The sequence below is a fragment of the Psammomys obesus genome, unplaced genomic scaffold (assembly GCF_907164565.1).
Source record: "Psammomys obesus unplaced genomic scaffold, mPsaObe1.curated_primary_1811, whole genome shotgun sequence".
NCBI classification, from domain to species: Eukaryota; Metazoa; Chordata; class Mammalia; order Rodentia; family Muridae; genus Psammomys; species Psammomys obesus.
The window spans coordinates 2,233,602-2,356,796 of NW_026591643.1; the positions used below are offsets into that span (position 1 = coordinate 2,233,602).

At 47.3% G+C, this 123,195-nt stretch overlaps 5 protein-coding genes and 1 long non-coding RNA gene across 9 annotated transcripts in view; 4 read left to right on the plus strand and 2 right to left on the minus strand.

Moving 5' to 3' along the window:
- LOC129680092 (serine/arginine repetitive matrix protein 1-like) overlaps positions 1–5,704 on the plus strand; it is a 13,133-nt gene extending 7,429 nt beyond the window's left edge. The window contains exons 4-5 of the mRNA XM_055611610.1: positions 1,727–1,932; positions 2,074–5,704. Coding sequence (XP_055467585.1) covers positions 1,727–1,932; positions 2,074–2,189 — 322 coding nt within the window. The 3' untranslated portion in view covers positions 2,190–5,704. The remainder of the gene's footprint in view (positions 1–1,726; positions 1,933–2,073) is intronic.
- A 4,358-nt stretch (positions 5,705–10,062) lies between these two features.
- Pde6b (phosphodiesterase 6B) lies at positions 10,063–48,833 on the plus strand. 2 transcript variants are annotated; one of them, XM_055611596.1, is made up of 22 exons: positions 10,063–11,332; positions 24,577–24,729; positions 25,140–25,229; positions 37,226–37,366; positions 37,451–37,525; positions 37,971–38,035; positions 38,692–38,758; positions 38,960–39,007; positions 40,413–40,562; positions 40,757–40,900; positions 41,633–41,698; positions 42,590–42,736; positions 44,102–44,209; positions 44,448–44,557; positions 44,748–44,835; positions 45,054–45,154; positions 45,253–45,360; positions 45,687–45,750; positions 45,967–46,041; positions 46,610–46,693; positions 47,701–47,857; positions 48,610–48,732. In XM_055611596.1, the coding sequence occupies exons 1-22, from the start codon at positions 10,865–10,867 to the stop codon at positions 48,669–48,671; spliced, it is 2,571 nt and encodes an 856-aa protein (XP_055467571.1). In that variant the 5' UTR covers positions 10,063–10,864; the 3' UTR covers positions 48,672–48,732. The 2 variants fall into 2 exon arrangements, with proteins under 2 accessions (XP_055467571.1, XP_055467572.1); XM_055611597.1 differs by lacking the exon at positions 47,701–47,857 and having other exon boundaries at positions 48,610–48,833.
- Positions 48,834–50,950: 2,117 nt separating this feature from the next.
- Positions 50,951–52,130, minus strand: Atp5me (ATP synthase membrane subunit e). Its single transcript, XM_055611698.1, has 4 exons — positions 52,031–52,130; positions 51,734–51,788; positions 51,420–51,518; positions 50,951–51,035 (listed from the first exon to the last, which is right to left on the minus strand). Exons 1-4 carry the CDS (start codon positions 52,064–52,066, stop codon positions 51,010–51,012), a joined length of 216 nt encoding a protein of 71 aa, XP_055467673.1. The 5' UTR covers positions 52,067–52,130; the 3' UTR covers positions 50,951–51,009.
- Positions 52,131–56,814: 4,684 nt separating this feature from the next.
- On the minus strand, positions 56,815–66,524 carry Slc49a3 (solute carrier family 49 member 3). Its single transcript, XM_055611743.1, has 10 exons — positions 66,076–66,524; positions 63,700–63,858; positions 63,232–63,445; positions 62,969–63,045; positions 62,355–62,492; positions 62,152–62,268; positions 61,643–61,795; positions 61,227–61,384; positions 60,813–60,922; positions 56,815–60,083 (listed from the first exon to the last, which is right to left on the minus strand). Exons 1-10 carry the CDS (start codon positions 66,223–66,225, stop codon positions 59,800–59,802), a joined length of 1,560 nt encoding a protein of 519 aa, XP_055467718.1. The 5' UTR covers positions 66,226–66,524; the 3' UTR covers positions 56,815–59,799.
- LOC129680166 (uncharacterized) lies at positions 66,373–74,539 on the plus strand. The gene is made up of 3 exons (XR_008720643.1): positions 66,373–66,455; positions 67,660–67,822; positions 74,257–74,539. It is a non-coding gene; the product is annotated as an uncharacterized LOC129680166 (long non-coding RNA).
- Positions 74,540–80,647: 6,108 nt separating this feature from the next.
- On the plus strand, positions 80,648–121,624 carry Pcgf3 (polycomb group ring finger 3). Of its 3 annotated transcripts, none has more exons than XM_055611694.1 (11): positions 80,794–80,831; positions 92,665–92,704; positions 92,952–93,092; positions 94,314–94,431; positions 95,817–95,913; positions 99,237–99,292; positions 107,802–107,909; positions 109,042–109,130; positions 115,431–115,568; positions 119,085–119,165; positions 119,780–121,624. In XM_055611694.1, exons 4-11 carry the CDS (start codon positions 94,323–94,325, stop codon positions 119,825–119,827), a joined length of 726 nt encoding a protein of 241 aa, XP_055467669.1. In that variant the 5' UTR covers positions 80,794–80,831; positions 92,665–92,704; positions 92,952–93,092; positions 94,314–94,322; the 3' UTR covers positions 119,828–121,624. The 3 variants fall into 3 exon arrangements, with proteins under 3 accessions (XP_055467671.1, XP_055467669.1, XP_055467670.1); XM_055611695.1 differs by lacking the exon at positions 80,794–80,831 and adding an exon at positions 82,150–82,170; XM_055611696.1 differs by lacking the exon at positions 92,952–93,092 and having other exon boundaries at positions 80,648–80,831.
- The last annotated feature ends 1,571 nt before the right edge of the window (positions 121,625–123,195 follow it).

Below are 123,195 nucleotides of genomic sequence, written 5' to 3' on the forward strand. Positions count from 1 at the left end.
AGAACATTGTACCAACGCTCAGGTAAGCCAATGTCATGGGTACTAGTATAGCCAGCTGTCCACATCTTCAGGGAACCACTGGGACACATTTCCCAGGAAGAATTGCCACTCTGAATCTCCATCAAGAGGGTACTGCTGGACCACCTCTGCAGGAGCTTTTACTGATGCTCTGCTACCTTCCTCTGCTTTGGTTTCCTTCACAAGTGGATCTGGCTCTGGCTCCCGCACACTCCAGCTTCTCGCCACTCCAAGTGGGTCAGACCTCCTTCTACCTGTGGAACCCATCAGGCAGTGATCTTGTGTTTCCTGTATTTGTTTCCTCCCTTGTAATCACGCTGCTGCTGCTGCCACCCATCACACTGTCTCCTTATATTTCTGGACTTCCAAAACCAGGGCTGGATGGTCCAAGTGGAGCCTTTCTTTCCTAGCAGACATAAATAGACACAACCATCCTGTAGGGCAAACAAGAGCACAGTGGCTGGGCAATCACTGCAGATTTTCAAATAAACATAATGATGTTCAAGAATGCTCACTGTGGTCTCACATGAGGCAGGAAGTCACAGGCAGGCAGAGAGTGATTACTGGTGCAATGAAAAGAAGGACTCTCACCCAAACTGGGAAAGAGCAAAGGTGGCAGGCCGTTCCTTGTAACAACTCAAATGCTGGACAGAAGACGGCGAACATGGTTTTCAAATGTTAGGTGTGAAACAAGGCAAGACAGTGACCACAGCTGAAGAGTGGCCAGCAATGGTGCCAGCTGAGGAGCCCAGGCAGAGTCAAAAGACCTTCTTGGGTTTAAGAGACACAGTTGAGCTCAGGTGATCAAACCAAATGTGTACAGGTTTGATTTTGTCAATTATACTTCAATACAACTGTAAAAACTGTGCTGAAAGCATAATGTAGAATATTAACTATCAATCAGAAGTAACAAAACTGTATCTGATAAATGTCACTAAGTGAGTAAAGGAGCAATATATATGTGGCCATATATGGGTGAATGAATTGATAATGATAGATAAATGGATGAAGGAATGAGTAGATAAATGTATAGATAAATAGATAGATGATAGATAAATAGATGGTAGTTAGATGGACAGATAGATAAAATTTGATGTAAAAGGAGCTCTAGGCCAAACATGCTATTATCACAAGAACTAGAATAGAAATTGGAAGTTAAAATTGAAGTTAATAGTTTGTGCTGTGCAGAAATTGTAACCTCAAATGAGTTTGGTTCATAACAACCATTATCCTGTTCTCTTTGGTTTTCTCTATGTTTTATAATTGTAGGATGGTTGTGATATATCTTTTTCATTCTGGAACCACATCTGTGAAAAAAGTCCTTTTGTGGATTTTGTGGATCTTTGTGGACAAGAAATAAGGACAAGGTGGCCCCATGCCACCACAATTTAGAAGTTTCTGGCTTTTTCTAAATTCTTTTAACAATGCCACAGGTCAGTAGCTTGAGGACGATTGCATAGTAGAACTGACTGCTCACTGAAATGTCAGCAGTGCTTCAAACACACCTTATACAGAAGCATGTTATCCAACCCTAGACCTGAGGTCTCCAAGCAGACCTTGGTTTTCCTCAGCGGAGGTGACACGGCCAAAGCGTTCTCGCTTCAGAAAGCTCCCCTTGGTCTTGGGTACTGTGATGACTCTGCATCTCGGTGTCAGGCTCAGGGTTACTCTGGGTCCCATAATGTTTCTTTCTTTTTTCTCCCAACAGATATTTTATTGGTTGTTTTGGAATTTTGCATCATGTACCCCAATCACACTTACTTCCCAGTCCTCCCATGTCTTCCCCACCACACCCATGTGACCCCTACCCCCCCATAAAAAGAAAGAAAAAGAAGAGGAAGGAAAGAAGAAAGGAAGGGAGGAAAGAAGGAGGAAAAATCCAATTAGTGTTGCCCATGTACTCCGTGGACCAAGGTCAGACTCCCAGTGGCCAGTCCCTGAAAGACAGCTGAGTTCTTTTCCTTGTGCACTGCTGCGGCAGCCGCAAGTGTGGAGAGCTACACTTCAGCATCTTACACACTTCTTAAGTGTTCTCTTTGATGGCTTCCCTTTTAGGTTGTTACTTTGGAGTGGCTGAGGCTTTAGGGGTTGTCACAGAAGCCTTCTATGTCCCTGCTTCTCAACTGTGCATTTGCAGTCATCAATACCCCTGCAAAAGTGGCTTCCAGTAGCAAGAACATGGATCCTGGGCCTCTACATGGTTTCCAGTGCAACACAGGTGGCAGACACCAACTATGAACCCCCAAGGCACCCCCAAAATAGACACCAACATGGCCTCGGGTGCACAGACCACAGATGTACTGCAGACATTAATAAGGCCTCAGGTAGCTGCACAAGCCACCAAATCAACATGGCCCTGTGTGGCAGCACAAAACAGGGATATTTGCCCGGACTTGGATGGTAACATAGGCCGTGGACATCAACATGGCCCTCAAATGCATCAGGACCACCACAGACCCAGTCATGGCCCTACGAGGCAGTCTGGACCACAGATGAACCGTTGCGTGGCCCTCGGTGGCAGCAAGGGCCTCGATGTCAACACAGCCCCTAGCTACAGCGCGATCACAGACATCCACATGGCCTTTGGGCTTCCTCTCGGCCTGGGGCAGCAATACCTGGGGGATATTTACACCTCACAGGTCAGTGTGCCATGTCGGTTCAGTTCTCAGCTTGCCATAACCCGTGCTTACCCGAGAAGGAAGTCTCCACTGAGGGGTTGTCTAGATTGGCCTGTGAACACGTCTGCAGAGGACTGCCTTGATTTTAACTGATACGTAAGGCTCAGCCCGCCGCGGGCAGCACCACTCTCTAGGGTCTGCCCTGAACTGCGTAAGAGTTAGGAAGGCTCGCAAGCAAGCTGTAATGCGTTATTCTCTCCGCTATTAACTGTGGATGTCATGTGACTATCTTCTCCAGTTCCTGTCTTCACTTCTCCCAAATGATGAGCTATCACAGAATTGTAAGCTAAAATAAGCCACTTCTCTTCTAAGCTGCTTTTTGTCAATACATTTTATCACAACAACAGAGATAAAACCAGGACAGTCAGCAAGGCACTTATTCCCACTTAGGAACTTCACAGAAGCCCAGCATGGCTTATACTGGAAGTCTGGCTTCTTTCAAAACTCAGTTATGTCACGTAAATATGTTTTTATTTTAATCCCAAGTGTGGGGTGTCTAGTTTGGGCTTTAGTTTGTCCACAGTTGATAATTGCCTCCTGCGGGGCGTGGTCTTTGCCAGCTGGTAATGGCCTGCCTCCAGAGAGGGGCGTGGTCTAGGACTCTGAGGGATATAAACAGGAGAGCCCAGAGAAAGTGTGGTGTGTGGCATGTGACAGTTTGGAGAGACCAGAGATAGACAGTGGGTGTGGCGGCTGGGAGACCGACCAAGAGAAACATTTCAACACAGAGGCTTGGAGGAGACACTTGCTTTTGCTGTTGACGGAGAATTGGTATAGCCCTAAAAAACAAAACAAACAAAAACCATACACCCTACATAGTCAGGAGACCCATAGGCCCTACACTGCCAGGAGACCCATAGACCCTACACGGCCAGGAGAAGTAAAGGGGTTTGCGCCCCCTCTCCCCACTAACCTCTCCTACCTAGTGTGGGGGGATTGGAAGGGAGAGGCTTTGAGGAACCTCAGTGGAGTTTAAACAGAGTGGTACATGGCTATTTGCAAAGGCCTCTGTGTCTCACAGTAATGCAACTGGGAAAGCTGAGGGACCCAGCAAAACCAGCACAGCTTCGGTCTTCAGCGCCTTCCCCTGCATTTCCCAGCCTCTACCTCTGTCCTCTGTGGCTCAGGCCTAGCCAGCCTATTGGCCACCTCAAGAACTTTATTAAATCTGTAGCCCTTTCTTTGTGGATCATTGTCTAGGTCATTTTGCTATTGCTGTGAAGAGGCAACATGGCCAACCTATAAAATTTATAAAGGCAACTTATAAAGAAAGCATTTAATTTGAGGGCTTATGTGTCCAGAGGGTTAAGTCCATGAACATCATGGAGGGTAGCATGGCGCAGGCAGGCATGGCGCTGAGCAGTAGCAGAGAGAGCTACCTGGTGAAGGAGGCAGCTTTTAAATGCCAAAGCCCACCCCTGTGGTTCCTGCAGGAAGCCAGGCCCTTCTTTGCCGAAGGTCCAAGCGCCAGCGGGTCTCCTGGCAGAAAAGGGTGAAGCGCGGGGTCCCGAGTGAGCGCAGAAGGAGGTCGGTGCCACAAGGTCTTTGGTCCAGCTGTGGGTGTTGGAAAAGATGATTTTCTCCGAGGTGAGTGTCATTTCTCTTTTAGCTGGGCTGCCAGCACCTGGTCGGGAGGCAGCAGGGAGCTCAGGGCCCAGCCTGAGAGCAGTAGGGCTGCTTTGGGAACATCCGGCAGCTGTGGTGGCTGGAGTGGTGTGATAGACAGCAGCAGCTTCTTTGATGACTCCCTGGTGAGCACCCGGCAAACTCGGGTGTCGAGTCCAGAGGTCCAGCGGTGAATTCTTTCCCCCAGTGTTACAGCTAAGATAAACAGCTAAGCAGATGACGCTCACAGCTTTCTTTCATGTGAAGCAGGGCTTTATGAACCTTGGGCAGTGGGGAGGGGCTCTGAGGATGAAGGTCTCCTTGGCTGGGTCTTAGGACGCTGTTTTCATGGGGAAAGATAGCAGGTGAGAAGCCCACGTGACTGATCACCGGTAGCCATACCCGCGGCTGTGTCACATGCTCCTGAGGCAGGCACAGAAACAAAGAGCTTTGTCCCACACCTTCCTTCTCAGGATGAGATTTTAAATCTCAAGTCTGCTATTTCCAGGGTTTCAACGCACTCCATCTCTGCAGCCACATGCCAATTTCTCTGGAGGCACGGTGCACAAGCCCCACACTCCCAGCAACACACTTCCTCAGACAAGACCACGCCTCCTAATTCTTCCCAGGCAGTTCTACCAACTGGTGACTAAGCATGCTGAGCTTGTGAAGGCCATTCTCATTCAAACACCACAGCCACCGATGCAACGGACAGCTCACCTGCCTCTCCAAGTCAGTGTCTTGAGAGGCATCCAGCTCCTGCACACACCTCATTGCTCTTACTCATCCCTCATAAGATTCATCCCTCATAAGATGTCACTGTCACACACACACACACACACACACACACACACACACACACACACACACGAACATACATTGGGCTGTTGTTCCTGGGGACTCCTCTGCTCTGTGTTCTGTGTTGTCTCCTTGGTGGGCCTGCTGGGCCAAAGTTATCCTATAGTAAGAAGTTCCTGTCTTTGTTTTCTGTTTCATTGACTTTGATCTTCCCAGTTCAGTATCCTCTCCCTCCTCCCCCACCATACCACTCCACTTGATGTTAACTACTTGGATTCCAACACTGTTCCTTTTTCTTTTTTGTTTTATTTTGTTTGTTTGTTTTTCAAGACGCCAGCACTTTTTTCAATTTATTTTGTTTTGGAGACAGGGTTTCTCTGTGTAGCCTTAGCTGTCCTGGACTTGCTTTGTAGACCAGGCTGACATCAAAGTCACAGAGATCCACCTTCCTCTGCTTCCCTGAGTGCTGGGATTACAGGTGTGTGCCACCGTGCTGGGCTCCAAAGCTATTCTTGAAGTCTGCCGTTTCTCCTAACTTAATGGGATATATCTTGTTAAAATAGATGAGGGAAAATACTCTGTGGCATTTGCAGAAAAGCAATAAAATTCTGTGTCAATAAACTGTTCCTTCAGCACTTCAATGGTATACCTGTACATCCAAGTTCATGTGGCAGTGTTCACAGCAGCTACAGTGTGGAGGCAGCCCAAATGCCCATGAAAGGATAAGAGGAGGGGAAAATGTGTCCCATGCACATCATGGAATATTATTCGGTTGTGAAACAGAAATGAGATTCTGACACAAACTGCAGCGTGCATGTGAGAATATTATGCTGAGTGAACTAAGCTAGACACAAAAGGACAGATATCTCTGTGGTGCTACTGAAACGAGGGACCTAGTGCCCTCAAAGTCAGGCGCCACCACGCCCGGCCACAATGCTCTGAACCTGCTGAACTGAACACTCAAGTATGATTAAAAACTTCATGTGTATTTTGCCACAACAATTTTTGTTTTAGTTCAAAAGGCAATCCTTGACCTCAGTGGCCAATTGGGTATGCTAGAAAAGGGAGAGCCTTCCTGGAGACCCCACAAAGGGGCTCTACTTCAGATGGACAAATTCCATTGTGTGCTCATTTGTAGGTCCACACGACAAAGGAGCCCTTGACAGCTGTCTGCACCACAGCTCCTGGAGCTGTGTTCTCTCAGATGCCAAGCTCCTTAACAGTCTTTGACATTGCAAATGAACTTATTGTTGGCTTCAAGTTTAAATGACCATGTGTCTTCTTTAAAAGCCAAAAAGCCAAACAACAACAACAAAATACCACTGTATTCAAAGCCTCTAAATGTATAGTGATGGTTATAACTGCAAAACCTCTGAATTGCTAAGTTGAAACAACCTCGCTTCTCTGTTCCAAGTTCCTTCTGGATGCCTCCTTCCAACATGCATGGGGCCAAGAATCATATATGAGCCTGAAACCTCCTGTCTATCCCCAGGCCTTGGTTCCACCCTCCAAACTGTGCTTAGGGGCATTCACCATCATCGGCCCAGATCACAGCATTGAGGTCAGTCCCTGGGGCACCTGCTTCTTGGTCTGTGCCCCTCAAAAATGGAGACTTTATTTTGGTCTGCCTGTCTCTCCTGCTTACTGCTGTCATAAATGTACTACCCGCGGCATGGGAACCTTGCAAACGTCCTTTTAGGATCTCTCTGCTGAACTCAGGCCCCTTCTGTACTTTCAAGGACCCCGCTACAGAAAGCTTTGTTCCATTTCCCAAGGTGGTACCTCTGTGGTGTGCCCGAGGAGCCTTGCTGGATGCACAGGCCTCAGTCATGCTGCCCAGTCCATAGGAGAATCTGTAATTCCCTGGGGAATTCACAAAGACTCCCAAAAGCTCAAGCCATCAGAAAAGGAAGTAAGAGACTTAATTATTTGGGAGCCTTCTTCAGGACCTATGTGAAGAGTTGGGGCATGGCCTAACATCCTGGCTGCCACCCCCACTCCATTGAGTGCTAATCATTGCTGTACCTGACACCAAGACTGAGAACAAACAGGTTGCTTTGAAAAATAGTGGGTCAAAACCCAGGAAGCCATGAAGCCAGATAAACTTGTGGATGAGCCGTACCACGCAGGGTCAGCATCATCCATCACTTAACATGAGGATCAACCCTCTCCGCCCACTTTAGCCCTGCCTTAGCCGCCTCAACATCCATGCCTCCGCCCTAGCTGGTTTCTAGCACAAGAAGCCAGAGGAGGGGCTCCTCTCCTTAGAGGTGATGCCTCCTGCTCCTCTGACACCTCTGGGACTTCAGCTGTTTAGAACAGAATGAACCCCATGAGCCACTCACCAGGCAGCTCCACTCGGCTTTAGCCACTGGCTAGTGAGTGGTTCTGAACACATCTGTGGAATTCTATAATACACCTGTATTGACCAGGGGCAGTTTGTGGATGTTAAGTTGGAAATTCTAACACTGTGGTCCAGAGCTTCAGATAAAAACAAAGCAAATGGATGAAGGGGTCCCACAGGGGAAACATTGAGAAGCTCTCTAAGGAAAAAAAAAAAAGTATAAATGTGTGTGCACAGAGTAAGTTTCTAGACGCTGAGGCAGGCACACACTGCCAGATGCCAAGGAGCCCATCTTGGCTCCCAAGCTCCCCTTGGACAAGAATGGCAGTAAACACTCATTATGCCTCCTGCCTGAGGGACGGCCCCTCACTCACAAGCACATCTTGGCCAGACTCAGGAGGAGACTCATCCGAGGGGCCATCATTCCTTACTCAGAGAATATCTACGCAAGGTCATTGTTAGCTGGAAACATAAAACAAGAAGCCTTAGACTGAGCTGGGCATGGTGGCTCGGGCCTGTAATCCTAGCAATTAGGGGTGTCTTGAGCTGGAGGCCACACTGGTCTTTGTCCCAAAAAGAAGCCTCGCTGAGGGTCTGCCCATCTTGTTCTCACAGAAGGCCTAGGTGTTCTGTCTGTCCCAGGTCTTTCTCATCCCAGGATCTCATTCTGAGGTGTACGTATCTGTTCCTCTGCTCACAGACAGGATGAAATTCTGGTTGTGAGCTCTAACTCCCACTTCTATCTCTTGCCGTTTTTTTCTGACTGGTTAATTTTTATTCCAGAACATACTGCTCCTTGTCTAATTGTATCCTTTCCACAATTTGGTACAAGAAGCCAGATTCTCTTCCCGTAACAGCTGGTGATGACACATTCCTGTTCTAAATTACTCCCAGGATGTGTGACTCATTTTAAAATTCCACATTATGATGAGGCAAAATTAATAGGAGACTGGTAAATGGAGCAGTCCCACTTCCTCTCAAGCACCCCCCCAGCTGCATCTGCAGAGAAGTCACCTGGCAAGTCCAATGACCCCTGGAGCCTACCTGTGTCCTACAGGGCCAGCTCCCAGGTGTACCTCATGGGGTGCAGCTCACAGGTGTCTCACAGATGTGTCTCACAGGTGCACCTCACGGGGTTCAGCTCACAGGTGTCTTGCAGATGTGTCTCACAGGTGTAACCCACAGTGTGTGGTTATGACTTCATTGAATCCACCCCAAGGCGTCACTAGTGGATGTGTGAGAACGTGAGGTGAGAACGGGCCAATCTGTGCAGTGCCATTACCTTCGGCCATTTATGCAGAGCTCCTACCAACATGGGCTTAGGCCATCTGTGGGGATTGTTGCGTTCCTGACACCCTTTAATCAGCATGCCTACAGGCTCCATGGTAGCACCGTAATTGGATATTGGATGGGTTAGGGTTACAGTGAGTGAGCTCCAACCTAAGTTTATCCTGTGACCATTTATTCTGCTCCTGCCTGTGGTCGCCTCCATGGTTCTCACAACTGTAGAGCATTTCTGTGGCCCCGGAGCAGGACGGTGGGTCTCAAAGGGAAACAAGGGGGCCTTATAGGCATTTTTCTCTCCTCTGACAGAGATAACATGCCAGGTCCATCCCAAGCCACTACAGGACTGAATGCCAAGCAGGTGGCCTGCTGCTCTGAGCCTCAACTCCAGCCCTGCAGTGTCTGTCCACACACTGGCCTCTTCCCAAAGTCTCTCTCCTGAGTCCCCAGGCAGAATTCACTATTTTTGGGAAAAGAGAGAGACCTCGAAGCAGACTCCTGAGAGGAAGATGTACGTGACTCAGCAGAGACAAGGCTGTTACACTCAGCTGGACCCAGTGCAGCCACACAGCTGTGCAGTCAGTCAGCTCTCCTGCCTGAAACCCCAGGTGCCAGCACAAAGCCAGGGAGAAATTTCCCTGCTTTGAAGCTTAGAAATAATTAATCACATGTACACCAAGCACACACCTTGTCAGCTGATGCCAAAAGGCCAAAACTACACGCAAACACTACGCCCTGATGGAAAGGATATGTGGAAGAGGCAGAGTGAGGAAGCTCCCAGGTGGTCCCCGGAGGCCTGAGGTTTGAGTTCTGGTCTCACCTGGAATGAGGCCCAGAAATCCTTCCAATTAATCCAGTCTCATCGTTGAGGTCAGGTTGGGTGCTGCAGGCTGGCTCACACACAGGACAGAGTACTGTGTCTCCCTCTGTCCTTTGGCACTCACACGTTCTCACGCTCAGGCAAGCGCACCTGTGCAACACACCCATAACCTCTGCAATATGCTTAGAGCTTAGTGCGCAGGGCTGGCCTGCAGCAGGGCACCTGGACACTAGAACTGAATCGGAACCACTCTTTTTTGTCATCAAATCGTGACTGCCACAGAAGCCAGCGCCTGGGCAGCTACTGTCATCTGGATGCACCGAAACACAGGTTTGCAGCTCTGTAAAGCAGTGCTCACAGGGCAGCTGCGGATTGATGCAGAACAAGAATCTAGCAACACACAGTGCATCCAGGAGAGCCAAGACTACACAGAGAAACCTTGACTCCCTGGAGTAAGTTTCTGTATTCAAGGAAGTAAAAAAAAAAAAAAAAAAAAAAAAAAAAAAAACCCAACAACAAAAACACTTCTCCAACCCATTTGGGTTACACAACACTGTGCAATTCCAACGGGTCACATGAACTTTATGGACCCCAAGGCTAGGGAGGAGCTAGTCCAGAAAAGAGACAGCGTTTCAAGAGACAACTCTGTGGGTCCAGGGGCCTGGTGACATCCCAAAGGGAAAGTTTATAGCCCACAGGTGTTGAGCTTGACCCCTCCTGCTGTTGACAGGCACCTGGCTGCAGAGGAATCTTACTCCATGCTATGTCCTCCACAGCAGGTAAAGATCAAGGAGACTTGTAACCAAGGACTTCAGGAGCAGTCTGCCTAACACCTCCACCTCCGTGTCTGCCTTTCTTCCTTGCACTCCCTGCCTCAGAAGTCAGCGACAGCCCTGAAAGGCCTATGGCCACCGCCTTCCCAGGGTAGATCAGGGACTTTTTCTCGGACCAACCCAAATGCTTCGGCAGCTCCCCAAGCAAAGAGAGTCAGGGTCTGTGTTTGTGTAATTACCAGTCTCGGGGCCTGTTTCGCCAAAAGTGACACGCCTTCCCTTAACTGCCCGTAATGCCTTCAATAGTCAGGGAGCCCCCCCTAGCTTTACCCCAAACCCCGATTCTAAATATCCAGTTTTTCCAGGGGAGCTAGGATTGCCGGCCTCTGAGGCGAGAGAGGACAGGCCACTTCTGCGGTGTGAGTCAGCGGCCTCCCCGGGACTCCCTAATCATCACTAAGAAAGACTTTGCTGACAACAGTGTTTGCAGAATCCATGTGTCCCTGGGAGTGGGGAAAGCCCTGGGCACAGCAGCAGGGACACCATGAGCCTCAGTGAGGACCAGGTACGCAGCTTCCTAGATGGGAACCCCACTTTTGCCCAGCATTATTTCGGTAAGAAGCTAAGCCCTGAAAATGTGGCAGGGGCCTGGGACGACGGCCCGTTGGTGGGCTGCGACAGCCTGCGGGAGCTGTGCCAGGTGGAAGAGAGTGCCGCGCTGTTTGAACTGGTGCAGGACATGCAAGAGAACGTCAACATGGAACGCGTGGTCTTCAAGGTCCTGCGGCGCCTCTGCACCATCCTGCACGCAGACCGCTGCAGCCTCTTCATGTACCGCCAACGCAATGGCACAGCGGAACTTTACACACGGCTCTTCAGCGTGCAGCCGGACAGCCTCCTGGAGGATTGCCTGGTGCCCCCTGACTCCGAGATCGTCTTCCCACTGGACATTGGCGTGGTAGGCCATGTGGCCCAGACCAAGAAGATGGTGAACGTGCAGGATGTGGCGGAGGTGAGTGTCCTCCAGCTAAGGTGCAGGGGTATGCTGTCCCTCAGGGATGTCAGGGCCAGGGTTCTTGCAGCTCACCCTTCCCTGTCCCATCTGGTCACATGGCCCAGCTTCCCGTCTTCCCCAACCTGGACCTAGTCTTTCACATTTTCAGCTTAAAAGAAGGGGGGAGGGAGGGAGCTTCAAGGAAGCCTAAAGGGTCTCTCCTTTCCTCCCCACGTGGAACGTTCACACCGCTGCCTAATTGCCGCAGAAATACTGTTTAAGAGATGTTCTCACGGAGGCTTTCGAGATTCAGCCTCTGGCCTTGGCAAGGTTTCTGTATCTGGGGTCAGGCCTCCTTTCTGCATGGTAAGGGCTGTGAGGGCTACTACCAGTGAACAGGGGTGACCAGGCTTCCCTGGGTGACTATCATCTGCATAGGGCTCTGAAGGGGTCCGGGCTGCTACAGAGGCCAGATGCCACACACACCCAGACATGGCAGAAGCAGTTTTACTCACAAAGGGAACCACACTGGTCCTAGAGGCAGGGAATCTGGGATCCAGGAGAGGGAGAGTGGGAATGGAGTGAAAAGAGATTCAGGGAGCAGGTTGGGAATGACCTTATTGACAGAGACTTCCATGGAAGCTGGTGGCTGTGGCAGGAAAACTGGTGCAGAGCTCCTATGGATGGAAGGCATTGCGGGTATGGGCATGCTGAGTGAGATGCCACTAGATACGGGGTGACGACAGCTGTGGAGGGCTCAGAGAGGGGTCAAAATGTATGCTAGGGATTAGATTGTTCCACAGAAGGGCTGGAGACAGTCTTCCTTCCCATGCCTGCTCTGTTTCTCTTCCAGGCAGCCTCAGTACCTGCTGCATAGGTCAGTCACATCCAGTGGGGGAATCCCAGAGCCAAGAAGGTCCCCTCCTGGCAGGTCCCCCCCCAGGCAGTCACGCCTTCCCCGGCCAAGCGGGAAGGCTGGGCAGGAGGATGTTACAATCCTCTTATACTTATCTGTCATAAACAAGCTCCCACCCAGCGACCTGAATAGAATAATCTGCGGGATTATCTTGGTCTTCACTTTGCTTCCTTTTAAAGAAATGGGTCATCCATGAGCCAAATGGAGCATACATTAGCAACAAAACAAGAAATTAGGTATTTAGGGGAGGCTGGGACATAACATTAACATTCTAATGCTCATGGCCCACCCATCCTTCCTCAATTTTTATCCTTCCCTCCCTCTATTCTTCTTTCCTCCTTTCTTTCCCACTCTACCCTTTCCTGCCTCCCTCCCACCCACCTTCCGGCAATCCTCAAAGCAGGGCCTACAATAGCCCTGAGCCTGAGATGGGTTCTTTCCTTCCTACTGCCCCGTCCAAGCTGCAGGGCTGTCCTAAATCCTAGTCCCAGGCCTGCCCGTGTCCTACGGCCCCTCTCCAGTGTTTCTAGTCATTTCGTACCCTAAAAGATACATCCTTGGGACGCCACACTATGACTATGATGGTTCTGTAACTGCTGGTTTGTACTGGCCCCAGAATGGAGGAAAAGGAATAACAGTCAAAGAAAGTCAGCAAAACCCAGATTTCTGCCAGTGGCTTGAGGACACTCTGCACTGCCAATGGTGGGATTCTGGGTTCATATACCGGTTTTCAGCAAAGAAACTGAGGCAGACCACACACGACCTCCTTGGTGCCCTCCTGGCAAACAGTGACACACATGGTGGACCTTTGTGGGCTGTAGTGCTGTTCTATAGTGTGGGAGACACAACAACACACGGGACTGATGCAAAGTTTTAGCTGCGCAGAGGCACTCGCTACACGTGCACACACTTATCTCCAGTTTTGGCTGGGGAAATGGTGTCTACGTCACAGTGTAGCTGCAGTACTAAGCACAAATGGACCCTGAGAAAAGATAGCTATTGAACCCAAGGATCATGAGCACATGTATGTCACAGCTGTGCTACGAGTATAAGTACTTCACTGGCACAGGGACACTGAGAGCACCGGCAGAACACAGGTGAACTCTGCCTGAGCAAGTGTTAGCAAGCGTGGGAAGCTGGATCCCCTGAGCCAAGAGTGTCTATGTTCTTGACACTGGGGTTATCAGACTGCAGATGTTTCTGATGTGATGTCTATCTGTGAAGCCTCATCTCATTGTCCCCGCTTAAGCAGAAGCATGTCCCAGGCCATGCCTCTGTGGAGGGAAAAGTCTGCTTGAGGCTCTGTTCACATATCCAACCTATGGGGAACTTGGTAGAATTGGGATGTGGGGAACATACCCCTGACAGAGGACCGAATTTCATGGGTTGAGATCATCTGTCCCAGGACCCTATAACTGAAAATGTGAGTGTCACAGCTCCCCACTAGAAACAGAGGCAAAACATAGGTGTTTCATTAGGTCTCAGGGTCATCACGGTATTTCTGGTAGCCGATCAGAACCAAATAAAGTAAACCATACATCCAAGAGCCCAGAAAGCCCAGGAGATAGACGCTGGTCTCTCTGTGTTTCCCTCAACATGCCATAATTCAGCAAAACAGCATGACCAGCTGCCCTGCCTTACTGTGTTTGGGAGAGGCCTGTTAATACGGAGGAGGCCAGGACTGCACAGTTGATTTCAATCCAAAGTACAAGTGGAGAGAGATTAATATTTATTTAACAATAGCAAATCATTGCAATGAGAATCCATATGCCCTGGAAAACTATTAATGTATTCAAGGAAGTGTAGACAAGGGGTAGATTTCAAAGACAAAAAAGAAACAAATCATAAACAAAACAAACTTCCACAAAAAGCTCATTGGTCTTAGGAATCAGAGGCAGAAGCTCACTGGCAGCTCACTGGCACACATGCTGGACAGGTATTCTGTTCAGTGTCTTAGATGAATTGTTTTGATCTTGGGGACCATTAGAGATAAACTTTGGGTAGGAGGTGGTACACACCTTTAATCCCAGAACTTTGGAGGCAAAGGCGGGCAGACCTCTGTAAATTAGAAGGCAGTCTGGTTCCAGGCTAGCCAGGGTTATACAGTCTTACACTGTCTCAAAAAAAAGAAAAGGTAAACTTTGCTGTAGACATACACTGGAAAGCATGACAGAAGAAATATCTCTGGGGTCTTTGGAAAGTCCTTAAAAAGTATTTGTCAGCTGGGCAGTGGTGGTGAACACCTTTAATCTCAGCACTCAGGAGGCAGAGGCAGGTGGATCTCTGTGAGTTCGAGGCCAGCCTGGTCTACACAGTGAGTTCCAGGACAGCCAGGGTGGTTATGCAGAAAAACTCTGTCTTGAATAAAAAATGTAAAAAGTGCTTATTTTAGAGAAGCAAGCATTAGTGCCTCCCCACATCTCTTCATTACCTTCTGGATCCAATTATTTCTTGGATATGACAAGAATTATTTCATCCTTTAACTGTTAATTTTTATATTTTTCTCTTTGATCAAGAATATTCATCAAAATCATTGCTGACCAACCAACATGCAGCTAACATTGTAACCCTTGATTCTGAGAGGGCTGTACTGATTGGCTTTACGCATAGGTGAGTTGGTTGGCTGTTGCGGAAAAGACATTAACAGCAGGACATCAGTGTCAAGACCGGTTCAGGCATATTTAACCAAAGGTTAAATGAGAGGCTAACGCTCTCAGTACTGGTCCCCTGCATTTTGCCACTAAGCTCCATCTCATCAGGTGCTGGCTATTATCTCAAAGCACTGCCCGACTGCCATTTTGTCGGGAGCTGAGCGTCTGTCCACACTTGACAGGCAGCAGGGACAATTTTAAACTAAGTAATTCAAAGTATTGTTAACAATAATATGACAACCTCAGCTTCTGTGTTTTTTAATGGAGAAAGGTTTATTATTTTTTAATAAAATATAGTAAAATAAAATAGAATAGGTAAAAACAACTAAACAAGAAAAAGAGCCAAAGGAAAAAAAAAAACACAATAAACGCATATAGATGCAGAGACACATACTTTTGCACACACACAGGAATCCACAAAACTGGAAACCATAATAGATATGCAAAGGCCCTACAAGGTTAGAAAAAAATCCTAACTTAACAGAGGAGGCAATCCAAGATCAGCCTCCAAAGAAGCTATTGAGGTCATTTTGTGTTCCCACCTACTGCTGGGCATGAACCCTTCAGGGGCTGCCCTTAAGGACACTTGGTTTCCTCAGTGAGACTCCCTTGGAGAAAACTAAAACTAATTTTTCATTTGCAAGTGGCTATCAATTGGAGACAGCTTCTGGGTTAGGAATGAAGGCATGTGCTCACGTCTCCTTTTAGCTCCAGGACCACACCCGTCTGGAACAAACCCATACAGGCAGACTGCGTACTGACACAGTCTCTGTGAGTTCATGTGTGTGCCAGTCCTGTTGTTTTCTAGAAGGCCTTGTGTCCTCTCTGGCCCTACACTCTCCCACCTCCTCTTCTGCAGTTTCCTGAGCCCCGAGGGGAGGGATTTGATGGAGACACCCCTTTAGACCTGCTTCAAGGTCTCCCTTTCTGCATACAGTCTGTGAGTCTGTATTGTTCCCATCTGCTACAGGATGAAGCTTCTCTCATAGTAGCTGAGCAAGGCACAGATCTGAGTAGAGCAGAATGTTGTTAGGAGTCATAGTAGGCAAACCTAAGCTTAAAGGTAAAATCAAAGAAGTCAGCTGTCCACTGTTTGTGGGACCTACTGTGGTAAGTTAGCCACTCCATTGTTTGTGAAGCTGGGTTTTAAGTCTCCTGAGGAGAAACCCAGAATCAGCACATAGTCTTGGCAATAACACACTTCTCCTCATTCAACCAATAGTTGGTCTAGAGCACTTTTACCACTTAAAAGTTAATCATGGGATTAACTTTAATTAACTTTAATTAACTTTAATCCCATGATTAAAGAAAAGGGCCACTTGTGAAATTTTGAGCAAAAACTTGTCTTGGCAATGTTTCCAAAGTTACTTGCCGGATAAAAGGTTTTTTGGTGACCCAAGAAAACACAAGAAATGCATATAGATGCAGGGACACATACTTTTGCTAATTCTGTCAAATTAGCCAATGGCTGTTGTCTGTGTGTGTAACTAACTACATCATCATCCTTCTCACAAGCAAGGAAAAACCAAAGGGTCAGATTCTTGTGATACAGTCTTATTCTGACTGTAGTTTTTCATCCTCTTTTGCGTTTTTGCCTCTGCCTGTACTGTCAGATCATTCTAAAGAGTCTGTATTTGAAATTTACATCAAAGAGTCCAACTCTAGCTCGTAGAGCTTTAGAAAGGAGCAAATTATTGACCTTAATAATTGAAAGCTGTATTGAGACATTAGGGAAAATAAAAAGAATTTCAAATCTAGTCTAATCTATAGGTAGACAAAGGAATTAAAAGGTAGTGAACAGTTATGGTATGATAACAACACTTCATTTTTCATTAGATGTAATTCTTTTAGTTACACTGATAATTTTTTTTTCCAAAAAGACTTGTTAGGTGAGTTTTATTTTTATCAAATTTGACTTACGCAGATACGATTAGAAAAGTGATTCTCATATAAATAATCTCAGACATAGGAACCTTGAAGCAAGAAAGCCAAACAGAGGCGGAAACTAGATGTAACTGGATTTCCTAATTCCCTGACCCCTAGGTCTGCTACTCTTAACTTGTTAGTTGTACAGGTAGGGGCCTCAAAGCCAGAATCCTATGCACAATTTAAAATGTGTCATTCAGCTTAAAGATAACTTATATGAGAAGACATTTTACTAATTCTGGGCAAGACAATCACAGGATCAGAAGAAAATAGAAATATCTAGAGATCCCTCCTAAATTTTGGAGGACCCAAGTAAGGAAAAAAGGAAATGCTTCCACTGTTGCTTATAAAAGTATGTTTTGTCAAATTGCTATAAGCTGTAGAGAGCTTAAAAAAGTTTTCTTTTTCTTTTAACATATAATTTATTTAACTTTATTTTATGTGCATTGGTGTGAGAGTGTCAGATCATCTGGAAATGGAGGTACAGACAGTTGTGAGCTGCCATGTGGGTGCTGGGAGTTGAACCTGGGTCCTTTGGATGAACCAACAGTGCTCTTAACGACTGAGCCAAGAAAGTTTTTTTTAGAAGGCTTGGACAGCGCAAGGCTCCTGACCCTGACTCTGAGAGTCCAGGGTTCAGTTCCCTGCTGCTTTTAGAGGAGGCCCCTGAAAGGTTAGGAGTGGCTCAGACAGTGGCTCGGAAGTCCAACAAAAGAGCGCATCAAGAAAAATAGAATGAAATGAAATAAAGTATTCTTAAATCTAGAAAAATATCAGAGCGCTAACAACGTTTCAAATAAGACATAAAATCTGATGACACACACCTTTGATCCCAGCACTTAAGAGGCAGAGGCAGGCAGAGCTCTGAGTTCCAGGCCAGCCTAGTCTACAATGTGAGTTCCAGGACAGCCAGGTCTATGTAGAGAGAGAGACCCTGTCTCAAAACAACAAATATTTTTAAAAGCTGTTTTCCTACATAATAAAAAAACAAAAAAAAAGACACAACACACATATATACAAACAAATTGTCTTCATAAAACACAAGATTTCTGTTTCCAAGAGAAGTTATGAAAAGAGAAAAAGAATCCATAAAGTGGTTGCATCTTGAAGATATTCTAAAAAGCTTTGAAGAGGCTGGGTGGACAGGTGCGGGGACGGTTAGATCTGGAGGAGCACATACAAACCGCATTTGTGCAGCATGCTGCAGAGGAAGCAAACCAACATCAGTGCCCCGAACACGGAATTGTCCGGTTATTCAGGGTTCAAAGATCTCAGGGAAAGCCCCAAAGTAAAACTTTCATTCTGGGCCTTTAAAACAAACATTTTTAGCATCCAGCGATAACAGCAGATTCTAAATTGGGAGGGAGGGATCACCAGAGCTGACTAAAAATTTGAGAGTTGGTCTCCACATTAGTGTGGAGAACTTAAAGAGAAACTTCAGGGCAGGGAAAGATGCAGGTAGAAAATGGTTGAAACTTTAAGGAAAACAATTCAGAACTAAAAATAACTTCTTGAAAGTTTGTATTAATCAGATCAATACTTGTAGAAATTCGGTGTTTTGTTTTGTTTTAACCCTGTGGGTTAGACTCTGGTTTTATGTTTGAATGTCAATGTTGTATTTTAAGGAAACTTATCGATGTTTTAATGACACCCCACCTATTGACGAATGAAGTTCACTTGTAATATCTGCTCTTCAGAAGTCCATGGGCTACTTTAGTCCTTACTCCTACTACAGAATTCTTTCCCATACTCTTTTTCTCTGGTATCCTTTGCGTATAAAATTACCTATGACCAAGACTTTTTTACTCTTACTCATTTTAATTTCTACTGAACTGAAGAGCTGACCTATGAACTAAAATATTTAACTGTATACCCCGTACGCATACTTTATTAGACTCATTTATCAAAGAACTATGCAAACAGATGCCTTTACTAGTTTTAGGCTTGCTTTTGTGTCAAACCTACACAAAGCAGCAAACCCAGATGAAAGCATAAGCTGGCCACTCTGAAGACTTCATTTTTGTTTCACCAACAAATTATAAATCAGTTTATTTATCAAAGATTTATTCAAATCATGTGAATGAAAAAGCTTCCGGATTAACATATTTTTAGCAAGCTTAGGTGTACTCAACTTATAAGCATCCATTTATCTCTAAGCCAATTTAAAATCCAGCTCTTATAAGTCCAAGGTAGAAAAAAAAAATCTCAGGTTCACAACACACACACATTACATAATCACAGAGAGAAATAAAATCCAAAGTCTTTCTTTAATTGGGAGTTGGGGGTGTTGCTGAAGAGAACATAACATTGTGCCCTTGATCACATTGTTTGTAAATCCTGCTAGTGAGTTGACTACATTTTTGGTCCTGATTGGATAAAGTTAAGATTAAGCTTTAAGATGAAGAGAAAAATAGAGCACAGGTTCTGTGAGGAGTCCTCACTCAGAACTGACAACCCCGAAAGCAGGGCCAGTGAACTGGAACTATTAAAGAATTGCTGTTTGAGGCTGGGCATGGTGGCACACACCTCAGTCCCAGGGTACACAGGGGCAGGGTACACAGACTTCTGAGTTAAAGGCTAGTCTGTTTACATAGCGAGTGTCAGGTTACTTCCCCACCCGCAGCCAATGGCAAACACCTAGTTTTGTTTGGTAGGCTGGGACAGTAAATGAGTGTAGGTAGATGGGTGAGGGGGGAATGCGCTGGTGAGCGGGAAGATGGATGAGTGAATGCATGGGCAAGTGAGGGGATGAGTATGTGAGCGTGAACGAATGGACACATAGGTAGATGAGTGAGCGGATGAGACTGAGCAGGTGGGTGCTGCGGGCTATGCTGGTACCGGGCTGGCCAGGGAGAAGCAACGACTTACTTTCACAGTAGAACAACAGGGCGGAAGGCTCCGGAAGGCTCGAGGAATGGCAGAGCTAAGCCACAGCGCAGCTAAAGCCTCGGAGCAGAAGTCAGATCAAAGCTTGGGATCTGGAGAGATTTCTGCCCCTGGCCTTACCGAAGAGACGAGAGGCCCTGGCTCTGTATGCACAGTCTCATCCCCTCTACTTTTCATTCCCATAAATGTCACAGAAGGCTTGACCCAGGACACTATTCCTGGTCCCTTCCCTGTGGTAGCCTTGTTCAGCTATGGGGTTGGACCAGGACTCAGTCCTCAGTGCAAGACATGGTGAGGTTGAAGTGTAGCTGGGCGTGATGAGGCTGTGTCCAAAAAGTGAAAGAGTAAAGGCAGGGGCTGGCATTGTGGGGCAGTGATGGAGCCAATCGCCTGACAGGCAAAGAGCCTTGCATTCCGTCCCCAGCACAGCCAGCGCAGAGAGGCTTACAACAGGGAGCACCGGGAGTTACTCCTGAAGCACCGTCTCTGGAATGAGGAGCTGTGTGATTGATGTGGTCATATTGCCTGAAGATCCAGTGCATCCCTCAACAGATGTAGCTCAAAATCATGCCTCATATAAAGACTCAGGGTGGATGGAAACAGCTCTGGGGTGGAGAATACAGCATCATAATGAGCAAAGTGTACCTTAGGTCACCAGGAAAAGGGCTGGGAGCTCTCTCTCTTTTTCTTTTCTTTTCTTTTTTTGGTTTTCAAGACAGGGTTTCTCTGTGTAGCCCTGGCTGCCCTGGACTTGCTTTGTAGACCAGGCTGGCCTCTAACTGACAGAGATCCACCTGCCTCTGCCTCCCTGAGTGCTGGGATTACAGGTGTGTGGCACCATACCCAGCTAGGCTTGACTGTTTTCACCATGTTCCATGTGCCCTTTAGAGGACTTCATCTGAAACAGTCTGGAGGAGTGCAGACGGCCTTTAACGGGACAGCAGGTTCTCCAATAAACAAAGCTGATTTCTCCCGACTATCAAAGGAATCTAGGCTGTCTGGGCTGTGGCTTCAGGAAACCCACGGATGTTTGGGGTAAAGGAGGAATGCAGATGAGTGGGTCGGTAGAGTAGGAAGAGTCTAGACTGGACATGGAGAAGTGGATCTTGGAGAAGTCTTACTGGGTGAGAGGTGACCCAGAAGCCACTGCATTTGTGATACACATGCATTTATCACTTGACAGTGAAGAGTTCAACTCAGAGTCTCCAGGAGCCTGCGCTCCTTCCCTCCTTTGCCCATTTTTTAGGCTACCAAATAGTCTGAGCAGAAAACAAGCCCTGGGTAGACAGTGGAATGGACAAGAAGGGTAGGCAGAAGTCCCCAGCAGCTCCTGTAGCCACAGGATGGAGTTGGGAAGCTTCCTGCCAATCTTCAATGTGGAATGCACATTTGCATCACACACATAGAAAGGCGTGTGAGGCATCTGAAGGTGAAGTCGGAGGCTGAAGGACATAGTCTACGGGGGAAACGTGGGGGCTAGCGTCACAGGGGGTGTAGGGCCAGGCTGAGGCTGAGGGGCTGCTGGGGGCATTGGTAAGCCATGGTATCCTTGACTTACTGAACCACATGCATGAATGGCAGGGTGATGGGAATCAAGGAAAGGTAGAAATTTGGCTATGAAGGAGTGATATTCTGAAGGCTAGAATGAGATTTGTCTCAGAGAGCTCTGTGTTCTTGTTTCACCTGTAGATTCACAGAGGGAAGTTTAAAGGGGGAAACACTAGCCAGACTTGAAATTGATATCCCCAGAACAATCTCACTCAAAACCAGCTTTTCAGAGAGACACAGATATAGCAAGACCTGCATGACAGCTAAGCCCAGTTCGTATCTGACCTCTGGCCTGTACTCTAACGCTTCTTTACCTTTTTCCTAAGAGTCTTGTCTTATAAGGATCATGAGGTACCATAAAGACACCAAGATTCATGAGTTCAAGACCAGCCTGGTCTACAAAGAAAGTCCAGGACAGCCAAAGCAACACAGAGAAACTCTATCACACACACATACAAAAAAAAAAAATTAAAATTAAAATTATAAAACCCAAGATTCTGTGGGCATAGTGTGTGGGTTGAATACCCCAGAGCAGCGTCCTGAGTGTGGAGGGTATTTGATATCACAGTGACAGGTGGAGCTGGAGCAGAGTGTGTGAAGATGGTGACTCACAGCTGAGACCAACAGTAGGCACCTGTGAGGAGGCTGGGGGCCCCGTCAAGGTGGCAGAGACCACGGAGTGGAGGACATGGCCAATGAAAGGGCTCTGAGAGCATTCTAAAACCATAGCAGTGAACAGACTCAATTCCCAGCAGGGGAAGGAAATATAGAGAAAGAGCAATGAATAGGTGAGGTTTCCGGGTGGAGGCAAGGCCAAGAGAAAGAGGCGAGGAGGTCCCAGGATGTTCTATGGTTTTACTTACAAAATGAAACATAGAAGATATATAGATTAAACTGGGTGATAAAGTAAGGTCTCAAACGTGGAGAGAAATGTGGTAGAAATAAAGCTAGTAAGGAAAGCAAAAGGAGACAAATTACGGCCTGTGTGCCTTGCACATTCTCTGAAAGTCGTGTCGGTAGTGGCCTCATGTGAGGATCACGAACCTCATCATAAAGCAGCAACTCCCGACCTTCCTGGTGCTGCGACCCTTTAGCACAGTTTCTCCTGTTGTGACCCCTATCATGAAGTTATTTTGTTGCTCCTTCATAACTGTAATTTTGCTACTGTTATAAATTGTCATGTAAATATCTGATATGCAGGATTTCTAATGTGTAACCCCTGTGAAAGGGTCGTTCAACCCCCCTAAGGGTTCATGACCTCCAGGTAGGGAACTACCGGTCTGAGAGTCAGATGTGTTGACCTGTCTGGCCCTCCTGAGGATCAAATGTGTGACTCTATGTGAACTGTATGGAGGTCTAGTGTATGGAGGGTCAAGTGTAAAGATCTGTGCATATCATCTGGAGGTAATTTCTTGCTCCGTGCAGAAATACTTTGGTATGACTTGGTATAGTGCTTAAAGCATTATACCAGAAGCAACCTGCAGCTCAGGATTAGCCTCTAGCACTTACGGTTAGTCAGGAGATAGGCATGTCCAAAGCACCAGGAATACGATGGCCACGGTGACAAACCATGGGAGCGACCACGATCCGCTCAGTGAAAAGGATACCTAGGCAAATCTCTGTCTTGGGAGGATACAACAGTTCATTTCCACATGACCAACGCCTTGTACCTACAGTTTAGTCGGAAAAGGTTGGTGATCTTTTATGACAAGATGTTAGTGTCCGTCCCGGTAATGTCACACCTGTCAGGATCTGCTGCTTCATCTTCCTTTTGTGTTCTCATTCATATGCTGATTTACCTCTAGCGTGGTGCCACGTGGCGGCTAGGAGGCAGCTGCTTGTCCAAGAATCAAGAAAGTGGGAAGGGGAGGTTGACGCCGGCTGCCCATGCTTCACCGGAGTATCTATATACCCACTATAGCCCAATCTATACCAGCTCCTCCTAACCTGCTGTGGCTAAAACTGTGGCCTGGCCAGCCTGCTACCAAGGAGGTAGAATGCCAGCAGAGAACTTCTCAAGCTAATCAGAGGGCTGAGCTTTGGGGAATTGTGACGAAGCACAAAGGCTGCAAGTACGTGTAAGAACACCTCTGTTACCAGTCAGCGGTGGGGCGACGCGTGTCACAGGGGCCGATGGCAGCCCATCATCCACAGAGCAGGAATGGGAGGGACGCACGCTGCTCCAGCTTTCTGAGACAGACCCTAAAGAGAGGCTAAAGCCAAAGCCATTCGCCTCAGTCACCACGCCAGGGTATCTTGGCCTCATGTAAATAAAGGACTAACCAGAAAGCAGAGAGTGAGGCAGTCGTGTCTGTCTTAGTATCCTGAGCCCAGCTCAAATGACCTGTTCCTTTCAGGGGTGGAGCTAACTCCAGAGGCAGGATTCCTTTTGTATATTGGGGTAGTAGATGTAGGGAGCCTCCCTGAGTCAGCCCTCCATGAGCTCAGAGATAGGCAAAGCTCATCAAGTCTCGACATTTGACTCACTTTCTTTTTTAGGGTCCATTTATTTTTATTTTTTTATTAGTGAAGGTATTTCTTTACTTTCAGGGCCCCTGGTAAGTCGGCCAGGTTCATGCTCTACAACCATGTGCTGCGGGCAGCGCTGTCTGGTCTTGGCGAGTTGTAAACTTTTTTTTAAATAAGTAGAGGAAATAAAGGTGGGAAAGGCGGTGTTAGAGGGCTAGAGGAAATGGGAGGAAGATTGGAGCTGAGTACAATCAAGATACTCTGTAGACATCTGTGAGATTGTCAAAAGATGAAAAATACTCTAGATAAAAACAGTCAACAGGTCACAGAGCGTCATGGTGGACAGTGGTCTGTGGAGCAGAGGTCTAGTGCAGGCAGAAAGATCCCAAGGTCCAGGAAAGCCCCAGCTCCCCAGCCACACTTTTCTTGGTGATGGAGCCCCATGACAAGCCGCCAATCACGACAGAGTCCATCCTTCATTCAGAGTTATCTTTCCAGGAGGAGTAGACAGCAGGTGTGGAGAGGGCTGGAGGCCGTCACCTGGGCTAGAAGGACTGAAGACAGGCAGTGGCACAGACTTCAGCATCTAGGAGGCCAACTTCTCCCAAAAGTACACAGGTGCTCAAGGGCCTTGCAGGGACTCTCTGGAGAACTTGGGAGACTTTTAGGCATCAGAGGTTAGGTGAGCTAAGCAGAACCCTAGGAACGGGCCGAACTCTTTTTGCCCAGAGACAGTGTCCTGAGTTCAGGGGTAGGGCTTCCTAGCAGCACAGTGCTGGTCTAAACATGGCCTCCTAAGCTGAGCCCTCGGAAAAGCCCGGGAACGCCAGCCTGCAGCCCACGGCAACAGCCTCTCCTCCCTGCAGTGTCCCCACTTCAGCTCCTTTGCCGATGAGCTCACCGACCACGTGACAAAGAATATCCTGGCCACACCCATCATGAATGGCAAAGATGTCGTGGCTGTGATCATGGCGGTGAATAAGCTGGACGGTCCGTGCTTCACAAGTGAAGATGAAGATGTGAGTGCCCACGCGAGACGCTCGTGTCTTCCCTCGTTTGCCCTGCGTGTCTGTGTCTGTACTACTTCCCAGCGTGCCTATCTGCATGTCCCTGTCTCTCCCTCTTCATGCGGTTATGTGAACCATGTTCTTCTTCAAATCTCCGTGTCTCTGTTTATCTGTATGTGTGAGCTAGGCTCCAGCTGTTCACCTTGGTGTATATAAGTTATGTCTGTTTGTGTGTGAGCCATGTCCTTGCCCATGACTGAGCTTGTGTGTGCAGGTCCACACCCATGAGTGTTAAGTATAGCTTACCAGTATGTCTGCATGTACGTGGCCCTTTCTCAGGGCCTTTGGGGTATGTCTGTCTTCTATACATGTGCCCTTGAACATCTGGATTTCTGACTCATGCTATTCTAATTTCCTTTCAGGTTTTCACGAAGTACCTGAATTTTGCTACATTAAACCTGAAGATCTATCACCTAAGCTACCTCCACAACTGTGAGACACGCAGAGGCCAGGTACCTGAAGCCCTGGATGGCCCTTCCCCAGCCTTCCACCCTCATAAGTTGTTTTGTCTTCATGAATAGCCAAGATGCTGTGCTGTCCAATTAAAGCACAGCTCTGGCCTACCGGGTCCAGACATTCCTATCCATGTCATTGCCTGTCCAAAGCTGAGTATGGCAGGATGCTTTGCTCACCTAGGCAGGCTGGCTGTGAGGCAGAAGCTGGAAAGGCCCTCTGCTCATTGCTACAGCCTGGCCTAGCAGTCACAGCTTCCTGCAGAACCACAGTCAGCCTCCACTCCTCAGAGACTACCTTTGGAGGAACTAGAGTAAACTAGAGTGAATTGTAAATTAAACACAGAATCTCCTTGTGAGATTGGGCCTGACAGAGAATCTGGCATCTGTTTACTTTGTGTGTGATAGAAACTTGAGTGTCCAACAGGGCCAGTGTGCTGTGGGTTTGAAACACGTATCAATGCGCCATAAGCTACAGTCCAAGAATTCAGAATTGGACTCAAGGCAAAGCGGTTCTGAGTTGCAACTCGTGAGCCTTTGAGGAACCGCGAACAAGCTGGGTGTGAAAGTGCATATTGCTGTGAAGAGACACCATGACCACAGCAACTCTTAGAAGGGAAAGCATTTAATTGAGGGCTTGCTTACAGTTTCGGAAGTTTGGTCCATTTTCATCATGGTGGGAAGTATGGTGGCCGGCAGGCAGTCATGGTACTGGAGAAGTTGAGTTCTACATCTGGATCCTCAGGCAGCAGGAAGAAAGAGGCACTCTGGGCCTGGCTTTGGCTTCTGAGACCTCAGAGCCCATGTCCAGTGACATACTTCTTCCAACAAGGTCACGCTACTCCAACGTGGCCACACCAGGTCACTTCTTGGTGACCAGGCGTTCAAATATATGAGTCTAAGGGGGCCATTCTTATTCAACCACCCAGGTTAGTCACAAGTTTAAGACTAGCCTGGGATACATAGCAAGACCTTGTGTCAAAGCAACAGGGCCAGAGAGGGAGGGAGGCCAAGAGAGAGGAGAGAGTGTGAAGTGGAGGAAGGGAGCTATCTTGAACAGGTAGTAGGACGTTCTGAGCCTGAAGCTAGGAAAGCCAACCATACACAAGCTGACTTGGGAGATGTTAGGTGATGAGTCACTTTGTGCTTTCCAGACATTTTGTTCTGCCTGTGAATGCTGTCGCGCTTTGGCTATCCACTATACAAATGTGAAAATGTCGGAGAGGAGAAGCAGGGCCATGGTTGGGGCCGCCTAGACCACTGTGGTGGTTCATAGCCACGTGGGAGTGGTCACTTGTCAAGAGATCTCTGGCACAGATACTTCAGGCCCAAGGCAGAGCCTGCCTCCATTGGCCAACCACATCTATGGTCCACGTAGCCTTGGAGAGCACAGGACAAAAACCAAGTCCAGTTACAACTTGACCCTCACATGAAGTACCCAGGCATGACACTGAGGGGAGGGAAGAAGAGTGAGGCTGAGAGAGAAGAGTGAGGTGAAGAAGCAAGGCCTGCAAGAGGGGGAATGTAAACCTCAACTAGATCACAAAAGAGAGCTAAGGCAGGCCAGGAGCAGCTCGATGGACAGGCAGGACTCTTGAGGTTATCAGAGAGGGCTGTGGGGTGGCGAGACCAGTGAATGAGGTGGGATGGCTGGAGGGATCGGAACTGGAGGCATGAAGAGAGAAGGGGGTCACATGGGCTGAAACAGAGTCCTGAGATAGTTCAGAAGGAGAAGTGATGACAGGCTGATTGCAGAGGAAATGGAGGGAACAATGGATTTGTTGGGGTCACAGAGGTAAGTGATCATTTATAGATTTATAGCTCTCAATCTTCATTGCACTGTCATAAGAAAAAGTAGAGAAAGGAGCATCAGGGATCTCCTTTGAGATATATATATATATATACATACATGTTATATACATATATATATATATATATATATATATATATATATATACACACACACACACACACATATATCATAGCACCCAAAACAGACGCACACACCCTAGAGGTTTGCCACCCGCAGTTCAGCACAGCACACGCCACACAGAAGCACACACCATGTCCTACATTTGTTATCTGTTCCACAGCACGCATCACCTCACCATTTGCATTTCAGATGCAAACTGCACACACGCATCGTACACACTCACGCCCACACGGCTCTCACACAGCTACAGACATCTGCTCTCCAGCTTCAGAAGAGGTCTTTCTTCCCGCCCATGCCCTATCCCAGGGTCTCAGTGCTCTGCCTCTGTGAGGAGACACCGTGAGCATGGCAGCTTTCCTGCTTGCTAACCATTTCAGAGATTTGGTCTGCTCTCATCACGGCGGTGAGCGTGCTGGCGGCAGCAGGCAGATAGGAGGCTGGAGAAGTAGCTGAGAGTTCCATATCCGAACCCCTGGGCAGCCCAACTCCCAGTGACACACTCCTCTAACAAGAACAGCCTCCCAAGCCTCCTCAGGTAGCGCCGCTCCCGGGTGACTATTCAAACAGATGAGCCTTCAAGGGCCGTCCTTGTTGAAACCACCGCACCAGGGGTGCCGTACTCCCCCTTCTTGCAACATTCACAGCTATTCTCGTCTGTTTTGTTTTGTTTCTTGAGAGAAGGTTTTCCTGTGTAGCCTTGAATGTCCTGGACTTGCTTTGTAGACCAGGCCGGCCTCAACTCACAGAGATCTGCCTGCCTCGGCCTCCCTGAGTGTTGGGATTACAGGCGTGCACCACCACACCCGGCTCACGGTTATTCTTTTGATAGAAGCAGATGCCGTCCCTATCTGCTACCCAGAAGTCCTTTCGTACACACATAGCTCTTTAGTTAAAGCCACTCCTCTCTCTGTCCTTCCTCCGCTCTCCTGAGAGACTAAATCAAAGCTAAGTGGCCCTGGAAACCTCAGAACCAGCCTGTATCCCTCATGAATGTGGTTATTTGTGTCCGCTCAAAATTATGTAACCCTAATTCACAGCAGCGGTTGCTCCATCGGAGTCCACCCTGCTGCAGGCATCCTTCATCCTCACCACCCACAGCTCCAGATAACACTGGCAATTTTCTGTCACTGTCCTTTTGCTTATCCTGGACATTTCATTCAAATCATTCAGTAAAATTTTCCATTTTACTGTTTCCTGTCGTTGTTGCTTTGTGTTTATTATCTGTGGGGTTGAGCACATGTCATGGCATGTGCTAAAAGCCCTTTAGAGGCTAAAAGCCTTTCCATTACAACACAGTGGAGTGCTACCATCATAGGGCCTACCAGAAAACCAAGGACGTGTCCGTCCCACCACAGCTCTGTCACTTTCTCCATCATAAAGTCACCTGGCCTTCTGTCCTCTGCTTTCTGAAGGAAGTCATTGCTCATACCATGTTTCGGAATGTGAAGTATACTCTCTTTCAGAGCAGAGCATCTATAAAATTTGTATTTACTTAATAATGTATTTATGTCTAGATTCATGGATGCTTATTTTATGCTTTATGTTGCAATCCAGTATTATTCTTTTCACTACATTCTACAAACTATTTTAGCCCTTCGGCTGGCTCTTGGGACTTTTAACATGTTTCCATCATGCTTCCTGCCCCAGTCTTGGAACCCATCATTTCTCTAAGAAGCTCTGATCCATATATGACAAAGCTCTGTTATAAGCTAAGATCTGAGTACTCAGTTATATTCTTTGTTGCTCCAATCCCCTCTCACCTGACAGAGGAAGATTATGTTTGCTAACCCATACGTGCATTCACAATAGGTTTACCACATATAATATAGTACCTGTACAAAATTAGACTTAATTTCTGATTGATATTCCTGGCTCTGGTCCATTGCCACAGAGATCCTTTTTGCTATGTATCCTCAACAGAGAGACTCATGACTCCTCTCATCTACTACCCACTTGCTAAATGTGAGAATTTTTATCAGGGATGCTAATCTTCACTCCCATGAAAAAAGCAGAGAACAGAGATTATGCAACCTCCTTTGCCTTTCTGTCCTAAAAATGAATCCACACTGGATCCCTGCCTCTACGGTACATGGTACAGTTAAATGTTCTTGGTCTTCATTCTTTCTTGTTCAGTTTTAAGAATATGTATATCTATATATACATCACATACATATACATATGTGACTAGAGAGATGCCTCAATAGTTAAAACTGAGTACTGATCTTTCAAATGACCTGAGTTCAGTCTGCAACTGCCTACAATTAAACTCACAAATGCCTATAATTTCACCTCTATAATCCAATGCTTCTACCTTCTGTAGGCACATGCATTCATGAATGGCTTGCCTTTTCCTTCTTTTAATAATACATATAGCAAACCAGAAGTTTGCCATTTTATTTTATTTTTCTCTCTTATTTATTTATTTATTTATTTATTTATTTATTTATCTATCTATCTATTTATTTCAATTTACTTGCTTTGTATCCTGGCCATAGCTCCCCTCCCCCCATCTCCTCCCTGTCCCACCCACCCTCTCTCTTCTTCAGCTATGCCCCTTCCCTAGTCCACAGATAGGGGAGGACTTCCTCCCCTTCTATCTGACTCTAGTTTTATCAGGGCTGGCTGCATCATCTTCCTCTGTGGCCAGAGTAAGAGGTGATCAAAGAGCCAGCCACTGAGTTCATGTCAGAGACAGCCCTTGTTCTCCTTACTAGGGAACCCACTTAGAAACTGAGGTCTAGGTCCTCTTCATGCATGGTCCTTGGTTGAAGTATTGGTCTCTGCAGGACCCCCTGGGCCAGGTTTTTTTTGGCTCTGTTGGTCTCCTTGTGCAGTTCCTGTCCCTTTCAGGTCTTTTCTATCTTCCTCTTCTTCAGTAAGGTTTCCTGCATTATGGATACAGTGTTCTGCCTGCATGTGTGCCTGCAGGCCTGAAGAGGGCACCAGATCTCATTACAGATGGCTGTGAGCCACCATGTGGTTGCTGGGAATTGAACTCAGGACTCCTAAAATCTGAGCCATTTCTCCACAGCCCAAAGTTTGACATTTTAATAACCCCAGTTTATCCAGTCTTCTTTATAGACTGTTAAACCTAAAACATCATACTCAAACCCACCATTACCCAGGTCGTCTTTAAGTCACCCTCTAGGAGTTTGTGTCTTTGATTCTGGGCTTAGACTAATTAGTTTGATGAACATTGTAAAGTCGGGGTCTAGGTTCACTTCTGCATGTGATGTCCAGCTCTTAATTTTGTGGAAAAACAGCAGTTTTCCATGAACTGCCTTGCTTCTTTCTCAGAGGTTCGTTGAATACATTTGTGCAGCTCTATTATTTAGGTTCTCTGGGAATTTTCCCATCAGTGACTGTATTCTAGAGAAAATCTTGAGGTTAAGAAAGTTAGTCTCCCACTATTTTTTTGTGTTGGCTATTCTGGATATTCTGTCTTCCCACATAGATTTTATAGTCAAGATTTCAAGATTCATAAAATAACTTGCTGGTATAATTTGGATTTTTCTGAATCAATATACCACATTGAAAAAAATCATCTTATAAATAGTCGTCTTCTGGGCTAGGGATAAACGTAGTTGGTAAGACTGCTTTCCTGCCATGCCTAAAAACCAGATTCAGGTCCCAGAAACACATAAAACCTGGTATTGTGGCATGTTTGCAATGCTAGCACTTGGGAGGTGGAGGCAGAAGGATCAGGAGTTAAGGATTATCCTTGGCTATAAGGCAAGTTCAAGACCAGCCTGTACTACATGAGGCTGTCTCTGAAAATTAAAATCCACAAGTACTTAATATCTCTACATTAGTTTTGATATTTTATTTCTCTAATCAGACCTGTGAAGTTTCTAGGGGTTGGGGAGACAGCTCAGTTTGTAAAGTGCTTGCTGCACACAAATGAAAACTTGAGTCTGTTCCCAGGACCCAGGTGAACAGCCAAGCATGGTAATTTGCATTTGTAAGCCCAGTTCTGGGAAAGTGGAGACAGGTGAATCCCCTAGCGACTGACCAGCTGGCTTCCAATATTTACCTCCACAGATATGCACACATATGCACAAAACTGAAGTTTCTGCATGTAGATTTTATACATATTTTACTATTCATACCTAAATATTTCATTTTGAAATGATAATGCAGGTGGTACTGTAATGGCTTCGTCTTCCAGTTGCTCATTGCTGGTACAAAGGAAAGCAATGTTAAGCCTATTGTCTGCAGCCTTGCTAAAAATCACTTACTAATTTCAGGTTTTTCTTATTTATTTTCTGGTGTTTTCATATAGATACTCATTTCACCTGCAAACAAAGATAGCTTTATTTCTTCCTTTCATATGTATTCCATATATATATGTACACACACACACACATATATATGTATATATATATATACATACACACAAATATATATACATATATATAAACACAATATATACATTGAGTTTTCTTTTTCTGGTCTTATTGCAAAAACTAAGATTTCAAGTTGGGATGTATTAGATGAGTGAAGAATAGATTTCAAGTGAACATTCCTTCCTCACTCCAGGTCTTAGAGAAAGACAACCAGTTTCTTTTAATTAAGAATGATTTCACAGCCTGATGCGATAACGCACAACTTTAATCCCAGCACTCAGAAGGCAGAGGCAGGCAGATCTCTGAAAGTTCAAGGCCAGCCTGGTCTATGGAGTGAGTTCCAGGACAGCCAGAGCTAGACACGGAAACCCTGTCTCAAAAACAAAACAAAACAAACAAACAAACAAAAATGGTTCCATGGTACAATGAATAGTACGAACTTCTAGAGGCTGAAGAATGATGTCATTGGTTGGGGTTTCATAGGATTTTTTTTTGCTAATCTAATTGAGGAAATTTACTGTATTTCTTGTTGCTAAAGTGTATCTTGAATATTAAATGTTGCTAAATAATTCTTCTGCATCAATTGATAAAATCGTGTGGATTTCCCTTTAGTTTGCTAGTTCTTAGGCTATGTTAGTTGATTTGGGATTTTGGCTGCCGTGTGTTTACGCTGCGCTGTGGTCTTACTGTGTTGTGCAGCTAGGTCTTCAACTGCTAGCCTCCGAGATCCTCTTACAGTAGTCTGCTGACAGGCTGTGATGCGTACCACCATGCCTAGTTTAAATGAACTGAATCTGGAATGCTGAGCTGCGCTTCCTAATATTGGTCATGGGTGTGATTATTTGGTAAGCAATGTAATGATAACTGGGATAAAAAATTAATGACACATTATTATTACATCATTAGACTGGTGTGTCAATATTTTTTCGTTTTTATTTCTTTGAGACAGGGTGTCTCTGTGTAGCCTTGGCTGTCCTGGACTCAGTTTGTAGACCAGGCTGGCCTCAAACTCGCAAAGATCAGTCTGCCGCTGCCTCCCTGAGTGCCACCGCACCCAGCCAATATATTTTTTTTTTCTGAGACAGTGACTTGCTATGCAGCTCCTACCTCCCACCTGCTGGAAGTACAGGTGCACACTAGCATGCATGGGAGTTTTGCCAATGTTCTGTTAAGAATTTTTTTTATCTATGCATGATGCTGCACACCTTAACCACAGCACCTGGGAGGCAGAGGCAGTGGATTTTTATAATTTCAAGGCCAGCCTGGTCTACAGAGTGTGCTCCAGGACAGGCAGGGTTATGTAGAGAGGCCCTGTCTCAAAAAGAAAAGGAAAAATTTTTGTATCTATGTTAATGAGCCATGTGGATAAACAGTTTTTCTTTCTGATGATGTCTTTTTAAAATAGATTTATACTATTTTGTATTATATGCAAGTTGTAATGTGTTCAATGTACATTTGCCTGAACAGGCCAGAAGTGTTAGATTTCCTGATCTGGAATTATAAGTAGTTATGAACTACCTGATGTGGGTGCTAGGAAAGAATTTAAGTCCTCTACAATGGTGTGTGCTTTCAACCACTGAGCCATCTCTCCAGCCCTAGTCTTGAGAGGTTTTTATCTGACTTTGCTATCTGGGTAGTGCTGGCCGCAGAGAGCATGTTAGGCAGTATGCCCCATTCTGAGACACAGAAGAAAAGAAAATCAAACCCAGCCTCTCTCACAACACACAGTGCTTCTGTGAGCCCTTGCTATGTGGAGGATTTCACCCACACCCCAAGCAAGCCGTCACTTCTGCAGCAGTCATCAGCAGAGTTCTGAATCAGCTCGACTCTGACACTGTCTACTCAGAAACAGTCAGATCCACCAGCTGAGGGCTCAGTCCCAAAGACCGTCCCACTTCTCGTGCAAATGCCAAATTCTAGTCTGTTATCTGAGTTTCTGACTGATCAGCTATAAAACAAATATTGGCTCGTTTTCTGCTGCTATATCAAATCACCTGAAGCTAGGCATTTAACAATGAAAAGAGATTTAGCTCAACTGTGGAGGTTCAAAGGCATGGTGACAGCTTCTGCTCAAGTCTCATGAAGTCCTCCTGGTACCTTTGGACTCAACTTGGGGATTTGGGAGAACACAGTTGAGCCATAGTGTTTCTTCAGCTGTCGTTTTTTGCTTTTTGTTATTGTTTTCTAGGTTTTGTTTTTGTTTGGAGTGGGGTGTTTGGTTTCGACTTATGCCATACTAGCAAAACATACATGTAACATGGTAGACATAGCCTACTAAGAGCTCGTTGTCTGAGCCCAGAAACACCCAAGGGCCAGTGTCATTCATCAAAGCTGGAAGAGCCATCCAGCAGTGACCAACCTGAGGCAAGGGCAGCCTACACACCGGTCCTCTGACCTATCCAGCCCACATGTCCAGGCACATCCTCTGCCTTAGGGGAAAGTCATCCCACCTCTTTCCTCACGACCACTGTCTGAAAGGGTTTACCCTTCGCTGTTCCCCCATCCCTTTTCTCAGGGAGGGAAGGGATCTACCAGCACTCTAGCCTGCCATTCAGAGCCAAGTCTACCATGTGTCAGTGGGCCTTGCTTGTATTGCCCTATTGTGTGCTAAAGTCTTACCAGGACCCCAAAACTCCACAAAGTAAGGCTTTGAGAAGATAAGAAATGCTGCCCTGAGGCCCAGACTATAACCAGCATTTGCAGAATCCTGCATCCCAGCTCTTTCTGGGCTTTGATTATTTATTTTGGGGTGCTGGAAATAGAGCCTTATGCATGCTTGGTAAGTTCTCCACCACTGAGCCACATCCCTAGCCCTCACATTGCTTTCTGAAGAGAAATCTCAAAATTGAGTACAGACTGGCTCTGAAGGGCCTGCAGCCTAGCCCAAGATACATTGTCATTCTTGTCCCTGTGTGGTAGGAATGCTGGTCAGTAAGCACTAAAACATTTTTTTCAGATTCTCCCCTGCCATGTTCCCCAAACCCTGGAAATTCTGAGCATTAGTCAGATCCCTTTCTGAAAAGCACCTCAGTTACACCGATCTGAGCCAACAGAAGATAAGAAAACTGTAGGTGGTCCCCAAATGCTGGAGTTCTCTCCGACCTGCTGCTTGGTTCCCAGTCGGTCAGTGGAGCAATGCTTTCTGCTCACGGCACTGAAGACTGACAAGGACTCTGTGGACATAGCTCTATGGCCTCTAGCTATTGTTTGCATGGCCGGGGTGCAAACATAGGTGAGTCATCCGAAAGATGTGAAGGGAGGACTTACTGACACAGAGCCTTCTCAGGGCCTCGCACTTCTGGGCTGTAAGCAAGGGAAATGTTCATGAGGTAGTACTCAGGAAGGAGGGAGCCAGTCTGGAGTACCCACCATGATGGCCTAGACCCAGAAGGGAAAGAAAAGAACTATGGTTTTCATATTCTTCCCAGTAGTATCTCAAGAGCAGAGACCAGAACAGAAAACAAGGAAAGACAAGAAAGGCGGTGAGTTTGAGTGCTGTTCCCACAGGAAGAGCCTCTGAGGGAGCGCTGTCCTCCGACACGGCATGCTGCCACGCCCTGAAAGGATGCTGTGTGAAGCCAGGGTAACAACATTCAGAGGCTGCCAACAGGACGCTCCAGAGGCCAGGCGGGCTGGCACGCAAGCCATGATGTTGGCTACAGCGGAACAACCCTGGGTCCGGGCCTGACGCAGGCAACGGCAGGTGCTTGATCATCCTGTGATTACTGTATATTCCAGAAGCCACTGGAGAGACGAAGAAAAAGAAAAAAGGAAACAAGGAGAAAAGAACAGAAGGCTCTGAAGGACCACCTTGGATATGGCTCTTCCCCTCTGGGCCTTCATTTCCTCAGGATGTTGGACCTGTCTCCCCGACTGGGTACATGATGGAATTCACAAAAGAGCCTAATTGCTGGAAGAACGGGGCCACAAAGGGAAGGTGGTGGGAGATATCTAAAGGGCACAAGAGCAAGTGAGGCTAGCCTTGGACACGCTTACCAAGTAACAGAGTCCAACTTACAAAGTTCTCTTACTCTGTCCCTGCTCCTGAGAGAATAGTTTGAACTACCAACACTCATATGCCTCCACAGTCAAATATGTGGCTGAGTCTACCTATTGTAGCAGGACAACCAACACGCTGAACACCAGTGAGGGGCTGGGCCTGGCTGCACAGGAGATAAAGCTCAGGGAATATATATGGGACAGAGACATTGGAGACTCATATTCAACACTCATTACACTCACAGTCACACATACGCACTCACAGGCTCATATGTTCTCTCTCTCTTACACACACACACACACACACACACACACACACACACACACACGAGGCAGATGTAGACACACATACAATCAGCCAGTTATTTTTCTGAGACAGAACAAATGTCACTGCCCTTCCTCTCCCCACATCCTAAGAACAGGCGCTCATGTTCCTTTCAGTCCTAAGACTACCAAAGCATGGTGGCCACACTCCCAGCTTGTAGTGAGGAAGGACAGCTGATGTGTTTAAGGGGCGACCAGACATCACCCATGAATGAAGCAGTGCCAGAGTGTTAGAGGTGGCCTGGGGCAGCAGGGACTGGCGTCGCAGGGCTGAGCACTGTGGTTAAGACTTCCAGGGCTGAGCTGCTGATGTGAAGGTGAAAACACAGCTCTGAGTGTCCATATTCACATCTCCTGGGAAACTGCAAGTAGTGTGGAGAGCATTAAGTGTGAGCATGTGAACATCTGGAAGCCAGTGACCAACGTTCAAGGCTTGATAGGGTACCTCTGCAGCAGCAGAGGCTGTGTCACCCATGGACGATGGGCACTGGGAGGAGCTCCCTCCTATTGAAAGGGCTATGGGGAGATGAGTTCACCAGGTCCAAGAAGAACCAGCAGGAAGAAGCCACCAAGGAAGGCCCATGGAGAAGGGACTCTGCTATGGACCAGGCTCACTGTGAGTCTGAGGACTGACTGGGCTGGTGAGATACATTCCACAGACTTGTGTTTGGGAACCATGGCCTAGACTTGTAGAAAGAGCCTCCTGAAACTGGTCTGGCCAAGGACTTATGGGTATTAACAAAACAGTCACTTTCAAATTCACCCTGCTTGGGTTGGAAAGATGGCTCAGCAGTCAAGAGCACTGTCTGCTCTTCCAGAGGACCTGAGTTCAATTCCCAGCAACCATGTGGTGGCTTTCAACCATCTTTAATGGAATCTGATTCCCTCTTCTGCTGTGTATGAAAACAGTGTTCATATAGATGAAATAAATAAATATCTTTTTAAAAAAGACAAATTCACCCTGCGGAGACACTCAAGTGTCTGATGTTTACACTGAAAACCACAGCGATCCCTGGGCTCACCACAGAGTAGATGAAAACAGCTGCTTAGATCCTTGACTTTTGGGCTCACAATGACTCCAGTTTCCACTCATTTGCTCATTCGCTGAGCACGTGGCCGGCACTAGATAGTAAGTGTCAGGCTGCCACCTAAGCAAGCCTGAAGAACTCGCCCACCAGGGGGTTTCAGGGTCGCTGTGTGTCAAGACACAGGTAAGACTGTATTCACAGAAAACCCTGAGTTCCACCATCAGTCAATGTGCCTCTGGGTTCAGGGCCGATTGGGTACCGCAGGAATTGTGCGTGAAGTGTTTGTGGTACTAAGTCCGAGCAGACCCCAGAGCTTCTGAGGTCAGAGAAGTGTGGCCACAGGCCAACATGTGTGCTCCCCTCCAGGTACTTCTCTGGTCGGCCAATAAGGTGTTTGAAGAGCTGACAGACATTGAAAGGCAGTTCCACAAGGCCTTCTACACTGTCCGGGCCTATCTAAACTGTGACCGGTACTCGGTGGGCCTCCTGGACATGACCAAAGAGAAGGTAAGGTCTCAAACTCTCAAGAGCCTCCTCCCCAGCATGACCCAGCTCACAGGCTGACTGCTCCCTTCTCTTTTCTCTTCCCAGGAATTCTTTGATGTGTGGCCTGTGCTGATGGGAGAAGCCCAGCCGTATTCAGGCCCACGGACACCCGATGGCCGGGTAAGCCAAGCTGATGGGTGGCAGCCACCCCCCAATCTCGCTACACTGGATCTAATTCCATGAAGAGGAGGAGGAAATAGTGGAGCCTCAAGCACCTATCTGTCCTCATTGGCCTGCACTGCCCCAGTGAAGGCGGGTTCTCTAGATCTGCTTTAGTTTGCCAGAGCTCCTGTAAATATTGTGACACGCTTGCACATGAATTCTACTGTATGTGCAGAGTATGGGCCCCGTTGGTATGAAGTTAAATGGACATACACAACACACACGTGTGCACATGCATGCACACACGAATACATGATTACACGGCTGCTGTAAATGTATCATGTGTGGATGTGCATCTTGTGCCTGGGTATGTCTGGGCGGGAGCTGTTCTCGTTTTCTTTAAACAAAGACTCCCCCAAGAACTTGAGCAGGGACCCCTGCACTGACATGTTTTGTTTCTCAGGAAATTGTCTTCTACAAAGTCATTGATTATATCCTCCATGGCAAAGAGGACATCAAAGTCATTCCGTAAGTGCTGGGGTAGGACAGGTGTCTTACCCCAGAATAGGCCACCCCTAAACCCAATCTCTGGAGTGGCCATCTCTGGGTCCTCTATGTAGAGCCAGCAGGGACAGTGAGGTGGAGCATGGGCAGATGAACAGGGAGGTGAGCAGCCTGAGGCACTTAGCTATCTGAAGCGGATATCTAGAGTCAGGTGAGCTGAGGCCCTATCAGCAGCAACTCCACCATCTCAGCCTTGGCAGGTGAAGCCTCCAGAGGATGAGACCACCATCACACCCCTAAGAGAAGTCTAGTACAGAGATTTGGCCTAGAGGGACAATGGTCCTCTGTTTATGTGGCCAGTGACCTCATGAACCTATAAGCCTGTCAGCATCCCAAACAGGCTCCAAGCAGGGAGCAGAATTCAGGTATCAAACTGAACAGCAGGTAGCCAACCCTGAGTCTCCAGAGGCCAGCTGAAGTCAGGAGCCTCAGTAGATAGAGCCTGCAAGGAGTTCCAACATGGCAGAATAGAAGGAACCTCACCCTGGCCTCCTCCAGTCCTCTTCAGCTTCCTAGCCCCTTCCCACCTGAGCTCAGAGAAGGGATTAAAGTGAACTCAGAAACTGTTTCATCTAACAATCCAAGTATCTATTCCTCTAACATATGTTCTTTTCCCACAGCACACCCCCGGCTGACCACTGGGCCCTGGCCAGTGGTCTTCCAACCTATGTAGCAGAAAGCGGCTTTGTAAGTGCGCCTCTTCAGGCCTTGGCCTGTGCTTGCTGCTGCAATGCCTGCTGGCCTGCTGCCTCCTGTTAGCCCTTCCTGCTGGCTGCTGCTCACCTTGCCCAGTTAGACGCACCCTCTTTTATAGGCCAGGCTAAGTAGGCTAGAGCTTGTGCTGTGTGTCCACGTGCTCAGAGTGAAGTTGCGTCTCATCCTTTCCAGATCTGTAACATCATGAATGCTTCAGCTGATGAAATGTTCAAGTTTCAGGTAATCCGCCTACTCACTGATAGAAACCACATGTTGCTAGAAAAGAGGATATTTTGTTTCAGAAATGATAGGCTGAATTAGGTTTTTCCACTTAAGGAACAACTTTGTGGGGCTAAAAGTGTTTTCTATGAAAGTGTAAAATCTGAGTTAAGATCTCCATGATAAAAAACAAAACAAAAACAAGAACAAACAAACAAACAAAAAAACAGGGCGGTAGCATGTACCTGCACTCCAAGTACTAGGTCGGGTGATGAGAAGCAGGCAAGACAAGATGATTCTGGGGGCTTAGTGGCTAGCTAATCTAACCAATCCGTGAGCTCCTGTTTTACTATCTCAGAAAATAAAATGGCAAGCAATAGAGGAAAACACGGAGCATGGACCTCTGCATGCACACGCGGCCATACCTGTGTGTCTATGTTATAAATACATAAAACAGCTTCACCCACACCTGTAATCCCAGCACTCAGAAGGCTAAGGCAGAAGGATTGCTACGAGTTATCCCAAGGCCAACCTGGGCTAAAGAGTGAGATTCTGTCTCAAAAAGCAGAGGAAAACTAAAAGCCCCAGTGACTGAGAAACCGTGTAAGATCCATGTGCCTGTGCTTTTTTCTACAGCTGAGCTGGTGTTATGTGGGCTCAGTTAGACTCAGGTGATCTTGTCTAGTCTCAGCTGACCTTATCTCATCTCAGCTGATCTTGGCTAGCTTCTCTGGGCTAAGTGGATCCTGTCAGATGATCAGGCTGGTCTTGGTTATCTTCTCTGGGTTCATCTGGGTTAAGTTGGTCTTCACTGTGTTCAGCAGAGGTCAGATAATCTGTGGGCTCAGTCAATTTTGGCAGGATTCAGCGGAACTTTATTTTCTATCTCTTGATTACACCTGTCTAGCTGAACCTTTCTGGGCTGGAGTAGGAGTGTTTAGAGGGTCTCTGCTCACTTGTCTTCTTCAGGTGTTTGGACAAACATGCCTCGGGCCACATAGTGCTTTCTTGAAAGAGGTCATGTGAGCAGGAACATCACTAACAGTCTCATGCAGGAGCTGGCCAAAAAAGTATTATCCGTATTTCATATTGGAAAACAGAATGAGCCAACTACATAGTGTTCAAAGTCCAGCATAAGATGGAAATGTGGGTCTATCTGTTGAGCAGTTAGTAAGTGCTTAAGAGCAAGGCTTCTCAGTACTTCTGGAAGCATTCCTGGGGACTAGAGGGCTTACACACCCAGGAAGCCAATAGCCTCCTTCAGCCCAGAAAATTATGACACGGATCCCATGACCATAAACTTTACAGACAAGTGAGAGTGAAGAGATTGCATTCAAGCTATCAGCATGGCTTGAGGACAGAAAAAATGAGGTCTGCCCTGCTCCCAGGCACCAAGCCCTCAGCAGCCTTTCTCTGCTCCCCATAGGAGGGGCCCCTGGACGATTCTGGGTGGATGATCAAGAATGTTCTCTCCATGCCCATTGTCAACAAGAAGGAGGAGATTGTGGGCGTGGCAACCTTCTACAACAGGAAAGACGGGAAGCCCTTCGACGATCAGGATGAGGTTCTCATGGAGGTAAAAACCCTGTGACCTCTGTGGACAAGGGGGGTTCATCCATCCTGGTGAGCATTGTCCCTCCACACACAGCTGAACAAGGGTAGTTCCTAAAGTTCTAGCTCTGGGGCCTCATTGAGAGCCGTGGGTGGAGCACATAGTTAGCACTCACGGGAGCGCATGGCCAACGGACTTACAGCGCTGCCTCCCTTCAGTCCCTGACACAGTTCCTGGGATGGTCAGTGCTCAACACAGACACTTACGACAAGATGAACAAGCTGGAGAACCGTAAGGACATCGCCCAGGACATGGTTCTGTACCATGTGAGATGCGACAAAGACGAAATCCAGACGATCTTGGTACTGTACCTGGCATGCTATGGGGCCCCTGTGTCTAGGGGAGGCAGGGAGCTCGGTGATAAGGACCTATCCCTGGGGCCCAATGGCTAGGTCTAACCCTGATGCTACACACTGTACAGCCCAGACACTGTCCCTGTGCCTCATTCTCAGCAGTGAGCATGTGTACTAGAGCCTTCCATCTCACTAGTCCATCTAGAATCCAGGTGTGTCACTAAGGACAGCACAGGGAAAGGAAGGAAAGTCGGGGTCAGCAGGAACTTACCACCTGTGTCTGGAATGGACAATGTCTGAGCACAGGGAAACCGCTGCCCTTCAATGATCAGGATCCCTGTGTCCAACACATTTGTTGATGGCACGCCATCATTCTATTACATTCAGAGTAGAAAATGATGTTGTCATTGTCACGTGGGTAAAGGTGATACCACCACTGACACACTTATGGGTGGGCATGGCACTGCTATTCTGTACACTGGTGTGAAGGTTAATAGTCCCTCAGTCACAGTCACAGGGTGAAGATGGTGCTATCATCCTGTCCCGGCGGGGGGGGGGGGGGGCAATGAAGTCGCCGTGTTACATTTGTGGAATGCACGTGTTGCTGTCACTCTCCCACTCCTGGGGTGAGGGTGAGGTTTTCAGCCTACCACTCGGGTGTAGGCGATGCTGCTGCTCTGTCACATAGGCGGAAGTGACACCATCACTCAGTCCCGCAGCTCACCTGCTGCTCTCTCCTAGCCAACACGGGAGCGCCTGGGGAAAGAGCCCGCTGACTGCGAGGAGGATGAGCTGGGGAAAATCCTGGTGAGAATCTGCTTCCAGTGGACACAAGCTGCTCTCATGAGCGGCAGAGAGAGCCCGGGCACACACAGCACTCTCTCATGTGTAGGCATGTCAACGCTCTCCAGCAGTACTGGAGAGCAGTACTGGTCACGGTACTGGCTCCACGAGTGTCCAGCTGGAGTTTCCTCGCTCTCTGCCCTGCTGAGTGTCTCTGCCTGCTTTCCTGTCTCCTCTGTGTTTCCCAGAACTACCCATGTTTACCTTCTGCAGGGACAACTTGGGCCAAGTGTCCACCTGTGCTGCAGTCCCTAGTTTAGATGTTTCTATATTCGGGTGATGTCCATTCTTCTGTGTGTACTTGAGTGTGCCTAATGTATGTGTAGGCATGCGTGTAGACACATGTTTGTGTGTCTCCCAAAGAAACCCCAACATCAACTTGAGAGTTATGGGACACCTACCTTTTTCTGTCACCTGTGGGATTTTTCAGAATCACCAGAGCTGTTCGTCCTACTGAACAGTTTTGGAGTTTATTAGCATCAATGAGTTCTAAACAACACTGGCTTTGAGTGTTGCAAGTGTGTACATCTGTGCCTCTGCATCCATATGGGTAGTCTGAATCCATGTGTGTGCCTCTGTAACTTTTTGTGCATACATCTTTATGGTTTGTTTTTCAACATCACTGCTACAAAGCCAGGCAAGCATCTCACTGTCAGGTCACCTGGTGGGAGGAAACAGTCGGATAAGATAGGTTGGGACAATATGAGTGACCTAGCTATAAATTTGAGTAAGTAGAAGGCAGACATCACCAGAGATTTCTAGGTGTATGTCTGGACAAGGGTCCAGAGAAAAGAAAGCTTAAGAACCAGTGGGGATGTAGTAGGCCTGCTTCCCTCAGCCCACAGTCTTTTACAGAAGGAAGAACTTCCAGGGCCTACCAAGTTTGGCATCTATGAGTTCCACTTCTCTGACCTGGAGTGTACTGAGCTGGAGCTAGTCAAATGTGGCATCCAGATGTACTATGAGCTGGGTGTGGTCTGCAAGTTCCAGATCCCCCAGGAGGTGAGAAGATATGGTTGGAGGGTCCAGAATAAGAGGAGATGGAGGGGTGGTTAAGGGTTGCATATCCCCTAAGAGGGTTACGTATCCCCCAAAGATGGGGGAGGGTGCTCCTGAGTTCCACAGAGAATGTTGATGACAAACACATGTATCACAGAACCAGTGAAGTACACTCGGTAAATAGACTTAAAATAAGTGAAGGGTGGATGAATGGATGGGTGGGTGGGTGGGTGGATAGATAGATAGATGAATGGGTGGCTGGATGGGTGGATGGATGGATGGGTGGGTGGATGGGTGGGTGGATGGGTGGATGGATAGGTGGGTGGGTGGATGGATGGATAGACGGGTGAATGGATGGGTGGATGGGGTGGATGGGTAGATGGGTAGATGGATGGGTGGGTAGGTGCATGGATGGGTGGGTGGGTGGATGGATAGACGGGTGGATGGATGGATGGATGGATGGATGGATGGATGGATGGATGGATGGAAAGTCTGTTACTAAGTATTCCAAACAACATTTTTATTAGGACATCATAGAGAAATAGGGAGCTTGTCATAGGATCCTGAGGAAATTTCAACAGTTGCTTTCCAGAATAGAAAACACTTAGCATTTTTTTAGGTTTGCCTACAGGAGCCTCTCAGGGCACACCAATGGGAGGAAGGGAAGAGCTCAGAGCCCTGCCACTCTGCTCTCCCCATGGGTTTATCACTCTGCCCTGCATCTTCCTCCATACCTGTGTCTGCACAGCCTGCATGAATAATGAATAATCTCTCATACTCCTCAGAAAGCAGGAGCGACAGGCTGGTGTTCCTAAGGAAAACAGAACAGAAAAAAAATTAAAAACAGTAAATGAATAAAAATATTTGACCCTAAATATCATGATGGAAGTAGTAAAGGGCTCCCTTAGCCTGCATTCTATTACCTGAAGAAAATGTCCAGGTGTCCCCCCTTTCTGCTCGCAGGCCACATATCTTACCCAGTCAAACATTCAGGCCTAAAACGGATGGGGTTTTTTTTGGTTGTTTGTTTGGTTGGTTGGTTGGTTTTTGTTTTTTGTTTTTCTCGGGATTCTCAAAATATCTCATATCCCAGCGATCCTCTTCCCATTGTGGCTCTGGACCATGGGAATAGTCATCAAATTTTCAATGGTGGGAGCTGTTCTTAGCTCTACTGTGTGAGAGCTCTTCCCAATGGGAAGAGGCCAATGGGAACAAGGAGCAAGGGCTCTGAGGCCAACAAGACAGAAGTAGGGAAATGGCCATGACAAGTTCTGCTGCAGGCAGCATGAGAGACTGGGGTTGGACCCTCATGTGGTGTTGTCTAGACTCGTGTGGCCTCCAGAGCCCACATGTCCTCCACTCCCCCAGGTCCTGGTGCGGTTCCTATTCTCTGTCAGCAAAGCCTATCGAAGAATCACCTACCACAACTGGCGCCATGGCTTCAATGTAGCCCAGACCATGTTTACGCTACTCATGGTATGTATAGAAATGGGACAGGGCAAGGTGACCCACAGGGCTGGGCCAAAGACCACAGCTCACTTCCTTCCGGCTCAAAAGTGCCCATTGTGCTTTCCCAGTCCCAGCACTGGGTGGAGGAGACTAGCAGGGGCAAAAAGATAGGTTTGGGCCAGCCCCGCCTCCCCTTTAACCCCTGCCCTCTGGAGCCAGAACACTGGGCCAGAGGCAGGCCCCAGGACTGGACCTATCTCCACAGACAGGCAAACTGAAGAGCTATTACACAGACCTGGAGTCCTTCGCCATGGTGACAGCTGGCCTGTGCCACGACATCGACCATCGCGGCACCAACAACCTGTACCAGATGAAGTAGGCTGTGGGGAGGGCAGGCCTGGGGAGGGCATGGTAAACCATAAATCATGTGCCCTTAGGGTCCGCGGTCTGCCAATCAGTACTGAGATGGGACACCTTGAAGGCATAGGCCAGATGGGCCAGAAAGCTCATTCTACTGCTTTCTAACATTTTGGTGTGTTTTCTTTTTAAATAAAATTCACAACAGATCCCAGAACCCTCTAGCCAAGTTACATGGCTCCTCAATTCTGGAAAGGCACCACCTGGAATTTGGGAAGTTTCTGTTGGCAGAGGAGGTTTGTTCCTGATTTGATGCTGGTTCTCCTCTGGGCGGTGGCAGACAAACAGCAGGCACTGGGCAGTATGGCTGGAGTATCCCATCTGTAGATGCTCCCACACGGGGAGGGGGGAGGTCGGGGGCACTGCTTTCAGGACGGCAGTAGCCAGGAATAGCCACTAGAGGGTACAACAGATCGCGGAAATGGGCAAAGACACCAACTGCTGGTCCCCACAGAGCCTGAACATCTACCAGAACCTGAACCGGCGGCAGCACGAGCATGTGATTCACCTCATGGACATCGCCATCATCGCCACTGACCTGGCCCTCTACTTCAAGTAAGAGTGCGCCAGAGGCAGGAGGTGTGGGCAGGGCCTCATGCAAAGATCGCTGTGACCAGTCTGTCACTGACTCCTCCCCTTCTTCTTGGGACCAGGAAGAGAACAATGTTCCAGAAGATCGTGGATGAGTCCAAGAACTATGAAGATAAGAAGAGCTGGATTGAGTACCTCTCCCTAGAGACAACTCGGAAGGAGATTGTCATGTAAGGAGATGGCCCACTGTTGGCCAGTCCCTGCCCACCTCCATAACCCCAGGGACAGGAGACTCCAGAACAAGAGTAGTTCTCTAGAGACTGAATGAAGGCACTCTCTCAGTCTGTCCTGAGATCCATGGGCATCAGCGCGGAATTCAGACAGCCTTCCTTAGAGCCCGGCATTATCACTTGCTTCTCCTTCACTTCTCCTTCTTCACCTGCAAGATGGGTAACTCAGGACCAGCACCTTCCCTAGGACTGTCTCCCAGAACTACTGAGAAAACGTGTTCACTCTCTGCTCAGAAGAACACATAGTCAGCTCTGTCTGTCCACAGGGCCATGATGATGACAGCATGTGACCTGTCTGCTATCACCAAGCCTTGGGAAGTCCAGAGCAAGGTCAGGACTGATGGCCGTCTGACCCCAGAGTACCCCTTTACAGGCCACCCTGGTTTTGCACCTTGAGAACTACAGGGAGATGGTGTTAATTTTTGAAGTAATGCCTGGGTACAGCAGTGAAAGGCACCATATGAACACTACCTGCAGAGCCTCACGTGGGGGGGGGGGCTGCTGCTCCTCAACATAGAGCCCCCTCTAACCTCTGTGTGTGCTCAGGTCGCACTTCTGGTGGCTGCTGAGTTCTGGGAACAAGGAGACTTGGAGAGGACTGTCTTGGATCAACAACCCATTGTGAGTGTTGCTCCCAGAGTCTTCCATCCTGACATATGGTCAGAGCGCTTGGTAGTGTTCCAGGCCTCAGGGACTTTAGGTCCTAGAGTCTTAATCTTGATTTGTGGGGTCCTTCAGCATGACTGTGGGGAATTTGGCATCTTGTAGAAGTTATGAAAAATCTCAAGATGCAGGTTGTAGCACACAAGCAAGAGCACCTAGGGTCTGCGCTGGCGCGGAGAGCATTTACTAGGCAGGGCAGTTCAGGGAGGGCAACTCTGAGAAGGGCAGCCCTAGGGGACGGGGGGAGAAGTAGAGGTAGTAGTCCCTGGCAAGATAGACAATGAGGCAGTCATGGTTAGGGGCAGGACCCACTGCCAACCAGGGATGGGATCTACCTCCATAGGAACTGGGACCCACAGAGGGTTGTTTTGACCACTTACTTCCGAGCCAGCTCTAGCTAATGTAAAGAACTGTTTGGAGCAGGTCTTAGACAAGGTACAGACTCAGCAAGTAAGAGGCCTTTGCCAGATAGCAGGCTCCTAGGGAGAGGCAGCGCCATGTCATCTGCCTTTGTTTCTTTCACAAGCCCATGATGGACCGGAACAAAGCAGCTGAGCTCCCCAAGCTGCAAGTTGGCTTCATCGACTTTGTGTGTACTTTCGTGTACAAGGTGCGCAGCAGAAGTGTTCTGTGTTGCCTGGGGTGGGCTGGCCAAGAATGAGTAGGGGGTGGGCAGACCCAGCAGGGGCCTTATAGAGACATCTGGGTGGTCTCCACCCTTATCCAATAGGGTAGATAGGGAGACCAGCACAACACCCATCTCAACCTGCCCAGCCAATGGTTTGTCCCAAAATTGATGGCTGTCCCTCAGAAGCACCAAGTATGTTCCCACTAGCTTGGCACTGCCAAGTCTTTGAGTTCTGGTATTTGATCATAGGACATGAGACAGGAACTTGGAGACTCACAACATAGGCCTGACTGCAGTGTCCTCACGTGATGTACACGACACCCAGGCCCCACAGCACTCTGGCGCACCCAGTGGTAACAGACACCCACACTGTCTTCCTCCACACAGTAACATCACCTGAAGGCAGCTGTAGGGCCTGCAGCTTCCAAACCTCCTGCAGGTGACATTCTCTGCTCTTCTTTCAGGATGCGCATGCTGCTAGTACTGTATCATAAATTCATCCAAGAGCTCCCTCTCATTCCTATCCTGACCTCCTCCTTAGAGGTTTTCTGGAAAGGGAACATCTTAGTGATTCTCTCCCATGGTGATCAACTAAAGCTGATACTGCCTGGGGCCAGCCCCAAGTGTATATAATAGGCTAAGGGTAGGAAATCAAGCTCACGCTGGGCCTGTGCTGTGTTGCAGAGCCACAGATCGTGTGATCTAGGGGTCAGTCTTTGCAGCCCAGTGACCAGTGCTAAGAGTGGTCATCTTACAAGCACAGTGCTGGGGGGTGGGAGGGGGAAGGGTGGCTTCACTTCACTGTCCCTGTGGCTTTTAAAATAAAATATGCTAGATATCAGAATCCTATAGCCAAAATATAGCTCCTTGATTCTCGAGCATCCGCAGGCCGGTGAGTCTGGTGGTAGGGAAACTGCAGGCCTTGAAGAGCTGCCATCTGAGTCCTTCAGGGGCTGTGGAGCAGCGAGTGACTTCTCAGTTCCTTCTAGGAATTTTCTCGGTTTCATGAAGAGATCCTGCCCATGTTTGACCGACTGCAAAATAACAGAAAGGAGTGGAAAGCTCTAGCTGATGAGTATGAGGCCAAAGTCAAGGCCCTGGAGGAAGAAAAGAAGAAGGAAGAAGACAGAATAGCAGCCAAGAAAGGTCTGGGCTGATCAGAGGACCAGGATGAGCTCATAGTTAACCCCTAAGTCAATGCTGTAATATGGTAGAGAACCACCATGCAATCAGAAAGGCAGCTAACTGAGACAGCCTGACAGCTGAGGCTGAGAGTCCCATCCATCTACCCTGTCCCTCATGGGGCATGGCTGTAGACCACAGACTGGACTGAAATGCTCTCACTGAAACATTTGCTAAGATATTCCTATACAGGGGAAGTAAGCTTACTGAATTATTAGGCCTTTTGATCCACTAAGTAGTAGTTCTTACCAGGTGTGATAGCACATGCCTGAAATCACCACCTCACCCCTCCCCCACCCCGCCAACTATCCTCAGAAGCAAGAGAAAACCTGAACCACAACAAAAAGGCAAAAGCAAAATTAGCAAGCTAAGCAAGAGTTAAGTTGGCATAGCTTACCCTGTATCTCCAGATCAGAAGCCATCTTATCTTTTCCAGGGTTTGTTTACCATTTGTTTACCCTGGACCTGGGGTTTCCAGGGCCACTGTGAGACCACATTGAATAAGACAGCTTCTGGGTCATGGGAGGTCAGGGCTAAAGCTAATCAGGGCATAGTGACCGCAGAGGCTCAAGCACTAAGCAAGGCTGAGCATAATCAGCTTAGGTTGGCCACAGACCTAGTTCAGCCCCTGCAGGGAGAACCTACAGGAGCTGATAGAAGACACTGGGTATAGATGGCAGCACAAGCCACCACTCACAGTCTATCTTCTCTTGCAGTGGGCACAGAAATTTGCAATGGTGGTCCAGCACCCAAGTCATCAACCTGCTGTATCCTGTAAACCCTATCTAGTGGCTTCCGGTACCTCCTGCCACTCACCACTGGACATGGACTCTGCCTATAGCAGTTTGGTATAAGACATTAGAAACAGAAAAAAAAAAAAAAAATGATCAAACCTAACTTTGGATATTCTGAAATTTTAAAGGTGTTTTTACAAATTAAAGCCAACTATGAATAAGTTAACTGGTGTATTCATCTGGTTTGATAAAGTGCCCACAGAGATCTTTATAAAGGATCTATGAATTGTACCTGGAATCAGAGCTCTACCCTTGTACATAGGTATTCAGTCCCATCTGCTTTAGTTTAAACATGTGGCAGAAAGTCAGAAGAGACAATAACTTGCCAGTTTTACACAAGCTGGCATCATCTGGGGGCACACCATATCTGACGCACTGAGAAATTCTGCGGGGTCAAGGCTGTGAGCAGAGCCGAGATGAAATGGAAGCTGCCTGCATGGAAATAACCTGTACTGAATGCCTGGATGGGACCCTAACGAAGGAGGCGGCCAGCAGCTTTGTTCACGCTGTACAGAGCCTGGAAGGTAAAGCAGAGGAAGCGCAACGGGCCCTCCTAACACTAACCTTTGAAATGTGCACTGTCTGGCAGAGAACAAATTCATAGGAATCCCAGTGAATGTGTTCTCCTGACTGGAGGGGCCATTCCTGGGACGAGAATACATCCAGCAGTTTGCCTTTAGCATGAGGTGGTGGGAGCACATTTAACCCTCAGATCCCAAACAGTGGGATACAACTTACGGGGAGTGGCAGGAAAAAGCTTCTCACTCAGTCTCTAAAACCAAATATAAGGCCGCTTCTGTTACGTCTGTAGGTCACCTCACCTTAAAAAAAAATTTAAAAACGGCTCTAAACCTAGAAAATGTCAAGGGATAAAACTGAAGAAGCAGTAACACTTCTAGTTTGCAGGACTATTGAGACCAAGAGTAACTCAGGGGTAAAGGGCTTATTTGGTTTACATGTCTCCATCATGGTCTGTCACTAAGGAAAGTCAGGACAGAAACTCAAGCAGGAGCAGAAGCAGGAATCATATAAAAAAAAAAAATCTGCTTACTGGCTTGTTCTGCTTCCTTTGTTTGGTTAGGACAGGATTTCTCTGTGTAACACAGCCCTGGCTGTCCTGGATTTGTAGGACAGCCTGGCCTTGAACTCAGAGATCCACTGGCCTCTGCCTCCATGCTGGGAGTAAAGGCATGAGCTACCATGCCCAGTTCTCAGCTTGCTTTCTTAACAACCCAGGAACATCTGCCCAGGGGTTGAACCAGCCAGAGTGTGCTGGACACTCCGTTAACCATCAACTAAAAAAATATCCTTCAGATATGCCCACAAGCCAATCTGTTAGACAGTTCCTCAACTGAGGTTCCCTCTTCCCAGGTGATTAACTAGCCTACCATTGTCGGCATACAGGAACCCAGTTGTCCGATGAGGAGGGACAATCTACTTCAATAGCTCAGCTTTAGGTCACGTTCCAAGACCCAGAGAATTGTGAGTTGGAACAGAAAACCCATGCTATTATGACACCTACCTGTCCTCCTGTACAGGGCCTGAGCTGCTGACCAAAGCAGAAGCCACCAGAGCAGAGCCAAGCAAGCTGCAACCAGGAGTGAAGGCCACTGTTACGCTGGCACCCCAGGAGTCCCAACTTGGCCTTACCACTGCACCCTTCTGTATTCACATGCTGTTTTCAAACATTTCAATCATTCGAGATGCTGGGGGGAAAGCCTGCTAGTTCAGAAAGGCAGAGAAAGGACCCAGCTGTCCTCATGAGCGGACATCCCAGAAGGAATCCCTCTTTCTCAAACAACCCCCTTCGAACTGATGGTCCCTCTATTCTACTTCCTGTGCAGCTCTCTATCCATCCTCCTGACTTCTTCTTCTTCCTGTTCTTTTCCTAATAATCCTATGTTCACTTCCTATCAACTGGTTGCTTGCTCCAACTGTTGACAATGGTTGACTTTAATTCTGTTTACAATATTCAAGCAGAAAGCTCTTGGATTAAAGGAGTGTGCTAAGGCTGAGCCACACCATAACTCAAAACAGGTTTTTCTAGTAAATAACACAGTCTCGGGGTTCACACTGTGGTCAAATATCCCGCAACACTCACATCTTCTGAGCTTCACTCTGTATGTATCTTAGGTCATCATTAATTCCTCTGAACCCCCCCCCGCCCCCCCGCCGTCCCTATCTGAGGAAAAACCAGGACACAACCAGGGAACTGATACTTAGAGGCAAACAACCAAAGCAATAAAAAAAGGAAGCCAGAGCATTATAGAGCAAAGCTTTATTCATCCTCAGCGACGAGAGAAAGGCAAGCTCACCGGTGCATCACTTCAAGATGCTGTCATCTTCAGCTGAAAAGTGAGAAGAGACCGTGTCACACGTTATGCACACTCCAGGCCACATTACAAGGACTTGAGGATTTCAGTTTTAAACAATCCAGACTCTAAGAGAACCTAACTTCGTCACTAAAGCCATCCCTTGCATTCCCACTCCCCTTTCCATCTGAGTAGAATCTGCAGGAAGTAGAGAGTGGTCAAAGAGCAGTAGCCTCTCTGAAGGAAGTGCCATTTGCAGATGCCCCCAAAAAGAAGGGGCAACATGGCCTCCACACTTCGCTGGGCTCCACGGAGAACAGCACCAGCCACAAACGCAACGAGATGAGAGACAGCCGGTCGTCCACTAAGAGGCAGCTACTTCCAGAAAGCCCAGGGTAGGGTAAGGGCTAAATGCCATACCTTCCGCCCGTTCTCTCTCAATGCGTTTCAGCTCATCTAGTCGCTTCTTTTCCTCCGCTGCTATTCTCCTTTCCTCCTCTGCCCGAGGTTTCAGGTAACCTGGGGAGTGGAAGCAATTAGCTTCTTCCCTAAAAATTCTTCTCCGTGAAAAAGCTGATTCCAGAACCTCCGGGTAGCTGCTTCCATCCCCCGCCCCCACCCCGCCCCCTGTGGGCCTAGCATCATCTCCCTCCCGAGGAGCTGCAGGCCCAAGCGGTCCTACAAAGCCAGGTATCTCTCACCCGCAATCCCAAACTCCCGGCTCCCAAACTCACTGTAGCGCTTGGCGCCGTAGGCCATGCCGAGGATCAGGGCGGAGTATCGGCCGAACTGCAGAACCAAACGGCAAAGCAGAAGGTTCACTAAGCGGGGACCGGGGGATGGCAGGGGTCGGAGATAGATGAGGATGGGTAGAAGGGGAGGACGGGAGTTGGGGGTGCACGGGTCGCCAGGGCAAGGACTGCTTCGAGACCACAGCGGTAACCTCGAGGTGGGCAATGCTAATCCGGGGCAGTGGAGAGGGGGCATGCTGGGGCTCCGAGCAAGGCGCAGCGACCGTGAGGCCGACTCACCTTGATGAGCGGAGAGACCTGAACAGGGGGCACCATCTTGTCCGTGACCTTCGCGCCGGAAGATCAACCGAGGCGGAAGACAGCGAGAGCACAGGACGCCTCCTGAAGCTGGGGAAGCGCATGCGCCGTGCTGAAGACGCGCCCCCTGGTGGGCGGAGGATAACAGCGTGTTCCTTCTGGTCAACACTGTCCGGTGAGAGGTGTCTGGGCTGCGTGTGTGGTTCAGAAGGGTGGTGATGTGGGGTCTCGGTCACTTTGGCACAGGCGTGTAGTGAACACCAGCCCTAGAATTCGTCGCCCACCTGTTCTGGACTGGAGCAGGCAAACAGTCCATCTCTTGGAGCAGACGAGCAGACCCAGGCGGCCGTTGGGTGTGGGGATAGGAGTACAGATCTTGGATTGGCCCTACCTTCCTACGGGGTCGACAACCTTCGAGGCTTTTCCCGCAACGCATTTATCTTCTGGCCCGCGTTTTCTCGCCCCAGAGCTCATAACTTCCACCTCAGGAGGTTTGGGGACTTACAAGTGATGGTCGTCCAAATGGGGCCAACCCCTGTGTCTCCTGCCCATACTCTCGGGACCCCAAGTCCAGAACCCTAGTTACCCCTTCTGCGTGGGGACGGACCATGGAGCACCCAGACTGCCAAACTGTCTTTCTGCAGGCCCTGTCCCCAGAGTGGGTATCTCTCTAGCGGCCCTGTCCCCGGAATGGGTGTCTCTCTAGCAGCCCTGTCTGCCCACACCAGCAGGTCTCAACCTGTGGGTCGTGCTCCCTTTGGCAAACCTCTGTTTCTAAATGTGTTTATATTATGACTTACAGCAGTAGCAAAATTACAATTATAAAGCAGCAATAAAAATAACTTTATAGTTTGGGGTCACATAAGGAACTGTATTAAGGTCCACTGCATTAGGAAGGTTGAGAATTACTGGCCTAGACAGAAATTGTCCAGGGTTGGGGCAAGCAGCAGATAAGGTGATTAATAGCCATGTCCACTGTCGGCATGCCACCTTTGTGCAAGTCAGGCATGGTAAGGTTGTCACCCATCGGCTGGCTTTGCCCCCATGCCCAGTTAGTGACTTGAAATCTCCCTACGGCTGTCTGTGAGCCAGCCCCCTCAGGTTTTCATCGCACCAGGGCTTGGACAGGTGCACAGTCCATAGGGACGCGGTGTCTTTACGTGACTCTTCAGTGAGTACATACTTGTAAAGAGAACATAGCTAAGACTATAAAGTGGATAAAATGCAGCAGGGAAAACTACAGAGCTCACAAAGGTGCTCAGCTATCCTGGGAAGTTCGAAGAGGAGCCCCTGGCCGAGGGCCTGGAACTGCCTGCATTTGGTCTGGAGTCCAAGCCCTGGGCTCCTCTGTGAGAATCCTCGAAAGTTCCCTAAATGTGGAATAGAAATGCCCAGACCATATGCCACAGGTGCAGCATACTCTTTTCTTGCCTTTGATAAGTCTGATCTTCAGTTTCCCAACCCCATCCCTACCTGAGCCTGGGTAAGAGAGGCAGATTCTGCCCTCCTTCCAACTCATTGCTCTCCGAGGAAGCTGCAAAGTCATGCTGACCTCCAAGGCACCCAGTAAGTTTCCTCACCCCTCATGGCCATCTGCACCCTGAGCCCCTCCCTTTTTTGCTCTTGCTAACCTTTGGTGACCAAACAGGTTTCCCTCACCAGATCTTAAACTCCTCAGCAGCTTAAGCTACAAAATTGAAAGTGTCTCTGGGACTCCAGAGGACTATGGGTTGAGGGCTGGGTACACAGAAGCTACATGGAAGAGTGGAGGCAGAGGAGGCATACAGTGTACAAGCATACACGGGAATGGCCTGGCATCTGCTTTGGCTCAGGGCCATTTGTGGGGCAACAGAAGTGGTTGAGGTTCCACATAGCTCAGAACACCACTGGGAAGACTCTGAACCTGTTGGGGACAGCTGTGTGCAGAATCTAAACGTGCCCCATGTCAGGCTATCTTTAGTGCTGTGCTCAGGCTCAGCACTAAACCTCCCTGGGCTCTCATAGTCCTTTCACATTCAGAGATTACTACCCAACTAAGCCCAACTGAGGCCCTTTACTCTCAGTGATAATTCCCACATCTGGACAAACACACCTCTGGTAATTCCCCTTGTGGTCTGAGGTAACGTCTCTAACTGAGGCTACGACCTTGGGGGACAGGACCTCTGATGGTGCGCACTATAGAAGATGTCGTGGTTTAGGAATGTCCCAGCAGCCGGGCGTGTGGTGCACACCTCTGGTCCCAGCACTCAGGGAGGCAGAGGCAGGTGGATCTCTGTGGGTTTGAGGCCAGCCTGGTCTACAGAGTGAGTCCAGGACAGCCAAGGCAACACAGAGAAACCTTGTCTTGAACTTCATCGCCCCCACCCCCGAAAAAAAAAAAAAAAAGAAATGTACCAGGGTAGTAGGTACAAGGGCCAGCAGTAGTGTCAGGATAGGTCCCTCCCACCACCGCCATTTAATCAGGAAATAAAATTAGTCCCTTGAAAAGTTTGATACAGAGCTGGAGGGATGGCTCAGAGGTTAAGAACGCTGGCTGTTCTTCCAAAGGTCCTGACTTCAATTCCCAGAAACCACATGCTGGCTCACAACCATCTATAGTGAGATCTGGTGCACTCTTCTGGTGTGCAGGCAGAATGCTGTATAAATAATAAATATATCTTTTAAAAGAAAGAAAATCTTGATACACACAGAGCAAAACATAAATTCTTGCCAGGCTTTAATCCCAGCACTCAGGAGGCAGAGGCAGGTAAATCTGTGAGTTTAAGGCCAGCCTGGTCTACAAGATGAGTTCCAGGTCAGCCAGGGATATACAGAGAAACCCTGTCTCCAAAACAAAACAGCACCCCCCCCCCACACACACACACACAAATTCTTTCTTGGGCTATACAGCATTCACAGCACCTCTACTGGTCTTGAAAAGATAGTGCTCTATCCTCAGCACCTATGGTTTCTGCTACTCTGGCAGAGGTAAGCCACCTAGAGGACAAAGACCCCCAGCCTTTGGCCAGTAAGGTGGCGCAGGCCTTAGCATCTGTGGCAGAATAAAACGTTCTAGTGCGTGGGCTGAGAGGAGTCTCCGGGTTACCACCAGGCTACCTAGGCTCGGTCTGCATCGTCCAGTCCCCTGCTATGGCATCCTCATCCTGTCCTTGTAGGAAGTGGCAACCAAAATCTGAGCTGTCTAAGGGGACCAGGGAGCATCTTAAGACAGGCCGGAGCTGGATCCTGGGCAGGCAAGACTCAGGCATGGTGAGCAGGTGGTGACAGGGAGGTGCTTGGCAGGGGCATCCAAAAGCAGTTAAACGTGGATGTCTGTGCATGTGGACACATAGAATGGTTGTGGGTATCTCTAGCTACATGCCCACAACTGCCACAGTGACAACCTAGAAAGAGGGAGGGGCTGGGCCTCCAGAAAGCTGGATGCCAGGCATGAGTGCATCCTTAGAGTCTATTTAACCCTGATGCCCTCTAGGACTGGACAGAGTGGGCTGCTCGGACACTGCAGCGCCCACAGTTCCCCCATCCTGTGAGTTAAGTCTCCCCAAACATGGGCTGTCCCCGAATGTTCCCCTAGTTACCCCAAAGCCTTCAGCCTTGGCACTCCTGCTTCTCAAGACAGCAGGAAGACCAGGAAGAGGGAACCAGCACTGCATACCCTGAGTGCACCCCCCAATGTCTTTCCAGTTTTGAGCAGACCCAGATCTGGAAGTTGTAGGAGGTGAGTCTGCCTTTGCTCTCTGGGAACCCCTCACACAGCTGGCACAGGATGACACATGTGGCTTTGATGAAGCAGAGCCAGGTGTCGGGGTAAGGGTGGGAGTTGGGGAGAAGCTTGGCCACTAGCAGTGCAATAAGCGCGGTGTCGACTCCCAGGCCGGCATGCTCATGGATACAGAGACAGCTCCATTGACGAAGAGGGCTTCCAAGACATACTTCTCTGAGTAGGTGTGAGCTCTTCCTCAAGTTGAGCAAGGACATTGCCCCTAAATGCCGACACACCTTCATATTTCGGGGGTGTTATGGCCACCTCTAGGTTTCTTTAGTTTCCCTTAGTTATTCCAAAGGACTCTATCATCAGGGTAGCTATTTAAGGCCCTGGTTTGCTTAGAGCTGGCAGAGGCTGTCCAGAGTGGTTAGAAGAACATGGCTTGGGGCAGGGTCTGGGGAAGCAACCCAGTGGATGACACAGCCAGCCCTATTCCCCTCCCTCATATTCCCCTCCACACCATCCCTAGGCTCCCATTGTGGGCTTAGAAGAGGGTCTGTATGGGTAGGCCTACTCATCATCTCAGAGGCAGATGCCAACTCGTCTCCCATTCTCCCCAAGCCACTTCAGCTGGTGCATAGCCCTCCCTGTCTCAGTTGCCTACCATGAGACACTCCTTGGGGGAAGGCAGGGGGCTTTTGGTCCTACCGTAGAAGCTAGTAAAGGCAGTTACTTTTTAGCTGGGATTGGGGTTCCCTAGTGCCCACCTTCTCTACATCTGAAAACAGAAAATGGTCCTCAACTTTCTCTTCTCCACAGCAGACAGATTTGAAGCAGCCTGAATGCCCCCAGCCTTTTCTCGCCATACTTGGGCCAGGGGTTCCGTCTCATGCCCCCCGTCTATCTGCATGTGCTCAGCACTGCTCTGGAGCTGCTCTGGGAATGGCAGGTGGAGGTCCGTGGGGTAACCTGTCAATGTCAAGGATAGAGGGAACTGAGGATGACATTATGTTCCACCGAACACCTCACTCCTGTCCGTCTTGTGTTGTTGAATATTAATATTTATTATTGATTTATCTTTTAGTTAAACAGTGGTTATTCCTAAACCAGATGTACACCCAAATCACCACATAGAGACTGGGATTTATTAACCTAGAGCAGAATGTTGGGCAATAGTCATTCCAAACATCCAAGCCCACATAGTTTCTTCCCATTCAGATTTCCCACATTACGCTTGCTTTAAGTCATATCTTAGGTCCAGTTCGCCTTTCTTGGTAGTTTCCAGTCCTTTCCTCCCAATCTCTCCTCTCTGACACCTCCTACTCGCTTCTTTCTCCTCCCCTCCAGTCCAGGATGTCCCACCATATTCTCTCCATTGCTCAGCATTGGCTGGTTGTTTTATTGACAATAGCAGAGAACAAATGGCAGCATGTTTACACAAACTTGAGACACGTGATGCTTAGAATAAACATCACAGTGCAATGTCTGGATTGAAACCAGGGGTAGAGAAATCAGCATTTGGATGAACAAGGGGAAATTGTATACATTCCACAAGAACATTATACCAACAAGCTTGCAACAGACAAAACTAATGTCAAGGATAACAAGGTGGATGTCATGCTCATGGAGCCCTCAGGGCCCATCATCTTCACCATGTTTCTGAACATGTTTGGAAAAGTGAACAGTGAGCTTTGCCCTGGAACAGTCCTCAGCTCAGCCACCTGACAGTGTTTAGTTCCTAGTACTTAAAACTCCAGATATTTAAAGCTAAAAAAACATTCTAGATATTTTAAATAGGTGCCTAAAATAGCTCAGACTACCAGGGCCTTTGACCACCACTGTGGAATGAGGCCTTGGAAATGCAACATCCTTGGCAGAACAAAGCCTCCTGGTGGCTTGGCTAGGGGAGACAGTATGTCACTGCCAGCTACCTTAGCTCACTCTGCAGTTGTCCAGTCTCCTGGGATGGTACCCTCAGCCTGTCCTTGTACAGAGTTGCAGCTAGACGTCTGAGCTGTCTGAGGGGACAGCTCTTGTGAAACCTCTCTCAGTAGTCACAAGCCTTATGAGTCCCAACACAGTTCCCTTCTATCTAGCTATATGTAGCCTCTGTCACTCGCAGAGTCCTGGCCATCACCCAGGGGTATCTGAGAATAGTTTCCCCTTAGATTGAACAGTGGGGGATCTTGGGGCCCAGGAACAGGAAAGACTTCCCAGATGTCTTACAGCAAGACTAAGCACTTGAAGCTCTAGGACAAGACAGGCTCTAAACACCTTTTTGTGGGCAGGTACGACAGAGACCTAAATGTCTTCAAGATGCTCAACATTGATGGCAATGGCAGCATCCACAAAGAATTGCGTGTGCTGGCTTGGCGTCGGCGGAACTCCTACCCTGAGAAGAGGCATAGTGCCTGGGCCCCAAGCCCACCTTACCATCCCCTCTTGAGCTCTAAATAACCACCCTACAACCTTGGAATAACTGCCATTTGGGTCTTCATTACCAAGAAAGTCATTGCCTATCCTTCTATTGCTGTCTTAAGCCCCTTTCATAGATGGATTGCTTACACATAGCACTAGGGAAAGGAAACCTTCTTGTGTCCCACGCATTTGCCTTTTACCCTATCAGGTACCTGCTGTGAGTCATGAAGGGCTCCAGGGACCATCAGGCACCTGGGCTTCGATGCCAGGTTGGCAAGACACACACTCTACAAACCCAGATATATCAGAGGGCAGCTGGAGGCAACACTCTCCAGAGGGACAGATCACCCCTCTGCTGCTGGCAGGCTGACAGCCGGCCTGTCTCAGGCCTTCCACGAGAGGAGCTGTAAGTAGGGACTTTCTGCTCTTCCTAAGAGCAACCTAATTGGTCCCTTTTCCACGCTCGGCACCAAAGGTCTACTGGTGTTCTCGGCTAATAAGACGGCTGCAAATGAGGTTTGCCCAACCACCAACTTCACTTCCTATGGCTTCTACAAGCCCAAGTGTATCAGAGGGCAGCCAGAGGCAATATTCGCCCAAGGATACATCACTTCCCTGCTGCTGCCGGGAATGGATGGAGTCTCAGTAATGGAGACAGCAGACTAACAGGCAGGACTAAGGTCTTGGTCCCAGCTTCTCTACCATGTACTTCCCACCACCACCATTCCCCCTTCTTCCCGCCATCCTCCTCTCTCACACCTTCCCTTCTCCCCTCTTTGTCCCACCTCCAAGGCCTCTTCTGACCCCACCTAGCAGACAACCCAGCCCCTCCCCTGGCCTGGCCCTTGGCCTTTTGCCCCTCTACCCCCCTGAACAGGTCAGACAAGACTCAGGAGCCCACTGAAGGTAGTTCAGTGCATGCAGTTTTCTATTTCTGGGCTGCTGGAGCCCAGGAACCTTCTCTCTCCCCCTCCCACTACCACCAACTTGACTTCCTCCACCAGCACCCTACCCACCTTGGGCTCGCTCTCAGGTGAGTCAGATGCTGGAGTTTGCCTCCATTGATGTGGGTGGCAACCTAGACTGAAAAGCGTTGAGCTACACGCTTACCCACCTAGAGGAGGAAACAGAAGCTGCTCCGTCATTCAGGCTGCAAGCTGAAGCTAGTTCAATAACACTGAACACACAAACTTGCCCGTGACTGTTCATTGGAGGGCATATGCCCAGCGGAGGCCCCTCTGCTCACAACTCTGCCTAGACCAGCTCACTGCCCTCTGTGCTATTTTAGAAACAGGCTCAGCATCTGGTCATACAGTGGAGACAAGATCTTACTAAACCTCTTTACCTAAGAGTGGCCATGCCATAGCCTTCAGAGCTCCCCCAGTCTCATGCCAGGAGTCCCTAGATCACTCCCTTTGCCCCTGCACAGGCCGTCCTTGCAGCAGCCACCACAAGTCTGGCTTGGCCAGGGTCCACTCTAACTCACCAGTATCCATACACCAGCACTTATTTCTAGTTCAGTCATAGTCTGTGTGAGGACCAAACAGCCATTCTGTCATACCCTGGGTATGCATAGGACTCTGTCCCTTTCAGAGCTTTTAGAATGGCTGGCACAATCAAAGAGACCCTAGCAAGCCTCTGCTTCACTAGATGTCTCCACCCATCCTGAGTGTCCTTTGGAGAGAGAGGCAGGGCCAGGAGCTTCCTTCAAGGTGTCAGCTGACGGTGTCAAGCCAGGATTCTCAAGAGGTGGCACTTGGGTGGGGCTTGTATTCCTTGGCTCCTTGGCACACATCCTGGGTGAAGGGAGTCCTCCAGACTCAGCCTTCAGGCGCCGGTATGGGGTGTTGAAGAAGAGCACCAAGACACAGGTGAAAAGGGTACATAGGCCAGCCATCAGCAGCACGGACGCTAAGGACACAAGCACAGGCCTGTCCTTTAACTGTCCAGGCAGCCAGAGCCCCCAACTCCCACCATAGCCAAGCCTTGTCAAACCTGACCCAGATGACCCCAGTGGTGGTGACCACAGAGAGGTCTGGAAACAGTACCGGTCTCAGCCCTCAGGATGTTCCCAGACCCAGGTTCCAAAATCTACGACTCATGAGTCACATAATAATACAGGGTGTATTATCTCTACCCATTCTCATCCCCAAATCTCTGTCTCTCTGTCAACCTTTTTGTCTCTGTGTATCTCTGTCTCTATCTAATCCACACCCTCACCCCTTCTGCCTGTCTAGGTAGACTATTTGTCCCTGTCTCTCTCTACCCCTGTCTCTCTCTATATATGTAAATTTCTATGTTTCTCTGTAAATTTATTTCTGTCCATCTCTCTCTCTTCTTTTCTCTCCAAGATCTCTGCCTTTTCTAAGATCTCAGTCTCCATTTTCCTGGATTTTGAAAAACACCTCACACAGGGTGGAGATACTGATGCTGGATTTGTGTCAGGGTCCTGGACACCCACAAGAAGAGCCCAGGAGTCTGATCATACTATTTCACACTCACACCAACTGGTGCCTGCCCAGGGCCATCAAAGAGCAACCAGAATCAAGATCCTCAACTGGGCCAGGCCTCCCAATAGCACCCTATCTTCCTGGGCTGGTCTTAGCTGTCGGGTGCCAAAGCCTGGTCACAGACACTCACTTGTCCAGTCCAGAGGGTCCTCACTCTGCCGGCAGGTAGAAAAGGATGGACCTGTCCGCCGCACAGTCAGTCCCGTCAACAGCAGCATGATGAGCACGCCCTCGGCCTGCCTGGATACATAGAGCCCTCAGCCTGGGCAGCAAACCCTGCCCACCACACTAAAAGCCACCTTGGGAATGGAACAACATCTCTGCCCCCCATCGTAACACACTCCTAAGGCAAGACACTGTCTCTATCCACATCTGCCCTGCAGCTGGCCCAGGCTTGCACCGAGAAGCGCTTAGTACATGCTTATCCCTGGCTAGAGAAGGCAGGTTCCTAGCTTAATGGATCAGGAGCCTGGGCCATGTGGCCCAGTAGGGAAAGGGAAGGAGTCTATACCTAAGTGAGGTAGCAGTGCAAAAGGATACTCACCCCAGGACAAAGATCAAACCAGCCGAGGCCCCCTCACCCACAGGAAACGTGCATTCAACTGCCAGCTCCATGACCACGGGTGCTACCGAGAAGCCAAAGAGCCCAAGGAGGGAGCAGATGGCAGCCAAGGCAAAGGTCTGCCTCTGCAGCTGGGACACCTGACACAAACAAGGGGTAAAGAAGGATGGAACAGGGCGGCACTGAGACAAGGTACCTCCCCCGCTGAGCTCCTAGACTGGCTGACACAGTGTGGCAGTAGGGCCAGTCCTAGCCAGAGACACCCTCAGGCAGAGAACAGGCTTGACACTGAGGTGCTTGCTCTTGGCAAGCCGCCACTGAACCTCCTGCCCCTCACCCACCTGCCTGCCATGGTGTCCCTCCATCCTGGGTAGACAGTCTTTGTTCCTAAGTCTCACCAGAGCAAAGGCCACAAAGGTCAGGGAAGTCAGACAGAGGCCTATCTTGGTGGCTTCAGTGAAGTGTTTGGTCCGATCCACATATAGGCCTAGAAGCAGTGCCCCCAAAATCCCAAACACAATGAAGAGGGCTCCGCAGAGGCCTGAGAACTCCTGGAAGTGGGGAGGGAAAGCTGAGAACCATTGGGAGGCAGGGAGCCACACTAGGGCAGTTTGAGAGGAGCAAGGTAGACAGCCCGGTCAAGCTGCCTTCTAAGATGGATTTTCTTCAATGTGTATCCCACTAAAGGGAAGGGGCGTCGCCACAGACACCCCAAACACCCTGGCGCATGCTTATGGCCCACGAGACACCCATACCCGCCACTGTGCCGGGAGGCAGGGGTCACGACACAGGCTGCGACTGCTGCCTCCATGAGAGGGTGTCATCTCCATCAGGGGTGAATGGAGTGCTCAGGAGCAGTAACAGTGGCGGGGGCAGAGCCCACTCCTTAGGCGGGGCTCCTACTTACATTGGAGTAGCCGTTGGCACAAAGGATCTGCTCCAGGAGGGCTGAGAAGCTAGAGAAGATACCAATGCCACCACCAAAGCATATGGCCAGGATAATGTAGGCCTTATTCTGTACGAGCTAGAGAGAAAAACAGCCCTTAACTCAGGAGCCCTAGCAGGCTTCTGACCACAGCTTCCCCGCCCCCGGAATCCACATTAACCTACCAGTTTGAGCCCACGGAGGAAACTCTCTGAATTAGAGCTGGCAGCCCCTGTCGATGGTGGGGTAGGAGGCACACTCTCCCACAGGCAAGCAGTGGCCAACAGACAGGCAGCGGCAGCGGGGACAGTGTAGACGCCAAGCTGGGGAGAGGTTCTGAGTGTCACCAAGAAGTCGCACGGATGCAAGTGCCCTTCCTGTCTCAGTCTGCTCTTCTCCCCTCACCAGCTGCCCCCTGCCTCCAGAGAGTCAGCAAACCTTCGTCCTCTGGGGGCTGTGTCACTCTACCCTCCGCTGTTCTTCACAGCTTCGCATAGAACCCAGCCTTCAGAACACCACTCAAGGGTGATCTTCTCCTTGATAACATCAGCCCAACTTCCCAAGGCTCCAAACTCATCCCCACACAAGAAGCAAATCATGCTAACACACCCAAGGTGTGCCTTACCAACAAGCGTCGGTATACACCAAATATATATGTTCATAGACCATACACTGGCACAATTGCCAGATTACTATATACAAGTGTATGTATATAAGTGTGTGTGTGTGTGTGTGTGTGTGTGTGTATACACGCTCAAGCTCACACATGCCATATGCAATATAATCATGAGCCCCTCACCATCATAGGGATGTCTTCTGCTTTCTTGACTAGGGCAGGGGACAGCACATTTGCCATAAGGATGCCCAGAGGGTTTGCTGGATTAAAAAACAACAGCAACAAATCAGTGTATCAGCTCAGCTGTGACAGGCCTCACCCCAGTCCTTGGGCTGAATCCTTCCTGGTTCAAGCACCCAGGCCTTTGCCAGCTGGGGAGCAGTGCAGACATCCAGCAGAGCCTGTGAGCTGAGCCCAGGTTGCAGAGGTCCCATCCCAGGACTCACACATGGTACCGATCATGTTAGCTGTGGCTCGCTGGTGCTCTGGAAACCACAAGGAAGCCAGCTTGGCTGGAGAACAGACGACCAGGGTCTGGGCCAGGGCACAGAGGCTCTGGCCACTCACGAAGAAAGCAAAGGGATTGGGGATCCTGACATCCAAGCAGGGAACAGCACGCAGCAAACTCCCAGAAAAATTCAACCATGCACCCAGGATAGTCTGCAGGAATGAACCATCAAAAACTGTGTGCCAGCCCAGAGCCTCCACACCCAGATGCCTGTCCCTAACTTATAGGAAAACCCCAATATCTACCTGCCTGCTGCCCCCCCGCCCCGCCTCCTCTGCAAGCTGCTTTGCCTGGGTAGCCCAGCTGGTAAGACTGGTGGAGTCTAATCTGAAGAGACTGGGCTCTTGCACCCAGAGTCAAAGAGTCCCATCCACCCCATATAGGTATGGGACGAGATCTGACTTACCGCTCCACGGAGCCCAACAGAGTCTAGAACCCAGATGGCGGCCATGCCAAATGGGATGGATACCACAAGGTAGACTAGTGACAGCCAGTTGACCTGATCCATGGACAGGAAGAAGTGTTGTGCTATGGTGTCTGCCACAGGCGCAAAACTGAGCCACAGCTACGGGAGACACACAGGTCAGCTACAGGCCACAGACACCACCTAGCCAGCTCCTTTCTGGGTGAAGCCTAGGGTCCTCATTTGGCCAGCTCAGAGTAGGAGCAGAGGCGTGTTGGCGTGTCTGTAAAGGCAATGGGGACACAGCCCAATAGAAAATCTGGGTCACCCTGCTAGAGAACCACCTTCTCCCTGTTGCCAACCAGGAAAGCAGCCAGGCATGGCCTACAGCCTGCCCAGCAGTGGACCATGAACCACAGGATTAGCCTGGCTCTCTGAGGAGGCTGAAGGCAAGCCATGGAGACAGTGCCCACTGCCTGGGAGGCACTGTGTTGAATGTAAAGAGGAAAGGGGGCAGCTGAGACTGTGAGTAACGGGAGACAGAAGCCAGAATCTCAGTGGGTGGGGCATCCTGAGTGCGTTATGACCCACTCAAGGGCGCTTAAGGGCATAGGACTAGAGCACACTGGCAGAGGGGGAGATGTGGGAGTGAGGGCAGTCAGCAGCCAGGGTTCCAAATTTCATGGTCGAGCCATGTGCTGAGACAAGATGGATAAGAAACGCATCCTGGGGAGACTATGAGGTCTGGTGTATAGTGGAGATGCCATGCTAGTCATCCGGATGGATAATGAAGCCTTGGGGCTCAGGACATGCATGAGGACCAAGGAGGGACCAAACAGAGCCATCCACAGAAGAGCTGGAGCCCAGGACTTCTTCAGAGATGAGATGCAATCTATGGCATGTCTCTCTCTCTGCACACATTCTCCCGTCTTAGGCATTACAAAGTAGAAGGACTCAGACACCCAGCAAACAGAAGAGTATGGAGTTGAGGAAGTTTTCTGGAAGAAGTAAGGGGAGCTGAATGGAGAGGAGTCACCAAGCTTACACCAGGAGACAGATGGCTATATGACCCAACAAGGATGTGCCCCAAATCAAGCTTCTGCTGAATCCTTCTGACGATGCCAGAGGTCCAGACCATACCCTCCAGAGCTGATCACAGAGTCCCAGGCTTCCCCAAGAAACCAAGCTTTCGAAACAGCTGCGCTTCCTTCCCCTTTTCTCAGGTCATTGCAAGGAACAGACCTCCCTGGCTTAGAAAGCCCCCCAGGCAGGCCTACTTGCCACCTGCCTGGCCTCACAGAGCAGAACCCGCAGTGCTGAACAAGAAAAACAGAGCCCATCTCACAAGTCCCACAAGTCTGTACAGGTGGCAGAGATATCAGATGTGTGGAGAAAAAAAAATCCATCCGTCTCTCCTACTGTGAGAATAAAAATACCTTCAACCGGCTCTCAGCCTTCCCTGACCCAGCTGCTCATCTCCTTCCCTGGCTAAACACTGGGCCATCTCTTGGGCTCTGCTGTGCCTGCCTGCTGGGCTGCTCTCGCAGAACCAGCTCAGGCAAATGAGCAGGGGCTCCAGGAAGCATGGCTGAACGTGAACCCGCTGGTCAAAATGGGGCCCCAGCAAGGATGATGACAATTCTTAGTATCATGGTAATATTCTGTCTGCATAAGGACAGCTAAAGAGAGCTCCGCTTCCTCTCCCCACTAACCTTCTTTCTCCCATACTTAGTGTTGGGTTGGTAGAAGGGCAGTAGAGGCATTAAGAAACCCAATTAAAATAAAAAGTAGACCTTATACCTACCTTTACTCAAAACTGTTTCTTCACAACCAGCACAACAGGGAAAAAGGAAAGGCTATGGGAACCAGCCTGCTGCTGGTTCACAGGGAAAGCCTTGGACCCCACTGCGGCCAGCAGGCTTCACGGTCCCACCCGCTTGGTACTCTCTGAGCTGTTCGTCACAACTCAGAGCTGCGTGGCCCAACCAGTGCTGCCCATCCAGCTGCGGCCGCACGTGCAGAGACGTGCAAGGTTGAGCTCTGAGCGGCAGACGGTAGCAGCTCCACACTCTTCCTCCACTCAGGCTCAAGCGCCTAGGATCACCTGCAGTCCACCTGCACACGGCGGCGGGATGAAGAGGGAAGGAGGGAGGGGCCCTGACCCATCAGCATTTGGGGGCTACGGAGAGTAAGAGAAATCAAGTTGCAGGGCTGAGACCACTGAGACTAACAGACCTGTTTCCCTGGCTGGTCCATCCCGGGCGGGACAGGCACTTGCCCCTTTTCCTACAACCTCTAAGTCGGTTCCCGCGACTGAGCAAAAACTGGCGCTTGGGCTGCTGGAGAGACCCCGCCCCGCTCGCCCCAGCGCCCTCGTACCATGGCATTGGAGCAGCTCAGGAGGCTGACCACCAGCAAGAAGACCCAGCGGCGCGCATAGGTACGGGGACCAGGCGATGCGTCTCCGGCGGTCCCGGAGGTTCCCGACCCGTCCCAGGCTTCCAGCCCATCCTCCATAGTTCCGGCCATCCTGGTGTCTGCAGGCTGCCCGCGTGCGTGTCACTGCAAAGCGCTGCGCCTGGGTAGGATGTCCCAGGGGTCAGGCGGGGCGGAATTATCTGGTTCGTCCCCGCCCCGAAGAGCAAGTTGATTGAAAAAGCCAGGATTACTCTCCGACAGAGGCCGAAGAGAAGAAATTCCCTTAAGAGGTAATTTTTACTACAGCCTGTGTGGCCTGCACCAGGAAGACGTCCGCGGTGGTAAGTCTTTACTTCAGCAAAGTTTGGCAAGTTCCCCCAAATTCTTGCAGTCCTAAGAAAGAGCCTCGAAAAGCCTGAGGCCAACCTGGAGGAGGAGAAGGAAGAGATTGCAATCTGCTTTCCAATCTAGGCCTGTCTAGTTAGACTCCTCCTAGGAGAGAGGGGCGGGGTGAAGGAGGAGGAAAGGCTGAGCCAGGCTGCGCCACCCCTGCCCTCGGGTAGGCAGCGTCCTGCCACACTCAAGGCTCTTTAATTTGTCTTTGCTCCCGGGAGACAGCTGGGCTGAGTAGGTAGGGGCAGTTGGTTTCTGTAATTAGAAAGAGGCCTGGCAGAGGTCGGAAGCCATCTGACTGTGGGCTGAAGCAGATGACAAGAGTCATCAGACCCTTGCCGCTGTGTTTGGCCTGGCTGGTTGAAGAGAAACCCAGTGTGTCAACCGCCCCGTCCCGAGTGAAGAGCTGGTGGGGCGGAACAGGCTGTGTTCTGGGGGGATAGGGGGACCGGCCAAGCAGGGGAAAAGCTGGGTGAGGAGGCTTTTTCTCCTTCAAACACAACCCTATGGTCTCGCCCTCCAGATTGCTGTTCCTTTTTGTTCATTTCTTGGGCTTAGAGATTTGGGTTTTGAGAGTCTCACTTGTGTAGCCTAGGCTGGCCTCTACCTTCCAATTTTCCTGTTGTTTATCAATATTGGATGGTGCCATCTGTGAACCATACAGGGATGACAAGTCAGATCTGTGCAAGTCAGGTGGATTTTCCCATTTGGGGGTGAAGTCATGTCCAGGAAGCAGCAAAACCCTGGTGATACCCTGAAAAGGGCAGTCCTTCTCTGAGACCCATGAGAAGGCCGTGGTCCTTGCCCTCTTCTCTGCCCTTTTCCTTTTCCATCTGTCTCACCCCTGCTTACCCCTCAGACCACAGTCTGCAGTCACCCTGAAGACCTGCCCCCCTCTTCACTTCCCCTTTGTCCTGGAGCCACCTTGGGCTTGGGACTTTGATTTCCTGACATTTTACCTGGGAGACTGTGAGGGCAGTTCAGGCTTCACTGTTCAGGGCCCTAGCTTAGGTGGGAACCTGCCTGTCACCAGCTGCTGGTTTAGGTAGCACCGAAGCCTACCACCAAGTGGGGCCATCACCTCTGTCACTTCCTGTATTGCCACATCTCTGTTTAAGAAAATTTGTGACCCACCTCCGTCTACTCTTTTAGGGCCCCTGTTTTGAGTGGGTGAGTTCAAGAAAGTTATCAAGGGTAAGATCAGGACGCAAGCAACGGCTGCCTTCCTAAACACTACCAGTGTGGAAAATGGAAAACCAAAGTGAGAAGCAATATGTTCATGATCTCATCAAAGCTAATACTCAGCTATAAACAGGTACAGCACTTATATGCTAAAAATTGTACAACGCTAATGAAAGAAACCAACAAAGACCTAAAGAAGTGAACAAGCATAGCTTACTCATGTACTGGAAAACTCCACATGTCAGCTAATATTGTTTTCTCTGAATTGGCCTATAAGGTTAATGTAACTTTATCTGTCTGTCTATCTATCTATCTATCTATCTATCTATCTATCTATCTATCTATCTAGTTTTTGGTTTTTCAAGACAGGGTTTCTTTGTGTGGCCTTGGCTGTCCTGGACTCGCTTTGTTGAGCAGGCTGAACTAGAACTCACAGAGATCCACCTGCCTCTGCCCCTCTGAGTGCTAGATTTAAAGGTGTGTGCCACAGCCACCTGTCCCAAATCTTTTTATGCGCAGAGATTGCAAGAAAATATGTGCAAACCACATATCTAACAAAGGTGTTATTCCAAATCCAGTTAAGGGTATGGGAAAAAGACTGAAGAGAACACAGATGGCAAATAAGCATTAATGACTTACTTACTTTTATTAGCTAACCAGTAAAATTCAAATTAAAGCCACAATGAGCTACAGTAATGATGGAACATACCTATAATCTCAGCACTGTGGAGGCAGAGGCAAGTGGATTTCTGAGTTTGAGCCCAGCCTGGTCTATGGAGTGAGTTCCAGAACATCCAGGGCTACACAAAGAAACCCTGTCTCAAAAACAAACAAACAAATAAGAAGCCACAATGGGCTAATACCATATTTCTTTTTAGAGTGCTAAATAAAAATACTGCACGTTCTAAATGCTGTCAAGGCTATAGAAAACAAAGTTGGAAGTTGCTAATAAAGCTAAGAATATAGTTATCAAATAACCCAGCCATTGCAGTCATCAGTATGAGAGATAAAAACCTGTAGCAGCTTTATTTGTGATTATCAAAAAAAAGTGTAAACATCAAGGTGTCCTTCAGTCAGTGAATGGTCAAGTGAGCTGCATTATAGACGACATGGAATGTTACTCAGGAGTGAAGAGCTAACACGTGCAGCAACCTGGATAGCTAGGCAGAGTGAGGGGTAAAATCGAGCCTTACAACTTATATACTGTGTGATTCCATTTGCAATAATTTGCTATGATTTGTGTGTGTTTCCCGAGTGTTTCTGTGCTGGAAGCTTTGCGCTCAGAGTGGTGATGTTGAGATGGAAGAGGCTTTCAAAGATGAGGCCTACTGGAAATCTTTGGATCATCTGAGGTGCTGCTTTCGGAAGACACACAGTTCTCCAATTCTCACGGGATCCTAAGTTGGTTCTCAAAAATTATTGTTTAAAAAGAGAAGCTTGCATCTGGGCCCTGTGGCACATGCCTGTAATCCCAGCACTCCAGGAGGCAGAGGCAGGTGGACCTCTGAGTTCAAGGCAAGCCTGGTCTACAAAATGAGTTCAGGACAGCCAAGGCTACACAGAGAAACCCTGTCTCAGAAAGAAAAGAGAGAGACAGAGAGAGAGAAGCTTAGGTGCTAGGGACTTAGCTCAGTGATGGAATGCTTATTTAGGACAGGCAAGGTCCCAAGTTCAACCTCAATACTGGAAGAAAAGGGTGGGGAAGGTAAGAGAGGAGCAAGCTTAGCCCATTATGTCACCTGGGCTTCCTGTCTGCCAGTGTGATCACTCCCTCTAGCAATGATTCCTTCATTACCACACCATTCACCATAAGGTACTCACTCACCTGAGTTGACATGATAACTGTGCCAAACACCTGAGTCTCCAGAATTGTGTACCAGACAAACCTCTCTTCTTGGAAGACTCAACCATTTTATCACAGAAGCCAAAAGTAGACCAATGAAATAGATACCATTTTTGTAAAGACAACACTTTAAAACTGGGGAGCCGATTAGTAGTGGCTAGGGCTCAGAGACTAGGTGGGAGAGGGTGGATTGTGAAGGTGGCACGGAGGGTCTCTGTTACGTTGATACTATCCATCATATGGCCATGAAGGTGGACATATGGGAGATAGCCATGTCAAGCTAAGTCCAGAAACACATAAAAGAACAGGAACAAAGCCAGAGAGGCTTAGGGAGATGAACAGGTCACCAGCGGCCTGTCAAGTCTGTGCTGTTTGACACTTGTCACCTTGGGAAAGAACAGAAAGGTGCTCCGTCCTCTCTGCCCCTGCCCTGTGTGTGTGTGTGTGTGTGTGTGTGTAACAATTATTTCAGCACAGGGAATTTAACTGGAAGAAATCCTGTGACATAGAATCAGCATTTGCTTACAAATGGTGACTTTTTTTTTTTTTTTTACTTTTTTGTTAATTACAATTTATTCACTTTGTATCCCCCCTGTAGCTCCCTCCCTCCTCCCCTCCCAATCCTACCCTCCCTCCTCCTTCTTTACCCATGCCCCTCCCCCAGTCCACTGATAGGGGAGGTCTTCCTTCCCTTCCTTCTGATCCTAGTCTATCAGGTCTCATCAAGAGTGGCTGCATTGTCTTCCTCTGTGGCCAGGTAAGGCTGCTTCCTCCTCAGGGGGAGGTGATCAAAGAGAAGGCCAATCAGTTCATGTCAGAGACAGTCACAAATGGTGACTTTTACACTCTCCTGTTTCAATGTAAGCATTTTGCTTAAATCTCAACAAGTTACCATACTCACACCTTAGAGAGAGTTACACATGGGAGATGTTCTTGGGGACCACAGAAGGAAGCCTGGCATTTTCTTAGTCAGGGGCTTAACATTCAACACCCTAAGTCCTGGTGAAATCTATGCTCAGTGTCTTTCTCTTCTTTTTAATCCAAACTGAAATTTCTTCCAGCATCTGAAACCAACATTAAGAAAAGATTCTCAGTCTAGTTTGTCTTCCCCAAATAGTATCTTGTCAAAAATTAAGTAATTGCTCCCATTGGAGCCTGAGGCAAAGACCCCTGTGATACTACTAGGAATAATACTCTTTGAGACAAGATGGGGCCAGGAGCTCTGCCTAGTTATTTACTTGGTGTTCATCTGCTTCTCCCAGGGAGTGTCGGGGATATTGAGTGCAAGGGCCCCTATCTATCTATTTCAAATATTTAGGTAATGACTATCTTGGAAAAACAAGGGTGGAGGAAAGACAAGCTCTTCAGCTGTGGGCCATTCCTCCACCCAGGCTGTCAGACACCCACATACAGCTGTGTAGAGCCTCTCAGACCTATCTGGCTCCAGCAGCATGCCTCCATGCTCTGTCTGCCCAGTGACTCACTTGGGCCTCACTAATATAACCAAGACCCGCCTGCTGGGAGATTACTCAGGATGCCCACTCCCAGCAGAGACTATATCAGTATATCAGGATAGGACTCTTAGGTACCTTGAGCTCATTGCCATCCTCATGGCCACAGAAGGGTTCCATTGCTAGAATGTGAGCCTCTTGTTTTAAGAGGGAGGTCTCTAAGCACTGTTATGTGGCCGCTAGTTGGTCCCTATAGTAAGGCCCCAGGTGTCCACTTCTTTCCATCGAGCCCCAAGGCTCTCATAAGCCCCAGGATGGAAGCCAGAATGTGTCTATAGCCCAACTTGTAGCCCCCACCCCAGGGTGGTGTGGCTTCAGATGTGTTAATCTCTCAAAGAAGTGAAGTCTTCGGTTTTCTCGTGTGTGTGTATATTATTAGTAATTTTCTGCTTACGCATGGTGTGAGATAGTATTGAGTATGTGTGTGTTTGTGGTACCGTACACAGACCCTTGCACAGGCCATGCTAATCAACCATGCACCCACACTTCTTTCTGTACAAAATCTGGTGTTTATATTATTCCTTGTCATCTACATTGAAACTGGAATTTAGTTTGTGTTAATGCATTCTACCCCTTCATAACATCGAGGTTTCAATAAGCAATGTGAGATGGACCTGTCCGTCATGTGTATAGAAATGGTTATCTGCCTTTCTGTTTATGGGTGGTCAGGAGCTTCTCGCTTTTAAGGACGTGCAGATGTGGAGTGTCTCTGTAGGGCTGGAGAGATGGCTCTTCAGGCGGGAGCACGTGATGCTCCCGACCGGACTCTAGTTTGGTTTCCAGCATGGTGGTTCTCAGCCATTCATAATTTCAGTTTCCGGGGCTGCAATGCCTCTTCTGACTTCAAGCAACACCAGGCATGCATGCGGTACACATATATTCATACAGGCAAAACACTCCTAACATAAAATAAGTAAGCAAGACCATGATTATTTAAAGAGTGTCCCTGGTGTAGTGTGGAATGCGCACATGTAAATAAGAAGTCTGAAGAAACTGGGTTTGGTTTGTTCATCATCCCAGCCTGCCAGGGTGTCACACAGTGAGTAATGGGAACAGGAGATTCCCAGGTACAGACAAAACTCAGACACTCCAGGCAAAAGCAGCCGACCTTGTCATGGCTCCTCAGCTGCTCTGATAATGTTTGCATCACAATGAGGTTCATTTCAGAAGAATCCTGGTTAGAACACTGTCCCCCAACCGCAGACTGCACTGGCCTCCTTATCTCCCTTCCAGAGGGAAACCTGATTTATACTCTGAAATCTACGCCCCCTTCGTTCCAGGAGGCAAAGGACAATCTCCCCTAACCGTGGCAGCAACTCAACCTCAGTGTTCAAAGTCTACGAAACAAACTCCTAACCTGGCTGGAACTACCCTATTCTGAGGACAGGGATTGTACAGAGGCATGAGGTCTTTATGGAGAGTGAGCTAGCTTCCAAAAGGATCTAATGTGAACGGGTTTTGAAATCACTATGTGAATATGGCCATGGCTTATGCAATAAGCTGTGTGTGTTTAGTTGTTTTACTTTATTGTTGTTTCCAGGGGAGTAAGTAGGCAATACTTTATTTTTTAGCCAGTCTCTCTCATATATATATATACATTTTTTTTTTTTTGAGAGGGTTTCTCTGTTCTCTGTGTACCTTTGGCTGTTCTGGACTCACTTTGTAGACCAGGCTGGCCTCAAACTCACAGCTATCTGCCTGCCTTTGCCTCCCTAAGTGCTGGGATTAAAGGTGTGTACCACCACACCCAGCTATTCCTAAATATTTTATAGTTTCCTTTGTGTATTTTTTAAAGAACAGCTTTACTGAGATATAATTCATACGAAAGCCATTTAAAGTGCTCAGAGGGGCCAGCAAGTTAGATAAAAGCCCATGAAACCTGAGTTTGATCCCAAAACCCATGTTAAAAAACCAGAGTTGTTGTGTGTGTGATCCCAGCACTCCTGGGATGATATGGGAAGGAGATAGAAGAAGTTCCCATGCCAGCTAGCCTGAGATATGCACTGCAGAATAAACAAGACAGACTTTTTCTCCATCAGATGGAAGCAGAGAATTCTCTCCTGAAAGAAGAAGTTGTCATTTGATCTTCACATGTAGCCTGTAGTGTGTACACGCCCGTGCGTGCGTGCGCAGACACACACACACATATACACATACACACACACACACACATATACACATACATACACACAAACACACACAGGAATAAAAACTGATAAAATTAAAGTGAACAGGTTGGTCTGAGCATGGTGCCAACATCTGGACTGTGGAAATGAGGGAATCAGTAGTTCAAAAGTCATTCTCAGCCACACAGAGCTGGAGGCCAGCCTGGGCTAGAAAGCCTGCCTCAAAAACCTAAAAAAAACAGGTCTGCAGAGATGGCTCAGAGGCTAAGAGGGCTGATCTCCCAGAGGTCCTGAGTCCAGTTCCCAGCTGCCACTCGGCGGCTCACAGTCACCTCTGTGAGGATCTGATGCTCTTTTCTGGCGAGCAGTCGTACATGTAGATAGAACATTTACATACTTAAAATAGATAAATCTTTTAAAAATTAAAAAATAAAATGCACAAGTTTTAGAGTTTAATGCAGTTGCCACTCAAATAGTTTTGTTTTGTTTTTTGAGTCAGGGTTTCTCTGTGTAGCCCTGGCTGTCCTGGACTCACTTTGTAGACCAGGCGGGCCTTGAACTCACAGAGATCTGCCTGCCTCTGCTTAAAGGTGTGCATTACGATGCCCCGCCTCACCCAGAGTTCTGTGTTGCCACTTCAGAGAATCCTGGTGCTCGTTCACAGTTACACATTTACTCTCGACCACACTGGTCTGTTTCCATGGAGTTACCTGTTCGGAACTGTTAATGGAATTACAGAACGTAGGTTCTTCTGTCACACTCTTGTGACTGGCTTCTTTCCTTTATTGTAGTGCTGGCAGGGTTACCCACACTGTGGCAGGGACCTTCTGTTTACTGCCAAATGAGGTTTTGCTCTATGTATACACCACACTGTATCCATTCCTCACTCATACATTCGCTCATCAATTGATTGATACGTGGAATGTTCCCACTTTAGGACCATTGACAATGTTGCTACTCTTCGTACTTATGGATAGCTTTTGTATAGACATTTGTCTTCCTTTCCCCTAGTTCTGTATCTAAGTGAGGGATTGTGGAGTCTCTTGCTTATTTTTGTTTGTTTGTTTGTTTGTTTGTTTATTTTTAGACAAGGATTCTTTGTGCATCATGGCCTGAGCAAACTACTGGATTCTTGGACTTTCCACTGAGAGACAGCCATTGTTTGACTAGCTGCAGCACAGCCTATAAAAGCCACTGGAATAAATACCATTTACATATCTGTTCATTCTATCAGCTCTGTTCCTCTAGAGAACCCTGACTGATCCACCGGTCCCCAGCACTCATGGCGTCTGTAACTCCAGTTTCCAAGGATCCAACATGCCCTTCTGGCTTCTGAGCCCGCTGCACACACATGGTGCAAAGACACATGTGCAGGCAAAATACCCACACTATATAAAATAAAAAGCAATCCAAAACAAGCCTCTTGTCAGTGCTTGCACATTCTTTCTATATACTGAAAATATGCAGCCTATATATTTTCTATTTGTTTCATGAAGGATCCTATATTATCTATTAGATAAAGCTCATTTTCCTTTTATAATATTTTTATTGATTATTTTATTATTTATTAATAATAAAAATATTATTAATAATATTTTTATTGATATTTTTATTGAATATTTTTATTGATTATTTGGGAATTTCGCACATTATGAACCCCAATCACACTCACTTCCCAATCCTTCCAGGTCCATCCCCACCATTGTGACCTCCTCTCAAAAAGAAAAAGAGGAGGAGGACCTCCAACTTGTGTTGCCCATAGACCCACTACAGCTTGGTCAATCTCCTAGCTGCCAGTGCCTTAAGGAAAACTTGAGTCCCTCTCCACCTGCACCCCCACCAGAAGCCCTTAATTGCGGACAGCTACCCTTCAGCATCCTTCACACAATTTTTAAGAGTTCTCTTCAACAGCTTTCAGTCTAGGGCTGCTACTTCTCTTGGTGGGTGAGAGTAAATGTTGTCAGAGAGTGTTCTATACCCCTCTTTCTCAACCGTCAGTCTGCAGTCATCAGTACCATGGCTAAAGTCGCTTCCTTGCCTTTTGCTATCAGCAGGAGCACAGATCATGAATTTCCACACGGCTCGGGCATCAGCATGTGCATGGACCTCTGCATGGTCTCCAGTGGCAGTACAACAAAGCCTCAGGTAGCAGCATAGGCCACCTAACATCAACATGGCTTCAGGCAGCAGATGGCCCATGGACAACAGCATGGCTTCAAGTGGCAGCACAGGTCCTGGACATCCATGTGGCCTGTGGTGGTAACACGGCATGGACATCAGCACAGCCCCTGGCTGCAGAAGGACCATGGACCCAGACATGGCCCCCAGTGACAAGCTTACTATTTTCATTGCTAATATTCAGTATAATGAGCAGTTTCAGATAGATATAGTTAAGTTAATATCTTCCACATTTTTCTTTTCAGTCTCTCTATAAGTTAATTATAACTTAGCTGTTAACAGTGTTTTGTTTGGTTTATTTTTATTTCATTTTGCTTGTGTGAATGTAGGTATGGGCCATGGCACACATGTGAAGACAAGAGGACAACTTACTGGAGTCTATTATTTCCTTCCATTATTTGGAGCCTAGGGATTAAGTGTCAGTCTTGTTGGCAAACACCTTGGGCCACTGAGCCGTCGCACTGGCCTGCTTGGGGATTTTGTTTGTACTTCTGGGGACTGAACCCAGGCTTCATACATACTAATCAAGTGCTCCACTACTGAGCTATATCCCAGCTGTCATTTTACTTTGTATTTTGAGATAAGATCATATTAAGTTACCTAATTTGGCCTTGAACTTGTGATCCTCCTAGCTTTGTAAGTATTATAGGCCTGTACTACCAAGACCTGGCTTGTTAGACTATTTTATTATGGAAAAGTTCAAAGACAAAGGTGGAGGGGCGAATAGGAGAAAGAGGGAGGGAGGGAGAGAGAGAATGAGAATGCTCTAGCAACGATCAGTGAGTGGCAAGTCTTAGTATGTCCATATCCCTCCCTCCTCTGTTCCTCTCCATTGTCCTGAGGAAGTCTCAGAGGCCATATCATTTTTCTTCCATTTTTAGTATTTGTTATAAAAGTTGAGGCCATCTAAACAACAACCACAACACCATTATTTTATAAAGTCTGTCTAAAGATGGATGTTAAATCTCTGACATCACCAGATGCCAAAACAGGATCCTCTCATGTGACTGCTGCAGCATGTGCTCCGCCCGGCCTGGTTCCCTTCATCCAGCAGCCTTCATTTCTCTAGATGGTGAGCTGCAAGCTGCAAGATGGAATAGACCCTTTCCAACACAAGTTGCTTCGGTCGTGGTGGTCATCACAGCAATGGAAGCCTAACCGAGAGAAGTCCAGATTGTCTGTGCCCTAGATTCAGGTGGGATTTCTGGCAAGCCTTTATCTGATTGTGTCCTCTGTCCATCAGAGGCACAGAGCACCTGTCATTTGGCAATGCTATCGTCAATAAGAGTTGCTATACAATACAGCTATTTTAATTGCATATTTTCCCCCCAAGGGCTGAGGATCACCATAGCCTTACACATGACGTAGACAAGTACTCAGTAACTAAGCTGCAATCCAGCTATTGCCACAATTTTATTTTTGATTTTTAGCTGGATTATTATAAGGAGGAAGAATCACAAGTCTGTGGTTATCTTGAGGTGCAATTCACATAGAAGGAAAGACAAATATCCAGTTATCGTTCATTATTTTAAAAATTCAAGAGTCCTGTGATGCTAGGTTTTATGTATCCAAGGTTTGAACATGCCGGATCTGCTACTTCTAATCTTTTTGTGGTTTGTTTGTTTGTTTTGGGTTTGGGGTTTGGGTTTTTGGTTGTTTTTTTAGTTTTTTTATTAATTACACTTTATTCACTTTGTATCCCCCCTGTAGCTCCCTCTCTCCTCCCTTCCCAAACCCTCCCTTCTTCCCCTTGGTTTTTGTTTTTTGAGACAGTATTTCTCTGTATGGCCTTGGCTGTCCTGGACTCACTTTGTAGACCAGGCTGGCTTTGAACTCACAGAGAACCACACCTGCCTCTGTGTGTGCTGGGATCACAGGCGTGTACCACCATATCCAGCTGCTACTGTTCTTCTTGATGATAGTCAATGGCTCTTCTTTTGTCAATAGACACTGTTACATGGCCTGACTGTGTCTAACTTCCTGCCTGTCTTCTCGTCTTCCTTCAGCCTGAGCATCAGGAGCACAGGTCATTGCTTCTGTACACTACTCAGCTCTCCAGTGCTGTTTCTAGGTGTATTTTGAGAGTCGGATTTCTCCGTTGTGTCTCTGGCCGCCAGTGCTGACTAGATGTGGATGTCACACCTTTTCCCTCAGAGTTTTTCACCCTATGCAGCACTGTGAATACTTCTGTGCCACTGGGTCATGGAGTTTTATCAACATCACAGTCAAGGCTGAGTTACCAGTCCTCTCCAGGCCTGCTGGTTTTATCAGGCAGTCTTTTTTAACCCATCCCACTGCTGGAAGCCTTCTGGATGCCTCTGACCACCTGGGCTTCCTGACTGATAGACTCAAAATCTCTCCCCTTCTCCTTTTCCTCATTCTTCCGCAGCTTTAGAAGTTCCTGTGGATGACTAGCGATGCTAAGCCGAGGGCTTTGAAGCACTGTGCCGATCCAGAGCTCTTATCTGGGCTCTGTTGGCTTCTCCCAAGGTTCATCCAACTAACCCTTCTTTCTCTGGGCCCAAGAGGTGATTGTCTGACAAAATATTTGGCTTATTTTGTCCAGTGTCTTAGTTGTTGGGTAGGAGGGTCACACAGTTTTGTATATTCACGCCTATTTTATAGTGAGGGCTAGAGCTGTGCCTCCATTTCCCACAGTTTCAGCCACTGTGGGTGAAACAGCTCCTCTAGGGCCTTGAGGTGCAGGTGTCTGGTATGCCCAGAGGCATCAAGGAGAGCTACTGATTTTTACGTGAGCACAAGGACAACATCCCGAGGGAGCAGGAACCAGCAACAAGACAGGACTTGGGAAGAGCTTTACTCTTTTCTCTGTGCAATTTTGCTGCCTAGCACACTCTACTCAGGCGCTATGGGACCTGGGTTTGATTTCCATACCAAACCCAGCTAACAGTTGTCTGTAACTCCAGTTTTATGGGATCCAATATTCTGTTTTGGCCTCCAAGGAAACTGCATGCGTGTGGTACACAGACATGCATGCAGGCAAAACACCCATGCACATAAAATTTAAAAATATTCTTAAAACATTTTTAAAAGAAGTGTGGAGTGAGTTTATTCTGTGTTAAGACAGCAGTCTCACTGGGAGTTTGTGGCGATGAGAAGATTAGCAAAGAGGAGACTCCTCACAGAGGACAGAGGACGGACCAGCACCCTAGAGGGACTGGCTGGAGACAGCAGTAAGGAGAAAGGCATTCCCTCCCTTATCAGGCTGAGTGCCATAATTTCAGGTCCCCCCGTTTGCTTGGCTGAACAAGAACATACATGTACCTGTGAACAAGGCCATTGTGTGATTTCAGCTCTCTTCCAGTTTCCAAAAACTCTAACCCTCTGGTTTCTGCTCTGGATAAAGCCACTGGAGGGTTTTGAGCAGGGAACATTTACCAACTAATGCTTTCTAAAAGCCACTATTTTGTGGTGAAAATGACCAGGAAGCAAGAAAGATACAAGGAGACTAGGTGGAAGCTATTCATTAATAGGTATACAAGGTGAGGACTGGGGAAGGGACACTTGGTTGACAGGTCAGCTGATGGCTAGAGGAAGACTTCAGTGTTGGAAGGTGGGGGCCTCAAGTGGGCAATAGCCTCTAGGAAAGACCAGAGGCTGTGGAAAGTTAGTTTCCTGAAGGCGTCCCCGATGGCGAGACATGGAAGCAATGTTTGGATCCTGAGCCTGGAGCGACATCTGGATAAGGTCTCACTTAAGGCATGCAAAAGCCCACTTGCAAACAGGTGGTTGAGGGCTGTTGTAGAAAGCATATTAATTCATGTTTTGTTTTTAATTTAGCTAGTTCCCAAATAATTGAGACAAAGGCCCAGCAATTTATTTAAACAGCTTTTTCGCAATAACTGGGCAGGTACAATTTAAACTAATTTTTTAAGCTAGTCTGGCTACTTTTCAACTGCATTTCCCAAGTTCCTTGCCAAGTTTCTTCCCAAGTCCTCCTGTCTGGTCTGGATGTGTTCCATCAGGCCCTGTCCTCTTTCTCCATTTCCCTTCTCCTTGCTCTTTCCTTCTCACCGTCCAGTGAGCCCCGCACTGAAGCTCTGCTTCTCTCTATTCTGCCCAGCCACAGGCTCCAGCCTTTCTTTATTTCAACCAATCAGAGAATATTGGGGATCAAAGTTTACACAACATCATTCGGTGTACGTGAGAATGTACTCTGTGGATGGCAAACAGATCTTGAGGGCCAGTATTTAGCATCTGAATACACAGAGCACCAGACCAACCCTCAACGAGTTACATGGCTTTCTGGGATCTGAGCCCTAAGCCCAGGGCTGCTCATGGTCTGCTCAACAGTACCTCTCTGCTATCTCGAATACCAACACCACATCCTCCATTACTCTGGGACGATCGCTCAATCTCCTCCCTCATCTGCCGTCCTTCTGTGACAGCAAATGCTGTCAGCCTTCTGTAGAGCATAGTTGCCTTCCAGGGTCCCGGTTCTGTTTCCCAGGGGGCCTTCCCTCCAGGAGACCATCCGCACGATCCTAGCAGGACTTTTCAGCAGCCCCTTTTCACTCCATTGTACACAGGCCCTTGCTGGATTCTTTGCAAAGCACGTCCCCCCGGCCCCAGCTCTTTCCTTGTCCCACCGCCTGTCTAGTATACCGCTGCCAAAACCACTTCGTTCCCTAAGAACGAGTGGCAGCGCAGTCCTTCAGACTCAGCACTCGGGAGGCACAGGCAGGAGGATCTACTTGCGTTCAAGGCCAGCCTGGTCTACAAAGCGAGTTCTAGGACAGCCAGGGCAACACAGCGGAATCCTTTCTCCGAAAAATAAATAAATAATAATAACAACAAAAGAACAGACTTTTTTCCGTTTCAGCCTTCTCCCGGTTACAGTGACCACTGATCACTACATACAGTTGGACCGTGGGTTCCCACGGTCCGAGAGTCGAGCAGAAGGGCCTCTCTCTGTCCACAGTGTCCCGCGCACCTGGCTGCGTCCTAGGAAGGACAGGAATGTAAAAACAAGGCTTCTACCGGAGGAAACCCTTGGTCCAGGTGCTCAAGTTTGCTTCCCGTCACCAGCGTCCTGAGCTCCTGCGGGACCGAGTTCCTCCAAGTTGCTGCTTCTGACCACGCCTTCTGACCCACCTCTCACCCTGTGGCCACGCCCACGAGCTCCACCCTGCCAGTCTCCCGGCCCCGGCTTCCGAGCCAAACGCGGCCAGCACGCGCTTGCGCCCTCTGGCCCCGCCTGGACCCCACCCCTGTAGGCTCCGCCTTTCAGAGGCCCCGCCCCTCCCGCTTGCGAGGTGGGAGCTGAGGCACACACTGCGCATGCTCCAACCGCGGCGCCCCCGACTCCGCACTCGGCTGGTTTCGGGCATTTCCGCCTCTTTGTTTTAAACTCCGCACGGGTATTTCCTCCTCCTCTTGGGGGGGACCCAGAGGGAGCGGCGCCCCCCTCCCCCTCCCGGCGAGCCCCCGCGTGCGCCCGCTCGCCCGCCGCCCGAGACGCAGGTCAGTGAGCCCGCCCCGCCCGGCCTGGCCCGCGCGCCCGCTCCTCAGGCCGCGGCCTCGGCCCGTGGTCGGCAGAAGGCTGCGAGCCCAGCGCCCGTGGCAGGCCCGGGAGGCGGGACCCTAAAAGCCTGCAAGAAGGCCAGGACTTGGGAGGTCTGGACCCCGGGAGGGCAGAACCCTGGGCCATGCTGGATCTCGGGACAATCAGGACCCCGGGAGGACAGGAACCTGGACCAGGCAGAATCGGGGGCAGACAGGAGCCTTTACCAGGCTGGACCCTGGACCAGGGGCGGGCAGAATGCTAGACCTGGCAGGACACCGAGCCAGGCTGGATTCTGAGCAGTCTGGACCCTGAGAGAACAGGAACTAGGGAAGACAAGGAGCCCAGATCGGCTGGACCTGGCACCAGGGAGGATTCCAGGGAACAGGACCCCGGAAGAACAGGAGTCTGGACCAGGCTGGATCCACACCAGGCCAGAATTACTGAGGGCCAGTCACTGAACAGTCCCTAGGACTGGGCAGATCTCTCAGTGCTGGGACCCCAGGACAGGTGGCGACCCGACCTTTGGAATGGACACTAGGGTAGGGTTAGCACTAGAGACCTGACAAGATTCTAGGAAAGGTCATTGAGGAAGAATGGCTCTCAGGACCTGACAGGACCTAGAAAATGCCAGAATCACTGAAATAGATACAGAGGAGGAATAAGACCCCTAGGCCACCCCACGGAGGGCCAGGACACTAAGACAAGGCCACAGGAAGGTCAGGACTCAGGGACAAATCAGCTGTGGAGAGCTGGGAACCTAAGGCTGGCCAAAGTTCTTTGAGCAGTTTGGGGCCTGGAGGGTGAAATGTGAGGGGGGAAGGTTTAGAATATAGATAGGCTTCAGGACAAACAGAACCAAAGGTGGGTCACTTTAAGGTGAAAGCCTTGGGCTGAACTATTAGGAAGTCCTCAGGGATAACATGGATGATAGTTGGAACTTTAAGGCAAGGAGGCCTGGACTCTAGACACTAGACCCCAGAATTGCTGAGAAGATTACTAGGCATTAGGAGATCTAGGGCCGGTTCAGATCTGTCAAGCCCACCCTGGACGTTTGCAGTGAAGTTCTTGCATGTGGGTTCCTGCGTTATCTGAGCCCAAGGGTTCAAACCTCACACTTCCCACAAGTCCCCCAGCACCCTGATGTTATGGGGGGGGTGTCTTAGGATAGTTGCAAAGTTGTAGCTCATCCTGGCTCCAAGGACTCAGGGGTATCAAGGGCATGAAGCCTCCAAGCTGCCTCTTGCCTGCTCTCCCCAGCTCCTACAGGACTGTGCCTTTCCCTCGTCTTGGCCATAGGTCAGTGGCTGCACCTTCACCTTCCCTCTTTCCCTGTCCTGAGGGTGTGTAGAGAGGCCAGAGGTATGTCCAGTGGGGAGGACACGCTTCAGGAGTAGATAGGGGGATTGAGGGGCTATTGCATAGATAAGCAGCTAGCACCCACACTCCTGTTTCACCCCTAAAATGGAAAGAGTTCTTGCTTCTCTGAAATCTTCCCCGTCAGTCAGTCAGTCTGACTGCCATGGAGAATACAATGTTTGTGGAAAAGTAAGATGTGCTTTTGCTTCTGTGGGAGACATTAAGAGGTGATAACGTGCTGCTCTTGACTAGGGCAAGTACTGAGATGTTCACTGAAAACTTGATAAGTTTCAAGATGAGAGAGCCAGGCATTCTGGCGAGGCCTAGCTCCCACACAGACCTGGGGTGGTAATAATGGGTGTGTTGCCCTGGGGAAGCTCTGCTTGGTTCAGGCTGCACTTAAAAGTGCTGGTGATAAGGTGATCTAACCTTTGCGCTGTTTGGATTCCTAAGAGATACTTGACCTGGCCAGTTCCATGTTTCATTTTGAGCCACTTCAATTTTTGGTTTCTCAGGAAAAAACAAGCCTAAGTTTCTTAGCACTGGGTGTCGGTTGAGTTGTGCTTCTGAATAGCCCAAACTGGAAAGTTGTATTTGTCAAGTGTCCCTACACTCGGGAACCTTGTACTTAGCTTACCTCTGATTTGCTCTTCTGGTGTACCCTTTATTGTAATTTGCTGTGTGGAATTTTAAAAAAGGCTGAGCATTTGTTTTAAGTGTGGTGGCTCTTCATGTCCCCATGCTTGGACTTTTAAACACAGAGTGACATTGAAGGGTTAGAACATTTATATGTTGCTATACAACGAACTATTCCAGAATGTAGTGCCCTAAGCCAAATAATGGGTTCCGGTGGGAGGTGAAGAGCTCGGGTCTGACCTTCAGGTCTTCCGGCCAGGTTCCGTAAGCCTGGAGTCAGCTAGGCCTGCTTTGGGGGGTTCCACAGGCTGTGTCCCAGTCCAGGCCCCCTCCCTTGCCATTTGGAAACCCATTCCTTTTCCTAGGACATCTTAAAGGACAGCAGAGAAAGTGCCAGTGATAGAGCAAGGCAGCCTCTGGAAGGAGGCTAAAGACTTTACCGTGTACCCTTGGATACGGTATGCCATTTCTTGACTAAGTTGTTTTTTGGGATGAAAACCCAAGACCCTATGCACACTTTGAGAGGAGAAAATCTTACAGAGTGGGTGTACCAGAAGGTGGATCAGGCTTTGCAGTATTGCTGTCAGCCAGGCACTTACCAAGTTTTAAATATCATATGGCCATACCCAAGAAAATTTTATAAGTAAATAAGAGTCATGTATAGATCCAGACATGGTAGCTCACACCTGTAATTTCAGCACTTGGCAGCCGAGACAGGAGGGTTGCAGTGAGTTTGAGTGTGAGACAGATCTGAGCTACAGGAGTGAATTCCAGGCCGGTTTGGGCTACAGAGTGAGATCGTATCTGTGTAGTTGTGTAGAGTGGTGGTGTGTTAGAATGAGGCCTCTAGGTAATGTATATCAGGTTCCTGTGATGTTGCTGGAAAAGTTAAGATGATTGTGATGCATATGAGTATCCTATTTGAGAGACATGTGTTCCAAACAGGAACTGTTCCTGGCAGTTAGCTTACCATTTGGAATGCTCTGGCCTACAGGCGCCTGTGGATAAAGTGGGGTGCAGGAACATAGTGCCTAACCTCTGGGTGAGGGCGATCCAGTATTCTGAGAGCCTTCCCATGTTATTCTGAAAGAAATTATAAACAACCTTCTAGACTTTCTTAATCATCTTAAGTAATATGGAGAAAGTGTCTTTCTTGGTACATTGGGCCTCATGTACTAGGTTATCAGTGGCTTTTTCAAAATGGTAAGATGTGAGATTCTGAAAGCTGGGGATATTTGTCCCTTGTGGGAATATTCTGCTCAGAGACCTACGGATAGGAGCCCCTTCTCCCCATCCCAGGCCTTGACAGTAGAGGTGGAAGATTGCTCAAGGTAATTATCCAAGGTCACCCTGGATGCTCCTGTCCCTGAAAGGCCACCTTTCTGTCCTTTCTGGCCTTTGGTAGGTTCCACCTCAAGTTCACAAGGTCATTGACTAGAACTGTTGGAGTTGATCTGTGTTTGAAAACAAGGCTTGTTTGGGTCTGTGTTATTCTTTAATGACCAGATTTACTGTTTGCTGCCTTGTTTGTTTGATGTTCAAAATTGGATTTAAAATACATTGAGGTTGAAGGCCAGTTTGCGGTTGTCTGCTGTTGTCCTCCCAGTCTTAGTGTTCATATGGCAAGAGTGTTGCACAGTACGTTATGCTTCAGAAACTAGAACTGCTCATTAGTTCTGTGAGTTGGTTATTATTAAACGTAGCTAGGCATGGTAGTATATGCTACTTGCTACTGCTGATGACACTGAAACAAGATCATTTGAGCTCAGAAACTGGAGGCCAGCCTGGGCAACCCTGTTTAAAAAAAATAGTCAATCACAAAGATAGATGAAGCCTTTAGAAATAAAAAAGCATCCTTTTCTCTGCCACATACCTTCTCACATAACTAAATTATACAAAAGCCGGAAGGTTGGGGTGTGGTAATAAACGTAGACCACTTTTGCCACTGAACCAGGCAAACTTCCATTGGCAGGAACAGCACTTGCTGGAGACGCTGTCTACGTCAGCCTATTGATGGCAGTCCATTATTAAAGAGAAACCCTGCAGTGGCTAGTTGGATCTCAAGAATAGAAGTTAATTGGATTTTTTAAGTTCTTTGATATTTGGTGGACTTTGCTCTATTAGCAGTGAATTCTGCAGTGAGAAGCATCTAGATGGTGAGTTGATGTTTATAGACTTTGCCAGAGCCTCTGATTAACCCCATGTCCTGTGCGGGTCTCATTGGGCTGCATGGGGTCCTATAGGACTTGGAGGCGTCCTCTGTGGGTTTCCTGGCTCTTGTGGTACAGTGGGACTTGCTAGGGCCTGGGTCCTATGTGGTTATTTTAAGACCTGACGGAGGCCCCTGGGTAAGATGGTGAGTTCGGGAGTTTGTCATGATTCTCTCTGTCCACGAGGTTCTAGGTATTGGCCTGGCCTGTATTAGGTCTCCGCAAACTCTAGTCTAAAGGAAATCTTAAGCAGTGGTTTTTGTGGCTTTATGCTGAGAATATGTCAGCTTGGTTGCTAAAGTCCTCAGGACGTGCTCTACAAACCAGGAATGGTGGTCAGGCCACACATACCACAAGTGTCCTTAAGGACTTTCACTTTTTTTGTTTTAAAATTATGTGAGTGTGTGTTTCCGAGTGCAGAAAGATGTATGGGTAACTTTGTGGACTCTTGTTTTCTCCTGCCATCTTTATGGAAGTTCTAGGACTTGAATTTAGGTCCTCAGGCTTGGTGGCAAGTATCTTAATCCCTGAGCTGTTTCACCAGCCATCACCTTTTGCCTTTTTTTTTTTTTTAATCTAAATGCTTACCAAACCAAACAACAAGACTCAAACAAACAAACAAACAAACAAACAAAAAGCTAATGGAGCACAGCTGCAAGAATTAGAATTGGTGGGCATCTGCTATGGTCCCAATGTTGTTTTAATTCCTCCCAGATTTTTAGGTTGGAGTCCTTACTCAAAGGTGACTGCCTGAGAAGTGAGCTTTGTCAGGAGGCTTTGTCCTCAAAGACAGAGTAAATGCCTTGTCAAAACTCTTGAGAACCCCTCCATCCTTTTTTCCCTGAGGAGTTGGCATGGGGTTAGGTCTGAACAAGCTACAGCACCTACTGTGACCCAGGTGCCAGTGCTGAGGAACAAAGTTAGGCTGCTCATAAGCCTTTTGTTGCAGGGTGTCCTGTGACAACAGCCTACCTTTGTCAGGACAGGACTCTCATGCCCACTTGCAGGACATAGTTTTCTATTTGGGAACATCTTTATTTTTCATTAAGTACCGCTTTCCTGAAGTATCAAAGAGCAACTTCAAGATGGGAGGCCACCTCTTTAGGGACTGAGGAGGAATATCCTGCCTAAAGCAGAGCTGACCTTGTTCCCATCCCACAGCCCTTGCAGCAGGGTGGGGACCTTGGCATGTCCCACAAATATTTACTTTGAAGATTTTGCAGTTGGCTTTGTTGTCATAATGGAGGTCCTTACAGTTCTTCCTTTCTAGATCCCTGGGCCTGGTTCTAGGTTGTCCTGTCCTGACACAACGCAGGGAAGCCTGGTGCGTTGTTGCTGTGTGTCATCCTGACACTTGAGGAGGTCTAACATTAGAGTGATGTCTGTTCTAGTGCACTCAGAATTCTGACGTTAGGTTTCTGTCCTCCTGATGTCCTCAGAGTGACAGACTTTGCAGTAAGACACACGAGGTTGCAGTATTTCTGCTTTGTGACACATATCAGCAACCCATGGCCACCATATATGCAGTGAGTTGCTGGTGACTTACTCCCCTGCTGGCTGTTTTTGTAAGGTGAAATGCCTCAACAGTTAGCCACAGACAAGGTACATTGGTGATGTCATAGATTTGGACAGGCTTCTGTCCTCAGCATCAGTCTTTGGTGATTACATTGGAGATTATGCTTACCCCCAAGGCCAGTGGTTGTCACTGGAGATTGATAGCCATAGCACTTCTGACCAGATAGAGTACCAGATCATAAGAAGTCAGTTTCAGCACAAATTGAATGGCACATAACTGTGGATGTCTTTGAGGATACAGTGTTCAGGCTCAGCACAAAGCTTCTAGGAAAGTTCTAATCTGTGTAGGAAACTCCTTCCTGCCAAGGGCTAGCTCCACTCTGTTAGATGAAGGATAATGTTTCATCTTTTAACCATGGGAGGGACTTCTGTAAGATTCCCACAGATCAGGAAGTGCTGGGAGAGACTGGAGTGGCAAAGGAGGCAAGAGGGTAGTGGTCTTGGATGGAGGAGGTGTACCAGTGGGAATAGTCAGCCAGACAGAAGGAAAGAGGTCTGTCAGTACAGAACATACTGAGCAGTACTGTTGTGGGCAGGTCATAGAGCAGAAAGAAGTCCCCTTTAGGATGAGATGGGGCAGACACTTGTCAGCAGCTGAAGGTTTGTAAACTGCCTTATTTGAAAAGATTAGTTTTGTTTTTTTTTTTTTAATTGTTAGAGCTATTCTTTTAGTATTGATAAAGCTATGTACCTTCTTTAATATGTACTAAGCCTGGACTATTTAGGGACCAGCCTGGACTCTGATCAGATATCAGTGGCCTAAGACATAGATCTGATGGTATATCTTCCTAGATCTTACCCCTGGGAGAGTAGGCTTGTATTACTGATTTTAATGAGGACAGCACAATTTCTTTCTTCCTCTCTTCCCATCCCTTCTCTTTTGGTTTTTCAAGATAGGGTTTATCTGTGTAGCCTTGGCTATTCCGTCTTGCTTTGTAGATCAGGCTGGCCTCGAACTCACAGAGATCCGCCAGCCTCTGCCTCCCTGAGTGCTGGGATTATAGGCATGCACCACTGCTTCTTTCTTTTCTTTTCTTTCTTTTTTTTTTTTTTTTTTTTTTTTGACAGGGTCTTTTGTAACCCAGGGTGGTATCAAACTCATATAGCTAAGGATGACCTTGAGCTTCTGGTCTTTCTGCCTATACGTCCCACATGCTGAGATTACAGATATATACCGCCATGCTAGGACTGAATCTAGGGTGGTGCTAGGCAGGCAGGCACCTACTGAACAAGGACAGTGTCCGCAGGACAAGGACAATATCTGCAAGCTTGGGTTTAATGGTTGTCCTTATCTAAGGCTATGTAAAGAAGTACCTGGGTTGCATGGCTAGTAGTTTCTATGACATTAACTGGAGCCAGGATTAACTGAAGTTCTATTTTCCAGTTTTAAAAACATTTTAAAGTTACATTCTTATTATTTGCTTTGGTGAGTGGGCATGTTTGGCATTCTGAGGACAGCTGTGGAAGCTGGTTCTCTCCTTCCACCATGTGGGTCCTGGAGATTGAACTCTGGTGTCAGCCTTGGCAGCAAGTGCTTTTACCACCTGAGGCAACTCTCTAGCCAGTTTTCCAGCGTAAGAAACTTCTTTTAAAAAGTTTTCCTTACTTTTGAGTTAACATTTGTGTGGGTGGGGGTGGCCACAGGCATGCTGAAGCACCTGTGGAGATTAGAAGACAGTTTTCGAGAATTGGTTTTCTCCTGCAGTGTAGGCCCCAAAGATCAAGCTCATGCCATTCAGGCTTGGCAAGAGGCACCTTTATGTGCAGAAATATCTTACGGGCCATGTTTTTCAGTGTTAATTATCACTCAGATGTCTGTGTGTGACAAAGCTGAGATAAATCGAGACTCTGTGACAACTAGCTGTTGACTAAAGTTAGGGCATGTGAACCCCAACCCTGGGAGGCTCCTGGGTGAATCCACAAGCCAGACCAGGTGCAGAGGGGTCAGAGTGTTCTGGGCCCAGGTCTGCCATACCAGGGAATCTATTTGCTTATAAGAAATGTGAAAGCCAGGCATGGTGGCACACACCTGTATTTCCAGCACTCAGGGATGCAGAGGCAGGCGGATCTCTGTGAGTCTGCGGCCAGCCTGGTCTACAAAGTAAGTCCAGGATAGCCAAGGCTACCCAGAGAAACCGTTTTGGAAAAAAGGAAAGGAGTGTGAGTTGCCTTTGCTCCCATTCCCTGATTCATAAGTGTGCACAGGAGTGTAGACACAGCTCCCACCTTCAGCAATCAAGACAAGTGGCCTACATGCCTGCCGCCTTCCCGTACTGTCTGTCCCAGCGTTGCTATGGTCTGCCATGTCCACATGCACGTGTGTTCTCGTAACCACGGGGGTCATGATGTGCAGTGTGCAAGCAGCCAAAACAGGTGCTGCTTAGAAGATCTGGTGAGGACCAGGCTGGCCATTTGGCTGCATGGATATGGTAGGGGTTCCGAGACTTAGCTAATTTTTGAGTGCTACAGCCTCCAGAAAAGAGTTTGGCAGGGTGTATGTGTTGCCTTTATTACAGAATGCCAGCCTTTTTCCTTCCCACAGTGCAAGGTTAGGGTTAGGGCACCATGACTCACCAGCACACTCTTCTGTCAGTGTGTCTCGCAGGGTTTTTAATTCATACTCTTGTTTAGTAATAAAGTCGATCAGCTGGAATTCACTTAATTTGGATTTCTTTTTAGTGAAGCTCTTTTCATCATTTAGAGCAGAAGTGGGCAAAGTTTCGCTAAAAACCAAATTCTATTTTGGGCATGGCTGGCCTGTCACATTGAGAGGAGCATCACTCTGTCTTGAGGGCCTGGGTTTGCCAAGCCCTGGTCCCCATTATGGCTCTAATGTGTTGTAGATATGTGTTTCTCAATTCTTGATAGAGTCACATAGCCCAGTAATGTGATCATTAGTTAGAAAAGGCAGTGAAGCTGGGCCCAGTGGCACATTCCTGTAATCTCAGCATTCTGGGAGGCAGAGGCAGGTAGATCTCTGAGTTGGAGGCCAGCCTGGTCTACAGAGTGAGTCTAGGACAGCCATGGCTACACCGAGAAACCCTGTCTCGGGACGGGGACAGAAAGAACAGAAAAGGTAATGAGCACCCCTGAGCTACTTGGCATTCGAACATGCCGTCACATACTCTGTTGAGCGTTAGCAGTTCCTGAGGGATTTTGGCTACGCATCTTTCAGGGTCACCTGTTTTAAATTGTAAGCTACTCTTTTCATTAGTTCATTGTGTAATAGGAGCTCCAGGCCTCTTCCTGAGACCTGTGGGCTGCCCATGCTAGCCAGCCCACAGCAGGCAGCTCGCCCCACGAGAGTGGCACTGTTCTTTGTGGACAGTTTTCTCCCCCAGAGAGCCCTGCACAGCTGGGAGCACCCTTCTTTCCCTAACTGCTGAGGAGCAGCTGCTGTGTGGCCTGTCCTTTCATGGGCTGCCTGCTGGAGGGCATCCCGGTCACTCGTGAGACTTCTGCACATGGAGCTATTCCCATCTGAGTTGCTGAGCAGTCGTGTGTTAGAGCCTCCTTCAGTAGGGGATTTCTAAAACTAATAAATGGGTGATTGATATTATCAGATAATTTTTACATGTCTTTTGGGAAGAGCAGGTGGTGTTCTACTTTTACCTTTAGGGGTGAGTGAAGTTTTCCTGCACTGTTATCGAGTCGTGTCCCTTGAATGCACCTAACTTGGTCCTGAGTGACTCTCCTGTGTACTGATAATTGAGGTGGCCGACTCTTTGCTTAGGGTCAGGCAGGTCTGTTAGTTCCTTCCAAATCTCATCTTGCTACAGTTTGGTGTATGGCTAGTAGTTAGATTCATAAAGTGAGTTAGAGACCTTTTTTTTTTTTTTTTTTTTTAACTGTGCATAGTACTGGGAATGTGAACTCAGGGCTTGGTGCAGGACAGACAAATGTGTATCTAGCTCCAAATACTTTTGCCAGCTGAAAGGGTGATTTGCTCTCAGATATGGTGGCCTTGTAGACCCAGAGTTTTATTTGAAGAATATTTTGTGACTTTATTTATTTATTTTATTTATTTATTTATTTATTTTTTATTTGTACAGTATTCTGTACCAGATCTCACTATAGACCGTTGTGAGCCACCATGTGGTTGCTGGGAATTGAAATCAAGACCTTTGGAAGAACAGCCAGTGTTCTTAACTTCTGAGCCATTTCTCCAGCCCCCATTTTGTGACTATTTATTCAGCTCCCAAAATAGGGAGTATTTTGGGTTTTCCTTTTTATTATTTTTTTATTAATTACAGTTTATTCACTTTGTATCTCCCCTTTACCTCCCTCCCTCTTCTCCCAATGCCACCCTCCCTCTTCCCCACCCATGTCCCTCTCCCAGTCCACTGAAAAGGGAGGTCCTCCTCCCCTTCCCTCTGATCCTAGTCTATCAGGTCTTTGGGTTTTCTTTACTACTCTCAATCTATGTCCCCCCCCCCCAAGAATTTATCCATTTTATGCAAACGTCATTTTTTAAAATTACATATAAGCCAGGTGTGGTCCACACCCCTTTAGTCTCAGCACTTGAATTAAATATGATTAGAAAGCCAGGTATAGTGGCTTATACCTGTAAGCCCAACACTTGAGAGGCTTAGACAAGATAATCACTGTAACTTTGAGATCAGTCTAGGGTCTATAGGGAGTTTTAGGCTATCCAGGGCTACATATTGGAACCCTATCTAAAGCATTGGATGGATGGGTGACACTCTGGTTCTTTTGTCACAGGAACCACCAAGTTTCAAGGGACAGCAATTTCATGTGGTTAGTGGCTTCCGTACTAGACAGGGGCTAGTTTAAGATGGGCCTGGCCTTGACCTGGCTTCACCTCTTCCTGTTTCTAACACAACTGTAACCCTCCCCTGGTTTATCTGGTAGGACATACTCACCCCTTCTACCTTTCCATTTCTCTTCCTCATTTTGTACAAGTTTCCTGGGATTAGTTAATAAGCAAATGCAGTTCTGAGGCTGGAGAGAGGGCCTAGTGGGTGAGAGTGCAAACTCGTCCCACTAGAGGACTCAAGTTGCTTTCTTAGCACTCCGTCAAACAGTTCACAACAGTCTGTAACTTTAGCCTCGGGGGATCCAATTCCCTCTTCTGGCTTCTGCAGGCACTTGTTCAAACATTACATATATGTGTGTAATGAACATGTATACATGTGTGTGCACATAAATAAAAACTCTTTGAAGAAAATTTAAAGGTGAAATAACTGAGTTGTATTTAAGAGGGAGTTCATTTAAGAACATCTAGGGTACGCTGTCTCCAGGTTGTATGTAATCAATCCTTAAACTACAAATACCTGGTGTTCTGGTACTGTCTAGTTAAGACAGCAGGCACCTTACTAAGCCCTTTACCAGTAACACCTTTTTCACGTGGAAAACCCCCTGAACTCAAGGGCAGTACCAAGGAATCCCCAGCAGGTTCCTAGAAACCCTCAGAGCACATTAGTCAGGAAGCAGAGAGCCTGCACAGTCATTTCTTCGGAGCTCACTCTACCAGGATGTCTCTACCTGCTGCCCATCTCCACACCCTGGCCTGAATACCTGGCTCAAACCTGGTTAGGGAACCATCCACATGGGTTCAGGACACAGTCAGTGAATGGGTGGCAAGTCTGTGACTAGGAGAGAACAGTTTAGTGTAGGTGTGAGGATATAGAAATTGCAGGCATCAAGTGAAGTGAACAACAAAGTGTACCACAAACTCATTGTCTCTTGAGGTTTCTGGGGTAACCCCTGAAGTCCTCTGTCGGCTGGAGCTTCTACAGATTCCCTATCCTGCCCCTTGGGCCCCAAAGCAAACAGTGGAGCCACCTTCTCTTTCCTTTGCACTATTAGCAGTGTATTTCCTGGGTTGGACAGGGCTTAGGAACTCTGGGAGGTGCCTCTGCTGAGGTGTCTTTATCATCCTTCTCACTTGATACTTAAATAAGCGTGTTTAACCAAACAGTACCTGTGTTGCTGGGGGGAGAGGGTGAGACAAGGTCCTCCCATGGTGACCCCAGTCTTTGCTTCTCCACAGACTTCACAATGTAGCCCTGATTCCAGGCTGTCATTCACAGGTAAGTGCAGCCGAAGCTCATCTTCCTCTCGGGCTGCCTGACTCAGTGTGGTGGTCCCCGCATATTTCCTTGAAGTTTGTTCTCTAGCAGCTGTCATTGGAGTTGATTGTCTGCCAGCATTTTTGGTGGGCTCTGTCCTGTGATTTAATATGTAAGATTTATCTAAGCTGTATTAAGGGTTTAATGTGGGCTTGTGTGCAGGACTGGTATCAGTGTACTTGAAGTAACAGTGCTATCTTTGCACTAGAAAATGGAAAAGGAACAAGGGACAGAAGGAAGGTACAGAAGCCAGCCAGAACTCAAAATAAGGAGTGATCATCACATCCACTTGGTGGCCTGAAGCCTCCATGCCACCGGGTGAGGAAGGACACGCAGACATCCAGAGGAGGTGAGGTCTGGATTCCTCCAAGGAGCCCTGCCATCTAGGGGAGGAGGTCTGGGCTCTGTGTCAAGAGTGAAGAGCTTGCCTTCTTTATACTCTGTACCATTAGTTCAGGGTGGAGTAGGCGTGTACTACTGATTAGCTGCCTAGGAGAGGTGCATGCTTAGAAGTGGTACCATGGTCAGGATGCACTTTGTTGTGACTGTATAGCCATGCTCAGCCCTGAGTGTGAGTGTCCAAAAGGCAGTTGGTGAGCGTGATCTAGGTGTGGTCACTTGGTGATGGAAGTGTCATAAGTTAGTTTCCTCCGGCATTGAGTGGACATCTAACTGTCCACTGTCACAAAAAATACAAGGATGAGGATGACTAATTTCCTGAGGTAGGACTGGACCTAGGTATCAACTGTAATGTTCAAAGGCCATGTGGCAGGCAGATCCAGGTCAGAGTGGTTGGGGATTAGGTTGGATCCACAGGACCTTATCTATCCTCCTGTTGGGCTCTGAGACCTTCTGATAGACAGTATGGTGGCTAGTGGCAGTCCCATGAGTTGAGGTTTGAACTCCACTTACCATTGAAGCATGTTCAATGATAGGATGAGATGTGATGGGCCCTGTGTCCAGCAAAAAGGCTGGGATGGGTCCTACACCTACTATGTCTATGGATAGAGTAAAGGCAAGCTAGGAAGGAAACAGATACCTTGTGTATTAAGAGTTCTAGAGAAACAACATATTGAGTGTGTGTGTGAGTGGGAGAGAGAGAGAGATTGATTGATTGATTGATTGATTTCAGGCTATGGTCCAGCCAGTTCAGCAATGGCTGTCTCCCAACAGAAAGTCTAAGAATCCAGTCATTGTTTACAGTTCATGAAGCTAGGTATCTCAGCTGTTCTTCAGTAGAGCCTTGAATCCCAAAGGCGACTACAATGCCAGTGAAGGAATGGACTTGCCAGCGAGTACAAGCAAAAAGAACAAGCTTCCTTCTTTCTTGTTCTTTTGTGGCTCAGATTAAACATATATCTTCCCACCTCAAAAGAGATGGATTAAAGATGTATCTTCTTCACAAGATCCAGATTAAAAGTGGGTCTTCCCACTTCAAATGATTTAATTAAGGAAAAAAAAAATCCGTCATAGGTACATTCAGACTTTCCGGTTTTAGTTCATTCCAGATGTAGTCAATTTGACAGTCAAGATTTGTCATCACAGATACTGCAGTGTATTTCTCTTGCAGAAGCCAAAGATGTTGACCAGGAAGATTAAACTCTGGGATATAAACGCCCACATCACCTGCCGCCTGTGCAGCGGCTACCTCATCGATGCAACCACAGTGACTGAGTGTTTGCACACATGTGAGTACCATCAGTTCTACCCTGGTCTGAATGTGGTGGGGGCTGCTCCAGCACAGTCTTTAGGATGTTAGCCTGGGCACAAGGACAGCAGGGCCAGGAGAAGAGCAAAGCTGTTGAGAGGGGTTGGAAAGCTTACCTTAAACTAGAGCTGCTGCGGGTAACTTCCTGGAGGGAGGTTTCTCTTAGGAAAGCTAAACAGAGGAAAACTACTTTTTTTTTCTGTCTGCCAAGTCGGCCACTGGAGGTACTTGGGTTGTAAAATCTCAAGTGAAGCCTTTTAACAGTCAAGCGTCTGAGGGATTCCAAGGGTCAGTATGGTGCCTGTTGCATGTGACTCATTCTGCTTGTCAGGCCTGCACCTGTGCAGAATGGTTTTGTTGTTGTGTTGTTATTTTGGTATTTTTTGTAATTTTTGTCTTCAAGTGTTTAGACTTTGTGTCTGTCTGTGCACCACATGCTTGCAGTGCCAGCAGAGGCCAGAGAAGGCGTTGGATCCTCTGGGACTAGAGTTGCTGACAGTTCTGAACCACCCTGTGGATGCTAGAAACCAAACCTAGGTCCTCTGCAACTCCACCAAGTGCTCTTAAACACTGAGCCATCCTCCCAGCCCCTAAGTGTTTTTCCTTAATTTTTCTTTCTTACGGGAAGACAGACATCCTGGGTGGATCACCTGGAAGCAGGACTGCTGCCTGGACGTGGGTCTGTTGACCACTGAGAGGCAGTTCAGAAAGTAAAAACTCACAGCACATATAATTTCCATCCTATACAGTTTGTGTTTTTGAAAATGTTTTCCACTTCTGAAGAAATTTTAGGCTGAGATTACTTGTATTGTTAGAAACTTATGGTACCATTTTGTGTTAGGCAGTTTCACTGATTTTCATCTAGTTTTTATTGTAGAAGACAGTGTTGTCTTCTTTAGGTCAAAATATAGAATTTTTTTTTCAAAGATTTTATTTATTATTTATACAGCATTCTATCTGCATGTACACCTGCAGGCCAGAAGAAGGTACCAGATCTCATTATAGATGCTTGTGAGCCACCATGTGGGTGCTGGGAATTAAACTCAGGACCTCTGGAAGAGCAGACAGTACTCTTAGCCTCTGGGCCATTTCTCCAGCCACCAAAATACAGATTTTTAAATATTAGTTATATTCTCATGCTCTTGCCACCTCGTGACTTAACCACTTTGACGTTTCTCCCCGGTTAGTTCCCAGGCTAGGAGTGTGTAACAGGAGGTGGCGGCACAGTGCAGCCCAGGGGTACTTCTTTTCGGAGGTCAGGGACTATAGCGAGGAGGGTGTCCTCTTAGCCCTCTTGGTGCTGGCTGGGTGTGGCCCCAGCCAGCACCTGTGTTCTGGGTTGCTGTCATCCTCTCCCTTTGCTAGTCTGCAGGAGCTGCCTGGTGAAGTACCTGGAGGAGAATAACACCTGCCCCACCTGCAGGATCGTGATCCATCAGAGCCACCCGCTGCAGTACATCGGGTGAGTAACGCCGGGCTGTGGCTCCCTGGCCGCTGCCCGAATATCTGCGTGGTGGCAGCCAGCTTGTTCTCGGTCCCCAGATCATGAACTGCGAGTGACCAGGGCCATGCCCATGGATTGCCAGTGGCACCTGCCTAGGGGACCATGAGAACAAATGGAATCTTACAAGTTTTCTTTTTCTTTTCTTTCTTTCTTTTTTTTTTTTTTTTTTAGTTTTTTGAGACAAAGTTTCTCTGTGTAACAGAGCCCTGGATGTTCTGGAACTTGCTTTGTCGACCAGGCTGGTCTTGAACAGATATCCAGCCACCTCTGCCTGCCAAGTGCTGGGATTAAAAGGCTGCGCCACCACACCTGGCTTTATAAGTTTTCTTAAACTAAAAGTTTGAAGTGGAAAGGACCCCCGACCTACTTTCTTTAGAGTAGTAACTTGCCCCGAGGCTGGAACTTGAGCCAGAGATGCAAGGGCCTATACGTGGAATTTCTGACTTCAAGGGCTACTCTGAAGGAAATGAAATCACAGGCAATATGGCATGAGGGAATCAGAGAGAAGATGAACTAAAAGAAAGAGGAGCACAGCTTAAAGTCACATGCACAACCAGGAGCAGTAGCAGTTCAAGTTGTCTGACCTTGGAAGTCCTGCCAGGCTCCCAGATAACACTATTGAGCCACTGTTTTTACTTCCCAGATTGAGATAAGAGTGTGTTTTCTGTGTGCCTAACTTCATTGCCAAATCATCTATTCACACAGGCTCTTAGTAAGGCCTCATGGTCTGCGTGTCCTGTGTGGTGGACATGTAAATAATATTTAGCAGCTCTTGGTGTTTCATATTGTCCTGAGTCCTTGTGCCAGTGTCCACATGAGCAGAGGGTAGAGGACATCTGATTTTAAGATCTCTGTCCGTATTCATGCTGGCTCTTGAACCAAGTTCTTACGCTCTGTGTTCTGGCCAACACTGTATGGTGGTAGGTTTTTCATTCTCTCACCATGGTGGCTCTGCGCACATCTCAGCCCACTCTCATAGTTATCTCTAAGCTTGGTGCTTTCCTGTACATCAGTTCTCTGTTGGGGCTTCCTTGTGATACCACCTGTCTGAGGGCTCTGTCTGCTTTTTCTGTCTTCATGTGCCTCATGACGGCACAAGCTGTGTCACTGCAGTTGTGTAGAGCTCAGAAGCAGGTTGGCTTCCCATTTGAAACCTGCTAACAGGAATGGTGAGGGGCTTCCTTGGGGCTGGAGTTGGAGGCTGGGGAAGCTGTTGCCTTTAGGGTTACTAGAGTTTACTGTGGGGGACAGAACACACAAGAGCTATTTTGTGGGTACCCTCTTGTGGAAGCTTAGATTGTTATACAAACACCAACGAGAATTAAGGAAGGAGCACGGCAATGGACCAGGTGTTGGCTAAGCAAAGGCAGCAGGGTGGCGTCTTGGCCTGAGTGTTGTGACTGACATTATGAGCTGGGTAGGAAGTAGCTATTGCCTGCCGTAAACCCTTGATCTCTAAGGGCTCTTAGCTCCTCTCTCTCTCTTTGGTTTAATCGACACAGGGTTTTGTGTAGCCTTGAACTTTTCATCCTCTTGCTTTTACCTCCTAAGTGCTGAGATTATAAGTGTGTTCTGCCATACCTCATTTGTGCAATGCTGGGGATCAAATCAGGAGCTTTGTGAATGCAAGGCAAGCAAGTTGAGCTACTCTCCAGCTTTCTTAGCTCCTTTCTCACTGGCAATGCCTGGATTCTGTCTGAAATTGTGTAGGGTGATACCTCTGCTGGTCCCAGCCTCTGCTCCTGACTTGGCTTCACCTACCCCCACCTTTTTGCCTGATTGTCTATTAGGGGCAAGGCGAGAAAGCCTTTGGGCCCTGTGCTGTTATGTAGAAGGGGTTTTCTTGGCTTCAGCATTTGCATTTCAGGATTTAGGGTGGAAAGTTGTGCAACCAAGACTAGGAGGAATGGTGTAGGCAGGTGGTAGAGACCTTTCAGAGAATGTTGAAAATGCCACTGTCAGCCTGCAGGGTGAGCGTGTTCACTTTGAAGAAACAGCTCCATTTAGAGAGCCTTCCATCCAAAAAGTACCCTGTGTTATGTGTTCCACTTACCTCCGTTTCCTAGCCCTCTTGCTGGACTTGGCAAAACCTGGTGTCATTGCTTGGTACCCAAGTGTTGGAGTTCTGGTCTTGATCTATGAGCTCCAGCAAAAGCTAGGTGGGTGTGGTGGAAGATGTCAGAGGCATCAAATGCCTGTCATAGTTTGCTTCTCTGTTTCTGTGGTAAAACACTAACCAAAACCAAGCTGGGGGGGGGAAGGGCTTATTTGGCTTCTACTTCCAGATAACAGTTCAGCCCCAAAAGGCTCAGGATGGGAACTAAAGTAGAGCCATGAAGAAATGCTGCCCACTGGCTTACTCTCCAGGTCTGCTCACCCTGGTTACCAGTACAATCTTGGACCACCCACTCAGGGGTGACACTGCACACAGTAGGCTGGGCTCTCCTAAATCAGTTACCCCACCCATGACCATAGACCCAGTGTAATGGGCCAGTTCCTCAACTGGTCTTCCCTCTTCCCAGGTTACTCTAGTTTATGCCAAGTTGGCAAAACCAGTCAGCACAGGCTCCAGTGTACAAAGTCCAACTTTGCACCTGAGTGCATACATCCTGGTCTAGGTGTGAGCCGTGCTCCTTCATGTGGACAGAGGGAACGAGGCTTGCAGTTCCATGTGACTACCATACGATGTACAGTTGGGCCTCGTGGCCAGGAGCTTCCAGCAGTTGGTGCATGCAGTGAGGGATGGGTGGCTTACGGCCACGAGGTGGCTGCAGTGGCACTAGGAGAGCCACTAGACTGAGCCCAGGTTGGCTGGATTCCAGTGCGTTTGTTGAAGTGTAATCACTGGTCAGTTACTGGATTCATACAGGCTTATAGAATACAAATTAGAAGTTAAAATAGCTTTGAAAATTAAATTCTTTAACACTTTAATCAAGAAATTACTTTACATAATTATACTTTATGTTTAAAAATGGCAAACTATGATAGGAGACCGAATGTAGATAAAGTAGTTGTCTGAACCTTCATGTTTGCTCGTGTCCAGCAAGTTGAGCCTAACCCTTGGGCCAGGAAGCAGGGGTCACTGTTCTCAGAGTGACTTTCTTATCCCAACAGCTGGAACGTAAAATAAATAATGCATCAATTCAAGTCCTAGATAATTTTAAGCACATTTTCCATTGCAAACTAGAAGGAAATCCAGCCTCAAGTTGTTAAATAGAATATGTGAATAATGTTAGCATGTACATCGGCTGACACCCCCCACACCTGTTCTCTTTTTGCAGTCATGACAGAACCATGCAGGACATTGTTTACAAGCTGGTGCCAGGCCTCCAGGAAGGTGAGTTGAAACGCTGCTCAGCTCAAATTCATAGCTAGGGTTTTGGCTCTTGGACCCAGGCCCTTTCCTCAGCAGCATTCCCATTTTCCACATCTTAGTTCTAGATCCTCATTGTCTTCCTGTGATTTGTAGGCTGTATTAGTCTTAGGAAACAACAAACAACACCTCAAGATAAAAATGCTGAAATCTTGAAAAGCAGTTGCAATAAAATTTTATAAGCATGTATGCAGCCAAGTACATGACTGTCCCTGTATGCTATGATCACTGATTTTTGTTGTTGTTATTAATTTTTTATTCTACTTTACTGAAAGTATTTATTAGCTGTGGGAGTTTCTGGGAGGAGTTTTTAGGGTCAGTTATGTATAATATAATATAATCATATTGTCTCCAAATAAAGATACTGTGACTTCTTTCTTTCTTCTTTGTATCCCTGTGATCTTCATTTGTCTTATTGCTCTAGCTAAGACTCCAAGTACTATATTGAATAGGTGTAGGAGTGGATAGCCTTGTCTTGTTCCTGATTTTAGTGCAAATGTTTTGAGTGTCTCTTCACTTAGGTTGACGCTGGCTGTGGGCTTGCTATAAATTGCCTCTATTATGTTGAGGTATGTCCCTTGTATCCCTAGTCTCTCCAGGACTTTTATCACAAAAGGGTATTAGACTTTGTCAAAAGTCTTTTCTGATCTGGTGGCCGTGCAACTTTGCGTTGAACAATTCCTATACATCTTCGGGATGAAGCCTACTTGATCATGGTAGACGATCGTTTTGATAGGTTCTTGAATTTGGTTTGCAAGTATTTTATTGTGAAACTTTGCATGTTCATAAGGGAAGTTGGTCTGTAATTCTCTTTGTTGAGTCTTTATGTGGCTTATGTATCATAACTATAGCCTTATAAAAAGAATTGGACAGTATTCCTTCTGTTTCTATTTTATAGAAATTTGAGGAGAATTGGCATTAATTCTTCTTTGAAAGTCTGGTAGAAGTCTGTGCTGAAACCCTTTGTCCCCAGGATTTTTTTTTTTTTTTTTTAGTTGGGAGCTTTTTTAAATCAGTTAATTAATTTAATTAAGATGAGTGCTCCATCTTCACACACACCAGAAGAGGGCATCATATCTCATTACAGGTGGTTGTGAGCCACCATGTGGTTGGTTCAAATTGAATTCAGGACCTCTGGAAGAGCAGCCAGTGCTCTTAACTGCTGAGCCATCTCTCCAGCCCTGGTTGGGAGATATTAATGATTGCTTCTATTTCACTATGGTCTATAGATTGTTTAAATTGCTTATCTCATCTTGATTTAACTTTGGTAGATGGTATATATCAAGAAAATTATCCATGTCTTTTAAATTTTCCAATATGTTATAGATTTTAAAGTATGTCCTTATGATTCTCTGCATTTCCTTGGTATCTGTTGTGACACTATGTGGTTGCTGGGAATTAAATTCAGGACCTTTGGAAGAGTACCTAGTACTCTTCTGAGCCATCTCTCCAACCCAAAGATTTATTTATTATATATGCGCTGTTCTGCCTGAAGTATGCCTGCATGTCAGAAGAGGGCAGCAGATCTCATTATAGATGGTCATGTAGTTGCTGGGAATTGAACTCAGCAACCAGTGCTCTTAAACCTCTGAGTCATCTCTCCAGCTGCTGGGTATCTGTTGTTATATCCCACTTTTCATATCTAATTTTGTTAATTTGAATCATTTCTCTCTGCCTTTTAGTTAATTTGGCCAAGGGTTTGTCGATCTTTTTTCAAAGAACCAACTCTTTGTTTCATTGGTTTGTTTTTTTTTCTTTTTGTATTTCATTTTTGTTTTATTGATTCCAGCCCTGAGTTTGATTATTTCTTGCCATCTACTCCTTTGGGTATTAGTTATAGGCTTAGAGTTTTCAAACACCTACTTTATTTAAGGTTCTTAAAAGCCTCTACCTTCCTTCTACCCGCCCCCCAACTTAGGTAGGAGATTAGTAGGGAAAGGGGCTGGAGACTCTTTTAGCTCCTTCTAGTCTCCGTCATTGGGATACCAGTAGCCCAGTCAAACAGAAAAGCAGCAGTAAGGTGGTGGTGCCACTCAGCAGAAGCAGCAAAACTCTGCCAGAGCAGCGCGAGAAGGTCTTCAGAGCGTTTCTCTCTGTGAAAGCCAGCAAAGCGATGAAGCATTCTCTCACTGTCTGCGGACTTCTATCTATCCCTTTCCAGAGTCCACACAAGGATGTTTTCTAGCTGGCAAAACCCATACCCTCGCACAAGGTAGTTTCTTTCCACAGGGGGAAACACATTCCCACATCCCACACTTGGGACCGAAAGGAAACACATATTCACATGATACAGCTGAGTTTCCAGAGACTTCTACTTCAGTTAGTCATTTCTGTTCTAGACTTTTCAGCATGCCGTTAAGGTAATAATGTAGTCACTTAGTGCTATAAACTTGCCCCTTAGAATTGCCTTCATTGTGTTCCATAAGTTTGGATATGTTTATTTTCATTCAGTTCTAAAAAAGTTCTGTCTTTCCTTTAATAATGAGTTGTTGAGTTTCCATGAATTTGTTAACTCTCTGCTGTTTCCATTGATAATACCCAGCTTTAATCCACGGTGATCAGATAGGATGCAGGGGGCTATTTCAGTTTTCTTATATCTCTAGAGACTTGCTTTTTGTCCAGGTATGTGGTCAGTTTTAGAGGTGCTGAGAAGGTATATTCGTTTGTGTTTGGGTGAAATGTTCTATCAATATCTGTTAGGTATATTTGATTTATAAAGTGTGTTAGCTCCAGCATTTCTTTGTTTAATTTTTCTCTGGATAACCTGTCTGTTGGAGAGAGTGGAGTATTGAGGTCACTCATTATCACTGTATGAGGGTCAATACGTGATTTTAGCTGTGTAGTGTTTCTTTTGGGTGCTCTTGTGTTTGTCCATAGATGTTAAGAATTATAACATCCTCTCAGCAGATTTTTTCCTTTAAGTGTATAGTGTTTTTCCCTATCTCTTTGGATTAGTTTCTGTTTGAAGTCTATTTTATTGTATATATTGGCTTGTTTCTTGGCTCCATTTACTTGGAATATCTTTTTCCATCCTTTTATCCTGAGCTGATGTCTATTTTTAGTGTTAAGGTATATTTCTTGGATACAGCAAAAGAAATGGTCCTGTTTTGTTTGTTTGTTTGTTTTCCCAGTCTGTTTATTTGTGTCTTTCTATTGGAACTGAGACCATTGATGTTGAGTGTTATTAATGAGCAGTGTCTATTGATTTTCTGTTATTTTGTTGTGGTGGTGTGGGTTCTCCTTGTCCCACCTTTTTGATTTGCTGGTCTGAGATTATATATTCTTTATGTTTTTTTCCTGTGGTTAACCTCTTCAGATTGAAGGGTTTTTTCCATAGCACCTTCTGTAGAGCTGAGTTTGTAGATAGATGCTGCTTAAATTTGGTTTTATTTTGGACTGTCTTTCTTTCTTGTAGTTGAATCATTTCTTGTGATTGCAAGTTTTGCTGGGTATATTAGTCTGGGCTGTTATCTGTAGTCTTAAGAGCTTATAGAACATCTGTGCTAGCCCTTCTGGCTTTTAAAGTCTCCATTGAATAGTCATATGTTATTCTAATGGGTTGCTTGGTCATTTTTCCCTTGCAACTTTTAATATTTTTTCTTTGTCCTGTATGTTTAGTATTTAGTATTTTGGTTATTATGTGTCATGAAGAATTTATTTTCTCATCTAGTCTATTTGGTGTTCTGTATGCTTCTTTTACCTTGGATAGGCATCTCCTTTAGGTTAAGGAAAATTTCTTCTACAATTTTGTGGAAAATGTTTTATATGCCTTTGAAATGGGTTTCTTCTTCCTCTATTCCTATTATTTATAGATTTGGTCTTTTCATGATGTCCCAGATTTCCTAGATGTTTTGTGCCTGTAGCTTTTTCAGCTTAAAAATTTTTTTGACCAAGGTATCCATTTCTTCTATCTTGTTTTCAGTGCTTGAGATTTTCTCTTCCATTTCTTGTATTCTGTTAGTGTGGCTTGCCTCTGAGGTTCTTGTTTGAGTTTCTGAATTTTTCATTTCCAGATCCCTCAATTTGGATTTTCTTTATTGATTTCATCTCTGTTCTCATGTCTTGAATAGTTTTCTTCATTTCATTCTACCCTTTGTTTTTGTTTTCATAGATTTCATTAATGAATGTATTAATATCATTTTAAAGATCCTTGAGCATATTCATAAAGGCTATTTTGAAGTCTTTAACTATGCTTCAGTTATATTGCATTTATCAGGGCCTGCTGTAGTAGGGTTGCGGGGCTTTAGTGGAAATACATTGTACTATTTGACTTCCATGAATTAAGGCTGGATACCAACAATAGAAACAATAAAGAAGGCTTACAAACTCATGGAAACTGCATGTCTCACTACTAAATGGAAAATGAATCAGGATAGAAGTTATTGATTATGTTTTTACACTGATGTCTTCGTATATCTGGATTTGGAATAATTGTAATTCTAGGTGTTGACATCTAGGCTTGTCTTTGTTGGATGAGTTTTCCACTTTTTGATTTCTGTTGCTCTCTGTAGCTTCTCTTAAGAATGCATGGTAGCCTGGTAGGGAGTGCTTCTGAGTACCAGCCAGGTATGACCCTGGAGGACCCTGGGTAGAACTTGTTTCTCAGTATTGGGAACTGACATTCATGATTGGGGATGGACTAGAAGGATGGGGAAGGGTGGGCTGACGGGGTTCACAGGAGGGGGAAAGGCTGGGTCTGCCGTGGAGATACGTGGAGTCCATAATGAATGAAAGGAAAAAGAGAGGAAGGCAGGCCTCTGCGGTGCTCTGCTATCGGGTTGAGATTGAGACTACGGCGACAGAATTAGAATTGGAAGATGGCAGGAGAGCGAAGATTGCCTGCCTGTTTCTCTGCTAGCATGGCCAGTGGATTTCCAAGGGAAAACTGCCTTGGCTGTTGGCCAGTGAGACAAAGGGATGGGGTGAGAAACTGAAACAATTTTAGCCACAGTTGAATTAATTGTTTCCCTCCAAAAGGGGTTCCATTCTTCTCATCATTAGGCTTACATCACAGAAAACTGTCCTTCATTGTCATTGCTGTGTTTATATTGACAAGTACTTTGTGGCTGAACTATATCTTCAGGTCCCTTGTTACTAAATTTTGAATTTTATCTATAAGAAGCTATAGAAATTTGTTTCTCTCTTGTTTCTGAGCTCCCATCAGCATCTGAGTTTTGCCCTCTAGACACCGGTTTGCTTTGCTTCTTCATATAGAAAACCTGCAGCAGCTGGGGGCTTGATGCCGAGTAGGGCTGGTGTATATAGAATGTGGCTTGCTGCTGGTGTGTGCAGCTCCGCCTTTCCCCAGCGGTTCATCCACTTAGGGTCCAGCAGACACACATAATGCAAGCCAGCTTTCTGGTGGAGTATTTCATTGGGAATAGTTACAGAGTCTCAGATGCCAGTCTGCTTCTAAATCCCAAGAAACTCCTGTGTTTCTTTTTTGAGTATGTGGGCATTACACTGTTAAAGCCTGAGCCAGTTGTGTTTTAGTCTTTTCCGTAACTGTGCTTCATGGCGCATGCTCCTTGCCACAGGCACTGTTTACAGTGGCTGTATAAGATTCCTTGGGGTAAGTGACCCTACTCTGGTCCAGTGGTGTACCTGTCGGGTTTACTTTGCCTGTTAATTCTGGACAGTGCTGGAATACTCACAGCCTCTGTAGGAATATGTTAAACAGAGGAGATGCCGTGTACTATTGGCCAAATTTAAATGGCTCAGTTCCAGCTGTTGGTCATGCAGCATTGAAGTTATATATGATTCTTTAGTTTACAAGTAAGACTTCCTTAAAAAGAAAAAAGACAAGACTTCCTTACACATTGATTTCTTTGCCTTTAGGATAAATTGCTAACATTGGCTAAATTCTAATGTATTTTAGACTTAACAATACCAAAGCAATTCCAATTAATGTTTCTGTATCTGTTTGTTTATTTTGGTGCACTTTTCATTTGTTTGTTTGTTTGTAGATAGTCTGTCTAGCTCTGGCTGGCCTTGAACTTACTGAGATCCATGTGCATCAGCCTCCCAAGTACTGGGATTAATACGCTTGTGCCAGCATACCTGGTGGTGTTTCTAACACTGGGCATACTAGACTTTTTTTCCTTTTTTCTTTTTCTGTGACAAACAACCTAGAGAAGTGGTTTTGTCATAGAGTTTTAGGATTTTAAGCACATGGTCATCTGGTTCCATTGTTTGTGGCCATGGTGAAGCCAAAGAGTACCGTGGTGGAAGGATATGGCAGAGCGAAGTTGCTTACCTTATGGTGGCCAGGAAATGGAGGAGGGAAAACAGGCAAGAAGGACTAGGAGCAAGCTCCTCCTCAGGAGCATGCCCAGGACCTGCTTTGCACAGCGCTGCCGTCTGCACCTCTCAGTAATACCATCAGTTATCCTGTGGAGTTAGAGCTCTCCTGTCCAGCCACCTCCCAAGAGCCCTGCAGTTGAAACCTTAAGCATGAGTCTTCAAAAGACATTTGAGACTCAGATATAACACTAGTTATTATTATCTTTTTTATTATGATAGGTGAAAAATAAGGAAACAAGCAGTAATCATGGTATCAAAAGCTGAGTTATTTCTATCTTTAGGGAGTTCCTTATTGATCTCTGGGGTTTTGGTGTTCAGGCCACCGCTGATCTTGAGGCCACTTTGGCTGGCTCCCCTTTGTCAGAGACTGTTCCAATCTTTGGTTCGGGTTGCCTTTCATACAGTGGTGTAGGAGCCTGTCTTTTTATTTTGTGTGTGCGTGTGCACACATGGGGGTGCGTGTGTGCTCGGTGTGTGATGCTGTTGTTGGTTTACACAGGCTGGCACAGCTTTAGGAGTCAGTTCTCTCCTTCCACTGTGAGGGTCACAGTGTCAAACTCAGATTGTCAGGCTTGGGGGTAGGCAGCTTTAATCACTGAACCATCTTTGTGGGCCAGGAACGTCTCTAGTTGATAGTTTTGCCATCTTTTGGGCTGGGCCTTTGCTTCCCCCCACTCTAGAAGGCCCCTTTCTGACCAGGTGACACAGATGAGGCATGCTCAGACTTGTGCAGTCAGGCTTTGCAAAGCATCTGCTCAGGCTGGACATGTCCACAATGTGTCTTAGGCTCTCCAAGGGCTCCAGGTCTACAGAGAAAGACAAATGTGCAGACAAAAAGTTGAATAAAGCCAGGCATGATGGCACATGCTTTTAACCTTAGCATTCAGGAGGCAAAAACAGGCCAGTCTCTGTGAGTTAAAGGTTGGCCTGGCTTACACAATGAGTTCCAAGCCAGCCAGTAACCCTGTCTTTAAAAAAAAAAAAAAAAAAAGTAAAAATTTAAAAAACTGAATGAAGCATTTCTTGTTTGGCTACATGTAAGTCATCTTTTACTGAGTAACTTACAGATTTTTGGTTTGGATAAATCATTTTACATTTCCTTTACCATCTGACTGTTCTGAGCAGTGGTCAGGATCTGGTGCATATTATTCAGGTCTGATTTTCAGTCTCATGGATGGAGCGTCTGCTGAAAGTCAGGAGATGCTCTTGTCTCCAGTAATTGATTATTTCCTCCTAAGTACCAGGCATCAGCCTGGTCTAGCCAGTGGGGTTATGCTGACCATCTAAGGACAGACCGTGCTCCTTTATTGGCCAATGATCTATAGAAACACATAATCTGAAGCCTTGGATAGCTTCATGACTAGATGTCTGTTGTAGGTTAGAGGTTTCTGCTTCCTCTTTTTCTTGTATTTCTTTCATAGCCACTGCTGCCCACAGCCACTGGGGGCAGTCTTCACCCAGTACAAGACAGACACGGCCACTGGCCACTGCCAGTCTGTGATGTGACCAAGAGTATTTGGCACACAAACACAGGCTTTCAGGACAGGGTAGTTCTGGGTCTGTCCTTGTCTTCCAGGTGCAACTCCTACCCTCAGCCTAGTGAGAACTCTTCCGCACTTGTTGGCAGCCAGATGGTTCTGTGTTGTGACCATCATGGCCACAGGGACAGTAAGAGCACTCGGCAGCATGTTTGGATCACTAAGCTGCCTGTGCCAAAATGGTACATGGGATATAGGAATTCACCAGCAGCCACAGTGTCAGTGGTGATGTGTGAAAGATTGTATGAGCCACTTCCTCAGGGTCTGTCACACTCTGGGGAGCCCCTCAAACTGCCTTCCCAGGATCTGTCCTGCTCGAGGTGATGAATAACCCCACACCATTCTAAAGGGCTGAGGAGGTTGGGTCATAGTCCTGGAACAGGGTCCCTACAGATTCAGAGCCTGTCCTGTCACACCAGTTCTTCACACGGAGTCCTGTCTCCATGTTCCTTCATACCTGTAGCGTGACATTAAGGTTCCCACTTTGACCTGTGCTTATTGTCTTACTAGTAGCATCCTTCAGACACATCATCTAACTCTGCAGGTTTCTTCATGTGATATTAATGAGCAGTTGTATTATTAAAGTTAAGTCCTTGCCTGCTGAATATTAAAGTTGTCTCCGTTCTTAATAGCGGAAATGAGGAAGCAGAGGGAGTTCTATCACAAGCTGGGCATGGAGGTGCCAGGTGACACCAAGGGGGAGGCGTGCTCAGCGAAACAGCACTCAGATCCCCGCAATGGTGAGTAGCGGCTCTAGGCCACCATGCAATCCAGAAGTCCATTTACCAGGCTTTCCCTCACAGAGCACTTTGTCTCAAGCCTTAGGTGGCTTTGTCACAAAGTGACCGTGCTCATCAACCCTGGGAGCTGGACCTGTGGGTTATAGTACAAGAGATAGTAGAAAATGCCCAGGGTCATGTGGAAGAGAACAGAATTGGACAGAGAGCCTCAGAAAAAACTGTGGAAGGTGGATATCCTTAGATAAGATTCTAACTTCGCTTGCCTTGTGGTAAAGAGGCCAAATGCCAGTGGGTTTTGAGCATAAAGTTAATTGGCACTTTTAACTCTGTATTTAATAAGTTATTCAAATCTTTGAGTATTGACACTTTGCTAGTGTGAATGTTGAAGTTCCTGAGAAGTCTCAAGACCACTCTGTAGATGCTTAACTTCCTAAGTTGCCTAGGTCCTAGTGGGAGCCAGACTAGGCAGGGTGGGAGTGGGTAAGTGGACAAAAGTGGGACCCTGGTCCTCAGTGTGTGTCCAAACAGTAAGGTTGCGTGAGCCAGGCTTCTTCTGGAAGGTTGCTGTGGTGGGGGCTGAGTGGCCCTGGAGGCTTCTCTCTGCTGTGCTTACCAATTTGGGTCATTGACTCCATCTTCTGAGTCCCTTAAGACACAATATTAGAGAATCCACTGAGCCCCCCCTCCCCTGACACATAATTCAAAACCTGCCTCCCCAGCTGCAGTCAGTCCTTAGGCCCTCATCCCACAGAGTTGCTCCGTTCCTCAACAAACACGCACCATGGTTTTAATTGCTGTCACTGAGCTCCGGCTATATGCTCTCAGTATAGTACCTGTCAGTATCATTTTTAGTATACTGTGAACTTTTACAAATATTATAACATTTTGGATTTCTTAATATGGGTTTTGCTTGTCCGAAATGCTTGGAACCAAAAGTGTTTCAGAATTTGTTTTCCACTTTGGAAAATTACATATGATATTTTAATTCTACCTTTTTCTACATACAGCCTATCATATGGGGTTAAGTATGATATTTTACGCTTACACCTTGAAGAGTTTTATATGCTAGAACTTTTGAATTTTGGATTAGAGATATTTCAACCTGTACAACATTTTCTGTTTGTGCTAAAAGGTGAAACCAAAGCAGATGACAGTTCAAATAAAGAGACAGCAGAAGAGAAGCAGGAAGAGGACAACGATTACCACAGGAGTGACGAGCAGGTGAAAATGCTTCCTTCGTGAATTTTCTGACATCACTTTATTTCCATGTTTGCATACTATAGTGTCTCATGAAAATATGATAAGATAAAACAGTAGAAAGCTTTCTTATTAATTCCTTAACTTTTCTTGATATTACCTCTGTTTATCTGTTTTAATTATCAGAACAACATATGCTGACTGTAAAGTATTTCAGACGTACAGACTTGTAGTCCATAATCAGACTGTAAATACTCAGTGTTAGTGGTTTGGCGCCTTCTCTGCAGTGTCGCCAAGGGAAGTGACACGTCAGCATAGTGAAGGGAAACAATGCAATGTTGAGGACTATCCACATCTCATCTGCCACATTATCAGGTGACAGAAATATCATAGAAGTGCCGTAGAAGGATCTGACAAAATTCTGTATTTCTATCTACAGAACTTCCTAGTGTTTCATCTGAGTTTGTGAGTTCTAATACTTGTGATGTTTTTGATAAGCTTGGGTCATTGTCTTACTAAAACAAGGAATAAAGAAATACCATGTCTGATTGGCTGTCACTCCGTTTACATGTCCTGTCCCAGCAGCAGGGAAACAGCAGGGAGAGTGAGACACTTAAAAAGCAATAAAGCTGTTATTATTCGTAGGGAGTGCTGTCTGCATAAAACCTAAGACAAAACTCTGCCCCATGGGTGGTTGGATCAGCGTGTAATAATCAGTGCGTGTTGTGACTAGGCAAAGAGCCAATGTTCACCACCACCAAGAAAACTTGACATGATTTCCTCGGGGTAGAGAGGTCCTGTCCCCAGTCTAACTTCGGACATGCATGGGTAGCCGTGAGATTGCTGCAGATGGTGGGGGTGGTCTTGGCCCTGTGTGAAGACATAGTAAATGAAAAAGTCTCCTTGGGACTGGAATGATGGAATCTTAATTTTAACTTGTCTGTTTCTTCAGTTAATGGTAGTCAGCACCACAGAAACAGGGTAGGTTTGCAGATACATAGGGGCAGGAGTTCTTTCCTGTGGTGAGAGGACCATTGACTACCGTGTGGGCAGCCAGCATTGTACTCACCTTGGTGTGGCCCCTGGTTTCATCTGCTGTGCCAATACTGAGCTTCAGTAACAGGTGACACTGTCTGTAGTACCTTAAAGCAACTCTCAGGAAGTGCCCTGGGTTTCATAGGCCCTGCCTTGTGGGCCATATGCCTTCTAGCCTGTATGGAACACCAGTGTTCTTTGCCTGCACTCAGCCCTGTGCTTTTGGAAGCCACCGGCTCTCTAGACCTTGCCCAGTCCCCCCAGGCATTGCTTGTGTCAGTTTTCTGCAGATTGGCATAGAATTGTTCAAAATATTTTTCTGATCTTTGTTTTGCAGTTTAAAATTTCAATGTTGCTGTCTGTTGTGAATGTTTGCCTTTTCCTTTTTATACCATGCTGCTTGTTCCTTTCTTAAAGCATATGTGAGGTGAATTTTGTTTTTATTGAGTTGGTCTAGCCTTTGGAGCTAAGCTCTGTGTGTGTTTTTGATCTCACACAGGCTGTGTACTTCCTGAGTACCTTGGGTACAATAGCAGCACTGATAAGTTGTGCTCTACAACCCTTACTTCTGGAGAGGTGTGAAGGTGTTACTGTTGCCCTTCTAGATAAGTGTTCTCAAGTATCTGCCTGAACACACTCTTTTGGCTGTAGGACTTTCTGATTCCGTCTCTGTTGTTTAGAGGCCCCTGTGTGTTGCTCTGTGCAGCTCCTCCTGTGTCCAGGCTCTAGTTTGCTTTTCTGTTGCTGTGCTAAACAGCATGACCAAAAGCAACTTGGGCAGGGGGGTCATTTCATTTTTCATGTCATGGTCCATCATCAAGAGGAGCCAAGATAAGATCTCAGGGCAGGAACCTGGAGGCAGGAACTAACCAGAGACCGCAGAGGAACCCTGCTTTTACTTCCTTCCCCTAGCTTGCTTGTCTAGCTTACAGCTCAGGATCACCTCCTTGGCGTAACACTGTCCACAGTGGGCTGGGCCTATTTCCATCAATTAGCAATCAAGAAAATGCCCTTCAGAATGCCACAGACCAATATCGGCAGTTTCTAAATTGAATTGACGTTTCCTCCTCCCATATGTGTCAAAAAGACAATGAGGATTAGCCATACCAAGTCTACCCTTCGTTAATTTGACATATAAACATATCACTATTAAAATACAGCTTTTTCTTTGTCCCAGAATCTCATGTTGATTATCAGAATATAAAATACAGAACAACTTTAAAGTCCCAGAGTGTTTAAGAAGTTTCATCTTGGGCTGGAGAGATGGCTCAGAGGTTAAGAGCACTGTCTGCTCTTCCAAAGGTCCTGAGTTCAGTTCCCAGCAACTGTATGGTGTCTAATAACCATCTATAATGAGATCTGATGCCCTCTTCTGGTGTGTAGGTGTACGTGCAGACAGACCACTGTATAAATAATAAACTTTTTTTTTTTTTTTTTTTTTTTTTTTAACTTTTCATTTTGGGGGCTGGAGAGATGGATCAGTGAGTCTCTTTAAAAATCCCAAGTCTCAGTCCTGGGCTACTGTAAAATCAAAGTTGAGTTAAGTAGTTTATTGTTTCAGAAGGGAAGAACCAGGCTATAAAAACAATCACACTTTGGAAAACCAAAGTCCAGCAGTGTAGCTCTGAAATCTTGTAGTTCAATATCTGACACCTGAGGCTCTGGCTCTTGTGAGTTCCAAAGGGCTTTGGCAGCTCCTCTTCTTTGACTCTGTAACACATACAGCTTGTCTAAGAGGCTCAAGCCCTCTCCATTCCACACTTGACGCTGCCCTTGGTTGTCTCCCCACAGTCCTGGCATCTCCAGTTGGCAGAGCTCTGACTGCACTGGGACTTCATCCCCAGAAGTTGCATCAGGGAGACTCCAGTGCTGCCACGTGGTACTAAACTTCAGAGTCTCTCCATGGTGCTTTCAGTCTCGGCGTTTCCAGGGCAAATGAGGCTGCACCTTTGCCAGTGACCCCTCCCCTCCACACACACTCAGAGCTTAGCCTCTCCTTAGGAAGATTCCAGCCCTGCCATGCCCTACTAAGCCTCAGTTGTTCTTTATGACCCTTACATGCCTGAAAAACCAGCATCTTACGGGAGACTCTTCCACATCATATGCTAAATTCTGCTGCTGGCTTAATGTTCAGCCTTCATCCCTGCCATGGACTGTAGCTTCTGTGGGTTATCCTGAGAAAGTACTTTGAGGAAGATTTCACTTGTCTCTTACTAAACACAGCTGATACTTTGGCCCCAGCTGACCAGCATCAATTATCCCAGTAAACCAAAGGTTTCACTTTAGTGGTGCTGGTCTCTTGTTAATCACCGCCGATTCTTTAACTCCAACTGACCAGAAATCAGTTTCTTATATTTATGGTTGTTAGCCTAGCCTTTAACAGCTGAGCCATCTCTCCAGCCCAGAAATCAGTTTCTTAATGTAAATATCACATAAACATTAATGGCTCACATGGTAGCACATGCCTTTAATCCGAGCACTCAGGAGGCAGAGGCAGGTAGATCTCTGTGAATTCCAGGCCAGCCTGCTCTTACACAGTGAGTTCTAGGACAGCCAGGACTACATACTGAGACATTGTCTCAAATACACACACACCCTCACACCCTCTCAATGGTTTTTCCGGTACAAAGTTCCAAAATTCTTTACCTTTATCTCATAAAAAAAAGTCCAAGACATTAAAGCCACAGAGTCAGGTCGATTACAATTACACCCCGTGTTCCTGATAGCAGTTTCTTTCTTAGATTGTTCTCTGTTACTGTGATAAAACATTGACCACATGTAATTTGAGAAGGCTAGGATTTATTGGCTTACAGGTTACAAGTCCATCATGGAGGAAAGCCAAAGCAAAAACCTGAAGGCAGGAACCAAAGCAGAGACCATAGCAGAATATTGCTTGCTGACTCCCTTTCCTTGCTTTGCTCACCTAGCTTTCTTGCACAACACAGGACCACCTGTTAGGGGTGGCATCATACCTGGTGGTCTGGGCCCACCTCCGTCAATTGGCTATAAGGAAAATTCCCCACAGATTTTCCCACAGAGCAGTTGAAGGAGGCAGTTCCTGAACTGAGATCCCTTCTTTCCAGGTGTGTCAAGTTGCCAACCAAGGTAACAGTACAGTTGTGCAGAGAGCCTAGGAGAGCTATTCTTCAGGTCACTGTTTGGCTGTACACATGGTGTTCATATACATGGACCTACAGGCTCTCTTCTCATCCCTGATACTGCCCTTAAGCTGCAGTTCCCTTCACGACTCCGCCTGCATCTCACCTTCCGTGCCGTGAAATGGATGGTGATGATGCCATGGCTTCAGTGAGGGGTCAGTTGAAGCGTGTGCTAAGTCGGATGGATGGACAATAAAGTACCAACCTAGCCAAGGAAGAACTAGTGTTGGTTTCACACTGTTTCTTCTTAATGTTCCCTAATCATCACTTGTCTCCGATGAGTTTCTCTCTGCTCCTTGCAGCTGTGTTGTCTTAGAGAACACGGCTTGTGGCAGTCCCATGTTCTTGATGAGCGTGCTCTTCCAGTTGAGTTCTCCATTTCTTGGCCGTGTTTTTGCCTTGGCTCCCGACTAATCAGGCTTTGGTGTTGCCACTTTCTTTGGTTTCTCTCTAGACGTTTCCATGTCCTGATGCTTTAGGTGTGCAGTGTGGGGTTTAGGTTGCATTTTAAACTCATCTTGAAGATCCTGTTTAACAGCTGTCTCCACTGGAGTAGCTGTCTTGTTTCTTTCTTTTCCTGTTGATCAGTGCACAGGTTGGTTTCTTCTTTCTCCCCCAGTAATTTGGAAATGCTGTATCTTTTTATGCTTGTAGTGGGTCCTCTTAGATTTTTGAAAATGCTTAAGTTTACATTTTTAAGTAATCTAAGGCTTTCTTCCAGAAGATATTTTTTATGAAGCAAAGTTAGGTTTCATGAAGGTATTTTAGTTTTAGTATAGGCTTAGACAAAAGGGGTAAGAGAAAGAGACACTCGGGGAAAAAAGTAAGACACATCCAAAAGCCTGTGTGTGGCCTTCTCAGAGGAGAGTTGTGTAACAAAGCCTGTCCTCCACCCTGAGGTCTCGGCCTCCCCTGCATACACTTGGGGTCTGAACAGCAGCACCTATGTGGGAAAAGGATCATCTCAGTTACTCCTGACCCTTCTGCCCTAATGAGCTATGCCTCACCTTTGAGTCTTAACATTGCTGGTGAGCCACTCTAATCTCACCTGGTTGCTGCTGGTGGATTACGAGTTCAGGCTCAACCTAAGCTAAAGAGAGTTTCTGGTCAGCTTGCTCTGTGAAGCCCTTCCTCCAAAAAAACAAAAAAAAAACAAACAAACAAAAAAAAAAAAAACAAAACAAAACAAGAAAATGAAATCAAACAAAAACAACCAACCAAGAAAGCAAAAGAAGCATTCCTAACTTAGAAAAAAGAGGAAGGGGGCAGGGCCTTGGTGGTCAGAAAACAGATGATCATGAAATCACATTGCAGAGCAAGAGTGGAAAGACTGGCTCAAGAAGATGGATGGAAGGAGCCAGGAGGGACCTTAGCGGCAAGGTGCTGACTTATACTAGCCATGGATTTTGTTGTGTTTTTATGCCTATACAATGTTCTTTACTCTCAGTATCTTATATCTTTAATTTTTCCTTTTGTGTCTGTTGTGATCTTGATGACACACATTTCAGTTAATTTCTTTTTTAATTCTTTTACCTGAATTTTCAGAAGCTTGAGTGAACCCATGTTGGAGGAGGGTCTTTTTCTGCAGTTCTGGGATGAGGCTTTGTCTCTCTGAAGCAGATTCCGCTTGCATTGCCTAGTACCTTTGACTTGTTACGATCCAGCAGTTAACTCCACTTGGAGGTTTCCATCCCACACCTGTACTCTGACCCTGAAAAGTAATGGCTCATCCAGAGCACCCTTTCTAGTGTCAGGCCAAGGCTTTTCTCGTGATGACCCTTTCTATGTCAAGAGCACAGCTCTCTTTCCTTCACCAATCTTGCTCAGTCCAGGGTTTGTCTAGACAAGGGCAGCCATTTGAGAACATGAGAGACGCCGTCCCCTTGGCAATTACAGATACATACTCTCAGAATGACTATAAGTTAAGGAGACCAAAATTGACTAGCTGCGGTTCTTCTCAGCATTACAACTCTAAGGAGGTTTTAAAAGAAGGTATAAAATGGCTGAGATAAAACTCCCTCTACAGTATTGTTCTGATTTCAGAAGACCAGGACTCATCGATGTAGGGGATGGTGCTTATCCAGGAAGAGTCTGAGAGTGGCAGTTCTGACCTGTTTCCTTTCTCTTTCAGGTGAGCATCTGTCTAGAATGCAACAGTAGCAAACTACGAGGCCTCAAGCGGAAGTGGATCCGATGCTCAGCCCAAGCAACAGTGCTGCACCTGAAGAAATTCATCGCCAAGAAACTCAACCTTTCCTCCTTCAATGAGGTAGTCATCAGCCAAGGAGCTGGGATAGATCCTTCTTGCCTGTCTTGTTTGTTGAAATAGCAACAAGCTGGACCATGTTCGTGTGCACCTTTAATTCCAGCACTCAGGATGCAGAGGCAGGTGGATCTTTGTTAGTTCTAGGACAGCCAGGGCTGTTAGACAGAGAAACTTTGTCTTGAAAAACCACTCAACTCAACAACAAAAAATACAGACACCCCTTCTTTTTAACAGCCTTATTTGGAGATTTTTTTTTTTTTAAATTAGATTTGTGTGTGTGTGTGTGTGTGTGTGTGTGTGTGTGTGTACATGTGCAATGGCCCTTGCATGGAGATCGGAGGGCAGCTTGAAAGTCAGTTCTTTTTCTCCACTATGAGGATCCTGGGAATTAAACTCATAGGTTGTCAGGCGTGACAACAAAGTGCCCTCATCCGCTGAGCTGATCTTGCTGTCCTCTTGTTTGGAGATCAATTTTTATGAAAGCTTTATATATGTGTGAATGTTTTACCTACATGTGTATGCACCGTGTGCATGCCAGGTGCTCAAAAAGGTCAACCGAGGGCATCAGATCCCCTAGAGTTACAAACATTTGTTGGCCACCATGCGGGTGTGGGATATCAAAATGCTTTTAACCACTGAGCCCTCTCTCTAGTCCCAGCACTTTGCTTTTTAATGTAATGAATGAGGTGGTGGGGGATAAATGAATGAAAGATGGCTATGACACTTATAGCTTAAAATTAATAACTGAAACTAGAGACCCAGAGCTTGTTGTTGGGGCTCAGGGCAGAGACATGTCAGCATGCCCAAGTGCTGTGTGGCATTTGGGCCAAAACAACAGGAGCCGGTCCTGCTGCACCAAGGAAGGGTCAGTGATTTCAAGTGTTGCCTTTAAAGACTTCTGAGGCTGCCGGGTGCGGTGCACGCCTTTAATCCCAGCACTCAGGGAGGCAGAGGCAGGCGGATCACTGTGAGTTCAAGGCCAGCCTAGTCTACAGAGTGAGTCCAGGACAGCCAAGGCTACACAGAGAAACCCTGTCATAAACCAATGAAAGCAGTTCTGAGGCGGTTTGGGAAAGGATTGTAGGTCGCACAGCCGTATCGAGACAGAAAGCGCAGCGTGTTGTAGCAGGTGCAGGTGTGTGGTTGAGTGTCGTTCGGAGAGTGGAATACAGAGCTGTTAGCGGCTGAGCCGTACCTCAGCTCGAGCCTATTGGTGCATCTAACATCCTAACATTGTAGGATGAAACAGCTCAGATTTTTATCTGCTAAGCCTAAACCCAGTGTCAAGAACCTTGTATTAGTATGCAGTAGAGGAAAATTTGAGACACAAATGGGGGTGGAGAAGCCAGTTAAGAGATGGGAAAGGCAGAGAGTAGAGTGACCTAGCCACAAGCCCCTAGAAATCACGGGGCGAGAGGATCTTCTTGTAGTTAGTGTCCCCTAGGTCCATGTGCTAAAAACTACATTTCAGCCCCGTGGTCTGGGAGACAGGTTTAAGTCATGACCTGAACTTGAGGGTCTCTCTTTTGCTCTGACAGCCTGCAGTGACAGCAAATACCTACACTAGAATGAGAATTGCACCCACCAGCAGTGAACTGAGTTATGTTAATATATGTTAACATGTGACTGTTTATCAGTGTCTCTGTCTGTGCTGTTCACTTATAGCCACACTGAAAGGCATTCCTGGCAGTTCTGCCACAGTGCTCTCTCAGGGCTGTGTTTCAGAACCAGGAGCCAGGGTTTTGGACTGTCAAGGGGCCCACCTCAGCCCTGAGCCAACACAAGTGGTTTGGGGGTGGTACACGACACAGAATAAAGGCGAGCCCCAGAAAAAGCAAGTCCAGATTTATTTTGTTTGGAAAATAAGGTAGAGGAGAAGATGGGAAGGTCAGGGGAGCCTTGGATCCTGTGAGGGTCAAGGCGTCCATCTGACTTGAAGTGGCTTCTGTGCACTGTGCAGAGCTAAAGACATCAGAAATTCAAAAGTGACTGCCTTCCATGTGCAGAAACGTTTCTCCATGAGCACCAACAAGAAGTGAGGCATTTTCATTGCAGCTGGCCAAGAGGGCATGAGTATCCCAAGTGGATCTCACACTGCTCTCAGAGCGCTGCAGTCCCTAATGCCAGATGCTGAATAAGGCAGGGGATAGTAACAAGAACTGCTGTAGGGTGGGGACGCTGTGCCTTGCTGGGACAGTAGTTACATTGCAGCAATACCTGTGTATCAGAAGGTAAACGTCACTCCTTGAAGATGACAGCAGACAGTTGAGCTTCCATGGACCCAAAGGCTGGTTTTCCATTCATCAGTTGTATACAGGAAACACACACTCTTATGTGGCCTGTAAGAGCAACCTTTGTTTCCTGTCTGGGGAGATACCAAGACCACCTGAGTCATTGATGCACACACTGAGGAAACTACAAACTAAAACCGAGAAAAACAAAATGCGAGATGTCATCATGCATCTCCTTGAGCAGCTGTGTACAAACTGTGTAGTGGCAAGTGCTATCCAGATGGCCTGGAGCAGTGGATGCCAGTGCTGGTCACAGGAGCTGACACACAACAGACTTCGGTCAAGGAGAAACCAGACTGGGTGCAGTTGGGCATAGGCCGTTGTCAGGAAGAGGACAGCGTGGCTCCTCGCAGACTGAAGCATAGGACACACAGTCTGCATGCTGTACCAGCCTTTCTCTGTGGAGACCTATTATGCAAGTGAGGAGGAGGGGGCCCAAAACTGCTCTAAGCAGTGAAGTCTACTAAATAAGTGAGGAAAGTCCACGGGGACACCTCTCCCGCCATGTTGAGAACGTGTGCTTAGGGGTAAGGGATCCTGGGCAGGGCAGCCGTGGTGAATCACCCTGTCTGAACCCCATGAGGGTGCAGGCTAGCAGGTGAGTGTAGCCCAGTCCCTGTGGCTGTGTGTGGAGACCTGTATGCTCTGTGTGCACCAGGTCTTTTGGTAGAGAAATGGTCTTGTGATTTGTTTGCTGTGCCTTTCCACCTTTCTGTTTGGGTAGCTTGGAGTCACTGCTGTGGCTTTCTGACCTGTTGATGGTGGCCAGGCCCTTCAAGGGTCAGTAGATGAACACGGGAACTTAAATTGCACTCCGCTTGGAGGGAAGACAATGATTTGAGGTGCAACAAGTTGAGATCCTGGGATGGGTCCACATGTGATGCCTCTAGAGCTTCCTCAGAGAAGCCCAGAGCCGGGGTAGAGACAGGGCAGGTTGCCCAGGGCAACCAGGATAAGCCTCTTGCGACCCACTGCAACACAGCTGGGAAGTACACCGCCGTGTCCTTGGCTCCTGGCGAAGCGCTGGTTTTCATGGAAGTGCGCCTTTCCTGTTGTAACTTGTGTTTGCACCTGGCTGTCCCATTGGACAGTGCTGTTAATGAGTAAGCAGACGTGCCATATTCCACACGGCTCGGAGGGGCATAGGAGAGTGCTCGTGTTATCACCGTTGGCCTTAGTTTAAAGGTAGGTTGGACGTGTATCTAATTGAAGCCCCTTCTCCCACCAGCTGGACATTTTATGCAACGAAGAGATCCTGGGCAAGGACCACACTCTCAAGTTCGTGGTTGTTACAAGGTGGAGATTCAAGGTGAGACTGGGTGGTTCTTTTGAATACCAGATTTTTAGACAGACTCTTGATCGGTACTTGCTGTGCACATCTTTTCTTTGCAAACATTGCTGTGGAATAGCTGTCTTTCTGGATTCATCCGGCCAGCCGGGGGCTTGACTTACACCCCTACTCAGTCCCCTGAGTCCAGGGGAGCAGATGTGTGAGTTAGCTGCAGCAAACTCTCAAGCTTTTAGGTGCCTTTCTGAGACAGGAAACTGGTGTTGTGGCCCCTGTCCATTAATGCAGCTCTTCTACTTCTAGCCATGTTGTTGCCTAGAAAGAAGGGCATAGCGACTACGGGGCCAGCCAAAGACCAGGATTACCAGGAGCTGGTGCTGACCAGGGGAAGGTGTGGAGACTGTTTGAGACTGCATGAGAGACCAGGGCCAGTGTAGTTCTAGCTGCATAGCCCTATCATGAGCCCCAAACACACAGAGGTCACCACTGGGTCACCTGGGACCAGTGACAATTACTCTTCGTCACCCAGAACTAAATTCAGTGTGGTGTTGCGGTACACTTGTGTGCCTGTGGTTTGAGTGCATGTCATGGGCGCCTTGCAACTCCCTTAGCCACCTTTGTTTTCTGTCTTGCAGAAGGCGCCCCTCCTGCTACACTACAGACCCAAGATGGACTTGCTGTAAGCCCAACCAGACTCAGCCCACACCCAGAGCTCTACACAGCCAAGAGTGCGGTGGAATGTTGCCTCTGGGTGCCATGCGGACCAGATTTCTGAATAGAGAATATTTATAACTTTTGTATGAGAGAATCCACTCCCAACAAGACACTACCAGCACGCGTTTACAGAAGATGAAAACACTTCGCAGCTCGCTCGTCTCTGCTTCAGGTCCACAGGCCAGAGAATAAGTGAAATAGTGACACGTTTCTACACCACGTCTGACACACAGCACCTCTGCTTGCTTTCCGGGTCTTGAGAATCTTGAGTTCATTTCAGTTTTAATTCGTGGCTTAGGTTTCATGATAAGCCTCAGAAATACTTGTACTTTTAAGTCCTTCCTAAGTTATTGAAAGTCTTTTCATGGTAAATATTTATGTTGCCTTTAGCTTCCTGAAGACTTAAGAGATATATAAAATTTAATTTAACGTATACCCAAAGAGGCTTGCACAATGCTATGATTTAGCCATGGTGTTTAATCTCCCACCTTCTAGAGTACTGCAGAAGCCCGTTCCCAAGGTTGAGACTTAGGCTGTGCATTCTGGGGTGGCCTGTGCTGGCTGGGCAAGGCAAGACCCTCTTCACTCCTCAGTGTCATGTGGCTGCAATCCGGCACCCTCAGTAAGGCAAACTAAAGGTTGTATGGCCAGTGTGGCGTTTTGGCTTGTTGAAAAGTTCTTAAAAAAAAATAGCTTTTTTGGAAAGGCCATCACTGAAGTTCTTGCAGTTTCATTTCTGTTCTCCTTCTGCTGGCAAAATTTGATGGCTGTGTTTGTCAGTTACCCAACAACACAAGCCATCCTGTGGAGAGACTATAAGACACTTAGGAGGGAGCCGCTAGCCTCCATGTTCCTGGTCATTGGCGTTCCAGGCTTGCCTTCCTGCTCGTGGGGTTAACATGCATACTTTGGGTCCCCTTTTCATTAAAAGTAACTGAGCAACCTGCTCCCTTGAAGCAACTCTGTTCAACAGAATTTGCTTTTTCGGTCACAGACAGGATACTGTTTAACACACACGCCCCTTTCTCACATGGCTTTTTGTTTTGTTAGGTTAGAAAATGAAGATGCCAGCATATCCAACTTTATTCCCTTAAGGGGTTTGAAGGCAGAGTAAGGAGAAGGGTCCTGGGGACCCAGGGACCTCTTTCAGTCTGGGGGTGCCCTCTTGCCTCTCGCACTTCCTGCCCTCCCAGGCCCCACGGGAATTGTAAAACCCTGTAATCCCAGTAGACCTCTGCTCTGGGTGAGCATACGAGGATCTTGGTGTGTCTGAGGGCCAGGCTTTCTGAGTCTTTGCCTTAGCAACTGGAATTTTTGTTTGCTTGCTTGCTTTGACAGTTGGGATTGGGTTTGGAAACACCACTTACTCTTCTACTTCCTCTTACACATGCACGATGCCAGAAGCAGCGACTAATGAGACAGTAGGAAAAAAACATCTAAATTAACTCAGTCTAAACGAAAGCAAGCTCTTTGTTTCTATTTGATCAAAATCCACCTCTCTATTTAAGCCCAGGACTGTTTAGATTATTCAGTTTTCTGAGTTAGCTATTCATCCAAATCATTTCTAGAGTTACTATACGAGGGTTTTTGCGTCAATATTACCTGTCTACCTCAGAACACAAGTGCTGCTGAAGCATTCTGCAAGACCGTGTTCTCACAGTGCAGTTACATTAGAATTTAGGTATTTTCCCGTGTGGTAAAACTAAAGAATTAAACAGTTAGAAGCCTCCAAATTCAAATAAAGTTGATTTACAGTTCAGATCAAACTTAGTATGGCTGTGTAATGTCATGATCTATATTTATAACTTTGTAGCTACTTTCGGAATCACTTGACTTTGCGATGGTGCTAAGTTGACAGATCTAAGTATTCAGTGAGGCGGACATTGCAGCTAGTGTCCGAGCCGGGCGCCTCCGCCCCAGCAGCTTCTCTCACCACGTTAGCCTGACAAACCTCAGCAGCAGAGATACCTATTTTTCTAAGATTCCATCATGCGCCTGTCCGCTCTGCAGACAGTTTCCCAGTGCCCTTCTGCCCTTTAGTCTGACCTGTAGCCTTACCTCGCTCAGAGATGAAGCAGAGTGAGCTGTGTCAGGTGGAAGCTTCCGGGCGCCTTGTTTCACTTCTGCCAAGCTCCATTTGACAGCCAAGGCCGAATTGTCCTTTCCGAGCATGAACACTAGGATCAGTTAGTGATTGGTCCTGTCACGCTTTCTCAGCAGGCGAGCTCCTGCAAAGTTGTTTTCATAGCTGCTGATGCTAGACATCGGGTGCACGCAGCCGGCAGCTCTGGGACCAGCCTCCCAGCACACGGTCTCGCTCAACACCACCTTCACGAAAACAGAAAACTCAAATAGAATATATAATATTGAATTTAAGATTTGGGGGGTTAAAAAAAAGAAAACTTAACTTTATAAAATTATTTATTCTATTTTAAGCCTTCTATCATATTTTCCCATCCAATTGTTTGGTTTCCGTGGTCCAGCTTTATTTACAGGCATATAAGATAAAATTGTGAGATGTTTTGCAAGCTTCTTTTATTTTTTGTAGCCTTCGGTTTGTATGTTTTTATAGGGATGAAGAGCATTTCTATGCTTTTGTGCAATAGGTTCCAACATGCATTTATTAGTGTTTAAATTGTGATCTAGCATCGATTCTACTAAATTGAAAGGGAATATAGGTGGAATTTCAAAATCTGTGCATTTAGCTATTTGGTTTTGCCTTTTTCACTGTTATTATTATTATAAGAATGCTATTACTGGGATTATGGTGTGTGTGCATTTGTGCGCACGTGTCTGTGTGTGTGTGTGTGTGTGTGTGTGTGTGTGTGTGTGTGTGTGTGTATGTGTGTGTGCGAGTACATGTTCTGATGATATTGAAAGATAAGCAGCCAGGCAGAAAGTGATGGGTTTGGCACCATGTTAGGCTCCCATCTCTGTGGGTGCACCCAAGTCTTTGGGCTGAGTCTGTGGCGCAGCCACCCAGGAGGTTGGGATTTCATTGTTTCCACCTACAAGCCTGGCAGAGCTGCCCTCCACGAGCATGCTGGCTTCTGGCGTTGCCCTGGCATCAGAGTCTATAGAGGCTGCTGTGTTCTGTTTCTAAGGACATACAGGGTGGTATTTCACTGTGGTCTCTTTAGATGAAATGTCCCAGTAATGAGCCAACGAAGTTCTACTCTGTACATGGATATTGAATATGCTCCTAAAGGTTGAAACTAAACTTAGTGCAGATAGCGAAATCGCTCTCTCTCTCTCTCTCTCTCTCTCTCTCTCTCTCTCTCACTTTCACACACACACACACACACACACACACACACACACACACACACACACACAC

Bases quoted from the DNA above. Each gene is read 5' to 3' on its own strand.
- Pde6b (XM_055611596.1), top strand. From the start codon at position 10,865: ATGAGCCTCAGTGAGGACCAGGTACGCAGCTTCCTAGATGGGAACCCC. The intron at 45,155-45,252 runs GTAAGAGTGCGC...TCTTGGGACCAG, and splicing joins GACCTGGCCCTCTACTTCAA to GAAGAGAACAATGTTCCAGA. The intron at 45,361-45,686 runs GTAAGGAGATGG...GTCTGTCCACAG, and splicing joins ACTCGGAAGGAGATTGTCAT to GGCCATGATGATGACAGCAT.
- Atp5me (XM_055611698.1), bottom strand. From the start codon at position 52,066: ATGGTGCCCCCTGTTCAGGTCTCTCCGCTCATCAAG. The intron at 51,789-52,030 runs GTGAGTCGGCCT...TTGGTTCTGCAG, and splicing joins AGGTCTCTCCGCTCATCAAG to TTCGGCCGATACTCCGCCCT. The intron at 51,036-51,419 runs GTATGGCATTTA...CTCACTTTTCAG, and splicing joins TGAGAGAGAACGGGCGGAAG to CTGAAGATGACAGCATCTTG.
- Slc49a3 (XM_055611743.1), bottom strand. From the start codon at position 66,225: ATGGCCGGAACTATGGAGGATGGGCTGGAAGCCTGGGACGGGTCGGGA. The intron at 63,446-63,699 runs GTAAGTCAGATC...TCATTCCTGCAG, and splicing joins CTGTTGGGCTCCGTGGAGCG to ACTATCCTGGGTGCATGGTT. The intron at 63,046-63,231 runs GTGAGTCCTGGG...TTTTTAATCCAG, and splicing joins TAACATGATCGGTACCATGT to CAAACCCTCTGGGCATCCTT.
- Pcgf3 (XM_055611696.1), top strand. From the start codon at position 94,323: ATGTTGACCAGGAAGATTAAACTCTGGGATATAAACGCCCACATCACC. The intron at 94,432-95,816 runs GTGAGTACCATC...TCCCTTTGCTAG, and splicing joins GACTGAGTGTTTGCACACAT to TCTGCAGGAGCTGCCTGGTG. The intron at 107,910-109,041 runs GTGAGTAGCGGC...TTGTGCTAAAAG, and splicing joins GCACTCAGATCCCCGCAATG to GTGAAACCAAAGCAGATGAC.